At 52.1% G+C, this 142,505-nt stretch overlaps 1 protein-coding gene across 1 annotated transcript; it reads left to right on the top strand.

The window, feature by feature from the left end:
• Window positions 1-8,299: 8,299 nt before the first annotated feature.
• Window positions 8,300-85,917, top strand: SH3BP4 (SH3 domain binding protein 4). Its single transcript, XM_079783225.1, has 6 exons — window positions 8,300-8,719; window positions 44,791-44,868; window positions 70,465-70,708; window positions 75,687-78,046; window positions 82,801-82,989; window positions 84,023-85,917. Exons 3-6 carry the CDS (start codon window positions 70,591-70,593, stop codon window positions 84,245-84,247), a joined length of 2,892 nt encoding a protein of 963 aa, XP_079639351.1. The 5' UTR covers window positions 8,300-8,719; window positions 44,791-44,868; window positions 70,465-70,590; the 3' UTR covers window positions 84,248-85,917.
• Window positions 85,918-142,505: the final 56,588 nt, after the last annotated feature.

Raw genomic sequence — 142,505 nt, forward strand, 5'->3', positions numbered from 1 at the left:
AGAGGGGACTTTTGAAGAGCAGACTTCATTATCTCCCACTTTGCTTGAAATGTAGAGCCTTCAGTACAAATCGCTTGGAAAAGGGATTTTTCCATCGTTTGGTTCTCAGATGCATTCCTCCCCATCACACAGACACACACACACAAACACTCATGCACATGTACATGCACACACATACACACACTGGTGCACACACTCTCATACACACACACACATGTGCACACTCACACATCTGCACACACACGCTTCCATCCCACCCTGAGTCACCACAGCGAGCTTTTCAATATCTCTGCTGTTCCATGTCTGCATGCCTTTCCACCTGCTTGTTCCTCTGCTTGTAATGCCCAGAATGTCTTCAATTAATTTGTGCCCGTCATCCTTTAAAATGCAACCCCAACTGGTTAGGTAAAATCTGGCACATCCATGAAGCGAAATACTATAGCCATTGAAGAGGAGGCAGAAATTGCTTCAGAACCATCACCAGGACATTCTGTTGATGCAAAAAAAATAAGCTAACAAGCTGCAGAATTGTGTGTGGGGGATGCTATCACATGCACAAATACATATCAAATATAATGGCAGAAATAAAAATTTAGTAGAAAATTAGGAAAATAAAATGGAGGTACTATCTCAAAACACGCACACACACACACACACACACACACACACACACACACACACGGCAAAGGACAAAGAAAGAGAACATCGATGCAGAAAAAGGTAAGGAAAACAGGGCATCCATCCAGGAGGTCAAATATGCAAATAAAAGAAGTTTTATAAAGAGAAAAATGGAAGGACAGGGTGTTTCTCAATTTATGTATTTTTTAAGTGAGGAAAATTTTCCACAGCTTAAAGACAGGTTGCAAAGGCTGTTAAATTATCTAACACAAATTATAATAAATGAAAATAGAACCATAGCGCGAGAATCTTCACAACCCTGGGCACACAGAGAAGCTTCCTGTAGGAGTACATTGAAAGAGATGACAAAGCATTCCCGTAAGGTGAGCTGAGCACCTCAGGCGGGCACACACTGGCTCTCTTGATGACGTGATAATATATTTATTCATAACTTATTCTGTTTTTTCTTCTCTTTGGCTGCCAGGGAGCTCAGAGTTCCAGTCTGGAGCACTCTGACCAGTCCAGTTTGGGCCGGGATTAAAAAAAACAAAAACGTTCCATCCTTAATGCATATTATGAGGCTCTTAAACATTTATTTTCCCTTTAATGGCTTTATGGCTCTTAACTATGTCTAAATCCTCTTAGAGCCACGTGGGCATGAAAAAATAAGCCTGAAGGAAGACCTACCTCCCTTCTTTCTGGCACATCTTTCCAGGTGTGTCCCACCTCTTACTGGAGCTTACCTGCCTCCCAGGGTGTCTTGGTTTATGGCAACGCCCCCCACGCCCCTCCTGAATGGCTCTTTCCTCCCTCCGAACCCGTGATGATCTTCTTTTGCAGTGGCTGTCAAGTTTGTGGAAAGGAGAAAGAAAATGACTTATCTGGGCTTTTTTATATGGTTATTTAATGTCTGTGTCTTCTACCAGATTTTAAATCCTGTGGGAGCATGCCCAGGGCTATCTTTCTCATGGCTACAACACTGCTTGACACTTATTCATTTTCTAGGGCTGCCATAGCAAAATAGCACAGACTCGGGGGTGAGGGAGCTTAAACAACAGACATTTATTTTCTCACAGGTTGGAAGTCCAAGATGAAGATGCCAGTCCAAGATGAAGATGCCAGAAGAGATCTCTTCTTGGCTTGCAGATGGCATCTTCTCACAGTGTGTCCCCACATGGCCCTTCCTCTCTTGGTGTGAAGAGAGCTTCCTGGTGTCTCTTCCTTTTAAGGATGCCAATCCCATTGTATTGGGGCCCCATCCTGATGACCTCGCTTAACCTCAGTTACCGCTCTAAAGGCCCCTTCTCCAAATGCAGTCACCTTGGAAGTTAGGGGTTAGGGTGCGGGGAGGGAGGACACACAATACAGGCCCTACCAACTTTGACATATTTGTTAAATAAATAATGAATCTGGAATCATGGGGCTTGAGGGGACTTCAGAGATGATCTAGTCCAGGGGTCCTCAAACTTTTTAAACAGGGGGCCAGTTCACTGTCCCTCAGACTGTTGGAGGGCCGGACTACAGTTAAAAAAAACAACAACTATGAACAAATTCCTATGCACACTGCACATATCTTATTTTGAAGTAAAAAAACAAAACGGCAAAAACACCCGCATGTGGCCCGCGGGCCGTAGTTTGAGGACGCCTGATTCTAGTCCATCAGCTTATTTGACCCAAACTTTGAGAAGAAATAGGACCTGTTCAGGGTTCCACAGACAGCGTGTGCACACCTAAGGCTCCACAGGCCTCCCTTGTTAGGAAGCAGCAGCAGCAGGTGCAAGGGCTGCTGGTGAAGAACCTCTGACGCTGCAGAGACCACGGTTCAAGGCTGACGTGTGCCACTCCTGGGCTATGTGTGACCTTGAGCGAACGTGCTTAATCCCTGAGAACACTTTCTGTAGACATGAAAATAATTGAGGTAAAGCACACAGCACTGCGTCTGGGGCACGGGAAGCACCCGAGAACTGTTTGTTAGTTAAGTTTGACTCCGTGTTTCTGGGGGAAGGTGCTCCCCTGGAGAGTAGGTGTGGGACCCTAAGAGGACGGAGACAATGCGTGCCTCTGACTGGCTCCTTCTGCAGCTGCCCAGGACCTGGATGGGAAGGCGAGGGGTCAGCGTCTCCAAGCTCCAGGGTAGGCCCCCTGGAAGGCGCAAAGCAGAATAAAGAGCAGGAAGAGCTCCTATTTTAAGCAAGTGCGTAAACAGAGTGTCAATCACTTGGGCCTGCCAGTCCTCATCTCTGAGCCACGGTGACAGGGACCTGGTCATGGGGTCCCTGTGCCCGAGAAGCAGATGAGGTTGACAGAGGACTAGGAAGCAGCCCAGAAAGCAGCATCCCGCGGTGTGGGTTCCGCACCACAGCCGCGGTGAGGACGAACCAGAAATTGGCATCAGACGCCCCCCGGGGGGCCTTCCGGAGTGCAGCACCCCCTGATACACTTTTAGAGGTACAGTGCTTGATCCGGACATCCAGAACAAGTGCTCTTGTTGCTGCTAAAAGAACTTCTCACTTCCCAGCCTTCTCCCAGACGATGCCCACCCCCATCTGTGAGACTTTAGTTTATAATGCATGAGAGAATACTCGGTCCCGTGACACCCTAGTTAAGCTCCCCTGTGTGTGTGACTAAGGACAGCCAGCAGGATAAAGGGCTCAGTGTCACAGCATTCTGGGATGGGAAGGATAGGGGGTTCCCAGAACGACACACACATCCCCCAACATCTTTTGACTAAAACAGAGACTCTTAGAGGCAGTGTCTTATTGGATTCGAGGCAAAGCAGCTTTCTCAGCTGCCAGGCAGTGGCAGAGGATGGAGCAGAGTCTGAACGCCTGTGTTTCTCGGTACCCCTGCACAGTCATCGGGCCTTGGGGCCCCCACCTGTGAATCTCTCAGTCCTCACCTTTCTCCGTTCCGCACCCCCTCTTTTCACTCCAGCCATGCTGCTTGCTGTCCTCACAGTTCCATAGGGTGGAAGCTCTTTCTGGCCTCAAGGTCTTCACTCAAGCCGTTCCCTGGCCTGCCAGCCGCTCCTGACTCAGCCCCCTGAGAAACAATGCCGTCACCGCCCCGGAGGGCCCTCTCTGGGTCTAACCGAAGGCAGGTAGGTGCCTCTGGTGACCTTCCATTCGGCGCCTGTGGTTTCCTTCAGAGCACTTGCCAGGGGCAGGCTTGACCCGCTCTTTCTCCTACGGCCACCTGAGTCGCAGCACCACGCGGGTGGGGCTGATGCTGTCCCGCCCAGCCTCCTGTCCCAGGGCCGCCAGGGGCTGGCACACAGCAGCCGCCAAGTATTTCTCGAGTGCACCGACATGATGTCACTCTTCAGGCTTGTGAACCACGCGGAAAGCACCTTCTCTCGCAACTGAAACCCGTGGAGTGTGTTTATCCAAGCTAGGGTTTCACAACGGCCCCCTCTTCACATTCTGAGTCGGGGACAACGCATTTGAAATTCCACTTGGCCATGTGGATGATTCAGTGTCTATTGTTGCAGATTCCATTGGAAAAAGTGCCTCGTGCCCGATGCTCTCCCCTTTCCCTTGGCTGTTTTGTATCTTCTTATTCTGTTTCCCCCTCGACACGGGCATTTTGTCCATGACGGACTTCACTTCGCCAAAGGAACATTTCTCCTTTTATTTTCATGTTGAGGATGCCCTGGTGTGTCCAGAGACCCGTTTGTGAGGGCCCCCCATGAGATTTCTGAGGAGTTACTTTCTGTTGTGAAGTGTACCTTATAGATGTCCAAAATGCCGTTCCATATTAGCAGATTTGGTAGCGTTCATGGAGAGTTATTCCTGTCTGAGCTGCTGTTCTGGGAGTGTTGTGTCTATTTTGAGAAGCCTCCAGAATGAATCATTAGTGGCGGTGAGTGGTGTGGATGAAACTTCAACTACTGTTGATTTTTATAACAGAGGTAACAAGTTGACAGTCCAAAACCACCCCACCCCCTTCCTCTGACTTCCCCCTGCATTTTATTGCCTACGCACAGGAGGTTCCCTAAAATGTCATTTGTCCTATGCGTGGAGTAGACACCACTAGAGAGGAGCCCACGCTCATGGCAAGATTGGGCAAGTGGAATTTGTGAAGTCTGAAGTTCACGTTCTTGCGCTGTCTCATCCACCCTTTTCCCTCAGGGCAGTGTGGGCCGCCTCTTGGTAAGTACTGTGGCTTGAAAAAGGACATTCCTGTGTATGGCTGGTATAAAGCGAGGGCCATTCTCTTGGGTTTTATGTGAACCAAAGAATACCTTATAAGTGTGTGTATGTGTAAACAATAATGACAACAGCTTATATTTATAAATGTATGTATGTACTGCATGCCCAGCACTACACTGAGCAGTCTGCAAGCATTACCTCATTAAATCCTTGCAAATATTGCACCCGTTTTAAGATGAGAAAACATCCAACCCTTAAGTAGTAGAGCTGGCCTTGAACCCAGTCTGTCTTTATTTATTTGTGCATGTGTATGTATATATGTGTATATATGCACACACTCATGTCACACACATACATATCATACACACATGCACACACACACTTAACATGCTAAGAACAAGGTTTTAGATAGACATATAACACACTGTTAACCATGAACTCTCGCAAGAGGGTATGAAATTGGGGTCAATGCTTATTTAATCCTTTACACACTTCTCTCATCATTTGGACCCTTGAAACAAACATGCATTATATGTGTACCTGAAAAACCAAGTTATTGATTTTGCTGTACATGTTCCCACTAGACATGCTTACTGAGTAATTGAATGTTGTGAATGTTATGAGTAGCTCATGTTTCTCCTTCTGTCTTTAGAAGGGTAGTTAATGAACACCGGTGGAAGGAGAAACCATGCCATCAACAGGGAGCAACATCTCGAGGCCTCTGTGCCTTCCAGAACACAGAAGACAAAATGGTCCATGAACAACATCCACTTCAACATGCCAGGCTGTTTCCCAGCTCTTACCGGCTTCCAGTGCAATTGAGCTATTGTAGTAAGAGTATAACATACTAGTAGATGTCTATGCTTATTTTTTTGTTTGTTTGTTTTTTTGCTACTCTCTTTAACCATTCTGACCTCCATAAATTCCTCTCCTAGGAAGTGGGCTGGCTGGTTTGAAGAAGCTCGCGGCACCACGATACCTAGTATTATTCATACAATTGTGGACACCAGGAGGCTTACTCTCTGCCCCCCAACCCTTCACACCTGGTAGGAGCTTCGGTTATTCACACTGTGCCCTGCATTCCCACAGCACTTTGTTCTCTGTGATTTTAATGTCTCCTCCTCCCTCCCTCAGTGGACTCAGCTTTTCCCAGGCTGGGCTCTGTCTTTGACTATTTTTGTTCTTTGCCCTTGCTCTCTGCACCAGTGTGCCTGCCTGCAAAGCTTTGCATGCTTTAGGACACTCGTGGTGCCTCCGAGAATTGTCTTTTCATACCTTTGTCCATTTTCTACGGCTTGTCCTCTGCAATGCTTTATCAGCATTTTTTTTAAACAGTGAGGATGTTAGTCATTTGGAACAGCAGCAATACTAGGAGCTAAAACTTCTTGAACACCAGTCTGTGCCAGGCCCTCTGAGCACTCACATGCTGCATTCATCTTTCATACTGATGTAGGAAACTGAGTCACAGGGGCAAAACAACTTGTCAGACATTCCAGTCCAGTGCTCCCAATTCAGTGCTCCTCATGTGCCCCTGTACAACCTAGGACCCCTGGGCCTCCACATGCTCCCCAGACACCCTCCTCTTCTCTGAGGTTTCTCTACCTGCCCCATTCAGGGGCACTGTCTCCTTTTAAAACCTGCAGTATACATTTTAGGGCTGTCAAAATACTATGATCAGAGCCATTTTTAAATGGAGCCAGATGCCTCAAATCTTTGGAATGTTAAACATGACAAAATAACCTTTGGACTGAGCCTAAAGCAACGCCGTATTCCAAAGAACTGTTTGCAAAGATAAGGAAGTTGTTATTATGACCAGTTGGGCTGATGAGTACTGGACTGGAAATTTTTTAAAAATGTGTTTAGAATTAACATCACTATGCTATGTTATCTGCACTAATAGAAACTTCTGTCTCCTCTTGATGTAATTGTTCCCCTTCTCTTGTTCATAAATACCCTTCGCCTGTCTCCTAATCAGAACACTATCTGGGCTTCTGTCTGAGTCAGTGTGGCCCCAAATAGCTATTCTTATTGATTTCAAATACATGCTGGGTGCCTCACTGTGAAAGGCCCCTTTATTTTTAGGCCAGCAGGGCTAATTATATCCATTTTCAGGAATTCAATGGTCCGCGCGTAGATGACACCAGAATCAGAACACCATTCTCCACCCTTCTAGACCCATGTCTCTGTCTCCCCGTGTCTCCTGAAAATTACACGACTTCAATTCCAGAGTTAGGAAGCAAGATGCCTCAGGTAAAGGGAGGTCTGCTTCCAAGGCAGAGGGAGCCTGAAAATAGAGGTCTGAATTTAGATTCACACGTTCCACGAGATCATGACACAGTACCTGAGGTCTGTAACAGTAACCTGTAACGTGTGAATATCTGCCTTAGGAGGTACGGTGAGGAAAGACTCCAAGGGCATCTAGCTCTGGACCTGACATGACAATTGTTAGCTTTTCTCCCCCCGAAGACCTGTGCTTCCCCCTGCTTTCAGTGTGCAGGGGGGGGGGGGGGGTCCTGCAGGAGGACCTCAGTCCCAAAGTGGTTGGAGCCCAACTTCTAGAGTGGCCTTGGGTCAAATTCTGGTTCCATCACTTTGCTGCCCTCGAATCAACCCTCCAAGGTTCAGTCTACTGAAGTGTAAAACGGGCTAATGAGAGTAGCCAAGTGTGGGATTTTCTGAGGATTAAGTGCGTCAGTCCATGGAAAGTGCTTACCACCCAGTAAGTGATGCGTTCATTTACTCAGCATTTATTGAGCACCTACTACGTGTTAGGCATGTTCTTGGCATGCGGACCCAGCGGTGCACAGGCCATCCCAAGTGTAAATGGTTGTGCCGGTATGTATTCCATCTGCATCCTGCTCAGCAGCAAGTTCTCCTTTGTAATTTTCAATGTCTGCCTTTTTTCTTGTTCTTACCTTTTAACTTTGCGTTTGCCCCCACAGCCCCGCACCTGGCTGCCTTGCACAGTCCTCAACAGAGAGTGCTGTGAGTGGTCGCAAAATTAGGCTCTATCCTCCGAGGCCGGGCCGACGCCCGCTTGGAGATCCCGCTTGGAGATCCGAATCTCACTCCGGGGACCTCGGAGAAGAGGTGAGAAGATGGGGATGCCATAGGCACAGGAGTGTGGCCAAAAGGTCTCCATGAAACAGCCAGGGACCACGATTCCAGGGGCGCCCTGCGTCCTGAAGCCCGCTCCCTGGCCGGCGGCGCCGGGAAGAGGAAAAGAATGAGGTGCCCAGGCGGGATCCCGCGGGAATCCTGAGACCAGGCGCCAACTGGCTCCCGGCGGCAAAGTGCCACCGCCTCGCTCCAGGTAACACGCCCGGCCCCGGCCTCCAGGAGGCAGCACCTCGACCTCGCCCCTGGCCTCGGGGCCGCCTGGGCTCACCCCCGCCCCTTGGCGATCGTCCCGCCCCCCTACTTGCTCACACCCTGCCCCCGGCCTCTGAGCTAGGCCCCGCCCTCCACGCTCGCCCCGCCTCCGACCTCCCTCCTCTCGGCCCCGCCCTCTTCGATCGTCCGGCCCCGCGCTCAGCTTGGTCCACACCCTGCCCGAGCATCTGGGCGGCCACCGCACCGTCCCGCTCACTCCGAAGCCGCATTCCCGGTCCTCTCGCCCGCCCCGATGCCTCCATAAGGCCTCGGGTCAGGCTCCTCCCCGGCCAGCGACCCCGCCCCGGCGCGAGACCACTCCTGCCGCTGGCTCCCGCCTATTCCCGCCCGGAGTACCGCCTCGCAAGCCCTGCCCCCGCCTCGGAGCCCCGCCCCGCCTCGGGGACCACCCTCAGCCCGCGGAGGCGTGGACCCAACGCTGTGGGCACTCTCGGAGGTCCCGTCCCCTCGCCTTCGCCGCGCGTTGGTTCCCGCGGAGCCGCGCGCGCCCCCGGCCGGACGAGCTCGCAGACCACGAGGAGAGCCGCTGGGAGCCGGTGGATCGCGATGCGAGCCAGGTAGGCAGGCAGGCAGGCAGGCGGGCGGCGCGCCAGGCGGTCCCCTGCAGGCGCTCCAACCCCGCGCCCGGCCTCGCTCCCGCGGCGCCTGCTCGGGGCTCAGCGGGTTTGCGCTCCTCTCGAGCGCTGATCGTTTCCCCGCCGCCTGAGTTCGGGGGTCCGTGTGTCCTGGCGGGGCTGGCGCCTGGAGGCTCCGGGAAGCCTCACGCACATTTTGGAGCTTCCCCGGGCTCCCGGAATCACCCGCACAGGGCAGGCGGGTCGGGGTTCCGGGAGCCGAGACGCACTCGGAGCCCCCGCCGTCGCCCGGCAGATCCCAGTTCTCCCGGCCCAGACCCTCTGTGGGGCGGCCCTGCGGGGTGGCCTACCTACTTCGACCATGGGGCACGAATGTGGGGGCTGCTCATTCACCTCCCGTGGCCATAGGGCGCCCCGAGGGCTGGAGGGTCGGGGCGCCCTCTCGCGCGTACTCTGGGTGGAGGGGAGGGCGCGCGGTCCCGGGTTAAACTTGCTGGTGACAATGCACATTTCAAGTTCGGAGAACCCTCGTTTTAGGATGGAAATGAAAACCCGGGTTTTCAGCTAGCCGTGCGGGGACCGAGCAGCCGCGAGTTGACAACGCTGGCGGCTGGCGGGCGGGGACAGCTGGGAGCGGCACGTTGTTCTCTGAGTGATGTTTCCGGGGAAGCCCGCTCCGCGGCGCGGGTTGGTGGTCTGTGGGATCCTCGCCTCGGAGTCCGGTGGCTCCTAGCCCTGGGCTGGCCCTGCAGCCGCGGGTCCAGGCCCTCTCCGGCCCTTCCCCGCGGTGTGGGTTGGCCGGAGGAGCGGCGGGGGGCTCTCTACGTGCGGAGAGCGTTGTGGAGCCTCGCGGATCCGGTGAGATTTTAAAAAGGGAACACTGGGCTGGATTTTATTCGTGCTGATTCTTTTCCAAGTTAGTGCAGCAACTTGGTACTGTGTGCTTATCAGTAGTAATAAGTTAGGACAACTTTTGCTCTGATCACAAAAACAATAAATGCTTTGGGTAGGAAACATGGAAATCAAGACATCTAAAACAGAAACCAACCCTTAGGTCTTCCAGCCTTTAATATTTATTCATCTTTATTGGGGTCACATGTTTGCAGATTTCATCAATAAGTTACAACTGGAGCCTCTCTACCCTAAATCTAAAGTAATCTCTCTCTGCGGCTCTTCCCTCCCAACCCTTCAAAATGTGATGGTGTCTGAGCACCGAAGTTTGGGGTTGATGGGCCTTGATTCCTGCTCAGCGGGCGCAGCTCCCTTCCCAGTGGGCGGTGTACTCCCTGCCTTCTGTAGGCCCGAGATGGAGAGAGGAGTGGTCAGCTTGGAACACTGGCTCAGACAGGATTGGCCTTGTGCCTCTCCCCTCCCCTGTGGTTTTGGTTCCTTGCCTTGTAAAAATGAAGGTAATGATTCTCAATCTGCTTCTCAGGCCACCATAAAAATTAATGGGTGGTTTGCAAAGCATATTGCCATTCTTGGATGGACAGCGGCTGTACTTTAAGGGGCTAGGGAGCATTTTGCTTGCTGTTCTGTGTTGCCATCATCATCAAATAAAGCAGTTTGCCTCCCACCTGGCCATCCTGATCAGGAGACAGACTCCAGGAATGTCCAGTGGATCGTAGAGAACCATCCTGGTACCCCAGAAAACGGGGGCCTTGGACAGAGACAGCACACTCAAACCCATCTCCCCTCTGCCTTCTTCTGCCTGTGGGCAAATGGGGAGAGGGTGAGGGGTCATTGATACTAAGACGGCCCCAAGTTGCACAGGCCTGATGCCTGTCCATCTGTGTATTGCTGAGGCCACCCTGGCAGGAGAGGGAACAGTTAGTTCTGGGAGAGAGACTTCAAAAGTGCACAAACCTGGCTTCCTCAGGGTTTGCTTTATGGCTCACTTGTTTACTTAATGAACAATGACCACCTCGGCTCTGCCTTGCCGCAGAAGCTTCTGTGAGCTCAAATATTTTTCCTGTTGTCCAAAGTCAAGAGCGCCACACTTCAGTGACCTCTGATAACAATTAGAAGGGCCTCTTGCCATTAGTTAATTTCAGGTATGAGAAGCCGGAGTGGGGAGAGGTGCCGCACAGGTTGCCTTTTGTTCCCCGAGAACAGAAACCTCGGGGGAAGATGGGAGATCCTCTTTCTGAGAACATCTCACGGGCTCCAGTTTGTCATCTGATAGTTTCATTTTTTTATTGTCGCTCCCACCAGCACTTGGATCTGCCCAAGGTCTAGTAGCTTATCCAAGCTCAGACACCGGGGGCTTCCGGAAGGACCCTGGAAGGGGGCTGGACAAGTTGCTGATAGTGCCCTTAGCCCAGCTCATTGTCTGGTAATGTGCTCTTCCTTATCTCGCTGTGGGGAGGAAGGGGAGGCTGGCGGGATTTTTTTCCTTTGCTGTTGTTTGTGAACTTGCTTTCTGGTCGGGCTGCCTGGAATTGTTTTCCTGCAGGCTGCTTGAACAGACCTCTTTCTTATTCTAATGTTGGTTTCTAGTCTGATAATAAGATATGCTAATGGTGCGTGGGGTTTTAATCCTTGGATCCCCGCCAGTTAAGTGTGGGAGGTGTGTGTGTTCACTCTTCTTCCTGGGGAGGAACCCCTCCCTCCCCGCCCCTGGCCTCCACCAAGCAAGCATAAGAGCTACCAGTTCACCCCTGATGACCTCATCCCCGCTCAGGGCAAGCCTCCCTGGCTCCCTGTTTGAGGTTCCAGCCTTGTTTTGACTGAGGAGAAGCTGCTGTTTAGCAAGTGGGCCTTGGGCCAGCCATGTGGGTTTCCCTTAACTTTGTTATTTTCAAATTCGACACCTGAACTGGGCCGTGTTGCCATTTTTCTTCTGAGAACTGGAGCCCAGTCCGTGGGATATTTTATTTCCTAAGGCCCTGGAGATGGGCAGTAGGACTTCTTTGTCCCGAGGCCGCTGCCTGACAACCCAGGTTTGGGAAAGGTCGCTGAGCCGGGGAAACAGACTTCCTAGAAGCGTGCACAGACCTGCTTGGCTCCGGCCCTCCAGGGTTGACACTCCGGTCTCCTGGGCCCCAGCTATGCGCACAATAGAAGCCCCATGTTCTGCCACTGCCCTCTGGAGGGGTGACAGAAAAGTAATTCAAACCCCCACAGACCCAGGGAACAATCCAGCTACTGACTCAGGATCTTCCCGGTCGCCTGAGTCTGCTGCTCCATGGGCCCCAGGGCTTCCCTGTTACATAACAGCACCTGGTGCGGGCAGGACCCGCGGCTCATAGGAAAGGATGCCAGTCTTCAGCCTTTAGAAGAAGGCAAGAGGATGCAGAAGGTGTTTCAGAAATGAAGGGTGTGTGTGGTGTGTTTTCAGGGAGGGAATGGTGAAGTCCCATATGTGTGCACAGCTTCTGGACCATCAGGTGAGCATATACCTTCCCAAACATCAGTAGTGATTTGAGGGAGAGAACGGTGAACTAAGTTCACCTAATTTAAATAGAGATTTGGAGTGTTTTAAGGGGAAGAAATCAGTATCGCTTGCTAAGGGTTTACGATGTACCAGGCCCTGTGTGCACGCTTTGAAAGCCTCCCCAAAACAACGAGAATTTAAGTCGCTCCTCCAACGTAACAGTCCATTCAGTAAGCGCTTGAGCTGGGACACGAACCCCCGAGTCAGCTTGATCTCCCAGCTCACGTCTTCCAGGGAGCTGAAACTAAACAAGCAGCTGTCTGTCACATATTTTTGGTAGCATTTAGGCATGAAAGGAGCAGAGTGCCTGCTTCCCTTACACCATGATTAAAAAAAAAAAAAAAAAAAGCTAGATGAAATCTTTAAAATCTGTGAAATTTTTTCAGCCTGAATGGAAGACAGCCAGTTTATACCTTTGTTCCTGGGGGTCTGTGCTCACCCTGTCTGCAGGGTAAAGCTTGATTTTTTTTTTTTTTTTTTTAGAAGACTGTGGTTTTGAAGTTGGGATAACTCAGCACCTGCTATGAAGTTTTTCCTTGCACCGTGAATGAGGTCACTAGAATAAGATTATGGGGAGGTTGATAAGTAAATGTAAGATAAGGGTTCCGCCTTCCCCTTTACAATTTCAGAAATGACATATTACTGAGATTATTCTTATCTGCTCAGTAAAAACTAGTCTCCGGGGAACTCTGCTGAAGCCTGTTAGCCCAACTCTTCTGAACAGATTGAAAAGAATACTTTCTGCAAAAACGGTTCTGTGGTTCCGAATTCTTATGTCCTTTCCTCTCTTCCCTGTCTCGCTATTCTGTGCGATTTCGGAAAAGCCTGCCTGGTTCTTCAGAACATGGAAGCCTACTAAAGTCTGCAGGCCTGAATGGAATACAAATGTTTCCTTTTCTAGCTTCTCCAATGTAGGAGGTCCTGAGCCTACCCTGTGCCACTGCAGAGAAACCTGCTCTTTGAGGGGGAAAGACAAAGAGCCTTGATTGTAGCATCTGCCAATTACTGGGTGTAAATACTCCCACCATGGCTGACTTCAAGCTACCAGTGCTGGGGCTGCACATTACTAAATATGCAACAATCTGTGTGAGCCAATAAGAGCTGATTCAGCTTACCTTTCTTGGACCTAGCCCACCTGCCCAAGCCCCCTCATTCGATGAATGAAATGGTTGGCTGGCTTCTGCTTGGACCATGTCAGCCTAGTTGTGTGAGAGGAGAGAGAATTTGGGTCTCATTGAGTAGCCTGTTTTGGCCAACAAGAGTAAAGTGGTTTAAAACTCAGAGCACACATTGAAATCACCTAGGAATTAAAATAAAATTTTTTAAACCTTTGCTGCCTCCTTCCCCTTTGAATCAGAATTTCTGAGGGTGGGGCTCAGACATGAGTAGTATTTAAAAGCTCCCCCAGTAGAGCCCTGGCCTGGTGGCTCAGTTGTTTGGAGCATTAACCCATATACCAGGGTTCAGATTCCTGGTCAGGGCACATGTCTAGGTTGCAGGTTCTATCCCTGATGTGCAAGGCAACTGATCGATGCTTCTTCCCCCCCCCCCCCCCCCCCACACACACACACACACTAAAATCTAAAAAAAAATTTATATATTCTTGGGTGAGGATTAAAAATGATAATAATATAATAATAAAAGCTCCCTGGTAGAATCACCATTCTTATGTCTATCCAGGGTTGAACTCCACCCACAGGAAATTTGAGAAAGTGTCAACGTAAGACGTATCCAAACTATAAAGAGTTTTGATAAGGATTTATTGGAGTCAAACTGAGGACATTGCCAGGGACCACCATCTCAGATGCTCTGGAGAATAAGTTTGCAGTGTCTTTTACGCATTTGGAAGTAAGAAAGGAATGGAAGGAAGATGATGTGGAGGTGGAAGAAAGCAAGGCAGGGATTGGATTACAGGATAGTTGAGATGATTATGTGCTCTCTTGAGGGTGATGCTTCCAGGGATCTGAAGAAGAGGCATTTCAAAAGTGTTGTGAACCCTGAAGGGGGTGGGGAGACACACTAAGAAGGGCTCCTGTTGGCTAACTGGGCTCAATTTTCACAAAGCAGCCATTTCTGCACAGGGCCTCTCATGCAAACTGCACTTCAGGGAGAGGCGACTGCCTGCCTGCACCTTGTTCCTGCCATCTGAGCCAGCCCTTATAAAGGTTTCCTGGAGTCCTGTTTCAGCCAATAGGACTGAAGCTTTATCCGTTTCCTTCTTCACTGCACCCCAAGTTGGAGATTCCTGTTGGTCAATTGGCACTAATGACCATCGGTTGACAATGTGTTAACCTAGATCAGTGATGGCGAACCTATGACACGCGTGTCAGCAGTGACACGCATAGCCATTTCTGATGACACGCGGCCGCTGAGGCGGCCGCATGCCGAGGATGAAACATTTGCGAAATAATGTTTTTTTCCTCAAAGTGACACACTACCCGAGTTATGCTCAGTTTTTTGGCGAAGTTTGGCACACCAAGCTCAAAAGGTTGCCCATCACTGACCTAGATGCACAGAAATAATGGACAGGGCTTGCTTAAGGCAAGTATATATCTTTCTATATGCCTGGGGTGTAACTACCTACCATTCCCTGGCCAGTTAGTGGCTACCCACCATGACCTGGCCAGTTAGGAGTTTATGATCAGAGAAACCTGCGAGTTTATAGTTTGGCCAGATATAGTACACAGCTCCTTTTTCGGTTCACAAGAGGTATTTTGGGGCCAGGCATGGCAGACCCTGTGTTTGACATCAAGAAGTTGAAATTTCCCTCGTGGAGCCTGGGAGCATTTTCCAGCTTTGAGTTTGAGGACTAGGCAGGCAGAGACCTGGATCTTCCCAGTTGCCAGTTGTCAGTCTTACTCCGGTGGCCCTTTCTCTCCACGCTGCTGGTCCGCGTACTTGCTGTGCCTCGGTTGCAGCTTCTGGTCTAGCTCGGAGAAGGGTCTTGGTGGAAGAAGGGGTCTGGATGAAGCAAGGAGATGGCTTCTTGGGTGGGCTTGGCTGATCTTGGATGTTAAAGCAGAGAGCCAGCGTCTAGAGGAGCCCCCCAGAACCCCCAAGTGAAGAGAGGAGGAGCTCGACACTAAGGACTTTTTGTAACAGTCCTTCAGCTTGGTGGCACACACAAGCTGATTATTTTTTCTCTGCATAATTAGCAGTAACATTATTTTAAAACGTGAAAGCTTTCTTTGGAGGCAGGGCGCACATGGGAAGCGAGTGTCATTGAACTTCTGAGCCAGTAAGAAGTGACAATAGGTTGACAGATCTGGGACTAGGAAGAGGCAAGCAAGGCCCCTAGGCTGCAGAACTTAAGGAGGTGTGCACATGCAGGGGCTGCCTGTCTGGTCAGGGAGGAACCGATGGGGAGAGAGTGGACTCAGGGCTCCTCCCCTCAGAGCTGGACCCGGCAGTATGGAAGAGCGCACTGGAGATGTGAGCGTGAGCAATGGGGCCTGGGAGCACACTCTGGTCAGCCCCTGGAGCTGGGGCAGGAGGAGTGAAGCAGCTGGAGGTGTGTCCTGAGGCCAAGGAGGAGAAAGTTGGGGGAGGGAGCCCGACACAGACAGACAGTTCCTGGTACTGAATGATCAGACACTGGGGACCACTGGGGTTTGATTGTTAGAGCTGTGTGATTGCGGGAGTGGGAAACTTCTAGAAAAAAATAGAGAACACAGCATAGGCCACAGAGAAGAAGGTTAGTGATAAAAGAAGTAAGGTTGCCATTGGAGGGCCCAGGAGGGACCAGGAGGGACCAGGGTTGGGATGGACCCGCTGACTGGGCGGGTGACCAGAGAGGGGTGTGAGTGGTTGTCCTCAGGAACTGGCTTCAGGCCTTCCCCAAATGCCTTTTCAAGTTGTACATCTGCCGCTTGTTTTCCGCACCCTCTGTGGGAGGCTAGCTGGGGGCCTTGTTTGTTCCTAAGACCCAGTTCCCTAATGCTCCCTGTCGGGGAACCCTTCCCGGTTCCCCCAGGTCAGGGGCTAACCACTGCTTCCCTGCATGCCTGTCGCCCCCCAGGCAGGCGCTGCATGCCCTTTACCTCCGAGTCCTCAGTGCAGACAGCTCATCTCAGGAATGAAGGTGCTGGCAGGGGAAGAGGGGCTGGCCAAGGTGACAGCTTAGGGCGGCGACTTCCCAAAGAACCCTTCAGCGACAGCGCTGATATTTTCTTCTTAGACATCCTAACAGTTTAAAACTTACAATACGTAATTTCTGGCCTATGAATAATCATCAGCTTCCTTGGAACTGCTGTCAAGGGGCTGTCCCATGCTTCTGTGCCATTTAATTTTTCATTCAGCCAAGCTTACCCGGCTTCCTTTACCCACCTTTATGGTTTTGCTCTTTTTGAAAGCATTTGAAATTTTAATAGGTTTAGGATACAAAGAAGGAAATGGAATATCTAAAAATGCACGTACTTTTAAACATTTAGAAATTACCGGTGGTTGCCCTAGCCAGATTGGCATAGCGGTTAGAGTGTCAGCCTGCGGGCTGAAAGGTCCTGGAGTCCATTCTGGTCAAGGGCGAGTACCTCGGTTTCAGGCTTGATCCCTGGCTCTGATTGGAGCCGGAGGCAACCAATCGTGTCTTTCACATCCATGTTTCTCTCTCTGTCTCTCCCCCTCTCTTCCATTCTCTCCAAAAATCAATGCAAAAAAATATCCCTGGGTGAGGATTAACAAACAAACAAACAAAAAGAAATGACTGGTGGTGCCAGATATTTGCACGTGTCCCGCACATAAATGGGAAAGAAGGGTACGGTGTTCAGCCTGAACTGGAAGTGCTCGTTAGAGGTCATTTCTGTGAAGTGTTGGGCCCAGGACCTGTGACCAGAGTAGCTCCGCAGACGGGGCGGATGGTGGTGGGGAGTGAAGACAGTAGTCTGCTGTGGTCTGGCCTCACTTTCCCTCCCCGTCACCCCGTGGTCTGGCCTCACTTTCCCTCCCCGTCACCCCGTACCAGACATCCCCTGGCAGCGGCTGTGGGGTTTCTTTTTCCCTGTGGTTTCAGAAATCAGTGCTTCGGGTGTTCGCAGGAGAAAGCCCTGTTTGGCTCTTGTACTGGTTGGCAGCCGCTGGGAAGCTCACGTTTATGGGAAACCAGAATTTCGAATTTTGGTCACATTTCAGGCCTATGTCTGAGTGACATCACAGGAGCTCTGTCACTGGCTGGATATAAAAAATGATTCTATTTAGTGCCCCCTCCCCCCCCCCTTTTTTTTTTTTTTTTTGCTTATATTTTGTTATAACCACCCATGATTTGGGACTGTTCAGCTAGGGGAGAAGTAAGTATACGTTCCCAGAGACAGACCGGGGCCTGTTTAGTGTAGAACCTTCTCGGCTCCACAGCCAGGGCTGCGACAGTCAGTCCTGGGGAGGGGACAGCTGCCAGGAGTTCTTATTCTCCAGGCGGAACCAGGGACTCGTCTGTCTCCTCACTTACATTTTATTCTTAAATATTTCAAGAGTCTGAGAAAGTCATGTTTCAGATAATTTGGCATTTAGATAGATGCTAATCTCTCAAATGTAGTTACTATTTGGGGATACACACCTGAAATACACACCTTCACCTTTTCACAGGGACGTTTCCGTGGCTTCACGTGTTGACTGGGCTTTTCCTCTGTGTCCCTGTGCCCGAGGCTTCTGGAAATGGCTCTTTCTTTTCAGCCAGTCAAATGTGAAACAACCCCGTGTGCACAACTGAAAGTCATCATATTTGATTCCAGGAAAGTCCTAATTAAGAATTAAGTGACTCATCACCCATTATGTTCTTCCAACATTGTGTTTTATATCCAGGCCATTGTTAGGGAACAGACATAGCTGGAACGAAGTTGTCACCAGCTGGACTGCGGGGGAAATTCCTTTTCTTAGTGGGGTCTCCGGTGGCTCATCCTTAGGACCTGTTTTCTTTCTGGTGGCATCGAAGGCTTCTCAGTGCCACACACCTGTCTGTGTTTGCATCTGTGGCTTCTGTTTACTTCTGGTTTTGACCCGGAGCAAGTTTTTGGGCTTCTCCGAGCTCAGCTTTCTGATCTCTGAAATGGTGATGGTGCTCCTCACCTCCGGGCTGGGAGATGGACTGTGGGGACCGTGGACTTCACCACACCACCCCTGCCTGTCCAGGGAGCCCCTCGTCACCGTGGCCTCTTCTGAGCCTTGTGCGCACTGTAGATTATTCTTAAGTGTTGAGTAACTATTATTTTTTTTAATGTGGTGCCATCTGAATTAAACAGGAGTGCAGGATTTGGATATTTTTAGGTGTTCCATTTGACCTTTAAAAAGTGTACAGGCGCAGACTAGCAGCATGATGCATTGGTGTCTAAATAGGGGTTAGGATCCCCAATCCTTGCCCCGTTTCTCCAAGTCCTGGGAGCAGGAGAGGTGTGGGGATGGAGTAAGCAAGGTGTGTCCCAGCCCCAGACCTGGGATGGGGTGTGGCTCTGGCTGGTAGCATGGTGGGGGGGGGGAGGGACCAGCAGCCAGCCCCTCACTGGAGGCCTCTGTGTGCAAGGAGACCTGCTTTGCCCTTGGGGGGCGGGGTGGGGTTGGGGAGGGAGGTGAGAAGCATGTTGTGGTCCATAGAAGTACTTTCTAGGTATATGCATTGTTTGGGGACTAGTTTCTTATGACTTCTTTCCTTTAAATCCCATCCACTTAAGCCTTTTTTAAAAAAAAAATTATTGAAGAAATACTCATCTTAGAAACATTAGCAAATGCAAAAGGAAAATAAGTTTGTATCAGTGAAACTCTGCCGCCCACAATAACCGCTCCGGACATTTGACATGTAAATCTAGACTTTCCAGACAAAGCCAGGGTGGTGAGGACCGTGTGCACTCAGCCCGGAGTCCTTCAGTAAGTATTTGTCCAGTGAATACTACACTTTTCTAAAACTGCTTTATACCTCAAATTGCTGCTAACATATTTCCAGGTGAGTAAGTTCAGACTTCCTGTCAGGCTTGTAGGGAATGCACCCTCCTTATTTAAGAAGTCCTTGTTCATGGACAGTTTCCAGTTACTATGAAATTATAAATAGCACCACAGTGACCATCTTGAGATATCTTTCCATGCCTGTAAGTTTCTTTTTGAAACACACACACACACACACACACACACATATTGCTTTTATTGGGCTTAAAATCTGTACAGAACTAATTATATGGACTGTTGGGTGAGTCTATACTCACTACTCAAGAAAGCCCCCCCCCAAGGAGTGATGCAGGGAGTTTTTTCATATCTTGAATGAACTTTGGTGAACTTGTACATGTGTCTTGGACTCGCTGGCACCCCTTTTGGGGGAATTCATTTCTGATTGTCCAAATCCTAACATGCTCTGTCTGCACTGTGAGTTTTTGGGTGGGGTTGGGAGGGCACCCCTCAATTTTAGGAGGCACATATACACGCCAGTTTCAGGAACGTTGAAACACGGGGGAAACGTGTGTTTTAGAACACGGGAACTGTTTCTGTTGGGAGGTCCTCAGGGCCCACTCCCTCCTGGGAAGACATGAGTGGTTTCAGCGTCAGGAACGGTCATTGCCAGCTCCCAGGTCATGTCCCCGTGGATGGCAGGAGTGACCTGTGGGGTTGTGTTCCTATCAGCTGTGAGTGGACTGCAGTTTCAGCTGGCTCAGGGCAATGGCGTAGACTGGATTTTCAGAGCCTGCAGGTTCGTGAAAAGTGCTCAGTACCTCCCGCTGGGGACAAGGCTGTGATTTTTATTTCACTGCGGTCTGGTGTCACAGGACGTCTCCGTTCTGGCAGGAGGGGAACTCAATTACGGGCGGAAGATCTTCTGGCCTGTCTCCTGAGCGTGGTCTTGGCACCGGCGGCATCCTGAGTCATTGTCCACCTATTGGCACATGAGACAGCACTTTGGGGGCCATCAGGACACCAGGAGATTGCCCATTCGCTCTGGTTATTTGTTCTGGAGTGCCAGGCCCACCTCAGGGAGTTTGGGGGGCCGGAGCCCCTAGACCGGGCCTGATTGCTGAGCCCTTTTGTAACTCTCTGGGACACAACCCTGGTCCTCTTCTCCTCTTTCTGATTAGTTCTTATGTGACTTCAACTCCTTTATTCCGTCACCCTCGCTGAGCCGCTGCGTGCCAGGTGGGGGGATGGAGAAACCACTAGAGACAGCCTCTGACTGGGGAGGTCAGGGTTCACGGGGTGTGCTGGGGGGGCAGACTCCTCAAAGTAGCCCCACTAAGTGGGGGGACGTGAAGAAATTGTGTGGTGCAGGCAGGGGTCTTGGGCGTGACGAGTGATTGGGTAAGTGCAGGCGCCCCAAAGAGGTGACCACTTTCTGGCCATGGGACAGTTAGGTGGCTGGATGGCAGGTCCTCTGGGCTGCAGTTGGCTTTGAACTTGCATCTCGGGGCACTGGGGAGCCTTGATGAAATGTGCCAGCATGATTTGGAAGGGGCCAGGAAGGGGACCTGATGCACCACACCTCATTCTGACTGGGTCCCCTCCTCACAGTCTGACACCCCCGGCGCCTTGGGGTCCCGGGACCCCACTGTGTGGCCCACAGTGATGCCTCTCCCTCGTGGCCTGTTGTGAGAGGCTGGTGAAGTCATCTGATTAAATGGCCCCTCTGCACAGTTTTAAGAGTTACCTTTATTTAAAAAGGACACGTTGGAAACTGAGCCACCTGTCGGATTATTAAGGGAGTCAAAGCATTTTTATGTTTTAGAAAGGAAAAAGGTATTAGGAAGATATGGAGATTTCCAGGTAAAACAACATCGGAGGGACCCAGTGCGATGGATCGGAGTGCCTCTCCCTGGTCACCGGAGCCCCTGACTGTCTTTGAGGCTAACCCCAGGCCACAGCACACGGGACAGCAGCCCGGATGAGTCCTGGTGTTCCTTGTCGGGTTCTGAAACTCATCAGGCTGGGGGTGTGTGTGTGTGTGTGTGTGTGGGGGGGGGTGTTCTATTCTGCCCTCCCCCTCTCAGCCCCACTCGAGCTGCTGAGAGGTGGCAGCTTTGCCGGCCGGCCAGCGGATTTCTGTGTTTAACCCACATGAACCTGCGAATCCCATGTCCACTTCAGTAGAACCTCTGCTCTGGGAGGACAACCAGCTGTCCTCACGATACTCAGAATAGAGTCATGACGACATGGTTAAAAGGACATAGCTCCGAGCTGGAAAGTGATGTCATAAGCACGCTCTATTGTCATTAGAGAAAATGTCAAGGAACTGGCTGCCGATTAAATTGGGAGACTGATGATTATTCTGGGAAAAAGCGGGGTTATTTCCATGAGCAGGGAAAGGGAGAGAAGAGCAGTGATTCCTTGGGGAGCGGTGGGTGGGAGGCTGCAGGGAACAGGTAAGGCATTCAGGACAGACTCTGATTTACGGCTTAGATGATGGTACATTGGGCTCTACGGGAAAACTGGAGCCGTGACTTTGAATGTGTCAGGTTGCTTGTGGTTTTCCTTTGCCTTCAGATGTTGTTGCTGGGAATTGCAAGTGGAGGGTCAACAGAAACGGCCTTGTTGTTTGGGTGTGAAGATTGGCAGGCAAGGTTTGGGCGGTGTCTCCCGCCCCCCACCTCTCACCCCCCACCCTCTATATTGACTGTAACAAAACACAGTAAACTGTACATTGTAAATGTTTGGGGAGAAAAGAGGAGAAATGGTAGCTAATATTTGTAAAGCGCCCACAGGCAGTCACTATACTGGGTCCCTTGGCTTTGGTGACCCCCATGAAAAGCAGGTGGTAAGTGGCCTTGTTCACGTCAATGGTGAAGCTGAAGCCAAGAGGATGGTTTAACGTGTCCATGGGCAAGGTGAGTGGAAAATACCAGGGAGTAAACTGTTCACGTGGAGCTTATGCCTGGATACTAACTTAGGGGTTCTTTACTCCAAACCTTGAGTGCCAGGCTTCCATGGGCAGTGGTACCAAGGTGCATACCTGGACTAGGAGGGTGGCACCACTCAGGTCATTAAAAATGACAGGAAACCAGGCGTTTCACTGACGGGCATCCTTCGTGAGCGTTTCTCTGATCAGTGCTGCCATGGAGGAACTCCCACCTCCTTCCCCTGCGACATGTGTTTCAGACACGGCATCGCGTTTTGAACGTTTTGCTGACTTCCCATCCTACAGTGGAGGATCCCTGTGCCTTCGACTCCCGTAGTTCCTTTGAATAATAAGGATACTCAGAAACCTCGGAAATGAAGTCGTGGCAAATAGTCCTGGTGTCAAACTGATGTGAACATCACCTGTCTGGCAGAGAGCGGATAACCACTCTGCTTAATTAAGCTAACCCTGCACTTGGTAATAGAAGTATCAGAAAATACGGAATCTAAGAGATACATTCTGCTTCTGATGATCACAGCTAGGATGTCGGTAGCGTTTGCTCTGTGACATCCAGTGTCTGCACTTTACCTGTCAACTCTCCATCTTTACAAGTCCTGTGAGGCGAGGGACTCTAGCGGTGTCTGTGTAACAGATGGGGAGACTGAGGCACCAGAGGGGCTGTGGGTGCAGCAGCCAGGATTTGAGTCCAGGCTCTCAACTCTTAGACTGATCTGCCCCTCACTCGCTGCCAGGTCTTTCCCAAGGTCGGGACGTCCCGGAGTGAACAAGGAGCTTCCCACCAGACCAGGGAGCAGCAAAGGGCAGGGCTAGGGGAAAGGTGTGGTCTCAGGTGAGATGAGGATGGGCAGGTAACAGCCAGGTGGGTAGTCTGAGGGGGATAGTTCCTGTCCACCATCAGGAGCCAAGGCTGAGGATGGGGGGAGGCCCTAATGATGGGAGGGTGGGAGCTGGGCAGGAGGGAGCTCCATTTCCTCCCCCACTGCCCCTCATACTTAGCAAGCACACATGAGCCCTGCTGTGGTGATGTGTGGCGCTGTCTCCATCAAAACTGTCATCGGTCAAGGTCTGCGCCATGCCAGGCACCAGACAGGACACTTGTCAGGATAATCTAGAATTACAGATCTTCACCACAGACTGGTAGATGTTTTAGAGATATCCTATCTAATAAAGAGGGAATATGCTAATTGACCATCACACCCTCACAAAGATGGTGGTGCCCACAGCCAATAAGGAGGGAATATGCTATTTGACTGCCACGCCCTCAAAGATGGCAGCACCCACAGCCACAAGATGGCGGTGCCCAGTCCCCACAGCCCCGCCGGGGCGGCAGGCATGCGACATGGCCGGGCCCGCCCCCAGGTGGGTCTGGCCACTCCACATACCTGCCTCTGGAGTCCTCTAGTCCCCTCATCCCCCCAGCTGCCCAGGGCCAGCCCGAGGTGCAGGCAAGCCTTGAATATCGGCTGCCCAGCCGCCCAGGGCTGCCCGAGGCTCAGGTAACCAGGGCCGGCCGAGGCTTGTGCTGCCGGCAGTGGCAGCAGCAGAGGTGTGATGGGGGCATCGCCTTCCCCTGATCGCCAGGTCACCTCCCGTCCTTGAGGGCTCCCGGACTGTGAGAGGGGGCAGGCTGGGCTGAGGGATGCCCCCCTCCAGTGCATGAATTTTCATGCACCGGGCCTCTAGTATCTTAATATCTAGGAACATGCCCTCAAATATCTCCATTTTATGGTGCTTTCCTGATTTGCCATTTTATATTAAATGAAGAATTAGTGCCATATGTGAAGCTCCCCGCTTAGAAGGTCAAAATGCCTCCAGTTTTCCTTCCACCCACAGGCTTTTCCTCCATCCAGTGAGGGTGACTATGCCCAGGGCCCCTGGGTCCTCTGTGGCCTGTCCATCAAAGCTGATGGAATGAATGGTGGGCGGGGACCAGCTGAGCTCTAGTCCACCAGGAGATCCGGCGCTCAGGCCAGCCTGGTGGTAACTGATGGACAGATGGAAAGTTCTAGAATAGCCTCTTTGGATGTTTGAACTCAGAGGGCCTATTTGGAAGTAACAGCATCACTAGAACCATAGTGTGTGTGTCTGTGTGTGTGTGGTTTACAGTTGTGTTTCCCTAACTGTGTGTTCCAAAGAATCACCTGGTGAGTGCCTATCGCCAAGTGGGCCCCAGGAGTCTTTGTAATTCCTAAGGAATCTCTAGTTTTTATTTTAATATCTTCTTTAACCCAAGCGGGTTTTTTTAAGTATTTAATTTTGTCCTTTCATTTTTATTTTTTTTAAATATGTTTTAATTGATTTTTAGAGAGATAGAAAGAGGGAGAGAGAGAAACATTGATGAGAGAGAAACAGCAACATCAATCAGCTGCCTCCTGCACGCCACCTGCTGGGGATCAAGCCCACCACCCAGGCATGTGCCCTGACCGAGAATCAAACCGGTGACCTCTTGGTTCATGGGTCGATGCTCAACCCCTGAGCCACAGTGATCAGGGCTGTCCTTTTCTATTTTTCTCTCTTTCTAACCTGATTTTCTAGTTAACTTCGGGTATCATTGCCTTGGGACCAGTGGATGTCCGCACAGATTTCTACTTTGGATGTTATTGAGGTGTCAAGAATGCTTCCCGTGTTGGCTGGTGAGCATCCTTGGATCCTTCTGCAGCATCTTCTCCAGGACATGGGGTTCGATACGAATCAATGATACTATGCTCATTGATTATGCTCTGCTCTTCGTTGTGTGCCATATGCTTGTCTGCCGGGCCGTCAGATTTCAGTAGCTGGGTGCAGGGTTCCCAACCCGACTGGTTTCGTCATTTTCTCTCTGGATCAGCACGAACAGTTTTTTCATCTCTGTTCTTTCTGTAGGCTAGTTGGATTTTTTTGTCACTTTACAATCCTGGGTCTTCACTCTGTGGCCTCCTGCCTGCCTGTCTCAGTGCCCGCTGCGCTGGTCAGAGCCCAGGTACGAGCAGTGGTACTGGGGACAGCGGTACTGGGGACAGCGGTACTGGGGACTGGCCTGGAGGCCATCCTTACATGACTCCTGAGCTTGAGGGCAGTCTCAGCCGGGCTTCTCTCATTCTCCTCATTGACCATGAGGTTTACTCACAGGTATTACTCAGGTTCCACCCCTGGAGAGTCAGTTGGCCTGGGGCTGGGGCCCCAGCATCCCTCATTTTAAAAGCATCCTAGGTGACTCTGTCCAGCCAGAATGAAAATCACCAGCTCTGAGTGACCTCATTGGAATGTGTCTTGAATGGTATCATTCCTGAGATGATGGCTGATTTAAACTTTAGGTTTGCTTAAATTTTTTAGTTATAAGGATACTGAGTGCTTTTGCAACAATTCCAAGCATGAAAGGCATGGCAAAGTGAAAAGTGAGTCACTCGTCCCACTGGAGTGGCTGTCTGGGGTTCTTACTGCTCTCCTTGGAAGCCGGCCTGACCTCCCAGCCTTGACCTCTGGCCTTGACTTCTGGGCCGATTCCACTGGCTGTGTGGTAGTCCTCTGCACACTGTGTCATGGAGGTGTCCGTGTTCCCTTTTCTGTTTATTAGCTTTGGGTGGCGATTTTCAACCGGTACGCCACAATAACTTTTAAAACATGCAATACCTGACTATTTAGTCGGGGACACTGACTTCTTTTCCCCTTAGATTGTCAAATTTAAAAAAATGACAACAGCCAACACAGCAATAGCCATCCAGTGTGAATGCCCTGTCTTGAACCATAAATGTATAGGTTGTGTAATAGAGTTGCATCTTATTGGTCACCCCTCATAATAAGGTTGTGTCTGATTGGTTAATTATTAGTATATAAGAAATCCTTATACACAAGTATAGGCACCTGGTTTTTTAAAAAGTCACTTTGGAGCAAAAAGGGTAGGTAATTACTATTATTACTTTTTAAATCAATCAAAATTGTACCTGTTTATTTTTGTCAGAATGGCAAAAAATATACATATTTTTTGGTGTGCCGCAAAATTTTAGTAATTAGCTAACGTGTGCCACGAGATAAAAAGGTTGAAAATGGCTGGCTTTGGGGATCAGGATCACTTTTTACCTCTATAAGCAATTGCAGACAGGATTGTTTGTCTTCATAAACTGCTTTACCTCTGTCTTCTGGGGCACCAGGCCCGAATCGAAGCTTGTTTACATGTGTGTTGCTACAAGGTGCTGCCAGAAACTACTGGAAGAACACAGGATAAGCTACTGTTTAGGACCGCCCTCTCTTTTTTAAGGATTTTTAATTATTTATTTTTAATTGTGGTTAAAAAAATCACATAAGATTTACCATTGTCAACTGATGGTCATTGTCACCAATTCAACACCAACAAAAATCCCCAGTTTTGGGGTGTGGTGAAGAAGGACACTTTATTCAGTGCAAACAGTGATACAGCCAGCGGAGTGTGAGGAGGCAGCCCTCGGGCCAGTTCCCTGGGGCCAGGCCCCTCTCAGGCTAGACAGCTCTCCTCTGCTCCGCTCCTCGCTCCTCGATGGGTGGTCCGCTTTGCCCTGTGCTGATCTGCTTGGCTCTGGTCCAGTGAGACATCTTTGGTGTTCCAGCTCTAGCAGGGGAATGCAGTCTCGGGTGGAACGTGCCCTCTTAGAGCCACCAGGGAGCCAGCTTTTATGGACAGAAGTCGCCGCACCTGGTCCCTGCGAGGTCTGTCCTCATACAAATGAGGACTCCAAACCCTCAAAGTTTGATTGGCCCAAAAGAGACTGCCCTGATTGGTCAGAATAGAACTGCTCTGGTTGGTCAGAACCGTGAAGTTCCAATTTTATGGGAAAAGCCTCAGTCCTATTGGTTGAAATAGGACTCCAGGAACTCCTTTAGAATGGCTGGCTCAGGTGGCAGAGACACAGTGCAGGCAGGCAGTTCAGGCTTCTCCCTGAAGTGCATTTTGCATGAGAGGCCCCTGTGTACAAATGGCCACTAGACTCCATTTTAGTTATTTTATTTTATTTTAATTTGAGTTCAGCTAGCCACCAGGAGCCTTTCTTAGTCGGTGTCTTCTTTCTCAGGGTTCACACTGTCCCAACAGTGAAGTATACAGTTCAGTAGTGTGAAGTGTATCCCCATTGCTGTGCAACAGATCTTCAGAATGTTTTCATCTTGCAAAACTGTCTTGCCATTAAACAGCATCCCCTCCCCCACCTCCACCCCACTCCCTCTCCCATCCCCACCCCCACCCTTGGTCACCATCACCTTTCTGCTTCGTGTTTCTGTGAGTTTGACTATTCTAGATAGCTTGTATACGTAGGATCATACAGTATTTGTCCTTTTGACTGGTTTATTTCACTTAGCGTAATGTCCTCAACGTTCATCCATGTTGCAGCCTATGTTAAGAGTTCCTTTTCTTCAAGGCTGAATGCTAGTCCCTTTGTGTCTAGACTACATTTTGCTTATCTGTCCATGGGCCTTTCGTCTGCACCTCTTGGCTGTTGTGAATAGAGCTGCTGTGGACCTGGGTGTGCAAATATCTCCTTGAGACCCCACTTTCAGTTCTTTTAGATATATACCCTGTTAACCCAAAAAACCATTGAAACCTGTAACGAATTTTTGTGAGTTTATTTGAGCCAAACTGTCAACATATGCCAGGAAGCAGGACCTCAATGAATTGAGATAATTCTCCGGAGAAAGGAACGGACATAGGTGGGTTACATGAAATCCATTGGTGATAGACTAGAGAGGTGGGAGAAAGCAAAGCGGGCGGGGGGTGGGGGGTGGACAGGGAAGGGAGAACCTTGGGATTGGATAAAAAGTAAAATGATAGACACATACTTAGGTGGGTGCAAGAACAATTAACATGATACTAATAATGAAGGAATTTGTGGTATCCGTCCTGGTGCCCAGCACATTTGGTTGTGCCCCAAGGGGTCCAGAAAAAAAGGAAGTTACAAGTTACCCAGACAGTTCAAGGGTATGTTATATAGATGCAAAAAGACACATAGACTCGGTTAAGGTAAAGGTTGACCTTGTCAATGAAGATACCAGCTTAGGACTAACTACCCACCATAACTGCTTTTAGTTAAAGTTTTAATTCCAGACCATCCTTTGTGGTTACTTTAGGTCTCTGAGTTTGCAAGACCGCCATGCCTGAGCTTGTCAGGTTCGCATGTGGCCCCTTTCGTCCACACCCAGAAGTGGGATTACTTTATCATATGATAATTCTTTTTTTTTTAACCTCCATACTGTTTTCCCAGCAGCCATAGCGGTTTACGCTCCCACTGGCAGTGCATAGGGTTATTTGATGGTCCTCATCCTTGGGGGTGGCCGGTGATGTCGCATTGTGGTTTTGACTTGTGTTCCCTAATGATGAGTGACATCAAGCATCTCTTCACGTGCTTGTTGGTCGGCCTGCCCTTTTCAAACTATTCATTTGCTTTGATTGTCTGTGAAGTGTTTTTGACAATGCTTAGGTACAAAATCTGCTTGTGGTAAAAATGAAAACTCCAGCGAATTGTTTCATACATCGTGGGTTTCTCCCGTTTCACATGTGCCTGGGGAGCTTATTTCTAACAGACCATTTAGAAGGAGGATTTCCTTCCGTGAAATTGGGAACAAGCCTCCTCTGGCATGACTCCCAGACAGCTGCCTTCCCCCTGCACACTGTTTAAAGGGTCGATGGCGTTCAAGTCCATTGTCATGAATAACACATAGAAAACACCATCATCGCCCTGTAAGCGTGGAATTTGAGAAGAGAAGCCACCCAGTGACCCTAAAGATTGCCCATTGATTGTGTTTTCTGTTGGTTTATGAGTAATCCATGCTTATCATAGATTCAGAAAATAGACCCTGTAGAAGAAATTAAAAGTCACCTGACGACCTGTAACTCTCTGCTGTGAGATAAGTCACGTGGGCGTTATTTCAGAAATGGGGTCATCTGTGCGCTCTCTCTCAACCTGCCGCTTCACCGGGCAGTCGAGGGGGGCAGGCCACACTGAGGTCACCGGTGTGCCATCCAGCTACTTAGCTGTGCCTGCCAGGAGCAATGCCATCTTCACTTCCTCACGGCCCTGGCATTGATGGGAGCCCACATACTTGTCACTCCTGTGCACTCCAGTTTCAGGTTTTCCTTCCAGTCCTACGTCTCAGGTGGGATTTCAGCAAGCACCCCCAGCAAGGCGGACAGCTCCCCTTGCAGCCCAAATCTGTTGGCATTATGTGGCAGGCACCAGTGTGGAAGGGACCCAGCTTCTGGGAGGAGTGCACAGTGCAGACCCGGGGACAGACCCGGAGGGCTTTCCCTTGCTTCCCTTGGCTGTTGGGCGCAGGCTGCCTGAGGCCCCTCCCCTCTCCAGCCTGGGGGAGGGAGGGCTGTAGGCGCCATTGCCCATGTGGGCTGAGCCCATCACAAGTGCCTGAACCTTGGAGAAGGAATGTGTTCACTTATCTCAGCGGGTCCGCTCCTTTCCAGCTGTGGGAAAACGGTCAAGTAAGGTTTCGTGAAGATCCTGAACTTGACCCACTTTGCTGTCCCTCAAACTCTGCACTGGGTGAAGTGGGGGGTGGGAGGGGGCGGAGGGCTCACCTGTGGACACTCAACCCTCAGCTAACACTGATGTCCTGAATTACAGCTCAGGGTGTGCTGGGCCCCCTTGGAGCCCGGCGGCTTGTGGAATCTTTAGCTTGACCGGCCTTGAGGCTTCTGCATTGGTGGCTGGGCCTGCTGCCCAGGGCCTTCAGCTGCCCGGCGCCTGGGGGCTTCCTCTCGCTCCATGGAGGAGCTTTCTCCCTCAGACACAGCAAGGGGCTCCCTGCCGGGCCCAGCTCCCCGCTCCCCTCTCCTCCCCGCTCCCCTCGGCGCCCTGCCATTCACCAGCTGGTGTTGGCCATGGTGAGAGGACAGGGAGGAGTGAGGGGGGTCTGAGGCAGGCAGTGTGCCCACACTGGGGGGTGGGGGGCCACCGGGACGCGTGGCGATTTGTAATGGGGATAATCATGAAACTTACCCTGATGACAGGCGTGTGACATGTGCCTGGCCCTGCCCCTGGGCGCTGGCGAGCCGGGCCCAGCAAGCAGCTGTCTGGTACTTCCCAAGGCTCGGGGACCAGAGGGGTGAAGGCTGGTGGGGATTGGATGTCCCTGAACTGCTGTGGTGCAGGGACCGAGCCTTCGTTCCCAGTGGAGGCGGCAGCTTTGTGTTGGGGGCTCCTCGGCAGGCAGACAAAGCGCTGGGTTCTGGCTGGGTAGTTAGTTGTGCCAAGACTGAATCCTCCGGCCTCCCAGTGATGGCGGCGGCGACAGCGGCTCCGTGGCGGTTCCCAGTGGGTGTGGGGCAGTGCTGAGCGTGCCCGCGTGCTGTCCTTCTCCCTCCTGCAGGTGGGACAACTTCCCCAGGGACGTCAGTCACCTGCTGAGGTCACAGTGCAGCACTGAACCCAGACACCTGGCACCTGAATTCCATGGGGTAACAGAGCTTTCATCTACCCCTGCCTGGGGAACTCACCCCTCTGTGAGCATCTTCATTAAGCATATGGGGAAACCGAGGCAGAGAGCAGTTCACCTAAGCTTTGAAGGTCAGAAATTGAACAAAGATGGTCTGACCTGGAGCATTCCAGGGTAACCCCCTTGTTTCTCCTCCCCCCACTGCCCCTCGCCCCTCCATCTGCACGTGTCCTCAGCCCAGTGTTTCAAGTCCCACACAGACACTGAGCTCTCCGAAGGGAATGATGGCTCGGGAGGGGTTCTCAGCTGAGTGTGGGGCCTGGAACCTACATGTCCTTTCTATGTGCCTGCCTCCCCTAGGGTTAGGGGCTCTCCTCTGGTGACCCTTGTGAAGGACACCATAGACTTGTGGGACCTCATCAGGTAACGCATTCACCCAGCCCCAGCTCACCTGGCCAGGTGTGTGTCAGGAGCCTGAGCAGGGCAGCTGGTATCTGGGCTCTCGTAGAAATTGCCTTTTTGTAAACAAGGCCAGGTCATCAGCTTTATTTATCCAGCCACTCGGTTTTAAACTCCTGCTGGTCTGTGTCTCTCTCTAGCCTCGGTCCTTATGAGGGAACAGGGCGTGTGTGTATGTGGTAAAGAGGTCGCTCTATGTTTCGCGTAGAGCTGCCCGCAGCTAAGCCAGGGCTCCGTGCTCTCGGTCTTGCGCTGCGCACGTTTCTTTGCTTGTTTTCTTGAAGAGAGAGGAGCCTGTGTTTGTACCCTCTGGCTGGCGGTGGAGGTGGGGAAATCTTTCAGCAGAGAGGGAGGTGGGGCCCAGAGAAAGAGGTGAAGAGAAGGAGGCCAGGTGACCAAGGTCAGCATCAGCCGTGGTAGGTTGTATCAAGTGTGTGCCCTTGATTTGAAGAGATGAGACGGGTACCTCACTTTGTGGTCTTTCTCCCCAAAATCCACCACCCCAGAGGAACCATGAGAAAAACATCAAACAGCGGGCACATCCAGTAGAAGGTCACTTACAAATACCTGCTCAAAACTGTTATCTTCACAGCTTTTGTATCATTTTTCTCCGTTTCCTCTTTTTTTATGTTTCATGTCTCAGCTCTGGGTTTTTGTTTTGTGAGTACCATTTGGTTTGTCTAAATGTCATACATACAAATAGGCCATTTTCACCCCAACTTTTCTATGACTCTTAACTCTATTCTAAAAGAGTTTATTTAGAGTGGCAGGGAAGGCCAGTGGGTGGCGGGGTTTCATGATACGGCTCTGGGGCCGGCGTGGCCCTCTGCACCCATGTCTGCTTCATGCAGTGACCACGGCTGGTGTCGGGATCCGGGTGCCCCCTGTCAGGGAGAAGCCCAGGGCTTCCACACGCTGGCCAGCAGCCGCCCAGTTCCTCAAAGCCGGGCGCTGGGGGCCCAGCCCTCTCGGGGTCAGGCCGGGGCCTGTCTCTTGCCCACAGCGCGTTCTTTGTTCTCTCCTGGACCAGACGTTTACAGGTGAGCTGCCCTCCCAGCCGGGGAGGGAGCGGGTTTCCAAACACAAATGCCATCGTCGCTGCCAGGTGAACCTGAGAAAGGGAGCAGAGCCGGGGACAATGGGCCCCTTTATAAACTGCTCCGAAATGCAGAGCCCGGGGTATGAGGCTTGGGGGGCGGGGCCAGGTGTTCACGGTGGTGGCCCAGGGCCCCGCTAGTCCTGTTACCCACACGGGGCCCAGGACTGATGCATGGGAAACATCTCCTCCGAAGATGGCTGAATAAAGCGTGTGCAGAGCACACGCGGCCACGCTGAGCCATCTGCTCCTTTAGCTGTCTTCTCCTCATGCCACGAGCTGGCACAGGGAGCAGGCACAGTTACACACCCACCCCGGGAAGTTGCACTCGCCCGCAGGCACCGGCCCTGCGCCTGAGTTAGTCATCTTAGAGGAGAAGGCCTTCTTACAGGACCCAGCTCAGGAGAGCAGACAACAAAGGCAGGACTCCACTGCATCTGCCGTGTTCCCGCCCAGCCCAGCTCAAATCTGTGTGCACAGGAATCGCCTGGAGTCTCTCGAACGTGCAGGTTCTGGCCTGGGGAAGAGGCTGCTGGTCCGGGATGGCACTTTGAGTAGCTAGGTGCTCCATGATCATCAGGGGTGCGATCTGGCGGGCAGCTGGGGGTGGCGGGGGCTCTGGGAGGACTAGGGCTCATGCTTTTTTCCTGGGGAGCTGGATCTGGAATTTTGACAAGTGGATAAATTGTAAGATACGCCTGAATGTGAGTAAAGGGGTGAGATTCAACTGGAAAGGGACAAGAGCGTGGCCGGTGGGAGGAGCAGTCGAGTTGGGCGTGGTCCTAGGTAGTCTGTGTGCACGTCTGGTTCACCATCAGAGAGAAACGACCGTGAACTGTGGACCGGGAGCTTTGTGAGAGCTTCCCGCATGTTACTCACTCCCCACAATGGCCCCTGGTAGAGATGAGGCCTGCCTGCCTGCCCAGGGCCCTGTGGGAGGAGAGGGTGGGAGCTGGGCTCCTGACCCATGCAGTCCAGAGACAGTGCGTTAGCACCGCACCTGCAGCTGCTCGGGCGGGACAGGTGGCATTTCCCAGCAGACGTGTGAACTCTTCGGACCAGAGCTTACAGTCCTGCTGGGTGGGCACCAGAGGCCTGTGAACATCCGGTGTCGCCCTTCTCCCGTGATGTGGCAAAGAGCCAGATGGATACTTGGGTGTCCTGACGGCACCAGGGGCCACTCACAAGCCCCTTCCCTGCTGCCTGGGCTTTCCAGAAGGTTCTTCACCTCATCGCTCTGCTTCTCAATCCCAGGCATGCAGATCTGGTCCCTGACTGAGACTCATAGCACATTTCAGTCAAAACCCACAGCAGGCCCCATCGAAGGGCTTCAGGGACGTTGGAGAAGTCACACCTCCGGGCCCTTCCTCGGCTCTTCAGGTGGAGCCGGCTGTGCTGGTTTGCGGAGGGTTTTTCTAGAAGAGGCCAAGTTTTTGGGTGCTAGACTTCCAGGGGGTCTTTATTCCTGCTTAAGACGCCCCCCAGGGAGCAGGGTGGCCACTGCTGCCGCGCCTCACGGGGGTTTGCTCTCCTGTGCTCCCAGCAACTCCCCGTCACTCAGGACTCATCTACACTGTCGTGTCCTCATCCCGCTCAGAAGCACGTGGTCAATCATTCACTCACCAACATTTGAAAGCCTGAGCCGTTAGGGGTAGAGGGTGGGCAAACGCAGGGCCCTGGGCACCGACCGGCTGTCAGCCGTGGGCTGAGTGTGGGCTGAGCTGGCGTGCGCTTGGGCCGTTGTGCCCCTGGCCAGAGCCCGGTTGGGTTCCTTCCCTGCTGTGGCGTCTCTCCCTGAAGCCTGTGCGGAACCTTCTTTTGTTCCGCAGTATTGGCATGACTGAATCGATGCCGCAGCCAAACAGGATGTGGTCTGGGTGGCTCCCCACTTCCAGCCTCTGATGGCTCTTGTTTTCAGATGCCTGGAGAGGGACAAAGCCCCTACCACGGGGCGCTTGGAGGCCTTGGGGGGCAGCCCTGGACTAATGAGGAGGCTGAGGTCTGCAGCGTCCAAGGCCCACATCTCAGTGATGGGCAGGAGCCGCAAGGGGTGGGGCGAGATCTGGAAGTCCTAACCCAGCCTGGGAGGAGAAGGCTGCCAGGTAACGCTGGAGGCCTCTGGATTTGGTTTGGCAAGAGAGGGACTTCCAGGTGGAGCCGTGCTTCCAGGTCGGGGCTGGCCTGTTTCCTTGCAGGGAGGCGGGGCATTTCCGAGGCCCCACAAGTGCGCAGGGCACCTGTCCTGACTATTCCATGGGGGGCCCCGGGGCCAAGCCCTGTGGTTCCTAAGTCTTGAGATATATTAATAATACTTGAACATATTGGAGAAGAATAGAAAATCACAACAACCATGAACACTCCTATAGACTTGGATAGCCACTACCCAGGCCAAGAAGTGGAACTTGACCCTTAACTTTGAAGTTCTGATGCCCCTGCCCAACCCTGCGTTCTTCTCGCCTGCCTCCCCAGAATGTCTTTAATATGCGTGAAGCATTTAAGGTAGTCCTGTCCTGAATTTTGTGGTTATCATTCCCTTTATTTATAATTTTGCCGCATAGCAATAAACATGTGTCCCTATGCAATGCCATTTCTTAAAACTGTTTTTAACCTCTGTGTGAATGGAACTGTGCTGTTTGTGGCTGGCCAGCTCTCACATGAGCCCTAGTGGCCCCCACCTCTCTGTATTTACACCCCGAGGTGATCCCACCCAGATGGGGCGAGCCTGGCCACCTGCTTCTAACGGATAGGATCGATCCATCAAGTGATGGAGGCCTCGCCCATGATTAGATTACACCAGAGGCCTGTGAAAGTCCGGCTTCTTGATGACAGACTTTCTGTCTTGCTGGCTTGGAAGAAGCAAGCAGCCACATAGAGAGCCCCAGGTGTCAGGGAGCGGGGCCCTCAGCGGACTTCCTTTTGGGGGGATGTCTGGACTGGTGGATATGAGAAGGTATCTGACTCGATTTTAGTTTATGCGTTCCTTATCATTAGCCCTAAACTAATGCTTATTGGCTATTCTGGTTTCTCCTCATGCAAAGATCCTCTTTTCATGGCGCTTGCCCATTTTTCTTCTTGAGTTGTAGTCCTTCGGAATTTTCTGGAAAATAAGCCTTTCTTGGCTGTAAGCATTGCAAATGTTGCCTCCCTGTTTGTCCCCTGGCCACGTGGGCTTCAAAAATCCAATGAGGCTTGTTCTGAATTCTGTCCCAGGCGGGGAATCTGCAGGATTGTTTGTGAGGTGTTCTCACTTCTGGCCCATGGTCCCCTCGCCTTGGCACCGGGCCTGGGAAACTGGCTCCTGCTTATGGTAATTATTGGACGCTGCCTTCCTGTGCCGCGTCGGCTCCCTGTGTCCCCCTCTGTGGCTCACCCTCTGGTCGGGGAGTGCTTTCCTGTTCAAATACCATGTTTTGGCCTCTCAGTCATTTTGGAGAGACCAGCTTGGGCTCATCCCTCCTGCCAGCGTCTGTGAACTCCGGGGGGGGGGGGGGGGGGACCGCTTTCCTGAAGGAACGCGGCGCCTGCAGAGAATGTGCCCAGCCGTTCAGCGCGAATGCATTCCTGGAGCAAGTTAAAATTAGAAAGAGCTGCTACGTTTCCTGCCATGCCGTGGGCTCGTGTTTGTTTTCACAAGGATTCTTCTGGTAACAATCTGCAGTAGGTTCTGGTGGAATGGGAGGTGAAGTCATGATGGAGGTGATCTGTCTCCATGGCGATCTTTGTTGTCGGAGGGCCGTGGCTTTGTTTGTGAATTCTTGAAGAATTATGCCGGAATGGAAAAATAGTATGGAGACAACCCCTTTTTACAGCTGGCAAGAAAGATTTTATTTTTAAAAAGCTCTTTAATGAGACGGAAATCTCACGGAGAGCACCTTCTGGTTAGTGAACTCTGGAAGGAGTGGATGTTAGCCCCGTGGTGAGCTTGGCTCCTGGTCACCCTGCCTGGGCCAGGCCATCTCCCATCTCTCCCCTTGAAGCTGCAAGTCTTGGGAAACCCCTCTGAGTGGCACAGTCTAGGGGGCCACTCCTATAGCCCCCTTGGGGTGCCAGGTTTAGCAAATAAAACTGCAGGACGCCCAGGAACATTTGACCATATGGGGCAGACATACACTAATAAAATGGTTGTGTATCTGAAATTCAAATTCACTGGGTGTCCTGGGTTTCTGATTACCAGAGACCCTAATCCCCCCTCACCCCGGCTAGACTTTGATTTTGGTTTCCGGTGGTGCCTGGGCCCCTCTCGGGTGAGGAGGAGTATCGCCTGCTCCTGTGGGCGGGTGGTACTCGTGGGCAGACCTGTGGCTTCGCTAGGTTTGTTCACTTCTGTGTTTGGACCCGTCATCACGCTGACGCTGGGCGGCTGCTCTTCCTGCCGTGGAGACGGTGGCCATGCAGTCATGGTCGTCCTGTGCCCGGTCAGGGCCTGACCTCCTGGCCCATCTGACGCAAGGCCCAGGAGCTGGAGGGCACTGGAGAAATGTAAGGGCATCTTCCTCAGGGAGCGTAAGTGCTCATCAGAGACTTAGCCCCAGGGAACCGGAGGTTGTGAGCTCACCTGCGTCAGGTCGGCCTGCCCGGAAGCGCTGTCCTTTAGTGGGGTGGCAGAGGTGTCACCGACGCCTGGAGTCATGGGGGGTGGGAGCTGGGCCTGGAAGGAGGGTACCGAGGCGGCATTCCCTCCCTACAGGAGGAGGTGGGATGTTGTGTGCAGGGTAAGGGTGGGCAGCTGACCTGGCCAGAGTGAAGGAAATGGGCAGGAGGGGCTAGGAGGCTGGAGATGGGATAGGCCAGATTGGGGAGAGCCCTGAAATGGGCAGGTGGCAGGAGGAAGCAGGCAGTTTGTGTTCGTGAGCAGAGGGATGCGCTGAAGGGGAGCTTTAGGGCAGTGGGGTTGGGGGAGAGATGCACCTTGGACCACATGGGAGGCAAACCGATGTGCAGATCACAGGCACCTGGGGACTTTGTTTTATGTTCAGGAACGGGTCTTGCTAATGGAGCATCCTGCTGTGTGCCCAGTGCAGGCCTGGGAGCTGGGATACAACAGTGAATGAGACAGGTGAGTTCCTGAAGATCGCATGGGGGGTGCCATGGCCATTTACTGAATGCCTGCTCTGTTCCAGGTAGTCTAGGGAACCCACCTGCCTTCATAGAGCACTTATTCTAGTGGAAGAGAAAGGAAATAACAAGCGACAGACAAAGAATGTCAGGAGTGATGCGTGAAGCCGGTGAGGGAGTGGGGGAGGGGAAGGTGTGCTGGTTTAAGTGGGGAATGTGTTGGGCTGAATGATGGCCCCCAAAGATATACACACCCTAATCTCTAGAACCTGTGACTGTTAATATAATGTAATGATGTGTCATTTAAAAAAATATTTTTATTTGTTGATTTTTAAAGAGAGAGAAACATCAATTTGTTGTTCCATGTATTCATGCATTCATTGGTTGCTTCTTATATGTGCCCTGACAGGGGATCGAACCTGCAACCTTGGCGTGTCAGGACAACGCTCTAACCAGAGCTGCCTGGCCAGGGCCTGACAAGTGTCATTTTAAGAGCCAGGCAAAGGGAGATCTGACTACAGAGGAGAAGTCCATGAGATGATGGAGACAGAGATTAGAGTGATGTGCTTTGCAGGTGGAGGGAGGGACCACAGGGCAGGAATCCAGGTGCTGCTAGAAGCTGAAAAAGGCAGGTAGATGGATTCTACCTTTGGAACCTCTAGAAGGAACCAGACCTGCCTATTCCTTGACTTTAGCTGGTGAAACTGGTTTCAGAGTTCTGACTCCAGGCTATAGGAGAATACATTTGTTTTAAGTCACCAAGTTGCTGGCATTCTGTTATAGCAGCCGTCCTGGGAAAGCAACATGGGGGTCTGGGGATTTGAGGAGGTGACATTTGAGCAGAGCCCCTACATGTAAGTGACTCGAGGTCGTAACTCGTGGTACTCTCAGGAGGTTAGTGGGCTTCCTGCTGACACTGGGCTGGGCCCGTGGGGCCGGAACTGGGATCCAGGCCCAGCTGAGCATCAGGAATTCCTTGGGAACCATGAGCTCCGATGGCCTCTAGCCTGGAAGTGAGCCACAGTGCATTTATATAGTATTTTTAATGTAAAAATGTCAGTTGCGGTATAAATATCCTTTGCTTTTCTCCAGATTTAGTAGAGTGTAAATGTATTTTATTGATGGAACAAAATACTTCCTTGGCTTTCTAAATCGGGCATTTCTAACACGGTGAAATAGCCCACTGGCTTTGGGCGGAACTGACCGAGAACGTGCTTGTTTCTATCACCAGCCCTGTGTGTGTCTTGGCCGAAAGGCCCAGCATCTGGTGCCAGATTCATATTGTCCTCTCCTCTGGTCTGGGACCCCCGAGTGCCGAGCCTGAGGCAAGGGGGCTGATTTTGCGGGAGAGGTGGCCTCCCGAAGCAGGAGTGGAGAACTAGGAGAGTGCGATGGGGAAGGGGGAAAGCAAGGGCCAGGTGGGGGACTGAGCCCATCATGGTCCCCGGGACTGCTGGGGTCCCTCTGAGAACCCTCCCTCGGCAGGACGGGAGGCTGGGCACTGAGCCCAGGGCTGCCCTGGGCATCGCAGACTGCACCCCTTTCTTAGGGAGTGTCGGATAGGACAGGGAGGGGCTCACTGCCGTGCCTGGGTTCTATACCTGTGGTCTTCAAGAAGGCCAGGCTTCCCTGTTCCCCGGAGTCGCGAGCAAGGCAGACACCGCAGCCCCACCCAGCGAGTTCAGACAGCAAGTCTGTCTGCATGACTGTCCACCATCCGCGAGGCAGAAGGTGCTCCGATCATCAGAAAGTTCCACTGCATTGGCGGGATGCGGGGAGCTCGGAGACCAACGCCGAGGGAGCTGACTCCTGTGTGTGGCACCCTCTCTTGACACCTGTGTGAGCCCGATCCGCCAAGCTCCTTCCGGGTCCGGCGAGCTCCTGCTCCATCTAGGCGTTCCCTCTCCATCTTGTTCTGTACCCATAGGAGCAGCTTTGTATCTCGGCGTCTTCGTTTTCAGCCTTGTCTTACAGGAAGTAGGCACCTGCTGCTTCTTCCTTCCATTCCGGAGGGCAGGGCGCAGGGTTTTCGTTACCTTGCCAGGCCCTCTGGTCCGCAAGGAGCAGAGCCCGAGGGCGATCTGGGAGATGATGGGTGCCTGCCGGGGCCAGCCCCGTGTCTCTTCCGAGCTAGACGAGCGCCAGCCCCGAGTGTGTGCTTCGTTTCTAGCTGCATGAAGCTTTCCGGCCCACTGACGGTGGCCTGTGACGGAGGTGAGAATAAGTCAGTATCTGGAGCAGTCACTGGGCGGAGAGACTGATCAGGGAGGTTCAGCTGGCCCCGGTGGGAAGTGAGAACCCACCTCTCCTCTCCCTTAAATACTCCCTGGACTGCTGTGTTCTGACCGGGTCCCGATTCCACGCGTGTTCCCCCTGTGCTCAGGAGCTCGGGGGATCGGGAGGGAAATGCCTTTCCATGCAGCCGTGGAGGCCTTTGCCCAGCCGTGCTGAGCGGCTGGTGTGTGATATGTGCTCAGAGTCACGAACTGTGAGTTATTTGGTGCTCTTACAAAATCGGTGTTCCGCCCTTGACTGCACCGCTTGGCCAGGTTTTCTAAACTGTGACGGTTACCACGATCCTGACCGTAAGGCAGACAGAAGCCCCGTACCCCTTTTGCAAAGCTGAACAGGGGAGGGGGCTCTTGAGGGCCTCAGTCCGGGATGAGACAGGCGTGGAAGGGAATGCAGACCCATTGCAGGGGCTGACGTGGGCCGCTCCAGGCTGCGTTTTTCCTTCTTTTGCCCTTTTCACTGTTGCTAGGTAAGAGGTTGCCAGGGTGAAGATTTGACCCCCAGAAAGGAGAATCCAAGAGGTCAGAAGGCTGGCATTCCTCCTCAGGGGCCAGCTCTTCCCGCGAGGACACCCTGAGGAAGGGTTGGCTGGGGACTCTGGAGGACAGGGACCAGCTCTTGAGCACCACATGTGTGGGACCATGGGGACAGCATCGGACCGTAGCGTCGCCCACCCTCCCAGCGCCGGGGATATGGGCGGTCACACATTCAGAGACGGATCCAGGGTTGGAGTCCAGGTCAAAGAGGTTCTGGGCTTCACCACACTAACTTGTCCTAAATGTTCGCAGCTCCTCAGCGTGTGTTGGGGGCGGCTTACTCTGTGTGCGCTCCCCAGACTCACACAGAAACTCCCTGCCTCTGGCCCAAGCAGGACACGCAACGTCTTCCCACTTGAACAGACTTGGAAGGTTCCATAACGTCAGTCATGGAAGAAGGAGAGGAAGAAGGAAGTGCGACATTGGGACCCTGCCCAGCGCTTTCGGCCCGCCCTCGGAGACATCCTGTCTCACCGCCACCTGCCTGGTGTCCCTTTGTGGCTTTGCACTTGACCATGGTTCTGTGTATCGGTGCTGGCTTTGCCCACCACATTGGTGTGTGCTCCCAGCTTCCCATTTCTTGATCTCGGTCAGCCACTGAAACCTCGAGCCTTAGTTCTTTCATTTGCCAACATGTCCATACCACTGTCTTTCAAGGTGTGGTCCAGGGACCAACAGCATCGCCATTGCTTGGGGTGAGTTAGAAATGCAGATTCTCAGGCCTGGCCCCTACCCCTGGGCCTCTGGGGGTGGAGACCAGCCTTCTGTTTCAGTAAGCGCTCCGGGCCAGGAGTCGGATCGCGCCACTGTTGAGCACCACTGCCTTATTTAAGCAGAAGAAGTTTTTCGAGGTTTTTACTGTGTATTTGGCACTAAATAGAGGGTCTCTTATGTGTCGAAGAAAAAGGCAGAGTCTCTGCCCTCATGTGATCTACACAGAAGAGACAAAGCCACGTTGAGTGGGGTTCTCTCACATGGTATTGTGGACTGCCCTGTTTTCCTCTGGAGGAAACAGGCCCGGAGTCCAGGTGAGCGATTTAGCAAAGGTCCTGGAGCCAGTAAGGGCAGAGCTGACTCGGTATGACGCGGGGACATCTCAGAAGTCCTGTGTTTGCAGCCCGCCTCCCACCACCTGGAGTCACGCACACAGTTCCCTGACTTGTGCCATCTCCCCCATTGATTCATGGGAGAAGGTGATGGGTCAGAGCGAAGGTCTGAGGACTCCCCCGGGAAGGTCTCCTGCATCAGCTTCCAATTGGCGATGGACTTGAACCTCCCGCCCAGGTCTGGCTGAAAAACTCCTAGATTAGCTGGTCAGTGAGTTGGAAAAGCTAGTCAAACCTGGAAGAAAAAGGTTGTTTTTTTGTTTTTTTTTTTTAAAGTGGGAAGCAGGCTAATGGGAGTTTATCTTCTGTCTTCCTAACATTGGGGGAAGGTAGTTTCTGAGTGTCGCTGGACAGTAGTGTCTTATGTGAACTAACAAGCATGGTCCTCTGATGTTTAAGTTAAAATCAAGCAACAGCGTAAAGATGCTAGTTAAACCGTCTGAATCCAGAGTTCTAGAGTTTTATTCTTCTTTCCTCCCGTGTTCAATGCGGCCCAGTTTGCCGCCCCCTTTATAGCGTTGCACCTTTGTGGAGTCTTTCTGAACTATTTATTCCATGTGGGTTGTCATAGCCGCTGCTCTCACCTCACTTGTGTCCATTCATTCATGTAAGTTAAATGCATAAATATTTCTGTGCCCGGGCCCACCAGGTCCAACCAGAAGGAGCACAAGCCCAAAGGAGAAGGAGGAGGAGAACGCTCCCTTCTGGCCACAGGTGTCTGTGGGAGCCCACATACCTGAGAGAGGGCCCCGGTAACACCTAGGGCCTCCCGTCTCACACACGGACAAACAGAAACCTCACCCAAGGAGGAAGGATAGTCCGTGAACTTTACCACGGACTGGATAGGTGTCAGGTGCCAGGTAGGAACCCGCAGGTGTGTAAAGTGAATGGACAGACACATAAAGAAACCATTGTGGTGTCTGGTTGTTTGTCTCAATAAATCCCTCCCTCTTGTGCTTCATACTCAGTGCTTCATAGGCGAGAAGAAAGGGTATTCCTTATCTCATCCCCTGTGAAATTTGAAATGTTAAGTAACTATAGGGAAGGTAAACAAACCAGTTCTGTGTTCTGCGTAAGAAAATTTCACCACATGAATCGGGTGAGATGTCAAACCCTCTCGCTTGGCTGTGTCATCTCCACCTGCCAAAATACTGTTTCCACGAAGAGCCTCCAAGGTGTTGGTTTGGATAGCATTAACTAGAAAGGCCATCGCCGGTCTGCCCAAGCGTTACTTTCTCGGTTTTCTAAGTGGGTCGTCTTAGAGTTTCTTCCATAAACAGTGAAGAACTTAGGTAGGGCTCATGGCGAGGCCAAGAGATCAATGTCTTGAGCATTAGGTGCATAAGGACTGATCCTTATCAGGTATGGGGGTGGGGGCCCCCGGGACAGGAGCACTTCCCTGTTGACCTTGGAGCCAGCTCTGGACAACAGTTTTGACTTGATGAAGTTTTCCCTTTTGGGCCACCTCTGTCTCCTTTTCTAGCCACACCTCACACCTTCCTGCTGTTTTCTTTCTTTCCCTCTTGCCATCCTTCATGCCATCTGCCAACTAGGCCAGGACTTGGTGTCCAGCCATGCACCTATGGGTGCCTGCCCATGGCCCTGTGTGCCCACCGTGGCCTGGCCTTTTGCCCCAGTGCATAAGCAGGGTTGGTCGAGAACCTGGGGTGGCACACTTTTTCTGGAAAAGGCCCGACAAAATATTTTCAGCTTTGTGTTCTTGACGCACAAAAGAACTGTGGACAGAAGGTGAACACAAGGATGTGGCTGTCTGTGTTCCCCATAACTTGACTTACAGACACTGCGATTTGAATTTCCTTTAATTTTCACATCACGAAATATTATTCTTATTTTGAGTTTCTCCCCAATTATTTAAAAAAAAAAAAAATAGAACATTCTTTGTTCATGGGCCTTACAAAGACAGTTGACACATTGGATGGATTTGGCACACAAGCCAAAGTTTGCTTCTAGAATAGGACAAGGATTTAAGGGTTCCACTTCCCCCTCTAGTTCCACTGCTGTGGCGCTTTCGGGCATGGGCGTGGTGGAGGCAGGGAGCAGGGAGGACCACCTCCTGCCCGGAGAGACTCCACCCCCAAAATTAGCAGATGCAGGGTGTGGGGACCCTTTGGCCAATGGATCCATACACACCCATCATGGTGGCTTGGACACTTAAGGAACAGGCTTAGCAGTTTTCCAGTTTTCCCGAAGTTCTCTGGCTGGTGTAGTGACTTTTGAGGAGTCACTCTTAAAAGTCAGAAGAGAAAAAAAGAAACATACTCTCTCTCACTGTCGAACAAATTGGAAGCACTGAAGTCTGAGGAAGCAGAAAAACACCCATAAATTCACTTCCCAGAGGCCCCTCTGTTCGGGTTTTCACTTCCTCTGGTGTGTTTTTCACTTCCTTCTCCCCTTTTAACACGACGAGGTTCCCAACAGCTCTGGCCGGACACAAATCCTCGCACTCCCGCAAGCACTTGGACACGTAGTCGGAGGTTCTCAGAATAATCCGAGTCTTCCTTGGACCTGTGAGCAGTACGCTGGACACGTCCAAAATAAATCGACGTGTCTACAATGGCCCCTTGTTTCTGTGTCTTGAACATCCTGTCCCCAACCCCATTTCTCCGTCTCCTTGGGGATCTACCCTCTTGTCGTGTTAGAGTATGTTTTCTCACGTTGTTGCCTTTTCCGTGGAGTTCACTGACTGGGATAAGCCTGTCCCCTTCGCCAGTGGGATTCCTCTCATTGCTGGACCTTTGGGAGGTCTGTCTCTACTGCGAGATGCACTGTGTCCGTGCGAGATGGTCTTTCTTTCTGGCTGATTTCCTGCCCGCACGCCCGCCCGACATTCTGTACATCTGGAATTCATTTTACTGCTGAAGCCCCGGGGGGAAACGGTGTCCTGAAAACTAGCCAGCTGTCCCAGCCTCACAGGATAATCCTCGCCTGCTTACGATACTCATTTTAATTGCATGTGAAATATGTATAAGGAGGGGGGCTGCTCTGGGCTGTCTGTTCTTGGGGGCGGGCACGGTTTGCAGACTGTGAGGCCTTGATTGAGGGAAGGTGTGCAGAGGGAACCCGCCTCCCCTTTCACAGCCTGCAAGGTCCAGGGCTCCTCGAAAGCCCAGGGCCCCTGTGGCCTGGTCCAGGTGTCAGCCTGGATGCAGGGAGCTAAGGGGGACTCAGGGTGGTGACCTCCAATCCCGCTTCTCTCTGTCATCGTCACACTTGTTTATGGAGCCTGCCATAGGCGTGGGCTCTGTACTTGACACGTTAGTGCTCTGCAGCGGGACCACCTCCTGGTGACCCCACCACACGGGGAGGGAGCCCCACTGCTGGCAGGCGATTGGAGTGTGTCTTTAGGGTTCAGCTGATAAGATTCTTCTGCTGAGCGAACACTGCCAGTCTTTGCAGCGGAAGTAACAGCAGAGGAAGGACGGCACACCAGTGGGGAAAAATAAAAGCCCTTGTCTCTGACTGGGCTCGGTCTGTGGGGACATCATAGGGACCTGCTCTGAGCGGGAGGCGTGGGCAGAGGGGAGCAGGCTGCCCTGCGGTCTCAGCAAAGCCCTTCGAGACCCAAGGAGCTCCGACCTGGGAGGTCCTAGATTCTCAGGAGTTGAGAGCAGGTGAGGGTCTGCCTTCTCCCCCTGGGACAGGGCAGTTCTAGGAAAGGGTCCCACCGGCCACACTCCCAGCAGCTGGCATGGAACGGGCACCTGGGTGCCTCCTCGCTGTGTCCACCACCGCCCTGCCTGACCACGTAAATGCGGCTGCTCTAGACCGGGAGAGTCTTGGAGGGAAAACAGAGACGTGGGTTTGGGGCTGAGAGACCGAATCTTGGTCACGGTTCCCTTTTGTCTTGCAGCATCTCCCTTCTTCTCCGGATGGAAGGCTGGGTCCTGGGACTCCACCTCTGACGCCGGGAGCTGGTGGCCTGAGGCAGGTAAGCGCTAAGCCACGCACACAGGGTGTTTGAATGAGCCGCTGCCCCTGCACCCGCGGTGTGGAGGCAGCTGTGGCCTGGCCGAGGTGCACAGACCCGTGTGGGGAGAGGAGCCCTGCGCACGTGCAGCTCAGGAGGGAGAAGCAGCTTCCGGAAGCTTCCGGCGGCCCTTGGCATTTCAGGGCACTGCTCTGTCTTCACGGGAAGGCCAGACATCCCCGGGGGGCCTGGCACCACAGAGTTCCCAGAACAGCCCCTCGTTTCTGTTTACTTCCTGCGACTTCCCCTCTGTTGCCACGGATGGAATGTTCCCGCTCTACCCGGAATGAGACAGAGCCCAGGTTGGCTGTCCTGTTGTATTTGCACAAAGGAGTTATTCTTATAACGTAAGAGATTATGCGCTCCCAAACAATGGCCAGAGAGCTCCATGTGGCCCTGTGGTTCCGGGTCCCCCCTCTCCCCCCTCTGGGAATACAATAGCAGAAAATGTTAAAAGGAAGCAGGAGCCAGGTTCATGAGGAAGAGCTGGAGGCAGTTGGCACTCCCGGCAGAAAAGAAAGAGAAACTGCTACCCCTCCCCTGGTAGAACGTTCTGGGGTATTTTCTTGGCTGCACTTCCTATTCTCTGGGCAATAGAAGGAAACTGTCTTTTGTAAAGCCGGTGGGGTGGGATCGTCCAGCTAACGTGCCACCGCCTTCGTGTGCTCAAAAACAACCACAGAGTCCTTCCTCCCTGGGTGAAGGGATTGGACAGAATCAAATGGACATTAGCATAATCCTGGGCAGTGGCGGTAAGTTGAGAGGGAACAGCTCCTGGGAGCTTCCTTTCAGGGTCCTGTTCGAAGACTAAAATCTCCCAATCAAGCGGGCGCCTGATTTTTTTTTTCAGGTTTTCTTTTAAGCACACAACCCTCCATTCAGCTGGGGGAGGAGATTTTGCCCCCACGTTCTTCTCCCCACTTTTACATCACTGGTCTTTGTTTGCCTTGCGGCCTGTGCTTTAGGATAGAAAGAATGTTAGGGACAGAAAGAATGTTAGGGACGTCTTCAGGTTACGGCCTGGGGGCTTTTATTAGTGAAGAATTTGGGAGTCTTCTGGGCCCAGGGTCAATCCTCACTGCCACTGAGGTCCCAGGGACTTAAAATACTTCTGCCCAGGAAGCAGCCTCCAGCAGGCCTGGCCTTATAAGTGCAGCCCCCTGGCCAAGGCTGCGGGCTGTTTGGGGGGTGGTGAAACCCAGTGAAAGGCATCCACATTCCTCGCATTCTTCTGGCCTGGCATTGGCGAGATTGCTGGGGTTTTTAAAATCAAACACAAGTATGCAGCCTGACTTTCTAGATACACTCGAGAGATACCAGTGGGTTGTGCGGTATGACCTCCTGTCTCACCCCACATGGTCTCATGGAGGCACAGCTTGTCCAATGCAGGTCCCCTCTTGGACTGGACAGGAAGAGGTTCATGGGGGCCCTGCCTGGGACCCCTCCCTGGCTCCAAAAGCTCCCGGGCTGTCATTTATGTGGTTTGCTTTCTCTGGCGCTGAGCCAGACGAACCAGAGCAGCAAGACTTCTGAGAAGAGGAAACAGGAGGGTGAGACGGGGCCTGGCCGTCTGGAGATGAGCCAGAGCGGTGCCCTCTGTCTCTACCTGAGCATAAAGGGCTCCGGGAGCCTGGAGCGGGAGGTTCACCTTTACCCTCCGTGGAGCTGGCAGAGGGGACGGGTGTCTCAGCATGCAGAGAGACCAGCCCTCGTTATGGCAAAAAACGTCGTCTTGACACATTTGGCCAATATTGGCTTTTCCTCCCAGAAACATAAATGCCATGTTTTCTCTGTGCTTAATAGTCAAGATCTGATTTGTCTCAAGTTCACTGTGAGATGGAGCTTCCCAGGGTTTCAGTTTCTCTGTCCAGAGTTTTGCTGGTCCCCAGTTTTGTGATTGGCTTGTAATTCCCACAATGTTGGTTTAGGTCAGGGGTCCTCAAACTTTTTAAACGGGGCCAGTTCACTGTCCCTCAGACCGTTGGAGGGCCGGACTATAGTTTAAAAAAAAACTATGAACAAATTCCTATGCACACTGCACATACCTTATTTTGAAGTAAAAAAACAAAACGGCAAAAACACCCGCATGTGGCCCGCGGGCCGTAGTTTGAGGACGCCTGGTTTAGGGGTTCTAGTTCACGTGTCCACAGCTGCTGCTCGGGATGCCGAACCAGGTGAGGGAGCTGGAAGGAGCTGACTCCAGTGTCCTGCACTTTCAGACCAGTATCCGTGACGCATGTAACTGGAAATAACACAACTTGCCCTGAGAGCTATTTGTGGGAGACCGTGGCTCATTCCCACGGCTCTGCGGGTGTCCGTGAAGGTGGGAGCTCCAGCTAAGCACCTGCTGGCTGCATGTCGTGTCTACTCCAGCCCTGGGATATTGTGCATCCTGCCCATTTTACAGATAACAAATGAGGCTCAGCGAGTTCAGGATCAGAGGATTATTACAATGAGTAGCAAAGTCCAGGCCTAAAGCTCGAGTAGGTGTGCCCCAAGCTACTCCTTTGCTGCCTCCTTTACCTAGCACCTAGGAGGACACGTGAGCTATGTGGGCAGTGTCCCCAAGGCCAGCATCGGCATCGGCCAACAGAAATCAATTCTGAGCCACACAGCTAATTTTTAGAGTAAAGATAAACAGATGAAATTCCTTTTTGTCCTCAGAACTGTAAGTTTAACTTGAAAATCAAGGATACAATTAAGACTTGTCCCCGCTCCGAAGGGGTGGCTGGCTGGGCACCCTGTCTGGGCCACAGGGAGAACTAACAAAAACTTTTGCTCTTCTGGGGTTTTCAGACCAGGGACCTCCAAACTTTCCTGATTGTGTGTTTTGTTTTGTTTATGTGAATTTCACATACTATTTCCAATTAACCATGTTGAGAGGTACGATTTGTTGGCATTTAGTGCGTTCCCAGTGTTGTACCCACCACCATCGCGTTTTTCATCACCCCTAAAGGACGCCTGTTACCCATTCATTCCTCCCAGGGCACTCTCCCCTCATTCTTTGGCGTCAGTTTTACTCTGGTCTGTATGTGGGGGACATCCCAGCTTTCAGACGTCCTGGGAACTGAGCGGCTAAGGCCAGTGTTCTTGGCGTGGTGACATCCAGGCCTGCATGGACTGTCACTGGCCGGGTGACCTAGAAGCACCGATCCGGCACCTGCCAAGGCCTGCCTGGGCCCCGCATGGGGTCAGTTCTGTTGAAGTGGCGTGTCCAAACCTGTAGAGAAGTTTTATAAAAATCTATTGGAGCCAAACAGAGGACACAGCTGGGAGCAAGATCTCAACAGACTGAGAAAAATGCTTCATTAGAATGCCAGTGTGCCGTTTCTTCTACGCATTTAATTTAAGGCATTAAGGACAGAACTTAAGGAAGAGTTCTTGAAGGTGGGAGAAAGCCAGGCCAGATTGGATTTCAGATTGGTGGTTACGGCTTATTTCAAAGGTGAGTTAACCTAGATGCACAGAAACAATGGACAGGGCTGGCTTCCGGCCAGGGTAAACCATTTAGAAGTTATATGCCAGGGGCATGACTACCCACCATGACCTGTCCCGCTAGGAATTTATCATCAGATCACCCTGTGGAATCCCTTTGTGGTTCCCAGGTCCGACCTCCCCAGGACCTGAGAGAGGGGAACCCTGCACGAACCTGAGGCCATTACTCAGCCCCTTTCCCAACCTCTGCATTGAAATGCCTCACCGGTGGCTGCTTCAGTAAGTAAAGGGCTGCCATTGGATGACTGAGGTCATGAGCCCCGAAGTGAAGCCCAGGGCATGTGAACAGACCAGAAACCTGAGCTGTACCCCCCACTGTCCCCCCTCCCCCCCCCCCCAGCTGCCCCGCACCCCCCAGCCGCCCCCAGCCACACGCTACGCTAAAAATGGCATCTGTGTTCTTATAAAAGCCTTGTGTTTTGTGCTGGTCGCTACCCTGCCTTTTCATCCTTGTTAAAGCAGGCTGTGTCATGAAGACAATGAGAAATTTTTAGCATACTTGAGGCTTTGGAGATAAAAGGTGTGAATGAAGAAAGATTCTACCATTGTTTATTTCAAGAGCCTTCCAGTCTCTTACTGAAACCAGCTTAGACTCACAGAGAAATTTTCAATCTAATCAGAAACCCCAGTTTTCCTGTCTCTGCCTGGAGTTTCCCCCCTTTGTTAGTGCATTATGTAAAGTTGACTGGGCAGGCTGCGATTTAGGGAGGGCAGAGGGAATGCATTTCATCCTTGGGTCAGAGAAAAATGCCCCTGCACAGAGCCTAACGCTTTGGCCTTGCTTTTAAATGAATTTCAGTTATGAGCACATAAGCACACTTTGCATAAATTAATTTCCCGGACCTCAGTTTCCTCATCTGCAGAAACGGAGCTAGTGTCTCAGAAGTTTCTCAGGGATGAAAGGAGATTGGATAGGCATGCAGACTTGCTCCAGAAAGGAAAATGGGAGGGTTACTGGAGAGCCTCAGACCTAGCACAGCAGTCCGGGGAGGACCTGGAATTTGAGAAAGGAAGCTGCTCTTCAGGAATTGTGCTTCTCCCTGGTCACCTGGCCGCTGCTGCTCACCCAGCATGCACCTGGCTCAGGAATGGCCTGCGGCCCCAGCCACAGCAGCCCTGGACCGCTTGTACCTACAGCTCCCAGCTCTCAGAAGAAGAGGGTTGTGCTGGGTCCGCAGGCAGTTTGTAAATCTGTGTCCATTGCTAATTGATTGTGGGCAGGGGACAGGGCCACCGGGGTGTCCAGGCTGGGGCGTCCCTGCAGGAGGGAGTGATGGCCATTGGTTCTCCCGCTAAGGGAGGAGGTGGCATGCCTCATAACCACCTGGGCTTACTGCAAGCTTTCCATCCCTCCTGCCTCCCTCCTTCCCTCTGATTTTCCCATAACCCCATCACTGTGGGCAAGCCATTTAGCTTCTCTGGGACACCCTTGTCTCGTATCATTGTGGAGGGCCCCAGATGGTAGCCCATGGCTCCTTTGTGATGTGGTTGAGGGGGCAGCCCTGGCCCTGACAGTTCGGCTCCTGCCATATCTGAAGCACATTGCCCTCCTGACCTCAGGCTGCCCCAGGGGTCCCAAAGGTCCAAAGAGGCATTAACACGACCCACTGGCCAGAGTGAATTACCCGGGGCCCCTCTTGCTGAGGGATGCGCATCTGGCCTCGGGGAGGGCTGGGCAGAAGGAGCATGAGGATCTTCCAGGTGTGCTCCGATGGATGGTGTTTGCAGGAGGGACGGCACGGCGAGATGCTCCCGTCCCTGTGGGGCGGACAGAGGTCCTGGAGTCACACGTGTGGTGCACCCGGTACCCCCCTCCACTCGATTTAGGGTTGGGGAGGGACTTGAAAGGCCGCTGAGCCAAGCTGTGCGTTTAGCGGAGGAAGCCGAGTTAAAGAGCTGGTGGCTGTCCGAGGTCACACGGTGTCTTCCTATTACAAGCCACCATCCGCTACCCAGCAGGTCAGGGTCAGCCCACTCTGCCGTCAGCGCCCGGCACGGTCTGCCTTGCTGTGCCTGTGTGGTGTGCTCCTCGCCTGGTTCCTGCACAGGGATACCTTTCCTTCTCCCGCCTCCCCATCCCAGGCCGCCCTGGACTTTGTGCTCAGTAAACACGGCTCAATTCTTTTTCCTCCTTTGTCGTCGCCCATAAATCCTGTTTACACTTACTGTGCCTGCAGATGAGCTGGGGTGTGTGCTCTCGTTTCTCCTGGTTTGGATGCAATTAGAAAAGCGCCAGTCGATGCTCTGTTGGCCTGGGATGTCCTCTGTTGGAGAATAGTGGTCCGGGCCTTGGCGTTGAACATAATTTTTATCAACAACAGAAGAAGTGTGTTTACCCTAGTGGACTCTTAGCAGGGTCCTTTTATTTTATTTATTATTATGATGATTATGATTATGATTATTATTATTATTATTATTTTAATCCTCACCTGAGGATATTTTTAGCGAGAGTGGAAGAGAGAAGAAAAGACAGAGAGAAATAACCATGTGAGAGAAACACATCAATTGGTTGCCTCCTGCATGAGCCCCAACCAGGGCCTGGGCTGGGGAGGAGCCTGCAACCAAGGTAGTGCCCTTGACCAGAATCGAACCCGGGATCCTTCGGTCTGCAGGCTGAGCCAAACCGGCTAGGGCTGGCAGGGTTCTTGGAGAGGGTCTGCAGCACAACTTTACAGGTGAGGGTGGTTTTCTCAAGATAAAACCCATAGGTCTTACCAGGTTCCTCAGTGGATTTGTTCACAGGCCCTGACTGGGAGGAAGGCCTAGACCTGCGTGGGGATAAGGTGACCTGGACATAAGCGAACCTGGTGGCTCTGAGACTGGCCGAACATCTCCCCGAGGCTGGAGTGCTCAGCTTACACCAAGGTTGACCTGGACAGAAACCTCTTTATTTCCTTTATCTATACAATGATTCTGGTTTTTGTTAAGTCCAGATAACATTTGCTCATTTACAGAGTGGGGAAGACCTAGCTTATGAAAGTTTCCTTTGGATTTGTACTGAACTTGGACCTACTCTGAATGAGCCCTGAAAATCCAAGGTGCTCACCAGGTGGTTCATAGAAACCGAGGGTCCAGGGCACCGGGCAGCTCCAGGTGACTAGCAGGCCGTCTGTGGGTAGGTGACTAGAAAGAGGGGTCCTTCTGAATTGTGCGGGCTGCACAGTGTCAAGTCTCGATGTGGATTGGAGGAGGAATTAATGAATGGGCTCTCCAGGAGGAGGGCGGGGTCTTGAATGAATGGTGCCTGAGATTCTCGGGCTGTGGATTTGACAAAGAGGAAGCTTCCGGGGGAGAAACGCCACCTGCAGTGTTGGCCGAGCGCCTCTGTAACTGTGTGTTATTTTACATTTTGCACAGCAGTTTACAGTGTGTAACGCTCTTAGGTTTGTTCTTGATTTTCTTAGGGAGTGGTGGGTCCAGCCAGATCTTCGTTAGTACTTCGTTTTACAGACGGGAGAGCTTGTGCCTCAGAGAAGCTCAACAGTGATTGACTGAGCTCAGATGGGACCTCAACACCCTCACACGGGCTCCCCAGAGCCAAAGGCCTGAGGGGGGATGATGGGAGGCTAAGCAGGGTTCTAGAACTCCTCTCCGTCATGGGAGGAGTCACGGGCAGCTGCGCACCAGGTTCCTGCCGCGCTCAGATCTTTACTTTCAAAAGGACTTGATGTAACTTGAGAACTGGCCTCCATCTGACTGGGCATCGAACGTTTGTCAGGAGGCAGTTTGCCTGTAAGTCCAGGATATTGTCCACGTGGGGAACGCTGTGTTTTTGTGGAAAGTCTTCAGGGTACCACATATGAGTGGGCTTCTGAGGAACCTGAGCATGCCTGTGGGAGGCGCCCATGGTAAGGCCCTGAGGGGACAGGGTGTGTGCTCCCATAGCAGGAACCAGGGCGGCCCTGCCCTGGCTGTCCTTCCGTGAGGCTGGTCCAAGGGCACCCTGGGGCTGGGGCCCCATGACCAACCAGGGTTTGGCCCTCAGACACTGGACTCTGGGGTGGGCCTCGGTCCTGCAGACCGAGTTTATCAATGGGATCTGAGAAAAGCAGATCCTTTGGCGATGCAAATAGAGCATCCTGGCTGCACTGATGGCGGGGGTGGGGGGTCGGGGGGCAGTTGTTGCTGAGAACAAAAATGAGGGTCCTCAGTTGGGTGATGACAAGAAGACCCTCTTTCCTTGGGGATCCTTTTTTCTCCCACTTCTCCCATGTGGTTCCGGTGGGGTGTGGCCTGGACTTCTGTATCTCTGCTCACCGACCCTTGCTGTGCCTTACTTTATCTGCAAAATGGGAACGAGAAGCTGTGGTTCCGTGCGTGTGGCACCTACACAGCTGCGCTGTTGGGTTGTGGGGAAGTGGATCAGGGGTGATGGGGCTGACCCCATAGGGATGGGGACCAGGGGCTAGAGGCTGGAAGCAAAGCTATTTTTTCAGACTGTGCACACGCACGGCATTTTAGCCCCAGGTAGGTTCCGCTGGATGCCTCCTAACTTAGGATGTCACCTGTGACCTTGCTTCTTGATAAAGATTCTTTCTTTTTTTTTAAATTTTTTTTACTGAACATAAAGTTAACCATTTTAAAGGGTCACAATTCAATGGGGTTTAGTATATTCACAAAGTTGTGCAGCCACGCCCTCCACCTACTTCCAAAAGGAGACCTGGGAGCAGTCGGTGTCCCTGCCTGCCCCACCCTCTGGCGAACGCTCACCTGCTGCTGTCTCCACGGATTTGCCTGTTGCAGAGACTTCTTGTAAATGGAGTCATACAATACGTGACTCCTGTGATTTCCTTCTCCCACTAGTCATGTTTCCAGGGTTCATCCATGTTGCGGTGTGGGTCAGAATTTCCTTCCTTTTTATGGTAACATTCTGCCGTAAGGATGGACCGCCTTCTGTTGGTCTCCTGACCCATCAGTGGGCTGTTCCCACCTTCCGGCTCTTGTGAATAGTGTGGCTAGGATTCGTTGTGTTTTGGGGTCCTACTTTAATTCTAAGAGCTGTTGGAGAGACCCCTAGCTTTTGATCCCCCCCGCCCATGCCCGTCCCCAGTGTTTTCAAACCCCCAGAAGCTAGTGTTGACCTGGTGTTGCCATCCCCCTGGTGTGGACCAGCTTGGGTCACTGTCGAGCAGAGGCCAGCTTGCTGTTGTCTCTGTGGATTCGTTCGGCTGCATGTTGACACAGCAATGCCAGGAACGGTGAGTCACCTGCGGGAAGTGCTGCTCACTGAGGGGTGTCCACAGCAGACCTGGCCAGGTGGTTCTCCACGTGTGGCCCCTTGGTCACCTGCATCAGGATCACACGGGAGGCTTGTTTTGAGAAAACAGGCTCTGGGCCTCCTCTGTGCTGGCTGCTGTAGGTCTGTCCCTGTGTCCCTCCGAGCTTTTCCACACCTGCTGTGGGTAGAGCTGAATGACTGTAGCAGGTGGGGCTCCCTTGCCTCCTGATAGGATCGGCCAGGGAGGGAGAGAACAGGCTGGCTCTGCTCTCCCTGCAGGGGAGCCTGGCGCTGTCTCCATTGCCCCTGACCGAGGGTCCCTGTCTCCCCAGGCTCCAGTCGCCACTGCCCCCTTCCCTTCACTCCTGCTGCCCTGAACCCCACCCACACCTCTGTAAATTGCCCCTTTATTAAGCTCTGATAAGATGATGCTAATCTGAGGGCATGGTCCCATTCCTATTGTGACTCTGAGTGACAGCTCAGCCTGTCCCTACCCAGTGAACATGCCACTGCAGGGCTAGGAACCTGCACCCCACAGGCCCCGAGCTCCGCCGAGCTGGGGGACCACCAGCCAGTGGGTCCCTGACATTCTCTGCTTCCTTGTGTCCAGAACCTGGACCCACCACTCTTGTCCTGCCTCTGCCTTTTGGAGCATCTGTCAGAGCAAGAAACGTTTACTGAACCTTCCTGGCTCTGGTTCTGCAGGTTTAACACACATCTTACAGGCAAGACTTGGGGGTGGCAAGGGAGAGGAGAGACAGAGCCTGTTGGCTTTGGAAGGGTGACTCACCCTGGAGCCCCCTGGAGCCCAGCCACTTAGCTGCCTTCCAGGGCTAGGAATCCCATGGTTGTGCCCCCTGCCTCTGTCCCTGGGAGTTGGGGGAGGGGTGCCGAGTGCCCAGCTGCTCATACCTAGGCCTCTGGCTCCAGCCTCTAATCCTGTCCTGGGCTGCAGGCGTGGAGGAAATCTGAGAAAGCTGCCCCTGCGGGCTCAGCAGTGCTGGCCCGGCTCCTCCCACTGAGGGTCGGACAGGGAAGCACAGCAGGTGGCATGGGAGCCCAGCCTGGTGTCCCTGTCTCTTCTGCTTTGTTCCAATAGGGCCTTCCTTCTTCTTTCTTTCCTCCCCCCCTTCCTTCCCTTTTTCTTTCCTATCTCTCTCCCTCCTTCCTTCCTTCCTTCCTTCCTTCCTTCCTTCCTTCCTTCCTTCCTTCCTTCCATTTTTCCTTCCTTCCTTCCTCCTTTTGGGATGGATGTGTTCATATTCAGAAAACCTCAGGAGGGCCACTTGCTGCCTTGGAGGTATTACACCTGAATTCATGGGTTTTAGTAAAAATGGATCAGTCAGAAATCGGTGGAGTCACATGTCTATGGGAAATGTATTCCCTTTTCGTTGTGGTAGATTTTTAACTGTTACAAAAACATTCCAGAAAGGGAAGCCAGGGGGTGAGGGCAGCCAGGACTGCAGGGTGCTCACAGCCACCCACCCCGGCTGCGGGCCACCTCACTCCACACTGTCACTAGGGCTGTTGGCCTGGGTTCCTGTGGACCAGCATCCAGGCAGGGTGTGAGCCGCCCAGGATGGGAGGCTGGTCTGCGCTGCAGGCTTTTGTAGGTGAGGTTTTATTGGACTCCAGCTGTGCCCCTCACCTGCTGTGGCTGGGTTTGCCTTTCAAAGGCTGAGCCGACTGGTTCCAGTAGAGGCCAAATGGCCCAGACAGCCCAAAATAGTCACCCGTCTGTCCCTTTGGCGTCAGCAGGGGACGTCTGGCATGTCTGGAGACATTTTGGTAATCAGGACTGGGGTTGGGGGTGCTGCTGGCAGCTGGCGAGTTGAGGCTGGGTGCACAGGATGGCCCCCACAGAAAGATGATCAGCCCCCGAATGTCAACAATGCCAAGGTTCCCACACGCTGCTTGCTCTCTGGGAAGTTTGCTGTTTCAGCTGGAGAACTAACTGGTGCGGGGAAAGGAGGTGTCGAGGATGAGTGGTCTGGGCGGTGGCCTATGCTAGGATGGGGATGTGGGAGTTTGGGCAGGCTGGGTGGGGGGTGAGGCCGGGTCTGGGGGCCATGCCTGGGGGCAGCTGTTGTGTGCATGGTGCTGGGGAGACATGGGCTTGGGCATTGCAGAGACTAGGCAGCCTGTAGCTCCGTTCCCTAGGGTGCCCTGACTGTGGCCCGGCCCCTAGGAGAATGTCTCAAGTGAGGAGCAGAAAAGCAAGGACTGACTGGGGACACTGGACTCTCGAGGCAGGCCGAGGACAAGAGATCTCTGAAGGAAGGCGGGAAGGACCAGCCATGGGGGTGCAGCAGAGACACCCACAGAGCAGTCAGTGGTTGGAAAGCTGCCAGGTAGGACCCACACAGGAACTCCCCCTTAGGTCGCATGGCTGACCAGCGTGTCTTCCAGGGGAGCTGGGGGCAGGGCCCACAGGAGGATGCTTAGGAGCTGAAGGGAAGGAGCCCAGCTTCCAGCCTCCTCCCGAGCCCCCTGCTGGGGAGCCAGCCCGCCCTGCCCTGCAGGGAAGGAGGCCCCAGCTCAGGGCTGCTGACTTCTAGGCCAAGACTGTGGTGATGGACAGCGCAGCCTTCCTGCAGAGGAGGGGCCTGAGACCAGGTGTCACTAACAGTGGGCGGGACATCTGGTGTGAGCCATGGCAACGTGAAGCCGAGAACAAAAAGCATGCCAGGCGGCGCCCCTCTCTCCTTGTGGGTAATTCTTTTTTCCTGGTTCTCATTCTCTGTATAAATAATCGTGCTCAGGCCCTTTGTGGTTGGAGGTGGAAGCAAAGGCTCTCCCCGTTGACCTGGGTTCTGGCTGTGCCCTCTGGCTCCGTCAGGTGCGTCTCCTGGCGTCACTGGCAGAGCTGCCGGGAAACACACCGAATTATCAGGAGGCCGCACTCCCTGTCCTGTGGGAAATCTGGCGTTTCGGTTCAAGTCCATCTTATCTCTGCCTGGTACAGACTTGTAGCAGAAGGGTGATTCACACAGGGTTTGCCAATTTATGCGTTGGTTTAAAAAAACAGTGAGGCAAATGTTCTGAGGGCCCCGTCAGCTCTCCCACAGGGTCACTACCTGGGGGGTCCCCCAGGTCCTGGTCTCCAGGCGCCGCTGGGCTGATGTTTGCCCAGCCAGACAGGTGGAGGGACAACTCGTGTCCTCGGGGTTGTCTAGATAGGAGCTGATCCATCTGGTCCTGGAGCTGGGCCCCGGCTATCGGCCCTGGAGCCGCTCGGCCCTGCCACTCAGCAGCTGGGAGCCTGGGACCAGTTACCTGCTCCTCTCGCACCTCAGTGTGTGAAATGGAGTTCATGATCATGTCTGTCTCACAGGGTGGCTGTGACAGTGAAATTCACAAGCACATGGAAAGCACTTAGGATAGTGCCTGGTGCACTCGGGGTCCAACAGAGGTGGATGTAGAGCCCCCCCTGAGTCCAGTGTGACCTCATCTTAGCTTGATCACATCTGCAAAGATCCTGCTTCCAGATAAGGTCAAATGTGCAGGCATTGGGGTACCACTCACCTGACAACAGCGGTGTGCTTGCTGTGTTGCCTGCGGGAGGGTTTCTGTTGACGTTCCTGTCTGTGTCTCCATTTCTGTGAGCTGCAAGGAGCAGGAATGGTCTTGTTTTCCTTTGTGTTCTTCAGCAGCTAACAGCTTGGCAAGCGCTCAGTACCTATGTCGTTAATGACTTCAATTAAGGAAGATGCCACTTCTGATCACCTGCCCTAGCCAGGCAGGAGGAAGCTGCGAACATAAGAAGTCGTGCTTTGGAGAAGCAGCCTCATTCACATACAGTGAGATCGGAGCCGCTCCGAGCCCTTCCTTGGTTTAACACTACTTATTGAGTGATTGTCTCTGTGTGCCAGGCACTGAAGGCGATGCCGGGGATGCTGAAAGACTGAAGTCCTTGCTGACCCGGAGCGTATGGCCTGGCTGGAGAGACACCGCTAAATAAGCAGTCACAGTCCAGTCGTTAGGTCTTGTGGGGGACCCTGGGGCACCAGGGCTGTCGACCACAGAGATGGTGCTGCCTCAGAGGGGACCTTTGTGGTGTCAGGATGGACATCCGTGGACACTGGCAGCTTCCCCTCTGCCCGGGCATAGGGTCACAGGCATCAGCAGCTGCTGAGAGCACCTGCGGGAACAGGCGGGGATCGAGGCTCCTGGGCCTCTGGGGATGGGTGGGATGCGTCCGAGGTCCCCCATGTCATAGCGCAGTTCATTGATTGACGGCCTCAGCCAGAGGCTCAGGGTCCTCACCAGACAGGCTGGTCATCGGAAGAGGCTCTGTTTGTGCCGGGTGAATAGGGGATCCCTGAACGTCTTTTAATGGGAGCTGAGGTGGAGTTCCCTGCCAGGTTTTCCCCTTGTTATTGTTCTCTCCTGTGTGAGTGTGTCTGTGTGTATGTCTGTCTGTGTCTGTCTGTGTGTATCTTACACAAAGAAAGCTCCACAATGTGTTTGCACCTCCTGTTTCTAAGTGGGGCATGTGACCAACTCCACTAGAGGAGTGTTCTTTTACCACCAGTGGTCCGCGTGCTGCTGGCCTGGCCTCGTCCCAAGCCACGCTCAGCTTTTCCTCCCCTGCCCAGCTGGCCCGGCCGAGGTGCCACGGGTTGCTCTGCACCGGGTTCTCCGGGCCTCTCCTGATAACGGCGAGGTTTCCGGGTGCCGGCTGTGTACCCGGGTGGTCTGGTTGGTAAATCGTCCAGGAGAGACCGCGGTTAGGCTGGTGCGGTGAGGCCGTTCCGCGTGCAGCAGTGACCACAGCAGGACCTGAGCTCCAAGGCCTTCCAGGCCATGCATGGGCTCCGGGGGTCCCTCCACGGCCTTCACTCGGCACGAAGTTGCCCGTTGGTGAGCAGAGCTCACATACTCAGTCCGCGCCGATGGAGGACTCGCCACTTCGAGAGTCCTGCGCGTGCTTGGTGCGCGGCCACAGAAGAACTTGGCCTGTGGAGTTAGGGCTGTGGGTGTGCTGACCCTTTTCGTGGTTTTGTGGGGGGGGTCGGGGTCAGGGGTCAGTGACAGCACAGCAGTGCGGGGAGTTGGTGGAGGATGGATGGGTTTGGCCAGGCGTGGCGGGGCAGAGAGAACCCTCGGGGGGGGGGGGGGGGGGGAGCAGCAGGCCTGGCTGAGCGTGCTGAGTCTGGGTTTCTGATGGGAGGTTAGGTCGGTGCCGCAGCCGCGAACAGAAGGACTATTGCAGTTGGGGGTTGGGTGGGAGACAGTGGGAATGATGAAGCAGATGGCAGTTTGGCTGCTGAATGAGTGGATTTTCGTTTTTGCAAGGAATGAGAATATGCAGATAGTGGGGGATTTAGAGGGCCTTGGAGCAGGGCCAAGGCCTCACAGATAGAGAGAGTTTGGTTGGGTCTAGGGGAGGCCAGGTGGGGGGATGTCTTGGACCACCGTCTACGCTGAGGCTAGGGGACCTGGGTTCTAAATGGGGTGGTAGATTCTCGGTGGGTGGGTGAGTGGGCCCAGCCTGCACGGTAATCCTCTGTCCTGTCTTTGAATGAGAAATATGCAAGAACTTTTTAAAAGTAAAAGTATTACTTAAAGACTTCCCCGGGTGGTTACATCAGACCCAGGTTGAGAAGCTGTTCCTTGGCAGCCCTTTGGGGCATGGGCGTGCAGGCGTGGCTGGGAGGTGGAGACGGACCCGGCCCTGACGGGAAATGGGAGGGAAAGGAGCCAGGGAGTCCAGCGGCACTCCAGCCAGCGGCTCGGGTTTAAAGGGCGAATAACAACATGGGTAATGGTCCTCACCAGGACGGCGGTCCTCCGCAGGAGCCATCTGCCCCCCGGGGGACACTTGGCAATGGCTGGAGACAGCTTGGGTTGTCTGGGAACAGGGATGCCCCTGCCTTCTAGTGGGCAGAGGCCAGGGGTACTGCCAAACGCCCTTCAGTGCACAGGGCGGCCCCCACCAAAAGCGATCCCCTCCGGGATGTTTGTGGGGCCGAGGCTGGGAACCCCTGACCTGGGAGCTGGTGCTGGTGCTTCACTGAGCCCAGGGCGCGTGGTAGCGGGTTCTTCCACACACTTGGAAGAGGTAGATAGTATTGTCCCCATTTTATAGATGAGGACATAGAGGCACCACGCAGGTGAATAACTTGCCCATCTGAGAAGCTTCCAACTTGGAGCAAAGTGACACTGCTGACGGAAGAGGAGGGCATCTAAGCCAGAAAGTGGTGACTTTGGTTCTGAATGACTGTGGACTCCTCCAAGCAGGAGTGCAGGGCATGCGTGGTTGGTGGGAGCCTCAGTTCGTTTGAGTCTCTGGCACACGGCTGTTTGGGGACACCCGTGCTGTGCCCATGCGCCCTCATTCTGCAAGTAAGACGGTGAAGAGGCGTGATCATGACATGTGCACGGTGTGCTCGCCTGGTCTGGCTGCTGATACTTCCTCCTGGTTCAGGTGGCATAAACAGAGGCTCAGAGAGGTTAAGTAACGTGTCCGAGAGCACGCAGCTGGCCTTTACACTCAGATCTGACTCCAAAACCCCGTGTCTCCTTTTTGGTGCCGTGTCATCTGCCCAGGTCAGTCCCCACCGCAGCCTGAGGAGGAGGGAGAAGATGGTGATATGTTAATAATTTACTGAGCATCAGGTGAGGACGCCCAGGGCCATGCCCGAAGACCAGGCAGGGAGTCAGGGAGCAGAGCTGGAGGCTGGATGCTGAGCGTGCAGGCCTGCAGTGTCTTCTTCTTTGTCAGTGCGGGGATGAAATGACCCGCTTAGCTCCCAGGCTGCTGAAGGGGTCGGGCCGCTGGGGAGTGGACAGCATGTGTCTACTCACAGTAGCATCCTATGTTCCCCAAACAGCTTTTTCTTCCCTGGTCTTTTCCCAGAAGTATTGTCCCGGAGTCCCCGAGGGTGAGATTCAGTTTGTGCCAGAAGAGACTTTAAAGGCCTAAAAGCCAAGGAACGGGCTGCCTGGCCCCCTCTGTCTGCCCTCCAGGCCTGAGCTCTCCCAAGTGCCCGTTCCGAGGCAGTGGGCCCCATCGCATCCTCGCTGCCGTCAGCGGGAACCTGGTGTCTGGGGCTCTGCTCCGTCTCCGAGTCTGTGCAGAGCCCCGGGTTTACCTGGTTGCCACGAAGCAATGCCTTTGCAAGGCTCTGAGGTGACCTGTGCAGAGTGCTTTGGATGCAGAGTTGCCCGATGCCTGCCAGCATCCCACTCATCCTTCAGGAATGTGGCGAGCAGAGATCGGCAGTGGCCTGCGTGTTGGGGATCTTAGGAAAGAATGTTCCAGAAGTATGGAGGCAAGATCCCACTTTACTATAGAGGTCTGTCCCTCTGTTCCATTTGCTGCTTGGAGTTCTGGTTGTATTAGATGTGACAGAAAGGAGAGAGCTGGGAACAGGTGTAACAGCGGGCAGGAGGCCACACCTGCGGAGAGGAGGCCGGTGAGGTTCTGAGAAGACAAGCTGCGTCCAGACCCCTCCATTCCTGTGTCTGACGGGAGGGTGAGACGGGGGCTGTCACAACAAAGTACCACAAACTGGGTTGCTTAAAGCAACAGGCGTTCATCCTCACCGTTCCGGGGGCTGGAAGTCCAAGATCAAGGCGGGATGTACTGTGCGGGGGAATCGACGGGCCTTCGGGAACTGCCTGATGGGAGGGCAGCGAACGGAAGCTCCCAAAGCCTGACTTGCTCTCTGTCCCTTTACAGAATGCGTTCGCCCACCCTGCTCTCCCGCACTCTTACATAAACAGACCCACTGTTTTTCTGGAAGAAAAAAGAATAGTATAAGGGTGTCCCTTCTTACCAATGCCACATCACCAAAACCCTAGTGGGGTTATTTTTTTTTTTAAAGGAAGGAAGAGGTGGGAAGACATTTTATTAAATTATCCTGAAGTTCCTCTGGAAGGAAAAAAGTAAATGATAGGAGACTTTGAAACAGAATGGGCCGTAGAAACTAGTCTTTCCGCAGAGCCAAACAGGGACAGACCACTATGGTTAAATAAGGCTGGTGTTCTAAAAAGAGCCAACAAACGGCACCAAGAGGCCCCATCCAAACCCTGGTGTCCAGACACACTTCGAGTGCGTGCAGATGACATCACGTCGCTCAGCGGGGACAGATTGTCAGGAATGATGGAGCCATTGCTCTGCTCTTTGCTAATTAACTTTGTGACGTTCCTCACTGAACAGCAACGTAAATTCTTGGTACATTAACCTCAGTGCACAAGCCACTTTTTTAAATAAAGGAAAACAGATGTGACTGTTCATCAGATTTTGCATTAGCGGAGTCCCCTCTGCACTGGAAGGCGGAGTCACCAGGGAAAGGTTGATACGGTTGCACAATTAAGACTTTATCAGGATTGGCGGGGAGAATTGGCAGCTGATACGGTTGAATTGCAGAGTGTCACTGAGCAAAGGATCCAAAAGCATAGTCACAAAGCAGGAAATAAGAAGTGGTAGATATTTGAAAAAATTGCTGGTTAACGGTCAGAGGAATGTGAATTTAGACTTGGATACCCTGTTTCCCACAAGTGGGTTAGCGAAGCTTTGCGTGGACTGTAAAGGAAGGGTGGGGAGTGGACCCACTGCTGTTGAGAGTAGAGATTGCTACAACGTTCTGGGAAGGTGTTTGTCCACACTTCTCGCTCTGCTCGGTCGTCCTGGGAATAGTCCGGATTGCTGGGGAAGACGGGCGTAAAGATGGTCACCGCCCTGTCATGCAGAGCAGCCAACATCTGGAAGCTGCTGGGAGAAGCAGGGTTGGGGTGCTCTCCCCTTGCCGAACTGAAAATAAGGCCCAGGTGGCCCGGTCACATTTCTGTCCCTCCTCAAATCTCCTTTCGCCCAGTAACAATTCTGCATTAGACCGTACGTGGAAGCTGCCTCCCCACTCGGGCTTGTGTGACTCCCGTGTTTTAATCTGGGTCTCACAAACGAACCTTGGGGAAAATCCCTTTCAATAAAAACCAAACAAGCCTCCGTTTCTTCATCTGTAAAATGGGTGGACCCGCTATTTTACAGAAACTGAGATCTGTGTTTCTCAGAGTGGCATCTAAGCTGAACTGTTAAAAAAAAGTTTGAGTTACTGTATGTGTACTAGAAACGATGTCAGTCTTTCTAGCCAACGGAGTAGCTTTCTCCTTAAAGTGATGGAAAGCTGCCTTCAAAATAGCTGCCTTCAAAATAGCTGCCTTGAATAAACTTAAGTTGGCTAAAAAAGAAATGATCAACAATATTTGATTTATTTATTTTTTTGAAGGACCACAGGGTATCAGTGACTAAAGTTTGGAAACCACAAATCCTTCGAGGGCTGGTGCTTTGCAGCCTTGGTGAATGCGGCAGGCGGGCCAGCACTCCGGAGCTGCCCCTGCCCAGCCCGGTTCAGTGAATGGGCTTCCCTCCTCCTGGCTGTCAGAACTTCTTCAGATAGTCATGCTTTTTCTTTCCAGTCACTGGCTGGGGACCAGAACTATTTCTGGCCTGGGCTGATCACAAGATCCCACTTCACAGCCTGTCTGCTGCCAGCTCTGTCTCACGGTGGGCCGGCCTTCCCATGTGACTCGGGGAGGCAGACCACAAGCCACCATCGTGATGGATGCCGCCCTCCCCCCCATCCGGGTCTCATGCTGGCCGAGCAGGCAACTGGCCACCCATGGGGTTGAACTCCTTGGCGTTTTCAGCAGCCGGGTGCCGGACAGACGAGGAGCTCCCACCACAGCGCACGTGGTGTGCCGGGCCAGCCGAGATGCCTGGGCGTCCAGTCTCCTGTGAGCCCAGCAGACGTGGTGGGGGCCCCACCCCTGCCCCTCCTCTCCGTGGTGGTGTCATATATGTTGTTGTTCCAGCCAGATGACAAGCAGTGGAGGGAAGGGACGGGTCCTGCGTGGCCTTGTGTCTTTGGTGGTCCCCGCGGCTCTGGTTCTGATTGTTTGAACAACACATTTGTCTGTTCAGCAGCTGGGGAGTTATAAAGCTAGAGAAGCCAAGTGTCCAGACTTCAAGGAAACGAGTTTTGTTTAGTTAGGGAGCTACGCGAGCACGTGTAGAATCACAGCCCTGATGCTCGGGACCGAAGCAGTCAATGCCCAGAGAAGATGCCAGGTGCTGCCGGGAGAGCTTGGAAAGGAGTGGACTCAGAGGCACATTTGACGGGGTCCCTCTCAGGCGGGGTCCCTCTCAGATGGTAGGTTTTAATGTAGCAGAAATTGGGAGGCCTGTTGAGTCTTGAAGAAGGCGGGATGGTGAGGAAGACGGCAGAAGTTGGGAGAAGGCTGGGTTCTTTGGTTTGACAAGAGCACGGGGCATGTGAAAGAAAGCATGATGCAGACGTGGAGAGGCGGTTAGTCGTCTACAGAATGGGGGAGCCTCCGAAGCGCCTGAGATTGTGGCTTTACCCAAGGAGGTGATGGTAAGGGTCCCGCCGGCCAGGAGGAACAATCCCACAGCTGGGCGTCCAGGGAGGAGGCCGGGTGGTAGGACACCCAGGCCCCAGAGACCCTCCCGCCTCTCCCTGCCCCACCCACAACCCTCTGATTCTCCAGACCCAGATTTCTTACTTTCAGAGGCCGGTGAAAACATCCCGAGTCATGGTGCCACTCCCAGCCGTCATACGTTCTACAGTAAAAACAGCGGGAAGGGCCACCACGTGGGCACACCAAGCTCTGGGGTCCCTCCCGCTGTCCCGTAGCGCCTGTGGGAGGTGTCGAGTCACCAGCTTTGGGTCAGCAGATGACTAGACGTGTGTGGCTCACAGCACCTTCATTCCCTCTGAGCTTTATAGTCTCTAAGACGTGGTCCTTCATCCATGACTGCTCCACGTGTCTTGTGTCCCCGTGAGGACAGGGCCTTGTTCTAGAGGTGGATGCTCAGCGCCTGCCTGGGAGACGCCCACCTTTCTCAGACTCAGGGACCGGGGTGCATGGTCCTGCACACACACCTCATGACTGACCCAGACGGCTTGTTGGGGGGCCCCAGACAGCTGCTGTGCCCCCCCCCCCAAAAAAAACAACAACAACACTGAACTCAGTGTTAAATCAAAGTGAAATACACTCTGGCGACCCTGGTCAATGAGGCCAGTGCACCCTCGTTACCTTCGATGGGGTGTGCCCTCCTCGGGGACGCAGGGCGGGGGCACAGACAGGGTCTTGAGGTGAGACTTCGGCACCTGGGAGAAGTCCCCGAGGTGGCCGGGAAGGGTTGAGTTTCTCCGTGCAGCGCTGGTTCCCTCTCGTAACCGGAGCCTGTGCCTTCCCTGCCAGGGGAGGGAGGGAGAGCTTTCCACTTGGGTTATTGCCCAGACCAGTTGGGTCAAGGGTCAAGAGGCGGGGGGAACAGGGGTGCTGTGGAGGCTGCGGGACCAGCCTTCCTCCGTGGCTGTCTGCATGGGGGTGGGGGAAGGGGTGTTGAGACATTTAGAGACCACCAACCCTCCTTCCCTCTGGTCTCAGTGTGACTCCGTGAAGGCCAGCTGTCCCCCACAGCCTCTGAGTTGCCAGAAAGGAGCTTGGTGCCTGGGGGTTCAGGCAGTTGCTCGAGGGATGACAGGTTAGCCGGGGAGGGTTGTCATTGGGTGATTTGGGTCCTCAGGGACACACTTTTGGGGAGTGAGTGAGAGGAAGCAGGCGTGATGGAGTTTCTGTCGACAGAGCCTGGTGACTTAAATCACCAAGAGTAGGCCGAAACTCAAGCCTGCTCTTTTAACCCTGAGGAAATGTGATTAATCAACATGACACTCCTACTCCAGAAATTGAAGTCAGACAAGGAGAATGAGTCATCTTCAACTGGGCGGGAACCCAGAGCCGTCTTCACGCCACTCGCCACTCGCCACTCCTCACGCCTGGCTCCTGCAGGCTGCCCGCCGTCTGCACCCACGTGGGTCGTGGGTCGGGGCCACTGGAGAGGCTAGCTGGCCCCTGTGCACACCCTGTGGTGTAGTCTGCACCCCAGAGACGCCCGTGACCTATTGTTGTTCCTGGTAGGTTGGTTCTTGCGTTGTTCCTGGGACAGATGTTGGCAGATCGGCCCCCCGGGATGGTCTGTGCTCCTGGGATCTGAGGAGGGGCTGCGTGCGGTTCCTGAATTGCAGCAGAATCTGTAAATAAGTCTGTCTGTGCACAACGATGGCGTCTGTTCGGAGGCCAGCCTTGCGGTTCTGGGAGGAGCAGATGCAGGCTCTTTTCTCTCTGAATGAATCGGCCTTTCTACAAGAAAAGGAAAAGGCGTTAGGAATGAGTCAGATAGAAGTAAGCCGTAATGCCCCTTCCTATCATTCTAGACCTGTTTCCTCCCCAGGGGCGCAGAGGCGGCTTCTGCAAGTCCAGGTGCAGGTGGGGATGGGGTGGGGGGTGGGGGGTGCTACAGCCTGCCCTTCTCAGATGTCCCGAGCTCCAGGGCTGGCCAGCCACCCTGGCCAAGGGTGCATACAGCTGCTCACCGTCCCGGAGAGGTGACCCACCCCGGGTCCTGCGGATGAAGTCCAGTTTCTCATGGAGGGAGGCCACACTTGTAGGCCAGGCCACCCAGGCAAACCCATCAGTGGGTTTTTTGTTTTTGTTTTTTATTTTATTTAACACATGGTCCACTGACCTGGGCACAGCTTCCTTCTGGCAGGAAGAGAGACATGCCCCTGCTGTGGCCTGTAGAATCGCCCAGGTAGTGTCCGGAACACGTAGATGGTCAGTATTGTCCACTGGACGCCGAGTGCTGGGAGACCAGGTCTACACTAGGAAAAATTCCTCCACACAAATGGAAGATTCAAGTCAATCTGGCCAAGATTTGGGCTCCTAGAAATAGCTGGGTTTTTTAGACCTGGTTAACTGGATGGCGAAGATTCCGTTATAATTATTAAGCCGTCTTTCTTATGGTGGGTTGCTAAACTCCATTTGATCGCTTTAAACCTAAGTCCACTCACCAATCTGAGTTTCCCTCCCCACAAAGTCACTCCCTAACACTGTGCACATTCCCGTTCACTCACTGCAGAGACTCCCGTCACGTGGCCACACTCGGCCGCCGTGGCTGAGGCGTCACTAGAAGATTGAGCTGTGCGTCTCCGTAGCTGCAGCTCCAGATCCACTTGCTCTTTGGGAGTCAGACTCAGCAGGAACATTCTGGAAACTCATGTAAACACCTGGGAGCTTGGCAGTGTGCACGGCCTTGGGGGCTGCTGAGATGGGTTCTGACAGCAGAGTGACCCCCACCGCCCGCCCCTGCATCGTCCAGGCACTTCGACTTTTACGTTTTGTCTAACTTGGCTTTTTCTTGGGGAAAGGTGACAAAAGGAGGTTTGGGGCAAACTCCAGAGTTGGGTTTGGACCTGGGAGGTTCGAGGTACCCATCAGTCTTGAAGGGGAGCCTTCAGTGGTCTGAGTTCCAGGTTCAGGTGTCACGTGTCAATTGAGCAGGAACCCCCCCCCCCCATGTCCACATGTGCTGTGAGGGGGCTCAGGCTGCCCGGACACCTGAGCTTATGGCTCCTTAGAGTTTTCCCAAGTCAAGTGGAGACACACACTCCTGACACATGTCTGGGATGGCAGGTGACAAATGTTTCCTATTTAAGTTTTTAAAGATTTTATTGCAGATATTTAAAACATGTGCAGAAATAGGGAAATGGTAAAAATAAGATGATATAGGAAAACAGTAAGTAAATAGGAAGAATAGTATAATGTATAGTAAATTCAGTGATACATTTAGATACTTAAAAATACATATAAACATGTTTGTAGTCATAGTGTGATGTTTAGTAAAATGCAGTATGTTGAACCTTCATGAACGCCTTATAAAGCGGATCCTGTCGTTTCTCCCGACGTTACTTTTCTAATAAAGCGAGGACTAATTCGAAGGGTGCGGTATGAGCTCATGAGACTTGAATTTGAGGCTCGGGGACATTGACTGCAGAGCTGCGGCCTGCAGGTGATTCACTGTGGTTTGCAGGGCTGTGCCAGGAACGGGCAGGGGGGCGGGGGTAGCGGAAAGAGGCGGAGAGCGGTTTTCCTGGAGGCACCATGAGGGGCGTGAGTCCGGAGCAGGAGCTGGAGTGTGGGTGCCGGAGCAGTGGGAGGTGAGTGTGGGCCTTGATTCGCTGTGGGTGGAGGTCACACACCTGAACCGCTGAACGTTGCTGGTTTAAAGGCAGCAAGCAACCCCCTGAGGGTTTGAGTCGGGGAATGACCTGACTGGGAAGGAGAGCTTTGCAGGAAGTAGGGGCCCCACTGGAGACTGAAAGGCGCCGGGATCCCATGGCTGCAGCTGAGGAAGGCCGGGTGGACCCTGTGGGCTTGGGGAGACCCTGGGAGAACAGCAGCGCTTCCTGGAGCCTTACCTGGGCAGGTGACCCCAGGCTCCCTCCACGCCTGGCTCTGGAGTAGGTGGAGGTGCAGGACTCCCCTCTGAACCCTCATCTCACTGCATCTGGTCCCGGAGGTGCCAGGCAGAGGGAGCCTTCCAGGCTTGGTCCAGCGGGGCCAGCCTCCCTTTCTGTGCCTGTCTCCGGCCCTCGCTGGGTTGGCTCCAGCATCGGCCTACAGACTGAAGGGTCACGGGTTCGATTCTCAGTTGCAGGCTCCATCCACAGCCCTGTGTGGGAGGCAACCAATCAAGTGTCTCACATCGCTGTTTCTTTTTGTCTCTCCCCCTCCCTTCCACTCTCTCTAAAATCAATGGGAAAATATCCTCTAATGAGGATTAACAACAACAAAAGTCTCCAAATGGTGATGGTGCCCCGGGCTCACCACAAAGGTGCGGATGGGTGTCAGGATTCTGTTTAAGGACCGTCCCCCACTGCCACTGGAGGAAAAGTCGCCGTTCTGGACTTCCCACGGGGCATTGAGCTCCACGGGACAAAGACGCCCCGTCCCGTGGAAGACAGTGTGAATGGCTGCATTGACCTCGGCGTGCAGGCTGCGCTTCTGGTCACCAGGGAGTCGGACTTCGTGCCTGGGCTGCGCTCTGGCTGATAAGGGGCGAGGGCTGCGCAGTCAGTGGCTTATCTGTGCCTTGAATGGCAGCCTCTGTGAGGGTATCTTTGTTTTAAAAAGGACTGCAGACCTCTTTATGCAACTGCTAACACTTTCTGTCTCTCCCTGGCTCTGGCTCATAACTCTGTCCTCCCATCAATAACCAACCAAAACGATGCTCCGTTTCCAAAAATGCCAGGGGTCTGCGACTCGTTCTGCCCACCCCTTCGCCCTGATTCCACCCAGGCTGCCTCCTGGGCAGTGGGTGATAAGGAAGCTAAGAATGTGGTCACTCTGAAGTGCTTCTCTCATTTCGTCTTGCCGACCTGCAGGTTCTTCCCGGTGCTCCCTAGAAAGCTGCCTCGGTGTCTGTAGGTGCCCCAGTGAGCTACGGCCAGCACTCTCCTAGCCCCGGTAACTCAGCCCCCACCCCCCTGACTTCACCCACCTCGTCTGCTGAGGACATGGCCCTCTGCGTGGGCTTTGAGGGTGGGGGGGCTGGTCCCGATGTCTCCTCTCCTTGCCATCCACCTGCAGTCCACCCCCTAAGCTGTGTCAGTAACTTTTGAAGGTAACGGCATCGGTGCTTCCATGTCTCTCATCTGTAGCCAAAGGTCTCTTTCTCAGTCAGGAACCTTCTGTGGCTCCTGGGGTCTCCGGGGAAAAGACTAAACCCCACACCAGGACTGGGGCTGCTGATGCCCCAGCTGCAGGGACCACAGCCACGGAGCTCCTTGTTCCAGGCGCTCCACGGGGATCATGAATTCTCGGGACAGTGCCCTCCTTACCCCATGCTACACATAGGAAAACTGAGGCTTAGTGGAGCTAAATATTGAACTCAAGGTCATGCCCAGCGTGGATGCAAACCAGGGGCTGCTCGCTGCACCCACCGCATGCAGAACCTTGGGGAAGGGGGCCAGGGGATGGGCTAAGTCGTCACCACGGCCCAGGGGCTGCAGGGCGCGCGGTGTTGGGCCCCTCTTGCTCCATCTGATTAAAGGTGACACCTGGGTCAGAAGCTGCATTTAAGGGCATCTTTGGATAGAGAAACAAGGGATCTCAGACTGGGTTGCATGAGCCCAGTTACACTGGGATGCAATTCGCCTGCCCCCAGGATGCAGGCCAGCTTGTGGGTAGCTGTGGTCCGCTGTGGTGTGTCTGCCTGTTTCTGTTGGAGAGCAGATGAAAGTTACTTTTTTGAAATAGGCTCCTAGCTGCTCCTTTTCCTGAGTCCTGGAGAAGGTCAGCTCATGGCCAGACATCTCATGTGTCTCCAGAACCCCTAAAAGCCGTGTGCGCCTTCCCTGAAAAAAGCCGAAGCCTCAGAGGTGATGCCTGTGCTCTTTCCCACAGAAACGTCCTGTGCTCCCTCAGGAACGACACCGCGGCTCAGTCAATGGAGGGTTTCTCCTGCGTAGATTACATGAACATACCTTATATATACAAGTGGCCATTTGCATATTTTATTTATGATTGTTTGTTTATTTAGTGTCCCGAGAGGCTCTAAGGAGAGTGTGGGCAGAGGCACTGTGCTAAGCCCTGCCCCAGGGGCCGGAGTCCCTGCTGAGGCTGTTCAGACAGGGGACCCAGCCACTGTGGGCAGCCGGAGATCTAACCCTCCTCTCCCAAACCCTGGAGCCAGCAGTGTGGACTGCACAGATCCGTTTTGTCCTCTGACTAGTGAACGGGCAAGCCAGGTGCTAGAACCAATCTCACAAACCCCCCTGTGCCCTGGAAGAGAGGGACCCACAGCGGCCAGAGCACGGCTGGGCCGGTGCACGGGACCCGGGCGGAGGAAATGACCGAGTCTCTATGGGCATGGGCTCTGAAAGAAGGAGGCTTCCCACCTCCCATGAAGTTACCTTTTCACCCATGCTTCACTTGCTCAGGGGAATGTTTTCTCCCTCTGCTTGCAGGGAGAAGCGTTGCACAGCGGGCACGGCGGGCGGCATGGTTGTCTGAGGCAGAAGCTTCCGCAGTCGCTGGAGTAGCTGGAGGAAGGAACATGGAACCGTAGCGGCTCACCCAGAAGGAGCGTCAGGATGGCAGCTCAGCGGATCCGAGCCGCCAACGCCAGCGGCCTCCCCCGGTGCAAGTCCGAGGGGACCTTGATCGACCTGAGCGAAGGGTTCTCGGAAACGAGCTTTAATGATGTCAAAGGTGAGCTCCCGGGGACAGACCTGGGTCTGAGGGCTCTCAGCTGCCCACTGCATTCAGACCAGTACACTTTAGCTCTCTGATCTCCATCGTGTTCTAAATTCACGACAAAGAACTTGTTTTGTTTCTCTGGTGTGTTGGGAGGTTGTTTTGAATTTTCCCTTTGGTAATGAAACTTCATACAGAATATGTTTTCTCTTTTCGTGTGTTTTGATGACATTACGGTAGGAAACTTGAGGGTACAGAAAACGGGGGGAAAGGATGAATTATTGCAAACACTAGAGAAGAAAAAGGGTGGTCTGGGATGGGGTCAGCAAGCTTTTCCACAGAGGGTCGTGTAGGAAATACTTTAAGCCTTGCAGGACGGATGACATCTGTCACAACCACTCACTCCTGTCATTGTAGCTTGAAAGTCTTCATAGAAGAGAGCAAACAAATGCACGTGGCTGTGTTTCAATAAAGCTTTATTTACAAAAACAACCAGCAGATGTAGCCCAGAGGCCATAGTTTGCTGACCCCTGGTTTACAGGTTGCTCTAGGGTTTAAGTACCCTGCACTTGGGTTGATGAGGAAACCTATCTTTTGGACCCAAGGTTGATACTGGTGGGTCATCTTCTTCCGTGAAGCCCATCCTGACGTCATAGGGCCATGGTCAGCATCTCTCCTGGTGCTGAGTACCCCCTCCCACCATCACCATCACCATCACCATCATGAATGAACTATCCCACTGCCGTGACCCCCTTTGGTTGAAATCACCCACCATTCCGGGAGCTGTATCTGTGCCTTTATATCTTTAGCCCACGGCACAAAGCCAGCACTAAATAAACAATCCTTAACTGAACTGCTGTCTCCCGGATAAAATCATGGCCCTCTCCCCATGTACTAGGTACTGGGAGTCATGCGGATGTGTGTCTCTTTCTGCTCTCTGCTCTCTGCTCTCTGCTCTCTTCCACTTCAGCCTCCACTTCTACGTCCTCTCTGGGCTTTAGGCTGGCGGCTCTGAGCATGGCTTCAAATATTCTTTAGAAGAAGACTGGCAAAGGGAATCCTGAGGGTTTATTCATAAGAGCAGCGGAGTTATTGGGCGTTGCTATAAATAACTGAACCGTTCGTTTTTCATAGATTGGTAATGGGCATTATTTTCTTACTTTAGCTAATCACGGAGAGAGCTGGAAAGTGTGATCATAAACAGTGGGGTTTGGGTCAGGTTCTTAACAAGGGGCAGAGAGCTGAATTTTAATAAACAATGATAATCTGGGAGGAGCTGTTATTCCTAAAAGAATAACTCTGTGAAGGGAGGTAGACAAGACAGTCTGGGATGTGAAGAGGGGCTGGTAAGCTCGTGTGTGTGTGTGTGTGTGTGTGTGTGTGTGTGTGTGTGTGTGTGTGTTTGCGTGCGCGCGTGTGGGGGAAGGGGTCAGAGACCCTCTGGACTCTACTCTCCAGGGGCAGGGGCAGCATCCACGTGGTGAGCAGGCTTCAAGGTGGGAATTTATTCCAGACAAATTGTCTGCTGTGAAAGCTGCTGCTCCTGATGCGTGTTTTGCCTGCAGAGGACCTGAGGCAGGAGGGTAGGAAATGTGTTGCCCAGTGCACCGACTTCCTGACGCCCAGGGAGCTTGTCTGTATTAAAATCAAGGTAGCTGGGAATCTGGGCAGCACTCCCCAGAATTCACTAGGTTGGAATTCCATAGGGATTTTCCTGCGTTCGATTGGATGGGGCCCCAGCCTGGTGTCCCAGGGCACTCTGTGGGGGTGGACTGATGGAGGGGCCTTAGGGAAGGGAGCTCACACCACTGCCCACTTCCATGAGGCCCCCCATGGGAAGGAGCTGGCCCTTGAGTGAAATGTTACCACTAACCTCCTAAGGAGAGTGCTTGGAAGGCTAAGCAAAACCATTTTTATTCTTCATTCTGGTAATTTGAACTGATCGTTTGCATTGATACATTTTCTTAGGCTATGTACAAAGCCAACCTAATAGCTTTGGCTTTTAATTTTAAAAATATCACTGTAAGGGAATTATTCTGGGGCAACATTATAGGGATTTAACTTTTTTTTTAACTTTTTTTTTTAAGTATATTTTTATTGATTTCAGAGAGGAAGGAAGAGGGAGAGAGAGAAACACCCATGATGAGAGAAAATCATGGATTGGCTGCCTCCTGCAAGTCCCCCACTGGGGATCGAGCCCACAACCCGGGCATGTGCCCTTGACCGGCATCGAACCTGGGACCTTTCAAGTTCGCAGGCCGACACTGTATCCACTGACCCAACCCGGCTAGGGCAGGGATTTAACTTTGGAGGGATTCTAACAAGATTTTAATAGCTTGAAGGCTCTCTTTAATTTTCACTTGGTTTTAATTTTCATCTGACACTTTCATTAGATGTGTCAAGGAAACGAAAGTGGTTTGTATTACTAGAGCCCGTGACCAGACAACAGAGTGGAGAGGTCATACATTATCTCTGACCCCTCTTCCTTCTCCCCACCTCCCCTTCGAAGCCATTTCCTTTTATGCTGCTGTTTTTTATTCAGTCGAGGGCACAGCCAGGGGGAATCCTCACTTTGGCCATCACCTTGGCCCAGCAGCATGGACATGCCCTCTCTGTTGTAAGCAGACAAGACCAGGTGAGCAGTAATTCAGTGAACATAGATTGAGCAACTGCTATGTGCTCAGGCTCTCTCCAGGGACACCATGAGCATGACAGACCGTAATGGTGCTGGTGCTAATGGTCGATGGAGCCCTCCCCCAAAGAACCCCCAACAAATGTGTAAGGTGTCTGATGTATTGATTGGTAATATGTGTTATAGAGAAAAATAAAACTAGGAAGGGGGTGCAGATGTCGATTGTAACAAAACATTTTTGCTAAGCCCTTTATCAGCACAATTTCATTTAATCCTCACCAGGGCCCATTGAAGAAAGATTCTTTTTCTCCATCATGAAGAATCTCAGGCTCTGGAGGTCAGACAGCTTCAGAGGTCTAGTGATACAAAGCCAGGTCTCCCAGCACCCAGACGGAGGGCAGTGGGTCATGCCTTTGAGGCCCAGGTGTGCTTTCTCCCAAGCACATCTCTGTTACCTGGTTCATGCTAATAAATCGAAATCTCCTGCTTTAGACTTAAGCAAGGAAATGCAATTTAATTTTCATTATTTCCTTTCAAAGGAAAGGGAAACTGGGTGGGAGGTGGGGTGTTTTGGAGGGCCGATTGGAAAGAATAGAATGCCTGTTGACTTCATCACATATTAGAGCAGTTCAACTAGAAAATTAGCCCGTCCTTTGCTTGTTTACGTAGACAGCCTAAAAAGGGTTTCCTTTCTTTCAATTGTTTGTTACAGGAAGTTAGAATATGAGCACACTGTAAAACAAGGCACAGTTCAGGGGGTGGGGCTTGTTTCCCTCAGAAAGCACTTCCTGCGGAATATACTTTGTCGTGTATAGGAGGCAGATAAAACACTTAGGTGTGTGATTATTCTTTTTCAAAACACACACCGCTTGCTTAGATGACTTCGTGTTGCTGTTCCAATTGCCGAATACCAAGAACCGCACATCAGCTGAGTCACCGTTTGGAGTGCCGTGGGTTTTCAGACTGCTTAAGCAGGCGTTCAGAAACCACGTGAGCTCCACCAGGCGTAAACCTTTGATTTTTATGGTATGTGGGAGAGACCATTTCCATGGTGTTATTTTGAATGACCAGTTTAAGGAGGTTGAAAGAAAGAACCGGCCTCAAAATCGTAGGGCATATAAACAGTTTGATGAAGAATGGAACCAGAAGCATGGATACATGGAACAGACTGGCGGGTGCCTGGGGCGGGGGGTGGGGTGACAGGATAAGAAAGGTGAAGGGATTGGCTAAAGAACATATATGCAGACCCCATGCACAGGGGCAATGGTTTGATGAAGGCCAAGGGAGGGGAAGGTGGGGGTGGGGAACGTAGGGGAAAACGGGGGTTATCTGCAATAGTGTCAACATAAAATTTTTTTAATTAAAAAAATAAAAAAAGAATGGGTTCAACTTGGAAATGGAAGAAACTGGCCCGAGCATCAAGGGAACGTCTTTCATGTTGAGGGCAGACGTGGAGGCTCTTCTTTCCCGCGCCTGGTCACATGCCCTGGGACCCCTAAACACGGAGCATCTCTGTTTTCTAAGTGAATCCCATTCAGTTTCTCCTTCTACGTTGGGGGAGGACAGTTTTTCCTCTGCCCTTCCAGGTTCTTTGGCTGGTCCGATAATTAAACAGACGTAAGACAGATTAACAGGAGAAAAACAAATGTAATGGCATACGTATGGGAGCCCCATAAGACTGAGACCCAGGGCAGTCAGGCAGCCATGCTGAGCTGGGAAGAAGGAGGTGGGGACTGGGGCTTCGGAGGGAGGGAAGATGGTTCACAGGAAGATGGGAGCGCAAATGCTTGATAAACAAGTATTTTCCTGCCCTGCAGAGACACTGGGAGGCCACTTCCCTTCATAGGTCCCCCAGCCCACCAGCCTGGCCCATCCTCGTAGTTCTCTGGTGATAACTCTTCCCGGAACGGGCCCTCCATCCAAGTTCTTGGCAGCACTTAAGGGAGAAGTGAGAAGCTCTGCCTGAGTCACTGGGGCCTTGATTGTCTTCAGATCAGAGTCGTCCACAGACCGCAGCTCTCTGGCCAGTTGGTTAGATTAAGAAATAATTTGGTCAAAATGAGATGTTTGAGGCACAGGGACGTGGTGCTGATTTGCATTTCTGCGGATGGTGGACCGACTTCCATCGTGGCCTCGCCCGTGTGTGTGGACCTGGACGTGACCGAGTGTGGTGAAACGGTCGTACCCTCATTGGTGGGTTGATCGCACACCAAAACCCACTCTAGTTTGTTTCTGTGAGTCACGCTGCTGGCTCGTGGCTGCCTGTGGTGTGTTAGTTTCTTGGGCCGCCCTCTCTAGCGTGGACAGTGTTCTGCAGCCCGCGGCCTCGCCCTCACCTTCTGTTCTGTGTGTTTCTTGCAGTGCCTTCTCCCAGTGCCTTGCTAGGAGACAATCCCACACCTTTCGGAAATGCAAAGGAAGTGATCGCAATCAAGGACTACTGCCCCAACAACTTCACCACCCTGAAGTTCTCCAAGGGCGACCACCTCTACGTCTTGGACACGTCCGGCGGGGAGTGGTGGTATGCCCACAACACCACGGAGATGGGCTACATCCCCTCCTCCTACGTGCAGCCCCTCAACTACCGGAACTCCACGCTGAGTGACAGCGGGATGATCGACAATCTTCCCGACAGCCCAGAGGAAGTAGCCAAGGAGTTAGATTTGCTCGGAGGATGGACAGATGACAAGAAAGGAACGGGCAAAACCTACAGTAACAACCCTTTCTGGAACGGGGTCCAAACGAACCCATTTCTGAATGGGAAGGTGCCAGGGATGCCCAGTGTGGACGAGCTGGCTCCCAGAAGTACTGTGGACTTGCTGCTCTTTGACACGGGCACGTCTTCCTTCACGGGGTCCAGCTCGGCCACCACGAACAGCACCGGCAACATCCTTGACGAGCTGCCGGCCACAAACCAGCTCCATGCCGAGGGGCCAGTCAAGAGGGACAACCCGTTCTTCCGGAGCAAACGTTCCTACAGTCTGTCGGAACTCTCCGTCCTCCAAGCCAAGTCCAATGCGCCCGACTCATCGGGGTATTTCACGGGCTTGAAGTCCCCGGCCCCCGAGCAGTTCCAGAGCCGGGAGGACTTCCGCGCAGCCTGGCTGAGCCACCGGAAGCTGGCTCGGTCTTGCCACGACCTGGACTTGCTGGGCCAAAGCCCTGGGTGGGGCCAGACCCAAGCAGTGGAGACCAACATCGTGTGCAAGCTGGACAGCTCCGGGGGCTCCGTGCAGCTTCCCGACACCGGCATCAGCCTCCATGTGCCGGAAGGCCACGTGGCCCCGGGGGAAACTCAGCAGATCTCCATGAAAGCCCTGCTGGACCCCCCCTTGGAACTCAACAGCGACCGCTGCTGCACCGTCAGCCCGGTGCTGGAGGTGAAGCTGAGCACCCTGGAGGTGAAAACGGTCATCATCTTGGAGATGAAAGTTTCAGCCGAGGTGAAAAATGACATTTTCAGCAAAAGCACCGTGGGCCTCCAGTGCCTGAGGAGCGACCTGAAGGAAGGACCCTATGTCCCCATCCCCCTCAACTACAGCTACGGGGACACGGTCCAGGTGCACCTGGACAACCTGGAGCCCTGTATGCACCTGGCCATCGTGGCCCACGGACCGAACATTCTCTACCCTTCCACCGTGTGGGACTTCATCAATAAAAAAGTCACAGTGGGTCTCTACGGCCCCAAACACATTCACCCGTCCTTCAAGACAGTGGTGACCATTTTTGGGCATGATTGTGCCCCAAAGACTCTCCTGGTCACCGAGGTCACCCGCCAGGCCCCCAGCCCCGCGCCCGTGGCCCTGCAGCTCTGGGGTAAGCACCAGTTCGTCTTGTCCAGGCCCCAGGACCTCCAGGTCTGCATGTTTTCCAACATGACCAACTACGAGGTCAGAGCCGGCGACCAGGCCAAAGTCGTGAGAGGGTTCCAGATGAAGCTGGGCAAGGTGAGCCGCCTCATCTTCCCCATCGCCTGCCAGAACCCCAGCGAGCTCTCCGACTTCACCCTGAGGGTCCAGGTGAAGGACGACCAGGAGGCCATCCTCACCCAGTTTTGTGTCCAGACTCCCCAGCCGCCCCCCAAAAGTGCCATCAAGCCGTCCGGGCAGAGACGGTTCCTCAAGAAGAACGAGGTCGGGAAGATCATTCTGTCCCCGTTCGCTGCCACCACCAAGTACCCGACCTTTCAGGACCGCCCCGTGTCCAGCCTCAAGTTCGGCAAGCTGCTCAAGACCGTGGTCCGGCAGAGCAAGAACCACTACCTGCTGGAGTACAAGAAGGGCGACGCCATCGCCCTGCTCAGCGAGGAGAAGATCCGGCTGAAGGGGCAGCTGTGGACCAAGGAGTGGTACATCGGCTACCACCAGGGCAAGGTGGGCCTGGTGCACGCCAGGAACGTGCTGGTGGTGGGCAAGGCCCGGCCCAGCCTCCTGGCGGGGCCCGAGCTCAGCACCTCGGTGCTGCTGGAGCAGATCCTGCGGCCCTGCAAGTTCCTCACCTACATCTACGCCTCCGTCAGGACGCTGCTCATGGAGAACATCAGCAGCTGGCGCTCCTTCGCCGACGCCCTGGGCTACGGGAACCTGCCGCTCACCTTCTTCTGCCGAGCGGAGCTGGACAGCGAGCCCGAGCGGGTGGCGTCCGTCCTGGAGAAGCTGAAGGAGGACTGTAACAACGCGGAGAACAAGGACCGGAAGTCCTTCCAGAAGGAGCTCATGATGGTAGGTCCCGGCGGGTTTGGATTTAGGGAGCGCGGGGCGGAAGCCAGCCTTCTCCTCACACACGTGGGTGCCACGTGGCTCAGTGAACCGTTGGACCGGCGTCTGGGCTCATCTGTGCTCGCTCAGGTGCAAGGACAGGGTTTTAGGAAATGCACCTGGAGAGAGGTGTTCACATGGGGCCGTGGGCCTCCCCAAAGAGCTCAGATCTCTTTTCCCGCTGAGTTGGGGGCTCCTCAGAGGTCTCGGGATGGGCCTCCGCATGCCCAGTGGAACGTGGACACCCGGGGCCTGTGCTCCAACCACCTCTCTATAAACCTCTGGGGACAAGGTCTGTGCTTCATCAGCTTCCCTATGAGAGCCACCTGACTCCCAGCGTTTTAAGAACCACCGCCCCCAAATCTGGCTTTATGTTCATGAGTCTTTCCCTCTGTGTCTGACTTGAAGGTTCCACCATGTCTCTGTGTTGTTTCCTCTTCCTCCTTTTCGTGTGAGTTTGAGTCGGGGGTGAGGACAGCCTTGGTTTTGCCAGCACAACCAGGAATTGGAATATGGAGAAGTCAGAAGGGGGAGGTTGGTGTCACACTACGGGATACACCGGCCCGCCGAGAAGCATGCACTGACCTTCCACGGCACCTGCAGGCCTGGGCTCAGCCCCAGCCCACACCCACAGGCAGCCCCCCTCTTCACTGTGGGATAAGTTCTGGGAGTGGCCTCGGAGAAGCTTGGTAATATCTTTCTCTTGGCATCTCTCGTCGAGTCTGTGCTGCCACTGCCTGGAGACTCCCTTGGTTACTAGGAGCCGTCTCAGCTCCCTCCCGGGCCCCCTGATGTGATGTCCTGTGGGAACACCTGTGTGATTGGCCACATGCCTTTCTTCCTTGCTCCCCCGACTCCACACAGCCTTTTTCGCCTCCTAACTTTGGTGAGGTGTGACTCAGCACTCCTGGCATTTCTGCTACTTCTACCCCCTCCTTCCCCACAACACCTGCCATTCCGGGTCTGCACCTCTGGGAACAGGTGAACCAGGTGCCTCTAAGGTTGCCCGCGTTGACATGAGTGTGCAACTGAGGTGGGTTCATTGCACACACGTCTCTCTGCTGCCCCCTGGAGCCGGGGGACAGAAGGGTTACAGTCCACCGTGCCGTGGCCACTGCGGCAGAGGGAGTGGGGCATGACGCAGGCCCCCCTGACAAGTGACGCGCGATAGCATAAAGTGCTGGTCACGTGGAGCGGAATGGGAACCTGGCACTGCCCCCAGGAGCGAGCGGGAACTGGAAGTGGCAGGTAGAGGGGCGACCTTGGCAGCCCGGAGGCCATTGGGCATTGGCAGCGTTAGTGGAGAGGATGCGGTTGTCGTGGCTGAGGGTGAGCGTGGCTGCAGGGAAGCTTCCCGGTGATGCCCGTGTCCCTCCCTCGGGGCACAGCTCCCTGGCCCGCCTGCAGAGTCGGTCTCCGTGCAGCTCGAGCTGACCCTCTCCTCCTTGAATCCACCTCACAGTGGGCAGGGCCCGAGCTTCCCTCCCGCCAGCCTCAGGCTGGAATTCTCCATGGATCAGGGAATGATGTGCTTTCATGGAGCATAAACGATGGATTGTGCCTTTGTGACGGCTGAGAAGCGCGCGCCTGGCATGGGCACAGGAGGAAAATGAAGCGACCTGGGCAGCTCCTTCCGGGCTGTGGAAGCCTGTCTGAGGAGGTGGCTCTTCTCTCGTTTCCTCATTGCTTTTCAGAAGACTTAAGTGAGGGCTCCTTTTTTTCACCTCGGGGAACCCAGAATAGATTTTTCGGTTGGCTTCCTGAGGTTAGTGGGTGTGCAGATGGGGCCCGTGTGTGTCTGGGACCTTCCCCTCCCCCCGCCCCACACCCACCGTGGCTCCCAGAGTCCCAGGAGGAGGAAGTGGCAGGAAGGTGCCCGAGGGAGGTTGGCTTGGGCTGGAGTGAAACCGGTTTCCCCTCCTCACCTCTGAGCAGCAGATCTGAATGGCTGGCCCGACCTCTAGAAACCACAGGCCGGCTTATCCCGGGGTGTTGGAGGAGTCGCTGCAAACCAGGTGTTTCATTTCCAGGGACTTAGACATCGCTGAGCAGTGGCGTTTCCTACAGCATCAACCAAGCAACTAACCCGCCCCCCTCACAGCCAGACCACCCCCGCCTCACCCCTCTCCTTGTGAGACAGTTTGTTTAGTGATGGTGCCTTGGTTTGGAAGTCGTGATTAAATGAATTAGGGGGAAGGAGGGTTTAGAACAGCAGGTTTGCCGGGAGATGGGAAGGAAAAAGGTCCATCTGTCCACCACCATCAGAATGGGGTTCAGGCCTCTGCCTGCGCCCCCAAGGCCCTTAAGACCTGGTCCCCCTTCTCACATCGCTGGGGATCACGCATGCTTCTTGCTTGCTAGCCACTCCGGTCTGTCGCTGCATCCTGCACATGCCTCGCTTGCTCCTGCTCAGATTTTGCACCTGTAGTTTCCTCGGCCTGGAATTCTCTTTCCCCCGATTCCACGTGGCTGGGCTTTCACCTCCTTCGGATACCAGCCCAAACCTCATCTTGTAAGAGCTTTCCCACAACTCCACATAAAGCCACCTTGTGCCTGTGGGTCACTGCACCTCGTCCTCCGTAATGTTGTCTCCATGGTGCTTTCCAGAATCTGAAATGGCCTTGTTTACTTGGGTTCCTGTGTCTTGATGCCCTAATTGAAGACAAAATCCACGGGAGAAAGGACCTGGCACATAGGAAACACTCAGACACGTGGTGAATGAATGAATAAATGATGAGTGAATTAATGCAGCCTCCTGTGGTCAGACCACCGTGCTTCTGTTCTTTTGTTCCAGTCCCTCTTGGGGGTGCATGTTTTCCACCTCAGCTGGACTGGGAGTTGTGTTGTGTGCATGGACCTCCCGGGATCCTTTGCCTGCCCTTTGTCACCCACACGGCTTGTGACCACAGAGAATGGCCCTCCTGACCCCAGTCCACCCAGCTCTCCAGCAGAAGCCACGCCTGTCTGTGATCATCCCATTTCGATGAGGCCCCCAGACCATATTGAAAGTCGGGGGAGGGGTGGTGCTGCCGGACCCAGCAGAGTGGACGAAGCCCCTGGAGCCCCTGAGGGTTGGAGGGCATTGAATGAACCCCTGGGGATCCCTGTGCTGGTGAAGTCAAATTCTGTTGTCAAAGGCAGGACAGGTAACCGGTGGCAGGTGCGTGGCTGCAGCTTCTAACACACAGCCAGGGAGAGCCACGGCAAACAGCAGGAGTGGGCGCATGTACTCACAGGCATTAAACATTACTCGGGCGCCTGCTGTGTGCTTAGAGGGGATGCTGGGGGCTGGGCTTTTTAAGAACGCGGGCCTGTTACTTGAGGAAGACGGGTGAACAGTTAGGAGAGCTGAGTGGGCTTGTAACGGGTCCTGAAGGAAAGGACCTCCTTGGCCTGGGTGGACCAGGGGAAGGCAAATGGGGGTGCCAAAGGGGGTGCAGGAGCCAGCTAAGGGGGAGGGGCTGTCAGGTCCTAGGTACACTGTGGGCCAGGGCCAGGGAGAAGAGGAGCATGGGATGGGGTCGAGCAGAGGCTTGAGGCCGGGTTGAAGAGATCATAGTATATGGGGCAACGGGAGAGTGGCCTGGAGCCCCCTGGACCAGACAACACTTGCTCTATATCCTGTGGGCACTGAGGGTGATCACTGTCACAGTGGAAGTGAGGGGAATCAAGGTGGACCCATTCCTGCCCTTTGTGAAGTCAGGTGTGTCCCTGCCCCTTGCCCCTCCTCAGTCTCAGCGTCACTCAGGTGGCAGACTGGAGTGCCCGCTCTGAGTGCCTCTCCTTCAGAATGCCAGGGTGCCTGGGGGTGAGGACCTAGTTTTCATACTCACCCCCGGGTGTACTCTTGCTAAGACAAGTAGGCAAGGTAAGAGGTATGGGTCAAACCAAAGGGCTGCCTGGCTGGGAACACCCTCACAGCTTGTGCATCTGATTTCACATCTGGCGGCCCCTTGCAAGCAGGGCCACTGCGGCCCTTCCCTCCCCCGTCACCTGCACCGCGGCCCTGGGAACAGGCTCTCTGTGTCTCCTGCCCTGTGCCCATCAGTACTGACCTTGAGAGCTTCAGGGTCTTCGTTTGCACAGTGGCCTTGGCTCCGCCCAGTTTTTGTTGCTTCCTCATTGATTTTTCGATTTGTAATGACAGAGAATGCTTCTTTTGCATTGAAATTCTGCAGTGCCAAAGAGCAGAAGCAGAAAGTAGGTCCTCCATCGGAGTGTGTGCTGTGGTTATGATCCGTTCCCTAGGGTTTTGCCACCCAGGCTGTCCCACAGGCTGCTCGCCGCGGAGGCCTGCGGCTCTCAGCCTGGGAAGGTGCCGTGGGTCCCTGGTCTGTGAGCAGGCATGCAGCTTCTGTCCAACCACTGCAGCACTCTGGGAGGTGCGCCCTTGGCCACGTGTCTGTGTGCTTGTCCATATTGGTTCTGTGACAATATTGCAATGGGCCAGAACCTGCAGGCCCATTGCAATCCAGAATGAGGTCAGTTACCTAATTACATCTGCAAAGACCCTACTTCTAAATCCAGTCACATGCTGAGGTTCTGGAGGGACGTCCACCCCACACACATCATCAACTTTCTTTGTCCTGTGAGTCGCCGCGATGCAGGGGTTCAGGGGGTGTGTTACAGGCATTAAAACGTTCAGGTAGAGCAGGTTGTGTCTGCATCCGACAGGCACCCAAGCCGCCCTCTGCCTCACACTGTGCTCCTCCCCCCAGGCCTTGCTGAAGATGGACTGCCAGGGCCTGGTGGTCCGGCTCATCCAGGATTTTGTGCTCCTGACCACGGCTGTCGAGGTGGCGCAGCGCTGGAGGGAGCTGGCTGAGAAGCTCGCCAAGGTGTCCAAGCAGCAGATGGACGCATATGAGTCTCCCCACCGGGACAGGAACGGGGTCGTGGACAGCGAGGTGAGTGGGCAGCCCTTCTCTCAACCTGTAAAACTCAGCCACAGCAATGTCTGTTTTGTAGTGTTTTTATGAGGATAAAAGGAGTTAGACATGAAAGCGTGTGCCCAGCACACTGAGTGGGCAGGTCTCCTCCTTCTTGGGGTCTTTAGTTGTGACTCCTGCTCTGACGCTGGCAAGGCCTCGCTGCCCTGAAGTGGGGCTGGGGCGTTGGGACATCGGCAGGCCTGCCCGTCCCTTGCTCATCCTGATCTTAAATGACCTTCAGTCGGAGGGAATGATGGGTGACTGGGCCCTTTGGGATTCGCTCTGCTCTGGGCCTCTACCCGCCCCTGCTGCACGAATACCTGGCATGTTGTATATCTGGCGTGGGCCAGCATGGGCTGGGTTCCTGCTCAGAAGTTCTGTTTTCTCACCTGTTCATGGAGGTCGCTTTAAGCAACCAGAGACCTAGGAATGGGGGAAGTTCCAAGCCTAAGGGTGTCCTTTATTATTATTTTTTTCTTTTAAAGTATATTTTTATTGATTTCAGAGAGGAAGGGAGAGGGAGAGATAGAAACATCAGTGATGAGAGAGAAACATTGATCAGCTGCCTTCTGCATGCCCCCTACTGGGGATTGAGCCCGCAATCCAGTTGTGCCCTTGACTGGAATCGAACCCGGGACCCTTCAGTCCGCCAGCTGACGCTCTACCCACTGAGCAAAACCGGCTAGGGTAAGGTTGTCCTTTATTATTAATAGGGCGAATTTCTAAATAAATGGCCGCGATAGAAAGTGCTACAGGGAGTGTAAGGAGAGAAATCCTTCCTGTTAGTTGAGACACCACTGGCTACGTCCTACTCGCACAACATGCACTTCCCTCTGCAACGTGCTGGCCGGGACCGAGACGGTCCCCTGTGGCTCCGATTTGCTCTGCTCTTACCAAGCAGTGTAAATAACGCGCAGAGGAGCTGTAGTTGGCGACCCGGCCGAATGTCTGACTGTCCCTCACTCTGTCCTTTCTCCATCCTTCCGTTTCGGACTACTCCCCCGTGCAGGCCATGTGGAAGCCCGCGTATGACTTTCTACTGACCTGGAGCCACCAGATCGGGGACAGCTACCGGGATGTCATCCAGGAGCTGCACACCGGCCTGGACAGGATGAAGAACCCCATCACCAAGCGCTGGAAGCACCTCACGGGCACCCTCATCCTCGTGAACACCCTGGACATCCTGCGAGCAGCTGCCTTCAGTCCTGCCGACCAGGACGACTTTGTGATTTGAACAGGCGCCCCCGGCCTGCTGCTGCCCTGGGGCCCGTGCCCCCATCTGCCCCGTCTGCCCCCCATCTATCCCAGATGCCTGTGCAGCCACATGTTGCTGGGGAGGGAGGAAGGGCCGGCTGCTCAGACAGATGAGGGTCGCTCGATGGCCCCGCGCCGAGGACCAAGCACACCCAGTGCTCCACCTGCCGCCTCCATCTCGGGGCAGGGGAGGCCTGAAGGGAATTTCTACTGCAGGTCATTGCCAATCAAATAGCTTTCTATTTGTTAAGTATACATTTAAATTTAAAATCACTTTTTTAAAGTATGGGGAGGAGGGGACATATGAGAAACGTGGCATCTTAATTTTTTTAATGGACCATATAGGTAAAAACAAAACTTATAGGGGCAGACGCTGTTAAGGTTTTTATGTTCTCTGAAGACTTTTTTAAATTATGTTACAGATGTATATATGTATTTAAAAGTACTCGGGGGCATTTCTTGCTCCCAGACACACTCACATTTCAACAGGAAGACGCTTGTTCGTGCGTTGGACCTTCTTTCACTCCCTACCTGTACAAACGTAAATCAAATAGGAGCCGTGGTTTTAGGTAAATGAGTGTCGCCCAAGCCCATTCTTTCTGAGAACGTCCTGGGTCCTTTCTCCCCTCCTTTCTTATCTTCTGTACCTTGGCCTCGTGGTGACCAGCCACTGGGCACGTGGACCGTGTTGTGGGCAAAGTTAAGTCTGACTGGTGCCCTTGAGACGAGGAAGCAGCTGGGAGTTGGCGTTCTCTGTGGCCCCTGCTCATTCAGAAGAGCAATTCCAGGTCTTATCGAGCTGGTCCCTGCAAAACTCCCCCTCTCTGTGGTCAGGAAGGAAACTTCGCCACAAGGACAGCCTGTGCAAGGTGCCGGCGGCCATATGCCCTGCTTCATTTCATCCCACACGTGATCCCTCTCCCTTCCTGGTATACCCATGTCTCCTTGGGCATGAATAGTGTGGGGAAACCGTGTTTATTTACAATATAGAGATTATCTAAGCAGGATGAACATTTTCTGAACATGACATACTTCCCACATAAAGTCTGGGGCCTGGTGGAATGTTGCATTGATCACCTTTATGGTTGCAGATCGACTTGCTGGGTTGAATTCTACGACTGCACTGTTGTGGCATCTCAGAGGGAGCAAGGGGCACGACTGGAGTCCCCAGGAATGTGCCGGGATGGGCACCGGGTGCGTAAGAAGTCATGTGGGGCCACTTGGGATCCCAGTCTCATTCTCTAAATCTGCTTTCTTGAAACACTATAATTACCTACTATAATCAATGTATGGTCCCTTATGGGGCTGAAACATTTCTTGTGTATCTATTGATTCAGATACTGAAGATCAACTGGCTAGAAAAAAACGATACCAAAAAATAAAAACACTACGTATTTTATGCTGCAAGAACCCAGACACACAATTCCCCAATCATCACACGAGTTAACCTTAAATTCAGCTTTTCAACTCTCTACCATCATTCTTTCCAGAGATCCTTTCTCCCCTTTTCCCCCAAAAAAGAAACAAAACCAGTTGCACCTTAAACCATGGGTATTTTTCCTCAGGGGCTTAAAATAGTTTCCTATGCAACATGTCTTGTAGCACAAATTAAATTCTACAGAAGTTGCAGTAAATTTTATTTGGATATTTTGACCTCTTAAGTGTGTGGGTGTTTTTTTCCATACCAACCAAACTTTAAATAAAACTTCGTGTACGTATCTGTACAGAGAACAATGGCTCCCTCCCCGAACACACACCCCTAAGTGACAGTGTGACCATTGGGTAACCGGGTATCTATTTTCTTGATATTAATGTAATTGCTCTTGGAACATAGGGGTCTCCGTCATCCCTGGCTAGTAGGAATCGGTGTTGCCCAGAGCACACAAAGGGTTCAGGTGCACGGCTTCCTTTATTTTGGCCCCACACCCCTGGAACTGGCAATCCCGACCCCACAATACAGTTTAGGACTGAGCGGGTCCACTTGTGGCATTTCTACCTGCACCACCCGCCTCACTGAGATAGTGGCTTTGTCATGTTTTCTGGGTGCTCCGAATCCTGAGAACACTTGGCTATATTTGGAACCCCCAAAAACAAACTTGCAGCCTCCCTTGCAGCTACATGCAGGTGTGTCTAGCTTCCACCTCATGGATCTCTGATTCGATCACCCACTTGCAGAAGGAGGCGAGGCTGGTGGCAGAAGCATCTTCCTCCAGGGCGGCACTGGTCGCAGGGAGAGCTCCAAGCCCGGCTGTGGCCTCAGTGGGGGACGCAGGGCCGTGGCGATTTCCCCAATGCCAGGACACGTTCCTCAGCAATCCAGTCCTGGAAGCTCAGAATTGAGCCCGGTTCTTTAGATCTCTCAACCCTCTGCTGAATTACCTAATTATCCTTTAAGTCCCTTTTTGGAAGAATGAGCCATTGTTAATTTCCATTGCTTGCAAATAAGCACCTTGATTTCTGACTCTTTTTATTCCTTCAGGATTTGGCCCTGATACTCAGGCTCCTCTGGGAAGTCTTTCTGGACGTCCCATCTGGGCAAAAGGCCCTTCCTTTGCTTTCCTGCAGCCCTCTGCCCTCACCCTGAATATAACTCAAATCTCTCTACTAGAGCTGTGCCCCAGACTAAACTGGGCAAGGAGACGCCCAACGCACACTCAATACATTCAACGTCGCACTTAATACATGCTAAGTCACAGTAAGTTCCTGGGTGGATGACTGACTGAATAAACATCTTCCCAGTGCGTACTGCAGATCAGTTCATTTAGGGCAGTGGTCGGCAAACTCATTAGTCAACAGAGCCAAATATCAACAGTACAAAGATTGAAATTAATTTTGAGAGCCAAATTTTTTAAACTTAAACTAACGCCACTTCTTCAAAATAGACTCGCCCAGGCCATGGTATTTTGTGGAAGAGCCACACTCAAGGGGCCAAAGAGCCGCATGTGGCTGGCGAGCCGCGGTTTGCTGACCATGGATTTAGGGGAATGAAGGCTAAGTACCTGAGTAGCTTTGTGTGCAATTGGAATGATTTTTCTTTGATCAAATACACGTTTTATGGGGAGTCCGTTCTAGATTTTTTTTTCTAGAAAGTTCTATCTCTACTTATTTTAGTTCACTGGTCTCCCCACTCTACTGTTACATGTGTTTAGTTCAGCTGAAGCTCACACTTTGGCATAACAAGTATTTGCTGTATTTTTCACACATTCACTTATTTTTCTACACTCACACCCAAGGTGCAGATGCTCACACCTGCGTGAGAATAGCAGACACTTGGTGAGCATCTATAGCCTCAGGTGAGCTGTCTTGGTGTCACAGGCCTCCTTGGAAAGTCACCAGGGCACCTGAGCGAAGCAGGAGGCAGGAGGATGGGCAGGTGGGATGTTTACCTGGCAACGCCAGCAATCACAGGCCATGGTCCTTGTCTGGAAGAGAAAGGGTTTAGAGAATTGAGTCACTTTCAGTCTTCACTCTGAGCCTGGTTAGAATCAACATCTACAGAATGAAGATTTTGTGGTAAAATCGGTGCTGACAAGTCACAGCTATTTGTAACACTGAAATATACAAATGCAACCTGTGTGTGCAAACGGAAGTGCCACATGAAGGTGTATGCTTCATGCAACTAGTGAATTCATAAGACTACAATTACGGATTCAAAACCTCTTTGAATAATAAGAGTCCAGTTCTCCAAGGTGTTTTGCAAAACACCTTTCTATATTCCTAATTATCACATTTTCCATGTGACAGATGAGGTGAGAAACTAAAAACAGAAAAGGTGATTAATGCATATTGAGGGCCTCAGGACACTTGACCTGGTTAGAAATAATATACACAGACCTTGGAGATTGATTTATTCTTCCCAGGACCTGGGAGATAGCTATCATTTTTCAAATATTAGGTTTGTGCAAAACATAGAGACATACTGGTAGTTGGGGTCACTATGCTATGCACAGGGTATCTCAAACTATCCAAACAGGAATACATTTGTTTTGCTTTCAGAAATGCATACTCAAGTGAAAGCAACTCTTAACTCCCCGTTCCATCTATGACATGTAGCATTTTCAAAAATTCTGTTTAAAATATTGGGCACTTACTGTAGTCAGGCAGCCTTCTCTCCCCAAATGAGTTCTGCATAGTATCTCACTTCAAATAAGGCTGTTTATTAGTATAATTTTCAACATACCTTCAAAATATAATACTTTTCATCATTCAAACATATATAATATTCACTCTTATTTGGGTATTTTGCAAGCCCGTTAAATCACAACAGGGCTCTGGTTGAAATACCATTATTATTTTGGATTCCCATATATTTTCTCTACCCACAGCTCTTGAAGGGGGTGAAATGGGTACCAGCCTAGTAATCTTGAGAAAAGTGAAAGACTTCAGCTATGTAAGATCATTTTAAAAAATGTAATCGCCTGCACTTACCAGGCTTCCCACTTGATTCGTGGGTGCCCTGAAGTGTGAAGACAAGCTCAATTTTTAATGTGGCGGTGAAACACTAGACAGGAAAGAAACATAAATGGCTTACATTTCAAGGTAGGAGGGGATGGGCGTGGATTCTGTTTCGTGATTTCTAAATATTCCAGCAGCCACAGCGCCTCTCCCGTGCTTCCCGGCTCCTGCTCACTGTCCCACTTTCAGTCCCTCCTGCTGAACTTTAATTAAAATCCGGGCAATTGTTTTCGAGGAGGCTTCTCTGATACACACTGCGCCCCTGGGACTTGTTGGGCCATCCCCATGGAGAGGGGTAAATGGGTTGGTTGTCGCTTAGCAACAGGCACGCCTCCACCTACCCTGTGCCTCTGGGGTTTCCTGCTGGTCAGAAGGAGTGGCTTCTCTCCCCTGGACACTGCTCCACAGTCCTGGGCCTCGCCAGTGTGCTGTCTACAGGGCTGTGGGATTACAGTTGCCTCCTGTCCCCGTGGAGGCACAGTCCTCTCATTGGCTTAATGCTGTCCTTGCAGCACCTCTTGGAGCCCCTCTGCACACCAGAGCAGCTTGATAGGTTTCAGCGGCACCTGAGCGGTGGGTGTGGAGTGCGCATGTGTGTGCCTGCATCAAAGCTCAAGGAGACAGGCCTGGTATTCCTTACCTTGGACAACACCACCACCACAGAAGCAAAGGGTTCCTCCGTTTTATTCCAAGGCCATCTAGACTAAAATTAGCCAACACTGACCTAATGCTTTCGCTATGCCTGTCAAGGTCCTAAAGACTTTAGTCCTCAAGAGGTCCCTGTGAGATAGGTACAATCATTATCCACGTTTTCCAGATAAGAAAGTAAGGCTCAGAGAGGTTAGGTAACTTTCCTAAGGTCACACAGCTACGAAGTGTGGAGCTGAGCTTCAAACCCAGGCAGCCTGGCTCCAAGGTCCTTGCTGTACATTCCTGCCTCACCCAGCTCACCTTTTTCTGTGGGTCAGAAGCCCCAGCAAGAGATAGAAATGGTGACTTGCATAATTGAAAGTGGCCAATAGCAAAAACTGTACTTTTCCCTTGAGAATGTTTTATGTGGAGACGCTGAAAAGTGAGGACCATTTGCCATAGGTTTTTCGTTTTTAATTTCCTCTGGGCAAACAGATATAATGAGCTCATAGGCTCTCCACATACTTCATCAGCTGGCATGGAGACAGCACAGAGGCCTGGTGAACCGTGAACGATTTTTAAAGCTGCTGCAACATGAATGTCCATCAATAATGGGGCAGTCAGATAAATCGCAGTACATTTGCACAGTGGAACACTGCTCAACCATTAAAGGAACAGGCAGATCCATAATTATCGGTGTGAGAAGATCTTCAAGATATAGTAAATGAAAAAAACTAGAACTGAGTATAAAATCTCCCATTTTGTTAAAAGATAAGATAGGCCTGGCCGGCATGGCCCAGTGGTTGAGCATCGACCTATGGATCCGGAGGTCACGGTTCAATTCCCGGTCAGGCCATATGTCTGGGTTGTGGACTCAATCCCCAGTGTGGGGCGTGCAGGAGGCAACCGATCAATGATTCTCTCTCATCATTGATGCTTCTATCTCTCTCTTTCCCTCTCCCTTCCTCTCTGAAATCAATAAAAATATTTTTTAAAAGATTAAATAACAGGGCCATGCACAAAGCATTCCTAAAATGACACCAAGACACTTGGTCATGGGTTGCTGGGGCCTGGAATCTGCATTGAGGGGAGGACTCGGTTTCCATTGGTTATCTTTGTGCTGTTGGATTTCTTGCTCTGTGCTGGTGATAGTTTCCTGATTCTCTCTATATTTTTTGCTACAGATAATAATTTATGAAATGATAGTAATTTAGAATTAGCTGTAAGTATCCAAGGAACAGAACAAATACCCATTTGCAAAATTAAAAATAAAACAAGTACCTCATTTGCATATTGTTAATCAGCCAAGTGGCCATATATAGGCAGATAATCACAACGGATTTGTGTGCCCAGAACAGGAGGTTTCCACCAGGGCCCCCAGATGGGCCTTAGGGGGGGGGTCTATGAACCCCTCAATGGTGCACTAATTTTTGCTTATTATGGTCTGTGCATCTTCTAAGGGGATTATCCAGCATTTTAATAGATGCTCATACAGGTTTATGAGTCACAAACGTTGAACGGCCACTAGCCTAGAGCTCTGAGAAAGGTGGTGTTTGTATAAAAGATTGTGCTATTCAGAACTTTAACAAGCATGAGAGAGGGGCCTGTAGCACACAGGTAAACAGAGGGGGCGGGAGGGACTGACACGCTGGCAGTGATGAGATGCAGCCTGCCTGTGCCTCTGCCTGTCGGCCAGGACTGCGCTAGTCTGCATGCAGCGGGCCACAGGCCCCAAGCAGCCCTGTTGAGGAAGGGCTTTGTTTTTCTCACCCGACGAGTCGTCCAGGGTGGGTGATGCTCTCTCTCAGGGACCGCCTCCCTGGTCTCCTTCACACCCATCTATAGGGTGTGGCTTTGTCCCACAGCCAGGCCGGCATCACCAGGGGCGGGGACCATTACCCGGGCAGTAAGAAGGGGAGAGCAACAGGGGAGTGGGGTCTGCCAGCTAAATCTCTCTCTTTTTACAAGGCAAAGGAGAACTCTCCTGGCCAACTGCACCCAATGGAATTTCACTGTTTTATTAGCCAGAAATGTTTGCAGTCACCTGGGAGCTTGCGGGTGGGAGCTCTGTGTCCCCTAGTTGGTTGCAATGTAACCGTGAACCAACTAGAATTCCTGTGAGGAGGAGGGGTAGGGGCCAGTGGAGACTGTGGCCCCAAGTGGCCCACACATGTGCGTGTGTATGTGGACCTGTTTCTCTGTGGTGAGCTGGGGCCTAAACACTGGCCTACCCACTTACTGTGGAAGTGCAGCCAGGGTTCTAACTTGCAAACCCGCATCCACAGCGCCACTGGAATCAACGGCAAATATGAGCCTGTGGTTTTAAACTCTTCACGTGCAATTCTGATACTGGGCAAAGGATTCCTGGTGAAAGGAGAAGGCATTTCCTTTTGGTTTTGTTGAGATACAATTGACATACAGCACTGTATACATTTAAGGGTTACGAGTTTACTATGTGTATAAGTGGAATGCCAAGTGCATTTTCATAAAACCAACACGCAATAGAAGAATAGACGAAACGGCCCCAGGGCGGGGCTCCCCGGGGGACACAGGCAAAGTCCCAACCTGAGCGGACTCAGGGCACCTCCGTCATCAACAGGAAACCCCAGGAGCCTGGCCACAGAGCGGCTGCGCCCCGAGTCCACGTGGAAACAATGGGCGGCCTTTCTCTGAGCTCTCTCCCCAGACACCACCGGATACCAGAGCGAGCGGTACGGATGGGTTTCTCCCAGCAGGGGACCCGAGGCCCGAGGCTGCAGCAGCCAATGATCCAGTGACCAGGGAAGCCCTTCAATGAAAGACAGAGGGACCGGCGGTGACAAGATGTAGACTCCTGAACCAAATGGCACAACCGGTCTGTAAATGTGCGACTGCTCATAGAAGCAATAGATCCCTCTTTACATAGACTTTGTGTTGAATGAAGTAATGCTGACTTATATATAAGACACCAGCCAGGGTCCTGGGTCACGCCGCCCTCCCGCCCCCATCTCTGTCACACATGACCCAGACGACCACAGTCCACCTGCACCCACCCACCCGCCCGAGAATTCCTTGGTCGAGCTGCCTTTTTCTCTGCAGCATGTTTGGGGACGTTTGGCTAAGACATTTTTGCAGTGTGGCCTTCGGAGAAAGAACCCACTAATTGAGAGTAACGTTTTGCCAGAAACTAAGTATGAATATAAACTTAACAGCATCCTCTTCCTTGGGAAACTGCCCAGCTTCTTTACATGAACTCCGAAGGTTGAATTTGAAAACCTTGTAATTTAAGGGGGAGGCTTGCTGAAAAATATAGTCTTCACAATTTCCCTCCTGTTTACCACAGCATAATGGTGTTCTAAGCGGGGTGGATTTGTCTGGATCAGAATTTAACACACAAGGAAAAAATGATCAAGTATGTCCTTGCAGAAATACCCAAAAACTAAGAAAAAGAGTGAGATTTTCTCCATTTCCAAAAGAGAAAACTCAAAATACCCAGATAGCTACTCAGCCTTTTAGAGAGATGATTGGCAAATGTGTTCGGATCGTACCTCCTCTCTTGTGGTTACACAGTCTTTTAAAATCGTCCAAAACCCCTTTGATTTATGGTTTCTACACACCCCAAGGAATAACTGTAAGGTGACTCAACAGCTGTAGTTTGGGGAAATACCAGCCCTTTCATTGAGTTCCCGAAGATAAAGTTTAACCCATGTTTCTCTAACATAAATATTCTTTGTTCATCCCAGCTCCGCAGTGTTTGAAGAGGTAGATTCGGCTAGTCCAGTGGTCGGCAAACCGCGGCTCACGAGCCACATGCGGCTCTTTGGCCCCTTGAGTGTTCTAACGCCACTTCTTCAAAATAGACTCGCCCAGGCCGAAAACCGACTTCTGCGCATGGGCCACGAAGTTTCAATCGCACTGTACGTGCGCGCCCGCACGTGGTATTTTGTGGAAGAGCCACACTCAAGGGGCCAAAGAACCGCATGTGGCTCTCGAGCCGCGGTTTGCCGACCACTGGGCTAGTCTGACTCCGTAGAGAGCCGTGGAGCCCCCTGTGACAGCTTGAAGCCATCCCTGGGAGAGCAGCATGAAAAATGAGAGCTATGCAGTGAAAAATGTAGGGAGCTGTGAATGCGGTGATGAGGTCAGCCCGCAGACACTCGCTGGTGTCTGGCACAGCCCTCCTCCTGCGCCCCAGTTGCTGATAAGAGGGAGCCAGATGCTCTTATCTGCCTGGGCGGGGGAGGACTGAAACACGCCCTGGCAGCCTGGCCAGGCCTGCACCTTAGCAGAGACCTCCTTAAGGGCAGGATGAACAGAGACCTGAGAACTCACATCTGGGTGCTCCCCGCTCCCTGACCCTTCCTTGTCACCAGGGGCCCCTCTTTGGAGATGGCTCCCCCCATCCCATCCCTTCCTGGCCCTCTCCTGGGTAGCTTCCCCTCCAGCTCTTTCTAGGGGGGCCCTCCGATCCCTGTCCGTTGTTAAACACCCCTAAGTTCTTGTGCCTGTCCTCCAGAGAGTTCCTCTCACTTTGTGTTTGCACCGTCTTTAATATGATTCTTTCCTGGGCATCTGCCTCCCCTGGACACTCTGGGGTGCTGCCTGGTCTGGCTCTGCTCACCACGGCATCCCTGGTGGCCAGTGTAGCCAGCAAAACAAACACCTGCCCAGGGAAGGGAAGGGAAGGGAAGGGAAGGGAAGGGAAGGGAAGGGAAGGGAAGGGAAGGGAAGGGAAGGGAAGGGAAGGGAAGGGAAGGGAAGGGAAGGGAAGGGAAAGAGAGGGGAGGAGAGGAGAGGAGAGGAGAGAATGGAAAGAGGGCAGGGGACAGAAGGGTCACACTGCTGAGTCACCCAAATTCTCACAGGGAGGGTCTGGGCTGACAACCCCGAAGAGCTCCGGATGGGAGCTGAGCACATATTTATTTTCCTGGCACTTTTATTATGTCCAAAATGCAAACAGCCAGCCATTGCCAGTCCTGAAGCGAGAATTTCCTCCTTGCTGCTCACTTATCGTTCTTAATGTCACTCTTCAGCAGCGTCTTCCAAGGCGCTTGGAGGCGCTTAAAGGAACAAAACTGCCATCATATTTTACAAACCATTTCCCACCCTGAGAGCTGAATATATGGTAGGTTTCTGAAAACTGCCTGCAGGCGCCGGGTGCTAATATCATTACCTGTGGCTTTATAGCTCAGCTTTGTCAAAGGAGGGCAGCCGCAGGCCCCGGGAGCTCATGGGAGCGCCTCTGGTCTTCTGGGCAAACGTAGGGCCTTGAACTGCACTGCCTGCCTCTGGCTCTGCAACCAACGTTGTCTGTTGCTGCTTTTTCTTCCTGAGTTATGCACTCAGATCTAGAGTTCAAAGAAGAAGGAACAACACAATGTCTAACCTCTGAGGGGTCGGCCTGAACCTCAACAAAGGGAAATAGTGGCTTTTTAGAGTGGCAGGTGGGAGTCACGGAGGAGGCTGCTCAGAATGCCGGGATGCAGCTGGTCCCTGAATGAACATGGCTGCAGCCGGCCAGCCCCCTCCCTGCCCTGCATCCCAGGACGCCCCCTTCCACCCTGCTATTAATATCCGATGTGATCTCAACCAAGCTCACCACGCCCCCACTACATGGGGAGCAGCACCTGAGAGCCTGAGAGAGAGAGAGAGAGAGAGAGAGAGAGAGAGAGAGAATAAGGTGGGCAGTTTCTAAAGAGCAGAGGCGTGGGGCTTCCCTGCCCTTCTCTCCAAACTGTTCACTGCTCCTGAAGAGTCCCCTTAGTTTTGAATTCACACGCTCAGTGAAAGTGGTCTTATACCAACACCTATCCACTCGAGTGCTCTCGCTGGAGCTCGCAGTCTCTGTGCGTGTTGATCGTGTGCTGAGCCTCGATGCTGTGCTGTGTGGGGAGCAGACAGGTCCTCCGGATTCACTGGTGGTTGGGGGCTGGGGAAGTCTGTTTTCTTACCAGTTAACTCTTTTGTTATTCACTCGAAGGATTAAATTTCCTTTCGAAGTCTTTCACGCCTATAGGGACTAGTTCCCTCTGCTACTCTGGTTTACTGTTGTTTTGTTTTTCTATTTTTTCCAACCTTTTCTTCCTGCAAAGACAACACAGGAAGAAGTAATATAAGGAGTCACGGTCCTGGCTTCTCTAGATGTCCCTCATACTCACCATAAAACGCTGATCCTATGTGTCCAAACTTCACCTCTGCCTTCGTTCATTTAGTGAAAGAAGCTTCTAGACTGGGCAAATGATTTTTTTTTATAAATGGGAAAGTTGGACTCTTGCTTCTAGCCATGAGGTGTAGCCAGTACTGAACTTGCCCACCTACCATGAACACTAGAAAACTGGACAAAGTATAGGAAACAAATGTTTTTAGACATCGGACCAAGGTCAGTGCAGGATTCTGAGAGAAGGAAAGCAAATCAGGTGAACTCCTCTGATGTCACCACATGCCCCCAATTCTGGACCATGGCACAGGGAGAGGGATTCCCAGCATTCCTCCTTGAGCTGAGGAGCAGAGATCAGGGGTCAGGGAGTCCAAGGAGAGGGATGGGGTGGAATGAGCCACACAGAAGAACTGCCTTTTGAGAGCTCCCCTCCCGTCTTGAGTCTTTGGTTGAAAACTGCACTGTGCATGCAAAGGACCAACTCTCCAAGGTCAAGGAAAGAACCACTATTGGAATTTGTAAGTCTCACAATTTCCAGAGCTCACACAGTTCCCACCAGTCAAGTGGAGAGACCTTGTTGCATAAACAGAGCATGCAGAAAACAACTCACAAAGGTCATGCTTTAGTCATAGACAAAACTAGCCCAACAATAAAAGCTAGTCTAAACCTGTCATTACAAAAAAACGTTAAAAACAAGACTCAAAAAGATCAATCTGATTCAAAATTAATTTAACTGCCTGCCAAAAAAAAAAGCCCACAAAAACATGCAATACTATTAAAGGAAGACAACAAAATCTGGACACTCAAGAATGTAATATTCACAATGTCTAATATGCCATCAAAATTGACTAGACATGTGAAGATGTGAAAGATGCAACATGGAGCTGGGACAAAAAACAGTCATAGAGACAGACCCAGGAAAGATACAGATGATGGAGAGGTAATGGACTTAGCCAAGAAAGACGTTGTTTTCTAAAACAGTCTCCTACCCTCAAGAGTTTTAAAGATAACAAGAACCTAATGAGGAGAGAAATTGAAGGTAAAACCAAAGGAAACTGTTCAACTGGATAATATAATATCTGAAATAATAAAAATTCTCCATACCTTTGCCAATCCATGGAAACTATCATGGTTTTTTTAAAAAAAACAAACTTTAAATATGAAAAAAACTTCAAACATACACAAAAATATGGAGAAGAGGATACTGAACTCCCAATACCCATCCCCCATTTCAACAATCCCCCAACATTCTGTTCTTTGAGTTTCATTTGTCCTTCCAAAACTCTTTTTGTTTTGTGTGGGGCAATTAAAACAAGTTTCAGATATCATATCATTTCACTTCAGAATACTCCAGTGCCATGGTCAGCAAACTTCGGCTCTCGAGCCACATATGGCTCTTTGGCCCCTTGAGTGTGGCACTTCCACAAAATACCATGGCCTGGGCGAGTCTATTTTGAAGAAGTGGCATTAGAAGAAGTTTAAGTTTAAAAAATTTGGCTCTTAAAAGAAATTTCAATAGTTGTACTGTTGATATTTGGCTCTGTTGACTAATGAGTTTGCTGACTACTGCTCCAGTGTTTATCTCTAACAAATAAGTGATTAAAGCTTACACGCATACACACAATGCCATTATCACAGCCCAAAGATTAGCAGTAATTTATTCCTATTGCCTGTTAACCAATCCCTCCTCCTTTTTTCCTGATTGTCTCGGGAAGTTGGGATTGGCCATTTTGGTGCATTTGTTCCTCTCATCGCTTTTATCTTAATTCTCTTGCCTTCTCCTCTGGTTTTTCAGGGCAGGTATTTGTTGGAAACAATCCAGTGACTTTCCAGGTCATTTGCCTGAGAGAATGTCTCACTTTATTGAGGAGTTCTTTATTTTTTATTTAATTTTTAAAAATACATATTTTATTGACTTCAGAGAGGAAAGGAAAGGGAGAGACATAGAAACATAAATGATGAGAGAGAATCATTGATTGGCTGCCTCCTGCACACCCGCTACTGGGGATTAAACCTACAACCTGGGATGTGCCCTGACCGGGAATCAAACTGTGACCTCCTGGTTCATAGGTCGATGCTCAACCACTGGGCCACTGAGGAGTTCTCTAAATTTCTTCTGAGCCTCCTATTTCCTATGCGTCGGTAGTTAGATCTAGACTAGAGCAAGCATGTCAAACTCGAGGCCAGTGGGCCGCATGCCTCATTTATTTAAACTTGCGGCACGCTGGCTGCGAATTTGACATGCTTGATGGAGGCTCGATTAGGTTCAGGTTGGAGGTACAGTAATACTTCACAGGCAGTGCTGTGGCTTCCTGTCGTGGAGCTGCAAGAGGCCCGTGTCTGGGTGCCCCATCTTCAGCGACATTAAGATGATAGGGATCAGCTATTGCCAGCCTGATCCACTCATTATAACGTTCCCATCAACACTCCACCTAATGGCTTTAGCTCTCCCTGGGAGTAGTAATTTTAAAATGTCTTTGGCAACTCAGGAGCTGATAAATTGGACCTATCTATTCTAGTTGGTCAATGTTAACTTGTTACTTATTTCTCAAGTCACAGGATTCCTCTCTTGCCAGGCCTCCTCACCGGGTCTCGGTCATCCCTGGTGCACTCCTAGTCTTGCTGGTCTCATCGAGCTCTGTGGATGGCTTGATGCAGAAACTACTCCATGCACAGCCCGGGAATTGTCTCCACATTCTAGGCCACAGTAGGTACCAGGCACCGGGCCCTGACTCCAGCTCCCCACTGGAATGACTGCTTTGTATGGCGAGGTCGGCGATGTTTCCGAAGCCACCGGCTCTACAAGAAAGCGGCCCAGGTCACCGTGGAACCTCCATGGACAGGCTGCACAGCCCCCAATGGCACATCCTTTCTCTACCGTGGCCAGTGCTGCAGAACGGGAGAAGGTTAGTGCAGCAGAAAGTCTGCTCAATCCTAGTCACTTTTCAATGTCCTGATCCTCTTCCTAAGACACATGAGTCCGTGTGGGCTGAGCCATGAGCAGTGTGTGGCATGGACACTGTCCTGAGTCACTAGGGCTTCTCCCCTGCCAAGTGGGGTCATTGGCTTTGGGCCACTCTGTGCTTGTCCACTCTCCCTCCTCTTAGACTGAGTTATTTCCCAGGAAGAGCCGAAGGCTGGAGGCCACAGAGACACGCCCAGATCTGTCTGAATCCCAGGATGAGCACAGGTTAGCCTGGCCCGTGGGAACCTGCCCCCGCCCACCCAGTAACAGAAAGCAATGAGGTCGTACCCTCGGAGAGGGGCAGGGTGCCCCCAAAGAATGTTTTTCCAAAGGATGTTTTTTTTTTCAAGGCAAACAATGTAAAGACTACTTTCATAATCCAGGTATCTCTGTGAAAATGTTGAAAATCTCCCTAGGAATTCCTCAGGCAAGGCCAACTTGAGAAACGCCACGTGACAGCTGCCTGGCCAGCCCTCCAGGGACCACGCAGGACACGCACAAGGCACGCCTTTCCGTCCCCCCCCCCCCCCCCATGAGAGACTCCCTGGAGCCACAGGCACTGATCAAGGACAGGCTTTGGAGTTCGGTGTATTTTTTTTAATAGTTTATTGATTTTAGAGCGAGAGGAAGGCGGTGGGGGTGGGGGGGTGAGGTGGGGGATTCAGGAGTGACGTCCTTCAGGAGGGAGAAGGAATGTGACCCAGCACCAGATGAGTTTCCCTGTTTGGAGAAACAAGTCCTTCCCCCTCCCAGGGCCCCTGCAGGAGCCTAAGCCCACCTGACCATGTTGTCTTCGGCAAGAAGAGCGCCGGTGCCAGGAGTGAACACGTCAGCGGTGCACACACGCGGCCCGGCTTACCAACCACCCACTTCACCCAGGAGGCAGCTTCCCACCTGGAGCGGTTTGAAAAGCCACAGACCCACCTGTCCCCTCCACCAGACTCCTCAGCGTCCTGCCTTTGTCCCATTCTCCTGGGAGAGGAAGGTGCCCACTTTTCCAAGGGGGCTCAGGTGGCATCAGTTAAGCCACTGCCCCTTTGTGGGTGGTGCCACCTGTCTGCAGAGGGCCCCGAGGCTCCCTGGGGCTGCACCTGCCTCTTCCCCTTCACAAACCCTGAGCTCAGACAGCCGGGCACGCCTGCTGCACCTGGAGCTTCCTTCCTGGCCAACTGTGGAAACCACAGGTAGGATTTCCGGCTCAGCTCCAATGCCACCTCCCCTGATGCCCCTCCCACCTCTCCCCTGCTGCCCCCTGTCTCCTGAGGACTCAGTCACATCCAGTCACTTCCAGTCACATCCAGCCAAAGCAGCCAGGCTCCCAAAGCCCTCTACCACCCCGCTGGGCCACAGGGCCCTGACGCTCGGAGGGTGGGGGCCAGGAATCACTCCTAACCCCAGTCAACCCCAGGCCTCCTAATTGAGCCCGAGGGACACACCGCTTCACTTGCCTGAAAAACTTTGTGGTTTCTCCAAAAAGTGGACTTCCCCATTCTGGGGAGGCTCTTCACCCTGTGGCTGGACCTTGATTCCTCCAACAACTTCTGGAACATTCCTGGGAACGCCCTCTTCAATACCTCCTTCCTCCCTCCCCGATGGAGCCTCCACAAGTGGGGACTGACCTCTCTACCTCAGGTCTCACCCAGCCATGCCCAGTCAGTCCTGGATGCTGGCGGCCAGGTAGGCCTCCATACGTTCCCCCCGCTTGCCCCCTCGCCCCAGTCCCCGGCCCCATTCCCATCCCACTCCCCTGGTGCACTTGCCTCACCCCAGCCCCCACTGCAGCCTCACTGCACCATCTCACAGACCGGAGGAGAGGACACCTCGGGGCTCCCTGAGGAGCCGGGGCAGGAGTGGGAGAGGCTGGTTGAGGTCACTTCCTCCCGGTGGCATTGCCCACTCTGCCTCCCACCCCAGAGCCTTTCCCACGGCCAGGGAGGCAGAAAGACGGGTGGGACCTGGTTTGCTTGGTGTCTATTCATTATCTGGATAGAGGCAAGGAACGGGGGTGAGGGCCACACTACGACCCACTGCATTTCCCAACGTCCACCAGCTGTGCCGGAGGAGGCTGAGGAATGAGGGCTGTGGCCTTGGGAGCCGAGATCTCTCCCTGCCCGATCCTGGGGCGTGAGGGCCCCCAACAGGAGGGAGGTGGACAGTGGGTGGAGGGATGGAAACATCTGAGGACCCCCAGACTCAGGGCTGATCTTCCCTTCAAGAATGTTCAGATACCGGTCTGCTCTTGGCATAGGCATACCTCTGCTTTCACGGCCGAGTCAAAATAAAAGATGGGTTTCCTCGGCAACCAAGGAAACATCTCGAGAGAACAGTTATATTGTTTTGAAATGTTTTGAAACCTTATCAATGGTTTCCAGGGAAACCCAGGCTTTCCTAGGTAACTCTAAGAAGAGGCACAGGGGAGCAGGTCAGAATTCACAGTATGCAAGCACTCAGCCATTTGTTAAGGCAGAAGTACAGAGTTCACTCACGTCTGACATTTAATGTTCGTGCCTGTTCAGTCTGACATCCAGTGACTCCTTGAGGAGGTCAGCATTGCCTGGATCACAATTTAAGACATCACGCAAAGTTTTAAAAATTAGAGCATTTGTGAATCCCATGAGAATCGAAATTTTAATTAATATTATGAAGTACACTTTGGGGAAAACCAGATTTAAAGGACCCATTCAGCGGCCAAATTTCCGTCAGAGCAGTTTGTAAGTCAAATGGCAGCTGTGTCCCCAGAAGAAACGGTGGGACCACCAATGAATTCCGTGAAAGGTGGCCGAGGCCCTCCACGTGTCCCACCAGGCCGTCCTCACCGTGGCTCCGTCTTACCATCGCTGCTCCCCACTTACACTCAGAGAAGCGTCCGGCAAGCCTGACCTCCCAGCGGATGCTGACTTTTCATTTCCTCTGGCATCCACTGAGGTCGCCAAGTGCCTCTGCCTCCCTTCAGCAGCGAGTTCCTTTCCTTTCCCAGTTGGTTCGTGATCGCCTCTCAGGACCCGCTCCCGCCTCTGAAATTCACCTTTGCCCTTGCTTGCTGTGACTGCGCAGGAAGTCCTGGCTCTGACTATTGCTCCAAAGAGCAGCAGCGGATCAGCCGACGGCCACCAGCCTGTACGTCCAGTCAACCCTACATCACCACATCGCTTAGGAACATCTTGTTTAATTAAAGCTTGCATTTTAATTTCCTGAGTGATATTTTTCGCTGTCCCCGTGCTGTGCACATGCTTTATATGGCACCAAACACAACGGACCACAGGCAGGAACAGATGGGTCTCACTCTGTGTCAAACTGATATCATATCACGTAGAAAAATAACAGTTCATTTGAGCTTGAAAAGGTTACGCGGACCATACTGCCTCCGGTGGGATATATTTTTAAGGACAAAGAAATGTTGAAATGTACATAATAGGTTTGTTTTCAGTAGTGATATGGGTGTAGTGATAATAAGACTATTTCATGCGTGTTCTTTTGCACATGAGTCACTATTCAAAATGTCAGAAGCCCAGATTCTTGCTGTGGGAGGAGGTGGTCCCACAGGAGGCGTGGGACTATGAGGACAAGCCCTCTGATGTTGGGTTGGAGGTGAAGGCATTGTCGGGATGAACTCATGATGTTTTCAAAAACATATTTGAATCTCTGTCCATGGAAGAGTTGAAGGAACAATGACATCCGACGGTAATGAGCACACAGAGCACCCAGACCTTGGTTTTTAATTCTCCACCAGAGGGAAAGGTGGCGGACCCAGGCCCGGAGCGGGGAGGGCCCAAGGTCAGCCGTGGACACCCGACAGTGCCAGGAAGAAGGACGTGCCCAGAGACTAACGGGGGCATTAAAGCAGCTGCATTTCACAAGCGATGAAAGCCGAGCCAGGTTGGCACTCGGTTCCCAGGACTGCCGTGACCGATGGCCACAAACCAACCACCCGGCTGAAGCAGCAGCCGTTTCTTCCTTCACGCTCTGAAGGGCAGATCTCAATTCCAGCTGTCAGTAGGGCCAGGCTCCCCCTGAAAGCTCTAGGGGAGGGTCCTTCCTGCCTCTTCCAGCCTCGGTGGCTCCAGCTTTCCTTGGCTGGTGGCCGCATCCCTCCAGTCTCCCCTGTGTCTGCACAAGGCCATCTTCTCTATCTCTGTACGTCTCTGCGCTATTTTCCTGGCTGTGATTTTGAACTATAATTATGCATGACGCTACCTTTGGGGAAATTGTGTGAAAGGTTTATGAGATCTTTCTGTTTGTTTTTTTACAACTGCATATGAATATATAATGATCTCAAATGTTTGTTAAACAAAAAAATGTTGTCAGAGGGAGAGGCTGAGGGAGGAGGAATCCACAGGTCCTGGCGTCTGATTGGCTGCAAGACAGAGAGAGACACTGGAGGAGGCCTGGAAGTTCCAAGTCTGGGTGACGGGGAGGGGAAACCAGGACAAAACAGCAGGGGCAGGAAGGGAGGAGCTAACCCCAGGGGCCAGACCAGGGGACTGTGGTCCGCATGAAGGCTTGAGGGACTGGAAGTGTGTTTTTCTTTGGGATGTGAGTAACGCGGGGCAGCTGGAGCTAGCCTACGAGGAAACGGGCAATTTCCTAGGAGCTTTTCAGGGAGACCTTGAAGCTCAAGGCAGAAATGCAGCTGGGCCTCAGGAAGAGTTAGAGCTGGGACCAGGGTGAACACACTCCATCTTTCACCTTTATTTTCCCATAACATACTGGCTTTCTCTCTCAGTCCAGGGCTGCCCCCAGCGCCCGAGTCCAGCCCCTGCAAGAAACTGACCCCAAACTCCCAGGGAAACGTCTCCTAGGCTGGTGCCCTCCCCTCGGGGCCAACAGGGCAGGGCCATTTCACACAAGTGGCCAGAGCTCACCAGAGTGTGACCGTCTCAGGGGGACATCCTGAGCTGGGCAGACATCCCCAAATGTACCCATCACAAAAGTCCTTAGAGCGCCTTCTAGTCAGCCCTGTTCACTTACTGGAACATTAAAATGAACCACATTTCCTCTTTCAAGAGTGGATTCTCATGTTTTCTGACTATCACATTTTAGAAAGATTTTCAACAAGAGCTGAGACTAGCACTTAGCCTGGCTTTTAGGAAACCAGAAAATTAAATTATCAAATCCCCAATCTGAGAATCAGAGGTTTATGTTATTACAAATCCAAATTTATGCAAGTAAAGTTCATTCTCAGATGGATATGTAGTAGCTGCTTCCCCCACAGCCCCTTAAACTTTCCAAAAGCATCCCTTATTATTCGAATAATTTGTCTGGAGATAGTTTCTGGTACGGTGAGCTGTTAGCGCAAGGCCATTTTTCCTTCATGGAGAAATACCGTTTCTTCACACAGATGAGCACACACACCCCAGAGTGTAGTCCTTTGTGGCCTCAGTTACTCTCTGGGAGGTTTGCTGTGACAAGTTTCGCCATCAGCTGAAGGTCAGGCGCCAGCGCCCTGCGGGACAGAGAGACCTGTGGGACCCGGAGCCACGGGGAGGGCATCAAAGCAACACCCATCAAGGCCCGGACAAACAGACATTTCTTTCCTTCTCTTGTATGGAAACCTCTCCGAGGGGGATTTCCCCTCTTGCAAGGGCCTTGATGGGACCAAGTCACAAACAAGCCCCACGTGCTGAATAAATAAATAGGTGGCCCAGGCACAGGCTTCTGAGAAGGGGGATTTGTTGACTTAATCCCACCGTTGGCCTCCTGGGGAGTCTTCATTAATTAAGGCTCTGGAAACAAAAGAACTTTGTCTTCTTTAATCATGGAATTTCCAGAACATCAAAGTGGACAAAGAAGTTTTCAGAAGCTCTTTGATTCTGAGCATCTTCCTCCTGCTCAGGGCAGCCGCCAGGGAGGCGGGTGGAGGTCACCCGGGAGGAGGAGCCCCCATAACCTGGAAGGGTGGGGGCTCAGGCAAAGGTGGGAGGGGTTGGCAATAGGAGCTTTGGCAGCCTAGGGAGATATCCCTGCTGGACTGGCAGTGGGACGTGGGTGATATAAAGCGAAAATCGCATTCCAAACATACCATTTCCAGCAGAGAGTAAATATACTCGGCAAAGCCAGGTTCAAAGTGGGGCCTGCAGAATATCTGCATGAAATACTGTTGAGGAGTGGGGGAAACCCAAGGGCTGAGTTGGAGGCCTTTGCAAATTTGGGCGTGCACGTTTTTCTCGTAAGTCATGGGAGAATCCAAATGAAAGGATCCCAAAGAAATGCCATGGAAATAGGATGTGTACAAGGTTGTGTGGGAGCAGAGCCCTGAGGGGCCCCAAGGTTCCAGCGGCCGGTGCAGACCCCGTGTGTAATCCCCTCCTGGTGAATGTGCCTGTCTGGGGAGGGAAGGATGTTGCTCTTATGATGGGGTTCCACGGTGTGACAAGATGAGGGACAACACTCCTGTGGTTATCTGACCTGACCTGTGGAGCCGGCTGGCCTTGCAGAAGCACAGCTGCGAGGTGAGCGGCCACATCACCAGGACCCGAGGAGGCCTCTAGGGCTGACAGTGACCCCTGTTGACAGCCAGCAGGATGAACGCAGGGCCCCGGGGCTGCCGCCACCTGGTGCTGGACTCTGCCCACACAGCGGGGAAGGCGGAACTGCGCCTTGAAGGAGAACCACGGTCCTACGGCCACACCCTGAGGGCAGCCGGGTGCCACCTGAGCAGAAACCCAGCAGAGCCACCACTCACAAAACCGACACGATAACAAACGTGGTGTTTTAAGCCGCTGTGTGTCAATCTGTTACACAACAAGGGAACACGAATACAGATCTTATCAGGAAGTCAGCATAATTTATCTTAGCAAGAGTTTTTCAAAGGAACGCATGCATCTGTGAGAACAGAGAGTTGCTGGGGTTGGGTTAAAAACTTGAGAAACCTCGGTGCATCCCTTAGAACGCAGAGTGCTGGGTCAGAGACAGACGATTTGATTCTGGCCCCTTCTTCCCCGGCAGGCGAGCCTGGACCAGTCACTTCGTCACCACAGAGGCCAGTTCTAGACCCTGCGAGTGAGGAAGCGCAGCCACATGGCTCCCCGCGTTTTCTTCTAGCTCAAAACACTAGCAGCTGGAGGGGGAGCCACATGGAAAGCACGGGAAGCCTCTAGGGGCACGGACTGGCCCAGCCTGGCAGCCAGCAGGGAAATGGGGACCTCAGTCCCGTAAGATACAGAATTGGTCCAAAACCGGAATGGGCGTGGGGCTCATTTCTCCCCAGCCTCCAGAAAGGCTCGCAGCCCTTCCCACAGCCTGCTTCCGGCCTGGGGACACTCTCACCTCCTACAGCGGGACTCAGACTTCGGACCCACAGAACCGGAAGACAACTAATGGGCTCGTTTCCTGCCTCTGGGTTTGTGCAGGTGCGCTGCCGGGGTCCCTGGAAATTTGCTGTGAGGATGTACGCGTGCGCATCACGTGCGCGGAGGATTATGCTCATACCCGGCCTGCGTGAGCCGTGGGGTCCACTTTGCTGTGTGAGTGATGGGCCCGCTGCCACTCCAGGGGCGGGTCCAGCCACCGGCTGCCCAGGGGTGACTGCCGAGGTTGGGGACAGAGCATGGGTTGGAAGGGTTGGGTGGGTGACTGGCCTGACGCTGAATTTGCAGCCCGCGCCTCGTTTCTAGCTGTTTCTGGTGCAGACTGGAGTTTCTCTGGGGAAGCTGGTGGGGACTGGGTGGGGTTAGCTCCCATCTGCCAGCCTTCCACCACCCAGGCTGAGGTCTCCGTTACTTGTTCTCATGGGTTCGCTGCTGCTGTTGGCATTGCCCTGGTGTGGTCCCTCCCCCCCCCCCCCCCCCCCCCCCCCCCGCCACCACCGTGTTCAGGAGAATGTTCATCGTCAAGAGGACGGGCTTGGATTCACCTGAGCCACTGAACCAAGTCCTCGGCTTCTGGAAGCTTGGTGAGCTCACCGGTACAGAGGGGTGGTGATAGCAGGGTGTGCTTACAGGGCTGAGGTGGGCCTCGGGGAGACCTGTTCTGAGGCCCACGTGGTCCTTATTCCTGCCTGTCTGTCCGGGGGCCCCTGTGGACCCTGGTCTCCTGCCTGGGCTCTTTCACAGGACTTGAGGCCGGTCCCCATCTCTGGCCGCACGGAAGTGAATCCGGAGGGTGTGGCTCCTCCTACAATAAGCCACTGGCAGATTCATGGGCACAGGGCAGTCTCTCCGCGGTGCAATCCAGCAGGGATTCAAACTAGGTAATAATTTAGATCCCCTCTCCCCCCACCACCCGCTCCAGCCCAGTCTCACTGAGAATGCTGCATCCACAGAGCTCATCCAGTTCACAGAGAATGAGCAGAGTCTCGGGCTGGAGCGCGAGCGCCACCTGTCGGCGCCGGCAGCCCACGTTTTTCCGTGGGTCTCTGTGCCAAGACCCCACCCATCTGGATCTTGGGCAAAGTTGCTAATGGATTCTGCCTTTGGTCTCGGCAAAGGGGGCCAGCAATTAGAAGCACTCCCCCAATAAATATGTTAAAGAACACAGGCTCCCCTTTGTTCAGGGTCTGGCACTTGGCGCTGCCACCCAGTGATCCTAAACTTTAGGACCTAGAGCCTAACCTTCTGCTTTTCAGAATGGCACCATCCAGGTCATGGGTCTCCCACCTGGAGACCAACGGTGACTTTGTCCTGAGCTGTGCAGGTCTGTGGGTTGTCAGCTGCACCTGTCAGAGACAGCCATGGTGCTGCGAGCTTTTAGGAAAGAGGAAATACAAAATAATCCCCTCGTTGGGTTGTTTCTTGCAGATAGCGTGGCTGTGTGACTGTCACTGCCCAGTGGGGCGAGCATCGCTTGCATTGTCTGTTCCTGTCATTGACCCCACAAACATCCCAGGGAAAGCAGAGTTCTCCGAGCACCTGAGCATGGTGGTGGAGGAACACGTTTCACTAGGAAACCACCACATGTAGCTCTAGATATAACACGTGTGACGCTGACACCAATTCTCTATGAATCCTGATATTGCTTTAAGGGGTGTTAATTTATGCAATAAAATCCAAACATTTTGGGTTATTTTATGCTACGTTGATAATCTAGTTTCAGTTTGGCAAGATGAGAAGAGTTCTGGACATGGGAGGTGGTGGTGGTGAATGGATTGAAGGCCACCAAATTGTAACTTAAGTATGGCTAAGTTGGTAAATTCTAGATTATGTCTATTTTACCACAATTTAAAAAAACTACTTGCTACTACTTTACACATCTGTTCACACTTTCATCCATCTAAAAGCGTTCTTATGAGGCCGACAGTGGTGCTGGGGTAGAGCTGAAAGAAGAGACCACGGTCCCCGTCCCCACTGGGCTTTTTACTGTCTCCATCGCTTTGCCTTTTCCAGAATGTCATATAGTTGGAATCACACAATATTCCTTTCAGATTGGCTTCTTTCACTTAGAAATATGCATGTAAGCTCCCTCCCTGTCTTTTCTTGGCTTGATAGCTCATTTCCTTTTAGCTCCGAGTAAAGTTCCTTCGTCTTAATTATCCATCACCTACTGAGGGACGTCTCGGTTGCTTCCAAGTTGGGGCAATTAAGAATAGAGCTGCTGCCCTAGCTGGCTTGGCTCAGTGGATAGAGTGTCAGCCTGCAGACTGAAGGGTCCCAGGTTCGATTCCGGCCAAGGGCACATGCCTGGGTTGCAGGCTCGATCCCCAGTAGGGGGCATGCAGGAGGCAGCCAATTAATGATTCTCCCTCATCATTGATGTTTCTATCTCTCTCTCCTTCTCCCTTCCTCTGAAATCAATAAAGATATATATATATATATGTAAAGAATAGAGCTGCTACAGACACCCGTGTGCATGCGTGTGTGTGCACATGAGGTTTTCAACCCCTTCGAGTAGATACCAAGAAGCGTGATGGCTGAGTCATATGGTAAAAGTGTGTCCGGTTTGGTAGAAAACCACCAGACTGTCTTCCAAAAAGGCCATGCCATTGCGCGTCCGCACAGCAGTGGGGGACAGTTCCTGTTGCTCCACGTCCTCGCCAGCATTTGGTGGTGTCGGTGTTCTGGATTTTCATGGTTCTAACAGGTGTGCGGTGGTAGGATGTTGGGTTTTTCCTAAAGTTCCCTTCCTGCATTGCGGTCACTGCAGCTGTAAGTGGAGAAGGAGGCATCGGCCAATGGACTGCCCTATGACGTGAGGTCCTCGTGTCTGGGGAGGAACTCTAGCCCGCAGGAGTGAGACAGAAGGAATCGCCAACCCAGGCCCTGCAGACCGCGTGTTTCTTGGACACAAGAGCCCCGTGTGCGTGCTCAGAGGAGGAAAAACGCTATGACCATTGCAGGGCAGCCCTGCTCCCAGCAGAGCATTCCCAGCTTCTTCATAGAGGCATTTCGGCCTCGGCTGCCAGCATAGATTTGTGATCGTAATAAAACCGAGCCTGGCCTTTCATTCCCTGGGGGTGGCAGCGTCCTTCTGGTGTGCAGGATAAGATGCAAATGGATTCTTTACGCTCTCTGGAAACGGAAATCTGAGGACGGCCGCAGCAGACCGCCGCCAGGAGCAAGCCCATCTTAAAGTGCTCCAACCCTTCTGGTACTTTCCAGAATTCTTTACTCACGTCCTCCCAATTTTGTGAAAATCCACACAGAGACTATGTGACTCACTCCATTTAAAATTAAAACGTGGCTTGCTTGGCATGATGCTTAATGTTATGTGTCACCGTGGCTGGGCTCGGGTGCCCAGTGTGTTCATCAAACCCCAGTCTAGATGTTGCTGTGAGGTATTTTTTAGACGAATGAACATGGAAGTCAGTAAGCTCTGAGTAAAACGGACCACCCTCCACAGTGTGGGTGGGCCTCGTCCAGTCAGTTGAAGGCATTAAGAGTGAAGACTGACGTCCCCGAGCAGGAAGGAATGCTGCCTCCAGACGGCCACCAGTCTCGAGCGGCAGCACCCACTCTTGCCAGAGCTCCAGCCTGCCGGCCTGCCCTGAGAGTCTCCGACTTGCCAGCCCTCACAGTTGTGTGAGCCAATTCCTCCAGATAACTATCTCCAGATCTCAGCCCCTCTCTCTCCCTTCACAACAGTGTGTCCTAGTATGCCTCCCATCCCCAGCCCTGCCCCCAGCTCGACCCTAATTGCCCTCTACTGCTCACCGGAAGGCACCTCTCCTAAAGGTGCCAATGTCACACGCAAAGTGGCTCTGTTGCGGCAGGTGACAGCAGAACAGAGCGTTCCCTGTCAGGGCTCAGGACGGTGAAACTGCCATGAGGGAAGGGGCCTTGCCTGGCCCATTGCTCTCGAGCTGGCTCGGGTCATTCCCTCGGTCCCCTCTGTTTGGGTGGCAGTGGTCCTGGGTGATGTTAAACACAGACGTCCCCACTGGACGTCAGCCGGGGGTCCCTCTTGGGCAGGGAGTGGAGGGGGGATGAGAGGATGGGCCCGGCCCCCTCTTGCACCACCTGCTGGCCCCACTGCAGGTGGGAGATGGTGGCAGGAGGTGAGGCTGCTCCTGGGGCACTCAGTCCGGCTGCTGGCCCATCCCTGGCTCCCTCACTCTGCTCTGTGTTCCCCGAGCAGAACCCACGCCTCCTCCCACCCCTTTTGGATCCTCGTTGGGGTCTGGTTCCAAGCTACCTTAGACTTTGCCCAGCACCCCCTCACTTGCTTTCACCCCCTCGTTTATGCTGCAAAGGAAAAGCTATCACACACAGTGCGCTTCTAGGTCAGCGAGTTGCAACCGGTGCGCCGCAGGAATTTTTAAAACATGCGATACCTGACTATTTAGTCAGGGGCACTGACCTCTTTCCCCTTAGATTGTCAAATAAAAAATGACAACCGCCGATACAACACTAGCCGTCCGGTGTGAATGAATCAAAATTATAGCTAAGTTTTTGGTCAGATCGGCAAAAAACATAATTTTAGTAATTAGGTTATGTGCCAGGAGATTCAAAAGGTTGAACATCGCTGTTCTGTGGGTTTAAATTGTGTAAAGTAAAAATAATGGGATAGAAGAGATGCATAAAATCTCACTCCAATGGGATGGCTCCTCCCCCACTTAAAAGAAAAACACCAGTGGGACTGGCATGCTGTCACGGCAAAGCCGGCGAGCCGAGCGGACTCCCAGTCGTCCTCATGCTCCTGTCACCTGGCAGGGCACTCGACCTGCCAACCAGATGCCTATTCGTCTTTCTAAAAATCACGTGTCCCTCGCTGCCGCTGGACTTCTGTGGGCCATCACCCGGCTGCAGTTTTAATGTGGCCATTACCTCCTGTTGGAATGTCACCTGAGCCATCGAAGGGGTGGCGTCTGTGCTGACAAACCAAGAGAGGAGCAGCGTCCTTGGACAGCAGGCGTCGGGGGCAGGATGTGGAGGAAGCCGGGCAGCCGCACATGCGCTGTGCTGCTCTCTTCCCAGAGGCTGAAGGTGAGCACCGCACAGATGAGGGATGATGCCGTGTAGTCTGCAGGACCAATGAGACATAGAGACCGTGCTGGCTACACAGCGGGCGACGCTCTTGCCTGGAGTCACAGCCAAGTCCTCACTGGTTGTGGAGAACCTAGTCAGGGCTCAGAGGGAAGAAGCACGAAGGCTACACAAACTCTTGTAACAAGGAGCTGGAAGACGGAGGCATGAGGAAAAGCAGGAAAGGCAACTGGGGTGGGAGATGTGTGGAGGTCTGCAGAGAGGAGAGCAAAGGGCAGGAAGGACTCTTAAATGGCGGCTGTGGCGTGTGTCCTGCAGTCTCAGGGACACGCGGTGGGTGGCCTCAGAGGCACCGTGTACAATGCGGTGGTGAGAGGCCATGGGGCTGAGACGCACTCGGGTCTCACAAGGCAGAGAAAGCCAGCCTGGTGGTCACCATACGTGTCTGCTGTTGAGACTTGCTTTATGTGAGCTGTTCCTTTGGCTTGACCACATGTGAGCCTGAGGAAGTGTTGACTAAGCCTGGGTCTCTGGGCTGAGATTCAGCCACACTCCGGCCTGTGCTGCTGGCCCCTGGCCCCATCAGGCCATGGCCCTCACCTGGGCCTGGCACGCAAGGTCATCCATCATTCAGACCCGGCTTCACCTCTGCTCCTTACGGTGAAGCTGTCCCCCTCTGGGCGGTGGCCCTGCCTGGGGCATGCGTCCTCAGCTCCCTGCTCCCCAGCCTCCCTCAAGGCCCCCGGCTTTCAGATGCCCGGGTCTCTGTCTTCCTTGGTGGTCAGCTCAGGCTCCGGAGCCTCCATGAGTCTGTTTCAAACACTTGGCCTCTTCCCTCTCATTCCTGTCATCGCCTGTGACTATCTCAGCCTTCAACTGCCATGCCCTTTGGGCAGCAACCCTCATTTACATATGAATCAGTGCTTGGCAAATTACAAACCATTTAAATTTATTTATAAAACCCTCAATTACTATTGTTCCGCTCTTATATCCAGCCAGTTAGCCTTGATCAAAGATGTAACTGAGGTCAGTTGGAAATTCATCTGTATTAGAAGAGGTAATACAAAGGTGAAGTTTATATCAATACATTCCCCCCAAAGTTATAGTATGGCTTTTTCCCAAAAGAAGCAGCACAAATTTTACTGAATCTCTCCACAGGAATTTAATCCTCACCCTGTGGTACGAGAATTAAGCATGAAAGGCCCGTTCACTTAGTCTCAGAATTATTCCTTCCCTACATTCTTAGCAAAACCAGCAAAAAGCACATTTTGAATCTTAGCTATTATTCTACTCGTTAAAATATTTTCCTTTATTTGCAATACCACTCCGCCCCCTGGTGGTAGGAAATAGTTATAACAACTGTGATCTTTTCCTGAATCCACGGTGAAAGAACTAGGAAGAAAAATCTAGACTGTGTATTTCCAGACTTTCACCCCAAAACCAATCATTCCATCCCATCAGCCCCATGTTTAAACATGCTCTTTATGCTTATCTCAGGATGTTGTCTGTGGTCTTGCAATTTAAATTCTTTCATCGTTTTATGCAAATGAAGACATCTTTTGAAAGATATTTTCTCTCTCCAAACTTCATATAGACAAAGGCCGTAATAACTAACAGCACTTCACAGGTCTTTTTCTTTCATCTTCACAAGTCTTACCTATGGGCCAGCCTGGAGGATTATTTCTTTCTCTTTTCAACAGAGGCAGAAACAGGACCTGAGATGTTCAGAGATTGCCCAAGGTCACCGTCCCCATTGTCTGCTCCCCGTAGCAAACCATCTCAAAGCTCAGTGGTTAAAATGGTGTATTATCACACCTCATGGCTCTGTGGTTGACGGAGCTCAGCTGGGCGGCTCTTAGCCACTCGAAGGCGCACCGCTCCGGCCATCAGGATGCCGCCCCCCCCCCCCCCCCGCCCCCCGTGGCTGTGTCCTGGGAGCTTGGCTGGGGCGCTGTCCAGGTGCCACAGACCCCTCTCTGTCCGGAGGCGAGGTTCTGAGGGGACCCTGACCAGGGTGAGCCTCACAAGAGCCCTGGGCAGAAGCTACAGGTCTCCCAGCCCTGGCCTCCAGATCCCAGAGCGTTGTGTCCATGGCATCTCTTGTCCAACCTGTCACTCAGACCGGCCCTGATTCAAGGGAAGGGATGTAGTCCCTCCTCCAAAATACCTCTCCACGCTGCCGTGTTCCAGGAATCCTGCTGACGGCGGACCGCGCAGCCCCAGAGCTGGGGACCCGAACAGCACCCCGTGAGTGTGTAAGACCTGCCCACATAACCAGGAGTTCTGTGAATGGAGTCCTGTGGAGAAGACAGTGTTTGTTAAGGCCTGAGTAAGAATCAGTGTGCTCATTGGAAGCTTGCACTTTTACTATTGAAACAGTGACTGTAGCAATTGTCTGCAACTTAGACCCCAAAAGATCCCTGTTCACATAGGAGGGCTTTTGTCCCTGACATTGCGTAGACTTGCTGGCCAGGGCAGGGAGCGGGGGGGGGGGGGGGGGTGGTGGCAAAGGGCAGATGCCGATTTAGCTGGTTTCATTATTCTTTTCCACACACTTCAGATGACCTAACACTAACCCTTCCCTTACTGTCCGCTCCCTACAGAGCCCGCCACACACACACACACACACACACACACCTGGGGAAGGTACTTCCCAGTTGGTAGAAATCAACAAATATGACCCCCACCTGCAGGGTCTGGAACGTGAGAAGGAACACCTGCAAGGAGGCTACTTATTCCCAATGCTGGTTGGAAACACTCTTCTGGACCTTTGCAGGCATCATGCCACGGGCTGTGTGCCCGCCGTGGATGTTAGCACTCCCCTGGACTCCTGACATCCCAGGAGAGGGGGCAGAGGAGTGACCTGTGAGCAGGTTCTCCGCAGAGGCCGGAGGATGCAGGGACGCAGGGACGAGGGCTTTGTGCAGAGCTGCGGAAATTCTCACACATCTGCCTGCTCCGCCTCCGCTCCTGGCAAACCCCAGGCCAGGCGTCCTATTCAGCCAAAAAGCCCGGCCCTATTCTGGCCTCCCCGAAATCCCAAGTGAAAAATTAGCTAATAATCATCAGTTGCATATTACATTTCTTTGGGACTAAAGCTAGACATAAACTGGAATAAATTGTCCTCATGTGGGAAACAGAGAAATAAACAGACGAAATAACCCAAGGAACATCTCCCTGTCAGAAGATCCCTGAAATAACTGGAGGGTGAGCCTCAGGATTAGGATGTGGACCTCTGGGGGGGGGGGGGGGAGTGGGGTGTTATTCTGTCTATGGCAGGGCTCTCTTGCCATTTTTTAAAAACAATTTAAAAAACTAGCTCTGGCCCGTTGATCTCTGTCTCCTAAATGAGAACAATTTGGCCCAGTTTGTTTAGCTGAAGCCCCAAAGAAATGCAATATGTAACTAGTTATTAGGTAATTTATCATTTGGCGGTACTTACTTGTTGAGCTAAAAGGCGGTGATGAATTTATTTATTATTTCGATTTAGGCTGTGAATAGGTCTTTAAAAATGATTTGTGCCAGTTAACAAACTTAAAGAAGGGTGAATAAAATGAAACCCCAAAATAGCAGTCAATTAGAGAGACAAACAGATTTCACCAGGCCCCCTCGGATAACCACTGTGGCCCCAGCTCTGCCGGCTGGAGATCTGGTGCATTTGGGGCTAAAGGATGAGCCCATTCTGTGTCCTGGTCATGGTGTCTGGCAAACCAAAGGACACCTGTGCCCGGGCCCAGATTTTAGAAGGTGTCTCTGTACGTCCAGGTACCGAGACCCAGGCCTCCTCCAGCATATGCTCAGACCTCCACACCTGGGCCAGCCGACCGCCAGGTAGCCCCCCCTTGGCTGGTCCCTTCTTCCTCCCCACTGTCCCCAGTGTCAGCCCCTCCTCTCCTCCAGGCTCCTCCCAGGGCTGCCCCAGCCTTCCCCTGATGCCCTGGAGCCTCGTCCAGCGAGATAGACAAACACCCTTACATCAGTGGTCCGAGGTTCCTTGCCTCCTCGCCTGCTCACCTCCTCACCTCCTCACCTGCTCACCTCCTCACCTGCTCACTCCTCACCTGCTCACTCCTCACCTGCTCACTCCTCACCTCCTCACCTGCTCACTCCTCACCTCCTCGCCTGCTCACTCCTCACCTGCTCACTCCTCACCTCCTCACCTGCTCACCTGCTCACCTCCTCACTTGGACTGAACCTCCTCCAAGAGTTCAGCTCCCTCAAGCGGAGGCGATCTGTTCCGCTGAAGCCCACTGATAGGGGGTTGCAGGTGGGAGGCGGGCTTTCTCCTGGAGACATGCCGATTCCAGACCTTTCCTATGAGCCTCACCTTGGACAGCTCATCCTGAAGGGCAGTTCTCATTCCAGTTGGACACTAGCTGCTGGGCCGGGGCAGGAAGCCCCTGGTGCTCGTAATTACCTGCCGGGCTGAGCGGGCGGCTTGCAGCGTGGCTCCTGGGAGTGCTGCTTTCCGGACATGCTCACCGCTAACACCCAACGCAGTCATTGGGCCCTCAGCCTAGAGCACCCCTCCTCCGGTCACTGGTGGGCTCAACCCGACCCTCAGAGGGAAGCTCTTCCTGTTAAAGAAATCGGGTCCCTCTGACTTCAGGAGGCTGGGTGCTGCGAGCACCCCAGGCAGAGCCCGATAGTCTGCCCCCGTGGTCAGCCCCGGGGGGCGGGGAGTGGGAGCTTGTCTGGGTCCTGGTGTTGGGTCTACCCTGAGCACGAAGTGTTCCAGTTCAGAGGGCACAAAGGCAGCCCTGACACTTCATTGTCACGTTCACAGAACAACTATCTCCAAGCGTGGAAGTTGCTTCTTGGAAAATTGTTTGCGTTCTTCCACATATGGACTTAAGAGAGCAGGGAGGCCTTCGGGTCACCAGCGGGCTTGTCAGAGCCTCCACCAGCTTGCCTGGTAGTGCTTTCTGCAGTCTGTTAGGCAGGTAAATAGAGAAGCAAGCAACCGTCGGAAATCAGTTTTATAATTTTCATTTTAAAAGCTATATAGAGTTTTTGGTAACCAGCTTATGAGCATATAACTTACATAAGACACAGCCCACCTATTTCAGTGTACAGTTCAATGAGTTTTGTAGATGGTGAGATCTAGAATATTCCATCTCTGGAAAGGCCTCTCGTGCCCCTTGGCGTCTCCCTCTCCTCCTGTCCTGTTCTCCACCCTCAGGCAACTGCTGGCCTGCTTTCTGTCTCCGTCTTTTTTCGTTTCTAGATCCAGGAAATCACACACTTACGCAGCCTGGCTTCTTGCACTCAGCAAGGCAAGGCTGCTACCAGAAGTGCGCTCCCTTATCTCGGGGTGGCATCCCACTGTCCGGATACCCCACAGCTTGTCTCTCCCACTCATCAGTTGATGGACATTTGAGCTGCTTCCAATTTCTGGCCATCATGCATAAAGCTGCTGCAAACACTTGAATGCGATTCTCTATGTTCACCTTGGATAGCTGCCTAGGAGCAGGTGTTTGGTGGGGTCATATGGCAACTGTCTGTTAAGCTTTATAAGGAACCGCATGACTATAAAAGTCGTCGATGACACGTGCGGCTCTTCACATTGAAACCAACTAAGGTTAAACACGACGTAAAGGTTAGGTCCTCCGACGCAGTAGCCACACTCTGGTGCTCAGTGCTCAGCAGCCACAGGTGACTGGTGGCTACCACGTGGGATGGAGCAGATAGAGAATTTCCATCACCCCAGGAAGTTCCACCAGCTGGCTCTGGTATGGGTTTAAACATCGAGTTTCAGAACAGGAACCTTTCCACTGACTTGAGCGACAGGTGTTTGTGAAAGCCATGGGTGTTCTAGCTCAGGTTGTTTCCACACACAGGAGGTCCTCGCCAAACCCAGGGGAACCATCCCATCTGGTATTCACTCTGCAGAACTAATATGGGGAGCCACCCGAGGAATGGAAAGTCCAATCGCCTGAAGAAGTTATTGTTTGCACTGGAGCAGCTGGCTGTTCTGGGGGGGAGCCACCCACGGGGACCCCCTATCCTCCAGAACTCTGCAAATTCTGCAAACAGCTGCAAGCCCCAAGGACCCCGTAGAATGGAGAGGGGACCCTGCCGTCGCTGGGAGCATCCCCCAGACTCCACGGCAGGTAACATAATACACCGATAGCATCACAGTCTCAGAAATAAGCTCGACGTGGCTTCTCTTTGTTCATCGCACTCTAAAAGGGGCTGGGAGCCCAGCTGATAAAACGCAGGTCGACCGGTCAGGCTTGACACTCTAAGTTTCAGGTTCCAGCATCTTCAAGACCCTTGGATCGGACAAATAGGATTTTTTCTGACCATGACCCAAAAGGGTATGTTTCACCTTGGCTTTTCTGCGTGAGGTTCTGATTTCCTGGCTGCCGGGCTAAGGGCGAGGAGTCGGGACCCAGGACAATCGGGGGCATTGATGGTGGGCGCGGCTCCGTTCCGTGTGTGTGGTCTTTTGCAGAGGAGGGAAGCCACACCACAGAAGAAGGGGGTTTTGTTACCTCGGGGGCAATGTTGCATTTTGTGAAAGAAAGTATTTTAACCACCGATGTGAACAAAGCTGGCAAAACAATAGTCCCTCTTGTGGTCGTGGCCATTAATCTTCTTTTATGTAGGGAAAAAGTCAGATGGCCCCGTGATGTCACCGCTTGGCCCGGGAAAGGACCAATGGGACCGAGGCCACCATTGTTTCCTGACACGGAGGCTGCAGAGGAAGCTGCCTTTGCCTTTTCTTCTCCAGAGAGGAGGCTCCTGGGAGCTGAGCACTGAGAAGCAGGCTGCGTGTTAGCACCGGGGGATTGGCCGGGATGGGGGGATTTGCGGGATGGGGGGGATTTGCGGGATGGGGGGATTTGCGGGATGGGGGTATTTGTGGGATGGGGGGGATTTGTCAGGATGGTGGGGATTTGCTGGGATGGCTCTGTGGAAACCATGCAGTATGTGCAAAGAGCCTCCCCCATCTGTTACCTGCTTTCTTTTCCCCAAATAAAACAAGCTTTTTTTAATGGTCTGGTGGAATGTTCCCTCTTTCCTTCACTCCATTGTTCCTTCCTCTCTTCACCTTTGGTGCAAAAGTCATTTAGGGCAATAAAACAATAAAGTGATCTTGGGGAGGTGACAGGTGGTCAGCATGAGCAAGGGGACGGGTGGGGAGTAGCTATGCTGCATGGAGAGGCTGAGTGGCAGGAGGAGCCTGTTCCTGGGAGGAGCTGTGCCCCCAGGACAGGTGTGGGAACTGAATCTCTGTGGCCTGTGAGAGAGGCTCCCTGGGGCCTTGCTTTTCGAAAATTACAAAATTCCGCATGCTCATTGCAGACAATTCAGATGGGAGAGAAAAAGGGAGGAGCACCAGACTGGACAGAGAGGGGACTCTTGGACGCCCATTGAGATTTAACTCCAGACATCAAAAGCTACCTCGACGGCAAAATGCATGGCCCATGTGTGACTGTGTATCGCTGTCTCTAGGTGCCCTTGCTGAGGTTTGGGGTGCACCATCAGGGTCACATAGACTAACTGCAAACATGGCCCCTGTTTTCCACTCCTTTCCACACCCAGTGGGACCTCACCCTCTTTCTATCAAGAATTGGGGTATGTTTCCACGTCCCCTGAATCCAGACTGGCCTTTGAACCTGGACTTCAAGATGCTCTGTGCACTTCCACCCTCTCACCTGGGCCCCTGTTTCCCCCATGAGAAGGAGCCCAGGTTCACCAGCTGGAGGACAAGAGACCGCGTGGAACAGAGCTGAGTCTTCTTAGCTAAGGCATCCTCTGCACACCTCAAGCCCCAAACTTGTGTAAGCCGCTAAGTTTGGGTGGTTTGTTATGCAGCACTAACATAGCTGGTAACTCTTTAGAACAGGCGTCCTCAAACTACGGCCCACGGGCCACATGCGGGTGTTTTTGCCGTTTTGTTTTTTTACTTCAAAATAAGATATGTGCAGTGTGCATAGGAATTTGTTCATAGTTTTTTTTTAAACTATAGTCCGGCCCTCCAACGGTCTGAGGGACAGTGAACTGGCCCCCCGTTTAAAAAGTTTGAGGACCCCTGCTTTAGAAACTGAGTCACTGCGGGCCAAGAGACTACAGGGGACGTAAAGTCATAATAAAACGCAAACCACACCAGCATGGGCTGTGCTTGTGATGAAGCAGGGCTCTGCAAGGTCTTCTCTCGCTGGCAAGGGCCTGAGACATCCCAGTCAGACTTCCACTGGAGCACCTTCTCCGGATCCTTTGGCGCAATCAACTCCCAACCCAAAAGCCAGCACGAAGCCTTCGCGGCCGAGCCCCCTGCAAAAGTGAGCCGTCACCCAATTGCCAATGTGATGTGGCCAGTCCCCTGCAAACCGGATTGTCTGCACTGGAAACTTAGAGTTTGGGTCACGAATGATACCCACTGATGGACGCAGATGCAAACTATTAAATCCCAGCCTTACAGAAGGGAGCTGTTAGCACGCTGGAGAACAGCCTTTGAAGATGGTCCTGTGCCCAAACACACAGACAGTTTTAATAAATGGGCTCCGAGGTTCAAATGTATGTTTCCTGCTTTTCTAAAATTACAACATCCCACGGGCCCGTTGTGACCATCCAAACAGCAGGGAGTGTCTAAAGCCAGCTACGAAGGTCTCCCTCCCCCGGTGACTGCCCCTGACAGGCTTGTGAATTTCTTCCAGAACATTGTTCTCTTTGTCACTTTGCTTTACTAGTATGTTCTGTCTTCTGACGCTTGGACTTGTTTCTCAGCAACATCCATGCCACCACCCAAGTCTTCCACAGAGATTCTTGTTTAGATATATTATTATTTGTTTTTGTTTCATTGTTTTTAACTTCCAAGAACTGTTTGTCGTCCTCTGATTGATCAGCCTGTTCTTGTTGAGTGAATATAGTATTGATCCTCAGAACTCTCTAAGGATATTAATTAGGATTTCAAAAGACCTCTTTCTCTTCCTTGGATTAACCGTGTCTCCTGCCTATGCTTGGCTATGCTTGGTTTTCCTCCAGCGTCTTAGGACCCGTGTATGTGGGCTTATATTTATCGACGAACATCTAGATTCATTAGTATGGATAGCTGTAGCAATCTCCTTCATAAATACGAAGCTCATGACTTCAATTCTCCAGTCGAGTATCTTCCTTGGGTGCAAGGCTTGGGTGCATGTTTTAAGGGTGACTTGTCCGTGGCTGCAAGGTAACTACTGGCCAGTAGGAAGGTTTCTCTTTCTCTCTTTGGTTCCTGTGGCTGGGGAAGTGGCTAGAGGAATGGAATGTACCCGCTGGCCAGGCCCAGCCCTGGAACCACCCACCCACACCTTAGGGACTGGGATGGGGGTGGGGCTTTCCCAAGTGCAAAGTCGATGTGCTAAGGTCAGAAGGAAGGAGGGTGGCTGTCAAGCAGCCAGTACAGCGGCTGAGCACCACACTGAGGGAGGATGTGCCCGACCTAGGATTCTGTGCTCCCCAGGGTGGACAAATGCGACCGGAAGTATATGGCGTGAAAGAGGTGTCAGCGTCTTCGTGAGTTCCGTGAAGCTCATCTTTGCATTCCTTTCGCGTGTGCAGGTTGCGCATGATCCTGTCACAAACACAGACGGGAAAGCTTGGGCTAGAACGGCTTTGCGACACTCAGGGCCTCCTCACCCCTTGCAGCGAGAGGAGCAGGAGCAAGCCATTCGCCCTCAGCACCGGGGCAGTTGGCTAGTCGTTTTGACAAGAAGCAGGCGAACACAGATTCACATGGTGTAGATGAGAGCAGAAACACACAGAAGTCAGCGGTGGAAGGCGAAAAGCCTGCTGCGGTTTGCTGCAATGTGCTTGATTGGAGGAGAGGGCGGGCTGTACAGCGCATGTGGGCCAAGGGGACAGGGGGGCGGGAGGGACATGCTGTTCCTTTGATTGACATTCTTTTAATGGCTAGGATTTTCAACTTTTCAATGTTAGCTGCACGTTCACTTCCTGGTATTTGAGTTTTTTGTTAATGCTCTGCACATTCCACCTCTTCAACTATGTTGTGATCGCGTAAACGCATTGTGGATTCACCCATTTCCCTCCACGGTTACGGAGAACAACTCTATTGTTCTTCTGCGTACGCTTGTTCATTTGGTCCCCTGTGTGATTAACCGAGCTCTACTGGATAAATGATACTCCAGGCTGGGATGCTCTTGCTGACCTCTTTTCACTTATAATTAAATTTGTACATAATTGCTAAGTTAGAAAATTGCATTGCTAAAGAGCCCAGGTCTCGGAACCGGCAGGACCGGGAGGCGGTGGTGTTCTCTCGTCCTCGGGTTTCTAGCCCCGCCTTCCGGGGCCAGGGCCACTGTTTTGGTCTGGAGCCCCTGAGACCTGAACGGTAGCAAACTGGACTTCACATCTTGGCACCTGGAGTCCTGGTGACACAGGCACGGAGTTCCCTCCCCGCAGCTTCCTCGCTTCCTGGCCTTCCGATCCCTGGACTGGCAGTTGCCCGTCATACCCAGAGGGACACCGGGATGGCCGAAAAATGGCCTGGCAGATGTCCACGCCCTAATCCCTGTGAATGTTACCCTACATGGCAAAGGGCCTGCGCCGATGTGACTAAGGTTAGACTAGGAGAAGATCCTGGTCACCCAGGTGGGCCCGGTGCAATCACAGGACCCTACGAAATGGAAGAGGGAGGTGGGGGTGGGTCAGACAGACCCTCAGGTGGAATGAGAGGCAGGCGAGACTGGAGGGTGAGAGGGATTGAACCTGCTGTCTCTGGCTTTGAAGATGGAGGAAGGGGGCCAGAACCAGGGCGTGTGGCGGCCTCTGGAGGCTGAGAATGGCTGTTTGCAGCCAACAAGGTCTCAGCCCCCCAACTCAAGGAACAGGACAGACACAGACTCTCCCCGCACCCCCAGAAGGCACACACCTGCAGCGCAGCAGCCGGCCCTGCTGCACGACTGCCCGATGGAAGCTTTGGGATCGGAAATCTGTGCTATGTTAAGCCTCTGCGTTTGTGGGGATTTGTTGTGGCAGCAACAGGAAACTAATACAGCTTGGACCCCGGGAGGGGACTCTTCAGGACAAAATACAGGGTCCTGGTCCTGCTGCTCCTACACTTGGGCGTCCTGGGGGTGCACTGACATCGCTGAGGCCAACCAGGGAGCCTGGGTTCCGACGGGGTCTCCTCTAGACAGTCCACCCACGCACAGGAGCTGCGGGACCTGGACCCTGCGGAGCTGAGTGTCCGCTGTGGCCAAGCAGGAATGCCGAACGCCCCTTCCATCCCCCCCTCCCCCACCCAGCCGCCTCTGCAGGATTTGACCATTGAGCAAGTAAGTGGTGCCAGTGCCCTCTTTTTAAAATTAGCTCTTTTTAAACTTCCGGGGTTGGGGGAAAGCAGGCTTTGAGAGAGGGAGAGGGGTCAGCTGGAGGTGGGATGGGTTTCTCTTTGGCTTGGCCTGGCCTGGGCGGTTACGGCCCAGAAACTGGGACTCTGCGCCTGCAAATGAAGAGGCCGGGGCGCTGGGGGCACTGGGTCCCACCCTCACCTCCCCCAGGCACAGGACCTGCTGAGTGAGGGTTGCCTACCGGCCATTACTTCCTGCTCTTTGATTTGTTTAGATGAAGACAGTGCATGTCCAATACAAAGCTATAGAATGGCTGTGAGAGTCTGTCTCCCTGTCTCCCCAAAGGTCGCCACTGTCCCCAGGCTGGTCCTCTTCATCCCAGACATCTTCCGTCAGACAGCCTGCTTTCTCACCGTCCTCCTCTCTGGCCTGTTAAAACCACACTGTAGCCATCTCCTCGAGTCTAGCGGCACAGTTCGTCAATGTTCCTCCCCCAGTTGCAGATTCTCTGTGTGTGACTGCACCGGGTCCTTCCTGAAGGTTACTGGGGTTGTAGTGAGGTCTCGCCTTTGCAAATACCCGGGTGGCTGTATGTGTAGGAGGAGCTGCTGGGTCAAAGAGCAGCTGCATTTTTAGATCTGATAGGAATCACCGAATTGCTCCAGCTCCTGCTCTTTTCAATCTCGGCACTTCACGTCGCCCTTCCTGATGCCGTTCTGAAACCCCCTTGCAGGCCCTACACCCTTCTCTCCCAGACCGCCCACAGGGCCTCCGCTTGGATCCTCCTCCGGTTTCTGCTCCCCGTGTTCTTTAAATGCCAGGATTCGAAGCTGGATGCCTACTGATCTCAAAGCTCCATCCCATCTCATTCCCGAAGATTGCTTCCGCCGCCACTTTCTGGCCAGTCTGATGTGTCTCCATCAGCAGCTAAAAATAGACCTGGGCCCAGCGCGCAGGCTTGTCTCTAGGGCAGGGCTCCCTCAGAAAGCCCTTCTCGGGGCACAGACCAGCAGGACACACCTGCCTCCACGTGGCAGCTCCTGTTTCCGCCAGCCTAGGTCCCCACTGGGGCATCTGCCAGGCTAAGCTCACTGCAGGTGGAGGGCTTGGGATTCTAGGAGGAAGAACCTGGGGCTACTCCCCAGGAAGCTGCCAGGTGGGCCCGGCCTGTGCCCAGGAATGACTCCTCCTCCGCTGAAGCAGGAAGGACAGGCTCTGAGGTTGCCCAGCGAGCAAGTGCAATGCCTACGTGTGTGCAGGCCATTCGTTTCTAAGGACTGCCTCCAGCCAGAGGAAGGAGCACGTGCGTGCATGTGTGGGTACCTGCATGCGTGTGTGTGCATGTATGTGTGTGTTTGCGTGTGTGTCCTCATCTGCATCTTTCTCCTGCCCAGGCTGGAGACAGATCATGTCATTCTGTCCATTTCGGCCTCCCCTCCCCCAAGGTCCACTCCAGCCATCTCCCCCTGCTCTGGGCCCCAACTGGTGCTCTGGCTCACAGGCTTGGCCATTGGGGCACGCCTGCAGGATGCCCGAGAGGTTAGGGTATTTACACACACACCCCAACCCTCACTGCAGGTCCCCTCCGGCTGGCTGTGCCTGCCCCTCTTCTCTCTGTGTGTCCCTCTTCTTCCAAGTTCTGTAGCTGCTCTGTCCCCTGGTCCTGCAGGGCCTAGGGATGCTGTCACTAGCCCCAGGGCACTGCCCCAGGACCCAACTTTTGTAAAAGGTTCTTCCACTGTATTGGTTTCCTATTGCTGCAGTAACAAATTGCCACACTTAGTCGCTTAAAATAATTTATTTTTTCACATTTCCGGAGGTCAGAAACCCAAAGTCAGCATCACTGGGCTGCAATCAAGGGGTAGGCTGGGTTCCTCTCCTACTTGAGGGGAGATCTGACCGTTGTCTCCCCTGGAAGCTGCTGGCCTTCCCGGGCTCATGCTGCAGGGCCTCAGTCTCTGCTCCAGGACCATGTTGCCTTCTCTTCTGCCTGTAGCAAAATCTCCCTCTCATGCAGACACGTGTGATTGCATTTAGGACCCACCAGGACAGTCTCCCATCTCAAGACCCTTCATCACATCTGCAAAGTCTTTGCCATGTAAGGTGCCGTTTACAGGTTCCTGGGGCTAACACTGGCATCTCTGGAGCCACTGTTCAGCCCAGCACATTCATTAAACCTTCCTCCGAGAGTCCTACTGTGAGCACACCGCCTGCCTCCTGCTGGGGCCTGACCGATACAGCCCGGGTCACAATATTTAAAGGAGTACAAATTCAAGCCACATGAATAAGTTCATTTGATAATTTGTACATGGCTTTCAATGCCACTTAGATGCTAATGGCTCCCAAATTTACATCTCTGGCTCATTGCTTTCCTCTGAGCTCCAAGATCTCACAGCCAATGGACTATTAGATATGGCCATTTGGCTGTTTCCATTTCCATTTTGTTTCATAGGCACCTCAGCTTTGTTGGGCAAAAGATCAATCCCTCTCTTTTCCTACCTCTTACCTCCTCCCCTACTCTTCCCCAGCTCCCAAATAACAGCACCACCCACTACTTCACTCAACCTCGACTTCTCCATATCCTCTTCTAACCCACCATACCACTCAACGCTTCCTCCCTGCAGGGTCTACCTCCAGTTCATCACCGTGTCCCCATAGGCCCCATCTCCACAAGAACAGATCTAGAAAGTCTCTGTTCTCCCTATTTCTGCTGACACCAATCAGGTCCAAGGTGCCACCTGGCTCTCCCGGGCCACAGCCACAGCCTCCTGGGTGCCTTCCGATTCCCCTCCTGTCTCCCCTTTCTAGTCTGCTCTATACAAGTAGCCAGAGGGATATTTTACAAATCTAGGTTGGATTACCGCCCCATTTAAAATCCCTCAATAGCTTTCAATGGCATTCTTGTCCTCGGCCACCACACTTTTTGCTGAGCCGGTTCCCACCCCTGCCCTTCTCATTGATGTCCCCTATGAGTGGAATGATCTTTCCCCCAACTCTTTACACGTTCAGGTTGTTCAGTCTTGATTACCCAGAGCACAGTCGTCAACACAGTAGAAAACTGGTGACTCCACCTCTTGATGGGATGAACTGCAAAGTCATCCTGCAAAGGGGGGGAATACCATGAGGTCTGAAGGATTGTGACCACTGGTGGACTCCCGCATGTGGTGGACAACGGTAGAAACCAGGCTGACCCAGAGGAAATGGGGACCATGATCTCCCCAGAAACAGAAGGACCTTCCAGGTCCCAGATTCATTCTGATCTCGCTGTCTGCACCTCCTGGGGCCCCACAAGAGATGATCAAGCTGTGCCTCCTGGGATAGGAGGCACCTAACCTGTGGGGAAGATTCTATCTGTATCGTGTCCCCATGTGTCCCTGCTCAAGGTCACTGGAGGGTTGATTAACAAAGGGTTTCATCACTATCAGTTGTTACGCATCATGTGACTGACCATTTGTCCCAGTGTCCTTAGCTTGATGATCAGGTCTGTCTGCATCCCCTCTAGCGTCAGTGATTGACAGCCGGAAGAGGAAGTCCAGGTTCCTGTTAGATGTCAGAGAAAGGGCAACCTCAGGTCTGGAATGAGTCACACAGTAAACATATCTGCATGGGCCACACAGAGGTTCCCATATTCAAGCATTCAATGTTACTGTGATGAGAAGCTCTGGACTAGGGCAGGAACTGCACACGTATAGAGATGTCTAAGGCAGCACCCAGAGGACTCTGGGTGGCAGGATCCCAGGGAGGGGAGCTGGGGAGGAGAGGGCTCCTGGAAAGGCACTGGTGGTGGGCCTGAGGCTGGGTGGGGGCACCAGGTGTCAGAGGGGGAGGTCACCTGGACTTCCCTGCTCTAAAATTACCCTCCAGGCCAGGCATCAATCATTTTCCCCCCTGTGGTCACTAGATGTCACTGCAGGAAAAAGTCTGACCAGAAAACAGATTTGAGGCAGAGAGATATTAATGTTTTGGATCCTAAGCAAGTGGTTGCCTTGGCAACAGGGAGCCGTGAAAGCACTTCCTTCTTTATGGACTGTGTGGCTTCAGAGTGATATCCAGTCAGTGCCCCCAACAGAAGATGCTGTCGGGAACCCAGCCCTTGTCTGGGGAGGGAGTGAAGCGAAGGAGAGGAAGAGGGGCGGGGAGAGGGGGGCGGGTAGTGAGGGAGGGGAAGGGCAGGCAGGCAGACAGACAGAGAGCCTCTAGCAGTGTGAGCGCCCAGTAAAACTGTTGATTCTAAGTCTGAATTCCAAAAGCACTCCAGAACGAATTCCAAAGACGCAACCAGAAGGTCAGTTTTCCCTCCAGATGTTCATTATTGTGATAAAGATGCACATTATTGGCAAACTCAACACATCCACAGAAAGACAGGTGCCCAGGAGACCAAGCCTGTGCCCACCATTGAGTTCTCCACCCACAGGGAAGCCCCAGACACTGAGCTATGACCAGGGCCATTTGTCTCCTGGTCTCCAGTCCCTTCTCTTGTCTGCTTTCCACTTTCTCTCCACACCTTTGCAGGAAGGAGAGGGATTCTATCTCAAGAGATGGAAACGGGAGAAGAGATGGGAGCCGGGAAGGTGCAGACTGAGTTCACTGTCCTTCAGCCACCACAGTCCTAAGCAAAGCTGTACTAGTAACAGGTGGCTCTGCTTCTCCCCACCTCCACTCCCTGTCCCTTTCTCCCACCTTCCTAGCAGCCAGAGTCCTTGGACTGACCTCTGGCTTTTCAGAACGTCCCCTCTATGCTAAGCTTCCTTCCTGCACTCATCAGAGCCCCACTGGCCTTCGGGTATTGAAATAAATGAGCTCACTAGAGCCCCGAGGGGTACTCTGCAGGGGACAACAGTAGTTAAAGGATAGTGTCTTATCCAAATGCACACCTAATTGCTAGGATGTTTGCAAGGGAGAGAACGGAGGGTTCTAGATTGGTCCACCCAGAACCACCAAAACTCGGCATTTTCGCCTCACCAGGTCCTGGGGAGGGTCGGTCTTCCATGAAGCTGTTGTGCATCGGTTGGGCCAGGCCCCGGAAGCGGACCAGATCCCCAGACACTGATGTGGGGGGTGACGGGAGCACCAAGAAAGGCTGGCGTCTCCTGCAGGATACTCCAGGGGGCTTGCCAGAAGAAATTGAGCCTCTGGGAGATCAGGACAAATTACAAAAAGACAAGACAACAATATTCCGAAGACCAAGGTGCACACAAAATCAAGGTCCGGACTGTCCTGCCAAGCCAGGTGCCATGTCTCGGTCACATCAAGGCCGCGCAGGAGCGGTAGGTGGTGGCAGTCAGCGAGAGGCAGGAGAGGTTGGCAGCAGACGCCACCAGCCTCTGGGAACCAGCCTTCTGGACCAGCTGCCTGACCCCGGCGGGGGGGGGGGGGGGAGGGCTGGACCTTCGTTTTGCTTGTCTGTGTTTTTATTCTTCAAACATTTGTTATTTGTATTATTTTCAAAATACAAAAGCATCATTTGGGCATGTTTTGCACATGACAACACGCTGGTTTCTGCGATATTGCAAGTATTTGCTTTATCTCATGCTTTAATTATTACTAAATGTCTACTAAACATATTGAACCAAATTATACATATTGGCTGTTGTTAAGACAACATGCTTTAGGCTTTACTTCAGACACGCGTACACTATGAGAACACAGGGTGTGCTCACAAGAGACGCCTCCCGTCTGGCCCCGGCTTGCCGGCTGTCACAGTTCAGGGGCCCTTGGGAAGGCTGACAAGGAGCACTGGCTCTCACCTGTAGGCTTGGCGCTGCTGTCTCCCCAGGTCTCACAGAACCCTCCCTCCCCCGGAGCTGCTGGTTGGTGCTGCTCGCCGCTCCCACTCATGCCACGAAGAATGGGGACATCAGTCCCCGATGACATGTGGCGCATTTTCACCTGCATTTGCTGTGAAGAGGGGAGGCCTCGTCTGATATTTAGCTCTATGAGTTCCTGGTCCCAACTTCAATGTGTGTCGGGGGGAGGAGGGGGCTTCCCCACACCAACAAACACTTGTAGGACACCAGCCGGTGTCTGAGAAGTCAACTCAGTTCGACTCAATTCTGACACTGTGTCCCTGGAAGTAGCATTAGATTCCAGAGGTTAAGGGCTCAGTCCCAGGGACTGCCCCCCACTGCTTCCCCATCCCAACCCTGCCTCACTCAGAAGCCAAGGCAGAGCCCAGGTTGTCACCTGCTTCTGACAGACAGGTGTGGGAGGAAGAAATTTTCCTCTATTCTCCTGGGTTCTTTCAGCTGGCCTAATAATTAAATTGACAGGAGACAGACTAACAAGAGAAAAGAACAAAATCCAATGAGATATATATATATATACATATATATATATATATATATATATATATATATATATATACCCTACATACATGAAAGGTTCAAAACAGAAAGGGAAAAGGACATAGGATGAGGTAAGGCACCTGGGACTTCAGAGAAGATGAAGGTCATTCGAAGGACAAGAAGAACAGATGTTCAGTAATGAGATGTTTGCTCTCGCTATAACTAGGTCATAAAACGTTATTTCTGTTGACAACTCTTATTACGGGCAAGGCCCCAATTTAAATTCTTTAGGGGAGAGGTACAAGTTTCTCGTGAGCCTGCAGGGTCTTGATTGCCTTCAGCTCAAAACAATCCACATGCCACGTGGCATGGCCTGGGGAGGCCTGTTCTGAACCCCATCGGTGGCTATAAATCAGAGGCTCCCACAGCCCCCTCCTTCTGTTCTATTAATTTGCTAGAGCAGCTCACAGAACTCAGAGGAGCATTTACTCACAAGATCACTGGTGTATTATAAAAGGACATAACTCGGCAATAGCCAGATGGAAGAAGCACCGGGCAACATATGGGCAAAGGGTATGGAGCTTCCGTGCCCTCTGAGCCAGCCACTCTCCCCACAGCTCCACGTGTTCACCAGCCCAGAAGTTCTCCAACCCCTCCTTCTCGGTTTTATGGGGGCTTCATTATATAGACATGGCTGACTAAGCCATTGGCCACTGTGACTAACTCATGCTCCAGCCCCTCTTCCCTCGGTCATGGGTGGGACTGAACGCGCCAACCCTGTAATCACGTGGTGGGTTCTCCTGGCAATCAGCCCCCATCCTTAGGTGCTTCCGACATTCACCTCCTTAACATAACAAAAGACACCTTTATTCTCTCATCACTTAGGAAACTCCAAGGACTTAGGAGCTCTGTGCCAGAAATGGGATGAAAACCAAATATATGCCTCTTACTATATATCACAATAGTACGTAGCCAAATGCCATTCATGTTCAAGCAACACGTGCAAATCAGGAAAAGATGCCACATTTTGGGTATTGGCAAATGTCAATGCATTTGGCATCGATTGCCTGGAAATGTTACAGGTTCGGTTCTCAAGGTCGTTGTGGAATGTCCCACCTTGACTCAAGGCCTGGGAAGGGCCACCACTCCCCAACATAGCAGGTGGGCAGGACATGAAACCACCTTCAAGCAGCCCCTCTCCTCTCTGCAGGCTCACGGCCCCCTTCACTGACCCTTTCAGCAGATGCACGCTGCCCTTACCACCTGCTAAGTGCTTTTGAGATTCTGCACCAGTGATTCTCAAAGTGAGGCCTGAGGACCCGGTGTACAGGCTGCACCCAAGAGCTCGTTAGAAACCAAGAGTCTCAGGTCCCACCTGAGACCCACTAGCTAGAATGTACACCTTAGCTTTCATGTCTGAGCAACACCACTGGATGCCAGGGGTCAGCAGACTGGCCCACAGGCTAAATCTGGTGACTACCTGTTTCTGCATGGTCCGCAAGCTAAGAATGGTCTTTACATTTTTAAATGGTGGGTGCTGTTGACTGAATGTTTGTGTCCCCTCAAAATTCATATATTGACACCTAACCCCCAATGTGATGGTATTAGAAGGTGGGGGCCTTTGAGGGGTGATTAGGTCACAAGGATGGAGTCCTCATGACTGGGATTAGTGTCTTCATAAAAGAGACCCCAAAGGAAGAAAATATTATTCAGCCATCCTATATAATAAAAGGGTAATATGCAAATTGACCCTAATGGCAGAATGACCAGGAACGACTGGTCTTTATGATGCACACTGACCACCAGGGGGCAGACACTCAATGCAGGAGCTGCCCCCTGGTGATCAGTGCGCTTCCACAGGGGGAGCGCCGCTCAGCCAGAAGCCGGTTTATGGCTGGCCAGTGCAGCAGTGGTGGCGGGAGCTTCTCCCGCCTCCACAGCAGCACTAAGGATGTCCGACTAATGGCTTAGGCCCGCTCCCTGCCCTAAGCTGGCAGGTGGATATCCCCCGAGGGCTCCCTGACTGTGAGAGGGCACAGGCCAGGCTGAGGGATCCCCCTGAGTGCATGAATTTTCGGGCACCAGGCCTCGAGTAAAAAATAAGGAAATTCTGCCTCTTGTGACAACATACATGGACCTTGAGGACCTTATATTAAGTGAGGTAAGTCAGACAGAGAAAGACAAATACTGTATGATCTCACTTTTATGACTAAAAAAGGGGGGGGACTTGAATTCATAGAAACAAAGACTAGAATAGTGGTCATCAGAGGTGGTGGGTGGTTGGTGGGCAAAATGGGTGAAGGGAGTCAAAAGGTAAAAAACTTTCAATTATAGATAAACTAGAGACCTGGTGCACAAATTCGTGCATGGATGGGGTCCCTCTGTGTGGCCTGCAGGGATTGGGCCAAAACCCACAGCCCAATGCCACCTGCAGCTCTTACCTGCGGCTCCCGCTCATCCCGGCCCCACTGTGCCTGCCATGGGCTCGCACCCAATCAGTCCCATTCGGGAGAGGCTCACGCTACTGCAGCAGCACTCACCAGCCATGAGCCCTGAGTCTGGCACCCTCCCAAGGGGAGTGGCCTGTAGGATCGGGCTGAATCTGGCTCTCCAACATCCCCTGAGGTGTCCCAGATTGCAAGAGGGCGCAGGCCAGGCTGAGGGACCCCACAGTGCACGATTGAGCTGGGCAGGGACCACGGGAGGGCTCCAGGGCATGTCCACCCCATCTCGCTCAGTCCCGATCGGCCGGACCCCAGCAGCAAGCTAACCTACCAGTTGGAGCAGCTGCCCCCTGGTGGGAAGTGCACGTCATAGAGAGCAGTTGAGCAGCCTTAGCATATCATTAGCATATTACACTTTGATTGGTTGTTCAGTTGTTCTATCATTCGGTCTATTTGCATATTATCCTTTTATTATATAGGATAAGTTCTGGGGACGTCATGTACAGCATGGTGACTATAGTTAATAACACTGTATTGCATATTTGAAAGTTTCTAAGAGAGTAGATCTTAAAAGTTAGCATCACATGGGGGAAAATGCAACTATGTGAGATGATGGATGTTAACTACACTTATTATGGTAATCATTTCAAATATATACTTATATCAACTCATGGGAGAAAGGAGAAAGAGACCTCAGAGAGCTGTGTAGGGTGACAGGAGACGAGAGACATCTATGAGCCAGGAATTAGATCTCATCAGAGCGGGATCTGTGGGAGCCTTGATGTTGAACTTCCCAGCCTCCAGAGCTATGAGAAATCAATGCTTATTGTAAGCTACCCATCTCTGGTATTCTGTTATAGCAGCCCAAGCAGACTAAAAGAGTTGAGGGGAAAATTCAAAGAAATCAATAGTATTTTATGACATATGAGAGTCATATGAAAATCAAGTTTCAACATCTATAAATAGCATTTTATTGGAACTATATCCCACTCCCTCCTTTAGGTATTTCTATGGCTGTTGCACTTGACGGCAGAGGCAGGCAGTTGCAACAGAGACCACAGGTGGCCACAAAGCCTCAAGTATTTACCATCTGGTCAACCCTTGAGCTACAGACTAGACCCCATATACTCATCTCATTTCCCATGGTTTCCTAACACTTGTTCCCAGGAAAATGAAAATATGGCCTTGCTCTTTGACCTCATCTTCCCGCCCCTCACCTTGTATACCTTCCATCTGGTTTCCCTGCACCCTCCTTGGGCAATGCAGACCACAGGGCCCTCCTTTTCCCGATGCCCTGGCCAGTCTGTCGTGACCTGATTTCTCCTTTGCCAAACTCAGCCAGCAGTTCCACTGGGTTCAGCATGAGCGTGGACTCACTTCAGCATGAGCGTGGACTTGCTTACTCGAGTTTTATTTGTTTTTCAGGAATGCTGATCTGGACCAGTCCATCTTAATGACCCCAGCATTAACAGAGCCCTTGGCACCGAAAAGGCACCCGATAATTGTTCACCGAGTCAATGCTGACTTAATGGGCCATGTCATTTCTGGGCTTTCCTCACAGCACCCAGCATGGCTCTGGGTAGACAGTGTCTAAAAGAAGGCTCCATTGATGGATTGATTTTCCTTCAAGATGTCCAAAATGCCTGCCTTTCTCAGTCACCCATTTATTCCCCACAAATATATTAAGCATCAGCACTGTGCTAGTTTCTAAGGTTACAAAGTCAAAATAAGATAGAAACCACTCCTTTGTCATCTTGCAAATTAGTAAGAGAGGGAGGAGTGCGCTGTAAACAGCCTGGTTTGGGGTTTCTCTCTGCTCATGCAAAGATCTCACCTTCTACCAGGCATCTGTGAGTGCCCCACATGGACACAAAACACATTCAATTCCAGAGTGAGGGATGCGGCAGGTGCAGCTGCTGCCACCCTGTGCTGCCTGCTCCTCCTGGCACCAAGGTCCCTGCTGTGGCTTGGGGCCCTTCGGAGCCACTTTGGAGGACATGGCAGGTATTTGTCTCATTGCTCTATGCTGGCCTCCGGGTGCCACAGATACAGAGCGTTCTCCTGGTGGCTGCCTGGGCTCCTAGGATGCTCAATGCTGTGCGGCCAGAGCTGTGTGATATGTGTCCCCCCAGACATGTGATAGCAGCTGTGGCAGGGCCCCAGTTTGTTATAAGGTACAATGACTGTTCTGTTCTGGACTGAATTGTGTTCCCCAAAATTCAGGACTTCAGAATGTGACCTTAATTGGAGATAGGATCACTGCAGAGGCAGTTAGTTAGGATGAGGTCACACTGGAGTGGGTGGGCCTCCAGTCCAATGTGAGTGATGTCCTTATAAAAGGTGTACATTTGGACCCAGAGACAGACATGCATAGAGGGAGGACGGTGTGAAGAGACACAGTGAGTAGCTGGCCATCTGCAAGCCAAGGAAAAACACCAGGAGCAGAGACTTCCTCATGGCCTCAGAAGGAACCCACCCTGGGAACACCTTGATCTTGTCCTTCCAGCCTCCAGACTGGGAAATAATACCTTAGTTTAAGCTGCTCCACTGGTGGTACTCTGTCAGGACAGCCCCAGCAGACTATTGTTGCCCTTTATCTAATAGATGGCCAGATGTTTCTCCAGCAAAATGGGTTTATTCAGGAACAACAAAGAATTGCAATTCTTCACAAGTGGTTTAATGGCAACCAGCAAGTCCTAAGAAACAAAGGAGAGGATGGTCTTTTATTGACATGGGAGGAGCTCTTGTAAACAAAGAGTCCATTGGAAGAAACTGGAAATTCAAAGTAAAGTGACTTCTCATTGGCTGAGCTGTTTCTGGGCCAGGAGGAATCTCTTCTTCCTCTTGCTGGAGGAGTGGTGTGCATGACATGGGTGAGAGTCCTCTCCTCAAGGCTGCATTTTCAATGAGGTTTCTGAGTATTAATTTTTACAAAGGACACAGCTCTGCTTGTTGTTCCTGTGCCCCCTCCACGTTGGTACAGGGGAGGGGCCACCTCGGGATGTTTGACATCCAGGATACTGTCCTCAGTGTCCGCCCCTCCTGACAACCAGGACTGTTACCAGTGAGGATCAGTGGGAGGCCTTCCCCAGGAGGCCCTAGCCCCCTGCAAAGGCTACCCTGCCCACCTGCCAACTCCTACAGGCCAGACCCTGGGCCTGGGGTGTGGAGGGACCCGCAGCCAGAGCCCTGCCCTCGTCTTGAGGAGGTGGCACCCAGCCACAGGTGCCGGCATGGTGCAGCGAGACTCAGAGGGATTGCTGCTGCCTCCCAGAGGGACCCGCGCAGGGCGGGTGTGCAGGGCGGTTTCTGCAGAAAGACAGCCTGCCAGGAGGGAGGCAGCTCAGGCGGTTGGCGCCACAGAGCTTTAAAGAAGGAGGGCGGACTCTGTCCCGTGGGGAAGCAGGGGTCCGTGGCTTGAGGAGGACGCACAGGATCGAACTGAACTTTAGAGCAAACAGCACCAGCAAGAGTGGCAGGTGCTGGGAGCTCCAGGCATCACTCACAGTCACCTCTGCCCTAAGTTTGGATGCATTTCTCCTCCTCACACATGTGCACACCCCCACACACACACACACACTACACACTCTTATACACAACACACTCACACATACCAGTCATACAGACACTACATACACTCACCACACACAACACACTCATACTCTCATAACATACACAACACACACACTACTCATACACATTACACACATACACTACACACACACATGCCACCCACCACAGACAACATGCACACACACACACTCTTCTCCCACTGTCTACCAGATAATGTTAGCTCAGGAGTCACACCCTGGGAAAAGCTCTTTGTAGTTGAGAATGAACAAGCCAAAGGTGTTCACCTCTCTGAACTTAACCTTCTCTCCTGCTGTATTCACCCACTGAGTTGTTATATGGATGAAATTAGGTTTTGATATTGGACAATGCTCTCTACCTTGGCATGAACGTAAGGAGTGCCAGTGAGAATGATGAAGATGACTACAAAGGTGACAATGATGGTAACTATGATGATAACAATGATGGTGATGATGAACATGGTGATGGTGATGGTGATGGTGGTGTTGATGACGGTGGTGGTGATGATGGTGGTGAGGGTGATGATGGTGGTGGTGGTGATGGTGATGGTGATAATGATGGTTGTGGTGATGGTGGTGATGGTGGTGGTGGTGGTGGTGGTGGTGATGGTGATAATGATGATTGTGGTGATGGTGGTGATGGTGGTGGTGGTGACAATGGTGATAAGGGTAATGTAGAATGCCAGTGTGTCCTACCTTCCAGGTTACTGAACCTCTTTACTGGGCAACCATCTTATGCTGCCCTTGTTACCACAGCCAAGAGGGCACTGGTTAGAAAATGCAGAAAGAACAGCTCTGTTCCCAGATAATCATGTTCATCAAAGCACGGGGATTCTGCTGCTCATAGACCCTCTGTCTTTCATTCAGAAGCTTGTGCCTAGCACTTGAATGAAGACTCAGGACCCCCTTGGCACCATCCCCCAGCCTGGTCCTTGTGTTTCAGAAGGAAGTCCTTGTCTTGTTAGATTCAAGGGGTGAGCACCATAGATCTTCCACCCTGGTGAGTGAGGCCAAGCTAAGCTACTTCTTGCAGCCCGTGGTGCCCCAGTGGGAAACTCAATTTAGCCAACGGAAATGGTAGTTCAGTGCTCATTCTAGCAAATTAAAAAGTGATCAGCAGTCCTCTGTCTTAGTCATATCCTTTTACCTCTGTCCTAGAAATCTGAGACTTGTGGCAAGAAAAATGCTGTCACTCAATCTCCACAAGCCTCTTAAGGCAAATTCTCAAGGCCTCAGGGCCTTACTCAGCAACTCTATCTTCCCAAGGGCATTGGATCTTTTAAAGGTTATCACTTGTAGACTGAATATTTTCAGTATTTTGGAACAAAAGTGAATTTCAGCAATACTCTACAAAATCTGTTTCTAAAACAGGTTTAATCCGAGGAGAAGAATTAGGAGCAAGTGCCCGATGGCCATTAGTTAGCACAAGCAAACATCTTGCACCTCTGAGGTCACTTAAGCACTGACAGAACCCGACCCTCAGGGCTCCCGTCAGCAATCCCACTACTGCTAGCATATTGTTGTTAAAAGTTGAACCAAGCATTTCTTGCCAAACCCCAGGGGGAAAGTTTCAGGGAGTGAATAATTCTGAAAAAATTCTGGGCATCCATGTGCATGAATGACAAAGCCCACCTAAGTCCGAGCCGTGGGGAGTAAGGGGAGCATCAAAACTTGGCCCTTGTGAAATGGCAGCTCCCTCCCTGTGTGGGATTGCCAGTGCCTGGGCTCCCACCCACAGGCTCAGCCAGGAGGGGTTTGCCTTCTTCCTCTTTTGATCACTGGAGAGGAACAAGCAAACTCCTTCTCAGCAGTTTAACAGGAAGCTGCTGCTGTCATTGCCTCTGGCTACTTATAAGGCCCCTGCAGCACCCCATGGGGCAGAGGCAGGGACTGCAGCCAGGAGGGAGCTCAGGGAGGAGCCCATGAAGCATGCCCCACACCCTGTGGGGGTGGAAGGAGGGCATTGATCCACCCCTGGCACAGGCGAGGAACCCCTTCTCCCAAGGAAGCTCAGTGACCTTTTCCCTGCTGTACCTCTCTCCTTTTCACTCCCCACCAATGATCGACAGTCTAGGTCTTCCTGCCTTTACCATCAGCACATCTTTATGACATTAGGTTCATTACTTAACCAATGGGAACCTCAAATTTCTCATCTGTCAGGTGGGAATGGTCCCCTTCTGGTTGCAAGAACAGAGGCTCATTTATGTTACATCAGAAGAGGTTAGGAGACCCTTGGAAATCAGAATGGCAAGGGTCTTCAGCATGGGGCCATCGCGCCAAGAGACTGAATTGTTAGGCTCTAAGAGTCCCGCAGCTGAACTGCTGACCGAGAGCTCTGGAGTGGTGTCTCTCGAGGGAACATGTACTCAGCCCAGCCCTATTGCATTAACATGACTCAGCCTATCTCCCTCTGTGAGTAGCTCTCTATCCAGTGGGCACTTCTGGAGAAAGACAGAGAGGACTGGGTGACAGCCGTCTTCCCTGCTTGGCCCTCTATGTGTGAAGCTGTATCGTAGGTGCTGGGCTGATTACAGGTCACCTGTCCTCAGGTCACGTGCCTGTTGTTTGCCTGATCAGACTGTGGAGGTCAGGGTCCCTCCCCCAAAGGCAGAGGTGGTGTTTCATGCTATGCCATCAGCAGGGATCGGGCGTGTATGCCAAGCTCCCCAAATGCACCCTGTCATGAGAATCGTGACACTTATATCACACATCCAGGCTCCTGCCGTGGAGAATCTGATTAGGTCTGGTAGTCAGAAAAATCTGAACATTTAGCAAGTGCCTTCAAGAGGTTCTTAGGTTCCCCCATGCAAGCCAGCTTCATGAATGTGACCAGCACAGTCACGCGGGGCCTGACACAGAAGGGTCTTGTGTTTGGGATTAATACTTCAGGATTGCTGTCTTAAACTTCTTCATCATTTTCTCTTTGAATTAGTGTTTTGTAAGTGAAGTCTGATGGGGTAATGGAGGGTAGTCCCACGATTTCCCCACCTCCAGGAATGGGTTCTTGGCCCCCAGCTTACTGCCCCTGGTGCCCCAGGCCCTGCTCCACTCCCTCCCCAGACCAAGACCACACCAGCCTCTGCCTGGGTGGGCACCAAGTTGTCTCTGTGGGAGAAGTATTTGTTCTGCTGTCCCTCCACCCTTGGCTGGGGCCTGGGCATGAACACAGGGGGCAGGGTGGGGCACATATGTCCAACAGTGTCTTAGTATTGATGGTCCAACAGGAAGTAAGGCAAAATTCTCACCTTCATGGAATTTATATGACAGCAGGAGAGATAAGCCATAAATAAATGAGCAAATAATGTGATTTCAAATCACAAGTGCTTTTTAAAAAAATAAGCAGAGTAATGAGGCTGAGTGTACCCATAGAACAGAGGCCATGCTAGGTGAGATCTTCTTTTTTTTTTTTTTTTCTAGGTGAGATCTTAAGAGAAAGCCCTTGAAAGTGATGTTTGTCCAGAGACCTGCATGATGGACAGGAGCCATCTGTAGCCTCCCCGGTAGAGGAAATAGGAAGGAGAATGACCATGAGGAGGTAAGTAGCATGGTAGGCTAGAAGAACTTCCAGAGGTTAGTGTGGCTGCAATGAAGAGAGCACGGGAGAAGGTGGCAGGAGATCAGGGTAAAAACGCAGGGGGTCTAGGCATTGGAGGCCCTGGTAAGTGGTCTTGGTGGTGAGTGCCATGGGTAGCCCATTGGAGATGCAAGTGAGGACGTGATGTGACTTAATTTACATATGAAGCATTACTCTAGCTTCTAAATTTAAAATGAGCTGTGCTGAGCAAGAGTCAAAACAGATCCCAATTCAATCTATAAAAGCAGTATTACCCTGATACCAAAACCAGATGAAAACATCACAATATTCCTATGAACATAGATGCAAAAGTTCTCAACAAAACACTAGCAAACCAAATTCAACGACATGTAAAAAGGATTATTTACCATGACCAAATAGGTTGTTTCTCAGGAATGCAAGGTTGGTTAAATACCCCCAAATCAATGATGGGTCCTAGAGTTCTGGACATGTCTACTTTTTTTGTTAAAATGAATTCCTAGATGTAGTATCCCTGAGTGAAAGGATACGGGAGAATATCTGGTTTGTAAAGGTTTTAGAGTTTGGTTTATAACTCAGTGGGGTCACATGGTAGTTAGAGTGACAAATCACCCCAGTCCTGGTGTAATTCAAGTTCTTCAGTATATGTGTATGGATGGATGAAATGGGAGAAAGGACCCAGGTCCAATTTTAGGGATTGTTTCCTGCAAGCTGTCCACCCACCCACCCATCCCCCCACCCAAAAAAAAAATATCATGACTAAAGTGTCCATACTCTCTGGACCCAAGCTGTGCCTCCCCACCCTGAAGACTTGCAAGCTAATTTGCAGAAGTGTTACTAATGCTTTGTTTGACTAATGCTTAGAAGGACAAAGTGACATCAGCTCCTAGAGGAGATCCTGTAGTTTTTACAAGTGTGACAAGCTGTAACTTGAGATCTCAAGGAGAAGAAAGGGCTGGACAATCTTTAGGAGGAGGGGTGCTGAGACGAGGAAATGGAGCTCTGGGCGAAGGGTGTCTAGAAAGAAGCTTCTCCTTCTGAGCCTGAGGCTTCCATGGGAGCCCCCAGAGAGCCAGGATAAAAGGAGCCCACTGGGAAGAGGGCAAGGGGGCCTGGAAAACCCACCCACTTCGGCATTATGCAGGAGCTGGGAAAAGCAGCTCACACAAAGTAGACAACATGTGTGGGCTTGATTGACTTAAAAACAAACAAACAGAAAACAAGACAAACAACAAAATAAAGCCAAATTCGTACTTTTGTAACCTCTCACCTTTGTCTTTCAAGGGGCCATCAGTAGACACTTACCTGTTCAGAAGTGACTTTACTGCTGTTGGTCTTAAATCAGAAGCTAAAATTGTGAAATGGTCCCTGACATTTGGTGTTAATATTTGGTTTTGAGGCCAATGAGCTGAAAACCAGAAATTCAAAGTATCTGTAAGTAATGGACTCAGCTTCCATTAGTTCTCTTTGCTAATTGAGGTTTCCATTCTGTCAAAGGATTCCAGAATGTTCCAAGGCTATTTGAGTTGAATCCATGTTGCATCATCTCCTTTGTCCAAAGGCAGTGAGGTCACCTCTGACAAGTCTTGCATCGTTTCCATGTCAGTTCTGGCAAAGAAAGGATCATCCATCTACATTTCAGTGTGAAGGTCATCACAGGAGAGAAGCCACCCAGGAGGTCTGCAGGGTCTCCAGTGCCCACAGGAGGACGCAGCGAGGATGAGGCCTTGCCACCCAGCCTGGACTGTGCTTACTCCAGGATTGCAAAGTTCATCCACTTCCAGGCTTTCCTTCCAGAGTAGCAGCTTGACCAGAACATCTTGTGATTTTCTGGTAACCTCTGTACCTATTGCAGATTCTTGATGTAAAGATTTGTCTTCTTCATATGCCCCAAAATATTCTCCCATGAATCCAAACTGGGAGTGAATGTCACGTGATCAATTAGATATTCTCTCTCTCTCTCTCTCTCTCTCTCTCTCTCTCTCTCTCTCTCTCTCAGATAAGCTGCCTAAATTTGTACTATAGGTCAGTAATTATCTTCCATGTCCCCAGGAGTTGATGTCAATACACTAAGGAGCTTCCAGAAATTATTATCGAAGAGGAGAAATAAGAGGCAGGAAGAAAAGGGCAAACAAAACAAAACAAAACAAAATCCCCCCCCCCCAAGAAAACACCCCAGCTCTGTGAGGATATGACTGGATAATTGGAAGAGAATAATATAGAGCGTTGGATGCCTTTAGCCACAAATAAATTGGAAAGGCTCATTCAGGCCACACAAGTCAGGATCTCTGGGAAAAGAGAGAACACTGTCTTGGAAAGCTTAGCATTTTAGTGGTCGACACTGCTGGTCATGGACTGTCCCTAACCGCAGATGATGTGCAGGTAGCACTCTTCCTGGTGGTGCAGTAACTGCCTCTCATGGTTGCTACGGAGACTACGTGAGGGAAAGCTCTAGAAAACCCCCATTAAACTGTCGTGTGTTATTCCATTTCAGGGACTGTTATTTTCAATCATCAAATAAAATTCGATTTACATAAAAAGTATTTATCAAGGTGTTACTAACATGAAAGACACTTTAAATTCATGATTTACCTTCATCTTTACAATTACCCTGCAAAACAGATATTGGTCCATTGATTTTTTTTAAATGAAAATAACTTATAGCTCATCTATAAGAGATGCATCTAAGTGTTTCGCATTTCAGGGAAATTTCACATGCACACAAAGTAGCTCTATATGCAATTTTTGAAAACCATGAGAAGAACAATAATGTAGCATCTGGGTTTAGCTGAATTTGGCAGCACTAAACCCAGAGCTGCGTATTAAACACATACGCGCTTGGATGCTTATTACAGTGGGGGACTGGCTGGTCAGAAGACATTCATTCTCTGGAAAGAAAAATACAGACAGATAAGAGTACGTGGTGAAAAGGAGAGAAAGGGCACGTTTCTCAGCTTCCCTTAGCTGCTAGATACCACCTCACTAATCGGTGTCAGCTAGGTCTTCCCATGGGTTCGCTCAAAACACTGGTCTGGGCATCGGAAGAGAGGCTCGCAGTGGAGGAAGAGACAGGAGAAGGTTTTGAGTGAAGATGTTGTAGGGACAAAGGGTATAAGATGACCCAGGTTCTTCAAATGTACCTCAAAGAAAGGTGTCTCTTAGCCTCGTGCATTCAGAACATCCTAGGCTAAAAAAAAGATACAGACAAGAGAAGCGAGAGAAAACTAACCTGGGAAGTGGTGTGGAATATAAAAGCAGAAAATGGAGCTTCTGGACCCATTGGTAGGCATGAGTTCCTAAAATAGAGTTTAATTTCAGCAGAATACTGTGACTGTAAGTGCTAAGCAGATGCCTTTTTAAAAAAATAGCTATTGGCTGTAGCGTGGACTGGACGCTGTCCGAGGTGCTAAAGAAACAACAGTGGGTGGGACCCAGGGCCTGTCCTCATGTTGGTTCCTACCTAACTAAAAAACCAAATAGGTAAGCATGGGTATGAAACTGAAGATGGTGCTCCAATAAGAAAGATAAGATCCTAAGTACCCTGTGCAGCCCTGACTAAGCCTGTCCACAGCAGCCATGGGAAGATGGAGGGGGCCGGGTCCAGATCCTCACTGTAAAAGTGAGGGACAACGTGCAGATGGCCAATAAGCCCATAGAAAGATGAGCTCCACGTCACTAATCCTTAGGGAATGCAAATCGAAACTACAATGAGATGCCATCTCACACTATCATGATGGCTACTATAAAAAACAAACAAACAAATAAGAAAAACAGGAAGTAAGTGTTGGTGAGGATGTGGAGAAATTGGAACCTTTGTGCACGTTGGTGGTAATGTAAACTGTGGGAAACAAGATGAAGTTTCCTCTGAAAATTAAAAATAGGATTACCACTGGTCCAGCAACTCTGCCTCTGGGTATATACTCAAAAGAATTGAAAGCAGGACCTTGAAGGGTATTTGAATGCCCTTGTTTCATGGGCATTATTCACAGCAGCCGAAATGTGAAGGTTCATTAGTGGATGAACGAATAAACAAAATGTGGCACATACGTACCATGGAACATTTCTCAGCATTCAAAGGGAGGAAATTCTGGGCTGCCAGCATGGATGAGCCTGGAGGGCATTATGCTAAATGAACTAGGACAAATAAGTACTATGTGAATCCACTTATACAAGGTACTTAGGGTCGTCAAAGCATAGAGGCGAAGCGTAGAGGGGTGGTTGCCAGGGGCTGGGGCGGGGAGAGCTGGGCAGCTGGTGTTTCATGGGCACAGAGTTTCAGTTTTGCAAGATGAAAAGAGTTCTGTGGATGGATGGGGTGATGGCGCAACACTGTGAATGTATTAATGCTCAACACTGTGAATGTATTAATGCCTCCAAGCTGTGCACTGAGCAATGGGTAAGATGGTTATGTTTTAAGTTATGTGTATTTTATCACAATGGAAACACAGTGGACGAGGGAGGCAGATGCTGGGAACTCAGAAGTAGAGGGTGCAGGAAAAGTGGTCCTTGCTCACAAGTGCCGTGG

The sequence above is a fragment of the Cnephaeus nilssonii genome (genome assembly GCF_951640355.1).
Source record: "Cnephaeus nilssonii genome assembly, chromosome: 10".
NCBI classification, from domain to species: domain Eukaryota; kingdom Metazoa; phylum Chordata; class Mammalia; order Chiroptera; family Vespertilionidae; genus Cnephaeus; species Cnephaeus nilssonii.

Coding starts and splice junctions, on each gene's coding strand:
- SH3BP4 (XM_079783225.1), top strand. CDS start 70,591: ATGGCAGCTCAGCGGATCCGAGCCGCCAACGCCAGCGGCCTCCCCCGG. Junction 70,709..75,686: donor GAGCTTTAATGATGTCAAAG/GTGAGCTCCCGG, acceptor TGTTTCTTGCAG/TGCCTTCTCCCAGTGCCTTG. Junction 78,047..82,800: donor TCCAGAAGGAGCTCATGATG/GTAGGTCCCGGC, acceptor TCCTCCCCCCAG/GCCTTGCTGAAGATGGACTG.